Raw genomic sequence first — 144,179 nt, 5'->3', positions numbered from 1 at the left:
CATGACTGTCACAATAGAAACAAGCCAAGTTGTTGTCATAGGCATAGGATTATATAATTTACATACTCTTTATAGGTCTATAGGCTAGCCTAATTATTACCAAGGAACAACATACAAGCTCATACAATTTCAACCTCAAATTCGCTTAAAAACTGTTCTCTCAAAAACATGAGCGTCTTCATTACTTTCTAGCGCTTTTATATAGGCTAATTACTCCGTGGTTAAAATGTCAAGACATCATAATCTTTTCTGTGAGAAATATCTGGGCTGTGCGCCGTCATGGCGCAGATGAAGGAGCCGTTACAACGACCGTTACTTTTTAAAATCCCAGTCAGCGCGAGGCGCTTGCTCTAATGAGCGCGAGACACATTTTAAATAGGGTGTAGACGTTATTTAGCATAATTAGCTAAATAAGCTAAATCCCGAAAAAAGGAACAAAAGAGGACTTTTTAAAAATAAATAATAAGATTTTTTAAAAAGAAGGATTAAAAGGTATTTAGTGAATAAAAACAGGTGGGGAATGAGGAGATTACCACTCGAGGGAAAGAAAATGCTATAAAAGTTTGTGAGTAAACAGGAGAAAGCTGATTATTAAGCTATTAAATTAACAAAATGTAAAATATTTAACATCACTGCCAACGGCCCACCTTTTTTTTTTTTTTTTTTTTTTTTTTTTTTTAAATAATAATATTGATAATATTGATATTCAGTTTAGAATATCACGCCGTGAGCCTGGAGCATGACAACTTTAGGCTTAAATATGCTGAAACTATTGTCAGAAATGTCATTAACGTTTTATTTATATATATTTTTAAGCCTATTTGTAGCTTATTTATTTACTCCTAAATCAGTTTTAGCGGTCGGAACACTATAGAAATAATAGCAACCCTTTACAATTCCCTGTGAAGAAAAGAAAATGAAGAGGAAAAGGGGAGAAAATGGCCAAATAAGAAGACTGCTTTCTTCCCGCTTAAACAAACAAACAAACAAACAAACAAACAAACAAATAAATAATCTTTGCTGCACTGTTGTACTGGCCCGCATAATTAATATTAATAGGAAATGAACGTTAAATAATAGAAATTATTTTTATGGTTCAACTAGACTGCAAGCTTCCTTCCTTCCTTTCTTTCTTTCACTATGTATGTATGTATGTATGTATGTATTTATTTACTTACTTACTTACTTACTTAAATCCGATTGGTAGGCTACATCTGATTGATTGAACGCTTTGGAAAATGAAAATTAAAACATTATTTTGTGGATTTCACACACACACACACACACACACACACACACAGAGAGAGAGAGAGAGAGAGAGAGAGAGAGAGAGAGAGAGAGAGAATGTTCAGGTAGCCAATCACAAGCGCTCTCTCTCTCTCTCTCTCTGCTCTATAACTTATTCCCATCCCAGATGATTTATCAATGAGTTCTTCATGGTTTAGGGTGAAAAAACTTTCCTCCATCAGTCGGTATTTAGTATTATAGACGGAAGAGTACACACCTTTCAGCAGGTAGATAAAACACGCATATTGCTTACTTAAAAAAAAAAAGAAAAAAAATCTTGCAAGAAAACTTCTGGAATATTTTTTGTTTGTTTGTTTATGGCGACATTTAGGTAAGTAAGCACTCTAACCTTCATAGCTTACTTACTAAACTGTTTAAGCCTCGTTTGGTTCTGAATTTGATCTGCATGTGCTATATAAACCTCAGAACCCAGGATCCCGAGCTTAAGTCTAATTTACGGTATAAAAATACGGTATAAAAAATCATTTACGCTCCTCCTTCCTCGATAAGATAAAACTGTTGCATTGTTTTTAACGTAATAGCTATTTTACATGCTGCTAACTAGCCACAAATTAAAAATAAGTTTTAATTTTAGTCATTTTTATTGGATATTCTTCTTATTTATTAGTGCTTGTCCGTCACGATTATAATATTGCTCTCTGGTCTGTATGTATTAAATTAAATACGCCTGCAATAGGCATAGCTACAGTACTTTTATTTTATTTTTATTTTATTTTATTTATTCTTTTTGTAGCCTATGCAACTGTATTTCAAGAAGTCGTCATGACTTGTATTCTTAATAATATTTATTTACAAATCAACTAAAATCAGGTTAAATCTGAACTGCATTAATTTATTTGAATGAATGAATGAATGAATGAATGAACTGCCTAGGCTAATGAAGTGCACAGGTTTGCAAAGTTTCTCCGATTAACTTTGCGCATATCAGGATTTTCAAAACAAAAACAACAACAACAACAACAACAACAAAAAAGTAGCATTTTAGTAAACAGATCAAATCAAATCAAATAATCACCTAGGCTATGAGGAGAGATCCCAGATAAAAGCAACATGAGAAAGTGAAAAACTGAAAAGGTTTACGCAAAAAAAAAAAAAAAAAAAAAAAAAAAAAAAAAATAGAAAAGAGGAATGGTATTACGCATGTGCATAGTGAATATGACTGTTTACGCGTAAGTCGCAGAGAACATAATTATCATGTTCACTGTCCTCTTGTTACAACTGTGTATACACAGGCTACTCTATAAAGTCGGATGAAAGACATGCCAGCGCATGTAACTTGTAAAACTATTTGGCATACCTGTCAGGTTCGTGTTGCGCGTTTGGAGCAGACGGAAAGTGCCAGCCATGGTTTTTCCTCTCTGTGAAAACTAACCTAAAACGTTTTATATATATATATATATAAATAGCCTATATATTTTCCCCCCCCTAGCTATCTGAAGAAAGGAGCCCACCTTCTATGAACAGCCTGGACGCTTTGTTGTTTTTTTCACTCGACTGAAATTGATCAGGAAGATTTATTTTGCTCGGTTCTTATGGTTGATGATGTTTTGGAGTGAAAGCGGCTTGGTGTCGGCGCTCCTCGCGCTTCTCCGCTCCGTGGTTCCGGCGCTGCTGCTGCTCGCGGTGTCGCGGTGGTTGTGGGCGCTCAGGTGGAGCGCGGCCCGGGACAAGGCGTCCGCGCTCCCGCTGCCGGATGGCTCCATGGGATGGCCACTGATCGGAGAGACCTTCCACTGGCTCTTTCAGGTAAGCGTGGCTGGAGGGGTGAATAAAGCTCATATCCTAAAAAAATGTCCCTGTAGCGCAACAAATAGGAGTCCTACCCAGTGCTGAATTAACTAACACCTAGTACTAAATGAGCTATTATTATGATGTCCGGATGAACTCGTATGAACTTTTCTTTTGCTGTGCGCAATAGTTACCTCTGTGATGGTAGCGCACAATTTAGTGCGCATTTGGACGTATAGGTTCTGGATTATTCTTAGTACAACACTTAGACCTCTAAATGTTCTTGTTTTGGCTAAATTTGATGGTAGTCTGTTATTAATAGAGAACCAGACTCAATATGAGTACCCTTGGTATTTGCGCATGTCCCAAAATGTCCAGTAGGCCTTGTAGATCTACATTTAACTTTAAATAATAATAATAATAATAATAATAATAATAATAATAAATCAAAGTAATACAGTAACAACTGAAGTGTTACAATGATCTATTATATTGTCCAGATTCACTGATATGAAGTGTAAATTCAACACTGGGGATTTTGCTGTGTACACTGTGTGATGTTGGCGTTATTCCAGCACACAATTGTGCGGTTTTGGACGGAACCCAAATTATACAAGTGTTCATAACTTCCCTTGTTTCTTTTCTCTCTCTCTCTCACTCTCTCGCTCTCTCTGAGTACACCATGTCTCAGTCTCAGACTTGCAAATTTGTAACAATTTACACATCTGTGCAAGTTTGTGTGAAATCTTAACAAAGGTTAGGATTGGGGTTGTGATAAGGTTAGCATTTGTACCTTTTCCTGAACTGAACGGGGATGAAGAACATCGTCCATACTTGTTCAAATTTCTGCTAATTTCCCATGAGATCAGGCCTGTGTTGATACCTTGGAGGTTATTAATAGGCAGCATAAAGTCACTAAATACGTGCATATGATACCAATGTTACAAGTGCACTGGGTAAGTAATGGGTCGTGCCGTTATAGGAAAATAATCAGTGATGGGCTGGTGTGACGAAAACCCCACTGTCAGAGATGCCGAGATTTTATATATATATATATAAAAAGTTACAGAAAACACCTTCTGACCAATCAGGTTTGAGAATTCAACAGATCTGTTGTCTTAATAATAGGTCTTAATATACCACCTACTACCTACTAAGGCATCTTATTTAAAGGTACCATATATAGAGCATCTAAATGGCACAGTTTTGGAGCAGATATAATAGACAGCCATTAAAGTGAGGCACCTCAACATCTTCCCAAAACGACATACTTGCTGTAAGGGGTCTCATTTCTCTATATGGATGTCAAAAAAAAAGTGTTCACAAGTGCCATATTTGTACTTTTTTTTTTTGCAAAAGCCTGCATCAGTGTGGGCTTAGCTGCAGTCCCTGACCTAAACACTTGGAAATTACTAGCAAGAACCAAACACAGCAGATACATCAATATTCTTAAAGATTCTTAAAGTGTCTTTCGTCAACAACTTGTCATTGTGCAGTATTAGGGTTACAAATGATGTGAAACAAATAGACACAATACTACTGATTACCTAATGAGCTGATTTTTATATGATACAGTACATCATTGGTATTAATCTGTGTGATCTGCAAATCCTGGTTCTGTATGGAAAATGAGTGAGTGGATAATGGTAAGTGGTCTGCACTTATAAAGTGCTGTTTAACCTTAGTGGGTCTACAAAGCGCTTTACACTGGTTCTCATTCACCCATTCACACGCACACACACACGCACACACACACACCAATGGCAGCAGAGCTGCCATGCAAGGTGCTAACTTGCCATCGGGAGCAACTCAGGGTTCAGTGTCTTGGCCAAGGACACTTCGGCATGTGGAATCACATGGGCCGGGAATCGATCCGCCAACCCTACGATTAGTGGACAAAAGGCATGCCATTTGGGACATTTTCTTGTGGCCAGAATAATACACTCCCTAGTGTCTACAAACGCAGAATTGAATTACGGGTATACACTTGCGTACACACTTGAGGCATACTTGAACACTAACCTACTGTTGGATTTTTGCGCATGCCTGTGATATTTTATGCAATGCTTTGAACAAAATTTCAGTGCAATATTTAAATAGACTGCAATTTTGTACATAGTGTTTATCATAAGGTTCTAGAAAGTTCTATTTCCATTATAATCACGCCTACTTATAGGCCTACAGTTGTTTATGCAGACGGCACTTTAACAAAATGAGCACCTTTGACACTTCAAATGAAAAATAAAGGACGTAACATTCTACTAATCCTCATCAAGTCTCTTAGGGTCAAGTCTAGAGGATTTATTTATTGTATTAAAATACCGCATATGTTTTCAGCTATGATATCCACTTCATCGCTTGACCGTGATCTCATCAGAGAGTGCTGGTAGATTATTGGATAACAATCATTATTGGGTCAACATCCAGAGTTTATTTTAGACATCACACTGCGGTACATTATTGCTGACGGTCCAGTACTTACTACTGATCTAGAAGCTTTCTCGTGTAGTTCTGTACGTTCTGTAGTTTAACACTGTTGACAGTAGAAACTGACAGGATTTTACTGGTTTACGTTATTACATTACATTTAGATTACATTCATGGCATTTGGCAGACACCCTTATCCAGAGCGACTTACATTTATCTCATTTATACATCTCACCTTAGCAGTTGAGGGTTAAGAGCCTTGCTCAAGGGCCCAACATTGGCAGCTTGGAGGTGTGGCTTGACCTCACGACCTTCCAATTGGTAGTCCAACGCCTTAACCACTGAGCTCATACTGTTGCACTGTATGAGGCCATTCAATTTAATTGTGACCTTTAACATTGTGCACATCTCCGGCACAAATAAATGATCCTTCAGTCTACTGTTCTGTTAATACACGTATGAAATTATTACCCTGCATGTGCGGACCTGAAAGTAAAATACAGAATTCCCCTCGGTTCCAGGCACAGTACCAAGCCAAGGCAAATCCTTAGCTCAGTTTCAAAGGCTCACCTTTTTTTTAAAATGTTTTGGATAAATAGGGAGTAGTTAGGGAGCAGGGAGTCCTTGAACATCACAATTGACCCTAAATAAGCTTCTCAGTCTCTCCACATTTCTGTCTTTCTGATGATTTGGATCACTCGTTTTTAAATCTTTCTTGGCATGTTGTCCAAAGTATTTGAAATAACCTTTCCATTTTTAAACATTGAAACAACCCTCTCTCTCCGTCTCACTCTCTCCCAACCGCCCTTCATTTCACAGGGTTCCAGCTTTCACATCTCCAGACGAGAGAAACACGGCAACGTCTTTAAGACCCACCTCCTGGGGAAACCCGTGATCCGCGTGACCGGCGCTGAAAACATTCGTAAGATCCTGCTCGGTGAACACACCCTGGTGAGCACACAGTGGCCACAGAGCACGCGCATCATCCTCGGACCAAACACGCTCGTCAACTCGGTCGGTGCGCTGCACAAGAAGAAAAGAAAAGTAAGCAAAAACTCCACACAGTGACGATAAGATGTTTGAGAGCAGTATTTTAACATAAGCACAAGCTTGTGTTGAAATATGTTTATGTTAAAACTTGAGCAAGGGTTCTCAAACACTTTTTTTTTCCTTTTTCTTTTCTTTTCTTTTCTTTCTTTTTTTTTTTTTTTACAGCCAGTGAGCCTTTTTTTTTTTTTTTTTAACTGTAAAATAAATGTCATGGACCCCATCAGTACAATTTTAACATAACTTAATTATTCAAATATTAGTCTTATTAGTTAAATGTATAGAACATATCATATGCAACATTATATATTGGAGCCACTGAGCATTTTTTCTTCCCAAAACTGCCATCAACAGAACACATTAGGCACAAGCTGACATTATTTATAGGCCTACTTGTATATGAGTTATTGACATTTGGATTAAACCCATTTAATTCAAGTGGCCAGACAAATTGGCTAATAACTATAAGACATAATAATTAATATTGGGTCATAATGGCTGGTTGTGATTTCCACCACTATAGGACAATACTATTACTACTACTACTACTACTACTATTAATAATAATAATAATAATAATAATGCTCAACATAGAGGATCCCAGGCCAAAAATCTAAACCTGAATGTTTACATGGACTGTGCCCAAGTTACAACTGTACTTTGTTATTTATTAAGTTGTTGTATGACGTGGCACCCATTAATGCTGTAATCATTCTGTTCACTGCTCAACAATGTTTGGCCCGATTTTCCCAGGCCATCTTAAGATTCCAAGTTTATTTCGAAATAACCGATATTTCATGGCTTAACTCCATTATTTATGGAAATACACAAAGTCCTTCCTATTCTCGATGATCCTACTGATGGCAGATGTGTATGTAGGTGTATGTAGAGTGTAAATCCTGTTGTATTAATTACTTAGTGCATGTCCCATGGTTATCTTTGTACATTTGACATCTATACATCTGTAACGATTCATTTTAAATCGTCCAATACACACTACATGGCCAAAAGTTTGTGGACACCTGCTAATCACACCCATATGTCGCTCTTTCCAAAATTGTTGCCCCAAAGTTAAAAGCGCACAATTTCCTTTTTAAGGGAACTAAGAGGCCCTAACGTGTTACATCATGACTACGCCCCTGTGCACAACGCGAGCTCAATGATGACATGAATGTGTTAAGTTTGGAGTGGAAGAACTCAAGTGTCCTGCACAGAGTCCTGACCTCAATCCCACTGAACACCTTCGGGATGAACTGGAACACCGACTGCACTCCAGACTTCCCTCAATCAACATTAGTGCCTGATCTCACTAATGCTCTTGTAGTGGAACGAACACAACACAGCCACGCTCCAAAATCTAGTGGAAAACCTTCTTGGAAGAGTGGAGGCTGTAACAACAGCAGCAGCGGGGCCAAGTCCGTGTTAATGTCCATGGTTTTGGAATGGTCACATATGGGTGTGATGGTTAGGTTTCCGCATACTTTTGGTCATAGTGTATCTTCCATTGGTCCTAGATATTAGAAACATAAGGAATAAGGAATATTATGGAATACATTCTTGGAAATCCTCCTAGTGCCATGTGTACATGCATAATCGGAATGTAAATAAGAGCTGGAGGGAACAAGACAGCAATTCAAATCAAAATTTGATTTATAAACACCAGCCATTTTAAACACTTTAGTTTAAAAGGTCAAAATGACCTTACTAGATATGTGTGTAATATAAATAGGACTTTAAATATGAGTGTTTTCCATTACAGAAAGCATTTATTTGTGCCATGTCACATAACTTACGTTGGTAAATTTTTAGAAATAATGAACTGTTCAGACAATCACAACATAACGGATTAACTGATTTGCACGTACCTTTTTTTAATACATTCCGTCTCCTGCTTAGATCCTGGCGAGAGTGTTCAGCCACGCAGCATTGGAGACCTATCTGACACGCCTTCAGGATGTGGTGAAGGGTGAAATCAGTAAGTGGTGTGCTGAGGCTGGCCCTGTGGAAGTTTACACTGCTGCAAGGTCACTCACGTTCCGCATCGCCGTGCGCGTCCTGCTCGGCCTGAAGCTCGACGAGCAGCGCATCGCTCACCTCTCCAAGACCTTTGAGCAGCTCATGAACAACCTGTTCTCTCTGCCTGTGGATGCACCTCTCAGCGGCCTGCGCAAAGTGAGAAAACACATCTTTATCAATCACATCACCTCACTTACAATTCTCACGTCGCGTGTTTTTGTTTTAAAAAGACCAGGCGCAGAAATGCATATAGATCAAACTGAGAAAATTGGTTATTTACCCCTTTATGTTCTGTTCTACTTTAAATGAACCTAATTACATTTTGTTTAACCAAAAGGGATCAAATTCAGTTTGTCACAGAACAGCTTTATAGAAATCTGGATATAGATTTAATTCTCTCATGACCAAGCAAGAAGAAAATCTTTGAGACAGCATAAGAAACAAATCTTGAGTGGAACCAGACTCAAAAGGGAACCCCATCCTCTTCTAGGTGACTCCAGTTATGATTATAAACTGTTACTTGTCTACATCTGTATACAAACAGTACGATGTTGAAAGGATCTTTAGTTTGAGCAGATTGTGAAGTCCTGGGATGAGCACAGGACAATCTTTATGATTACATCAGCAGGTGAAATTATCCACTGAAACAAGGACAAAAATTGGAAGTGCAGTTAAGATCAAAAGGGTATACATGTGGGATTATCCAAAGCAGCAGAAAGTGAGTCCCAAGTACAGAAGCTCCAAGTAGAACTTGGGAGGATAAAAAAACAAGCACTGTGTAATGTACTGAAGAACGATTTGGTACAACTTACCTGCTTATAAGTTTCATTTCCAATTCTCCTCTTAGGGGAAAAAAGCAAGAGACATTCTGCATGCAGAGATGGAGATCATCATCAAGGAGAAACTGAAGAAGCAGAACACGGATGAGTACTGTGATGCTTTCGACTACATGCTGAGCGCTGCAAAGGAAAACGATTACGACCTGACCCTGCAGGAACTCAAGGTAAATCGTTCGTTTAAAAAAAACACTCTGTCGTGACTTGAAGATCCAGTGACTCACATGTTCATGCAGCTCTACTTAGAACACACTGTGAGGGGAAAAATTGCCTGGCTGTGACTGGCTCAATCGTTCAAAGTTCTTTAGCAGTAGTGAAGGCTTTGGGCTACTGGTCTGAAGGTTAGAAGTTTAATTCCCAACACTGTTCAGTTGTCACTATTGGGTCTTCAAGCAAGATTCACTTTTAAGTCGCTTTGGTTGAAATCATCGACCAAATGAGCTCTGTCTGTGAGAGATATGATTTCTTCTATGGTGCGCATCAGGACTGGGATCCTGTGGGAAATTTTCTCTTTCATGCAGGCCTTGAGAAAGGAAGCTTGTGGAGCAAAGAGAAAAAGCATGCAGCCAATTTGACCACTACATAATAGCGTTTCTCCATTTTATTTTATTGATTTATTTTTTACAGAGAGTAGAGAACATTGCTTTTAACATCCTTAACATTTAAATCACTTATTTGCTCACATTTGTGATAACTGGACCAACTGATAACAGTCCTGTGAAAAGTGCTTTATGATCTGAAGGAACAACAGAAGCAACACTGCAATGGCTTCTGTAGTGTAGTGTATTGTACACAAATATCGTTTGCATGTCCAAACAGTGAGGCATTTAAAACATTTCAATGACAACACAACAAATATAAAAGTCCACTTTAATGAATCTGTCTTTATTAATCATTACAGCCCTACAATATGGTTTATGTTACAAGTAATATATTAAGTCTTACTCCTATTATTAACACATTTTATGTTAGAAATATGTTAGAAATACAGCCCCAAAGGCCTTTGCCATGCCATGGATTCCATTTGCCATGGATCTTCCTGATGGCAGGTGTATGCACAGTAGAATGAATAAGAGTCTGCACTTATATAGTGCTTTTTTAACCTTAGTGGTTCTACAAAGCACTTTACACTGGTTCTCATTCACCGAGTCACACACACTAATGGGAGCAGAGCTGCCATGCAAGGCGTTAGCTTGCCATCAGGAGCAACTTGGAGTTCAGTGTCTTGCCCAAGGACACTTTGGCATGTGGTGTCATGTGGGCTGGGAATCAAACCGCCAACCCTACGATTAATGGACAACCCGCTCTACCACCTGATCCACTCCCAATAAGATGGCCACTAACATCACCTTTGGTTCATAAAGGAAAAACCTCATGTTGGAAATATTATTTTTGGTGTTATTTTACTGGCTAATTTTGCAATGGATCTTTTTGTCTGAATGAAACTGATTAAATTCTTTATTGTACAGGAAACAGCAGTGGAATTGATTTTCGCCGCACACTCCACCACAGCGAGCGCGTCCACATCGCTCATACTTCAGCTGATGCGCCATTCTGAAGTCACAGAGCGTGCAAGGGCTGAACTGGAGGCTGAAGTCTTAATCGTAGATGCTCCCAGCTCTTGTTGCTTATACTGTAATGAAAACACCAACGCGTGCTCAAACAACGCGGTTGAAAAGTGCACAAACGACGTGGCACGACCCCGTCTTAAATCCAAACCTCTGCTCGATAAAACACCCTGCCCTGACAGACAAGAAAGTAATCGATCGTGGATCAACGTCCCGTATTTGAGTCTGGAAAAACTCAATCAGCTGTGCTACTTGGATTGTGTGGTGAAGGAGCTGCTTAGATTTCTACCACCGGTGTCTGGGGGATACAGGACAGTGCTGCAGACGTTCGAGCTGAACGTGAGTAGACAAAAGTAGTCCAGATTTTGAAGAATTAACTCAAATGAAAAACAATTCTCTTAAAATACAATATAATAAGTTCATAAAAATGATGCACCAGGCTCGAAAAAGACAAATTTACTTACATGTTTAAGGTCAAAGTAAGATCATTTGTGGGACATTATATATTGGCTTGATATTGATATTGCAGTGCAGGCTTTAGATATCTATTCAGGATTTCTTTATTAGTTCACATTTTGTTTTAATTCCAAAGTCTAGAAGATTACAGAATCCTGAAAGGTGACGCATTCACAGAAAAGCATCTACTTAACATTGTCCTGAATACCGATTATTCAATATTCAGTATTCTCGCGCTTCAGACAGAGCATATATTCAATAATGTTCATCCTGTAATAGTTTCTGTTTTAAATTAGCTAATGTCACAGCCAGTTTTCCCCTCATCTCCAGGGTTACCAGATCCCAAAAGGCTGGAGTGTCATGTACAGCATCCGTGACACGCATGAGACTTCAGCTGCCTACACAAGCCCAGAGATGTTTGACCCGGAGCGCTTCGCTACTGATCGGGACGAGAGCAAAAACAGTCGCTTCAGCTACGTGCCATTCGGTGGTGGCGTTCGCAGGTGCATCGGCCGTGAGCTTGCCTTGCTCGTGCTCAAAACACTCAGCGTGGAGCTGTTGGCCACGGCCGAGTGGACGCTAGCCACAGAGACTTATCCCAGCATGCAAACAGTGCCGATCGTTCACCCAGTCAACGGACTCCACGTCCATTTCAACTACAGGAATTATGTGGGTGGGAGAAACCGCAGGGAGTCCACTTCATGATTTGTGAACTGCACTGGAGTGGTTTTCACCAGTCCATTAACAAAATCAGCCCACAGGGGATGGCTGAAGTACATTAAAAAAAAAAAAAAATTGATCTTAATAGAGTAAATAAAAAGTCTAGGCCGTAACATGGACGATGTCTGCTGCTAGCAAATCAATATATGACTAACCTCTCTAGGCCCCATTTTTGTGGAAAGGAAAAAGAATAGATGAACAGAGAACAAGGACATGATCATTGAGAGAGAGAAAAGACTGGATATTGATACAACTGAGTTGATTATGCAGAACCCATACACAGGGATGTTGTAATAAGAGGAACGCTCTGAATGGTTCAGTGTGCCCTGAGCTAAATAAGGGCTGTGGAACATTCATCTTAAGGCAATGACTGTAGAAGTGGTGAACTGCGTTTCTCATGGTAGTTAGCATTTGAAACCCCTCAGTTTGTCAAGAATCCATGATCATGGAGATGGATAGTCTTAAGTACTATTTAGATGGGATAAGATTTCCTGATAAAGTAATGTTGAAGGAGGAGGTCTGTAAAAAATGATGGTCAATTTGCAGGGTATACGTGATCCTGTATTTTCTATATACTGTTCCCTCCAAAAGTACTGGAACAGCAAGGCCAATTCTTTGGTTTTTGCTATACACTGAAGACATTTGGGTTTTGAGACCAAAAGATGAAGACGAGACGATAGATCAAAAAAATTCAGCTTTAATTTCCTGATGTTCACATCTAGATGCCTTAATCAAGTTAGGAAAATTAGCAGACCATCCAATGTTTTGGTGAGAAAAAGTATTGAAACAGATAGGCTTAAAGTAAATAACACTTATTGTTTGGTTGCATGTATCTTGCTTGTAATATCTGCATCATGCCGGTGGCCCACTGACATCACCAGACTGTTGCATTCTTCTTTTGGGATGCTTTTCCAGGCGTGCATCACAGCTTCTTTGAGTAACTGTTTGTTTCTGGGGGATTTCTCCCTTCAGTCACCTCTTCAGGAGGTCTGGTGATTGACTTGGCCAATATAAATTCTTCCACTTATTTCCCCTGATAAAGAAGATATGTTAGCAGTGTGTTTTGGATCGTTGTCTTGCTCAATGATGAAGTTCCTCCCAAATAGATTGGATGCATTTCTCTGTAAATTGGCAGACAGGATGTTTCTATAAACTTATGAATTCATTCTGCTGCTAAAACCATAAGTTACATCATCAAGAAGGATTAGTGAGCCTGTTCCAGAAGCAGCCATGCAAGCCCAAGCCATGGCACTACCTCCACCATGGTTGACCAATGAATTAGTATGTTTTGGATCATGAGCAGATCCTTTTTTCTCCAAACTTTGGTAGAGGTTAATTTTGGTTCCAAAACCTTTGCGGCTCTTCTCCGTATTTCTTTGCTCTGCATATCTCAAACCAAAATGTCTTCAGTGTATAGCAGCACAAAAAAAAAAAAAAAAAAAAAAAAAAAAAAAAATTTGATCCTTGCTTTTCCACTACTTTCAGAGGCATAGTCGTCATGCAAAACATTCCATGCCTAATTTATACTCCTAATTTTAATACAAACTGATTGTTCTGAACTTTATTATAACCACTTCTTTTAGGGCTTGATCATTACTAAGTCACATGACCATAATACATACGTAGGCTGTGCTAGGAATGCAATAACTTGTCTAAAATCCCTAGAAGCATCACTTCTCTGAGATTTCCCTTTAAATATCATTTATATATTATTGTTTTACATTTATTTTTACTGCTCATTTTATAGAAGGTAAAAGATGGACTTATCTTTCCAGATGCATGCACACACAATTGACTGACATAATGGTTTTAGATGGGACTACAATTCCAGAGGCACAATAATTATTATTAATAATATTAATTAATTAATAATACCCCCACCTACCCATGTAAAACTAATCCAGTCCGAACTGGGCTTTAAAGGTACTTAAACTTCTAAATAACTTTTTTTTAAGCGCTTGTTAGAGGAAAACTAACCACTCTTTTGATTATGCATATTGTTTTTACTCTCATGTGTATGTGATATATATATATATATATATATATATATATATATATATAAACAAAATGTGGTTTTGTTTGGTAAATGAAGTAGGAATTTAAATAAGCTCTATTTATGATTCATTTTTAAGTAGAGAAAATACACACACGAAAAAAAAAAAGTACAAAAAAAAATTCAGTAGTTACTAGGCTTGCTACACTAACATGGAACAGCTGTCTGTTGGCTTCCAGATGTTTACGGTAGTATGTAGAAATGTGGTATCATTTCACGCGGTGTTAACGTGTTATTAATTAACTACGTTTATTCCCGATGTGTACGATAGTACATTGATGTATGGTATCTTTTCTCACCACATTAACATGCGCGGAAATGTGGCGTCACTTCACACAGAGTTAACACGCTATTAATTATGTTTATTTGTTAATTGCAAACTGTGAATAAAGGTCCTTGTAGAAGGACCAGTCCAAAACAGGGAAGGAGAAACCGGCAGCACTTTTACAAGTTTTTTTTTTTTTTTTTTGTATATTTGTAATATTAATAACTGTATGTGAGTTTTTTGCCTAATGTTTGTGCATGTCTCCATAGACACTTGCTCAGTATTCTTTATCATCTGCTATATCAGTCTCTAAATACGCCTACGGCTGACTGGCATTCAGTGTTTCTCCCACTTAATAAGACTTGTTAATAAACACGTGTTGGGGTTATTTATGCTAAAGCAGTGCTTTTATTACAATTACCCTTATGCATAAAATTGATGGACTCACTACTTTTTGGGCATTATCAATATCAACACTGTTAAACTACTGTGGCTGCATTCATCACAAATGACTAATATTTAAATAAAATGCTCTTGCTTATTAAAATACTAACCTTCTCTATCATTGTGGCATTTTAAAAGTCCAGAACATCTATAATGTTTTATAGAACACAAACGGCGAAAGTTCATTTCAGCCTCAGAAACACCACCCATGGGACACGGAGCAAATTATTAATTTTTTTTTGTATATTTTTCTGGCCCCAACCTTCAGAATCTTGAATGGCTCTCTACACTTATACACATTTGTCAGAGCTGGCTTGCAGCAGGAAAACAAAACTTCTGAACGCCACAACTTTTTGGAGCAGGATTATAGTAACTGTATTGAGGAAAATGTCCAGTTTTTAAACGTTGTTCACGCACAAAATGGCGAATATATAAGAATAAAAGTATATTGGAGAAACGTCTGTGGTTGGGTATCTGCCACATCAATCAAATTTCTCCTTTCTATTAAGTAGATGGTTCTTGGCCACATTCACCAAGACAAAATGTACCAGACTCTAGTGAAGCTAGAGATATGTTTTGCGAGACTTGCCAAAAGCAAGAAAGTGGGCCACCACACTGATGCACACATGTACAGACATAAAGCTGAGAAAAGAATTTGTCAGCACACACTTTAAGAACACAGCTTGAGGGCACACAGACATTTATTAGAACTGTATGGTGTGTGTGTGTGTGTGGGGGGGGGTATAGTGAGCTGAAGATAGAGGTAACAGAGAGATCAGATACAATACAGGGGGTAAGAGAAAGACAGAAAATAAAGTGGAAAAGGTTTAATCAGATTTTTTTTTTTTTTTTACAGCAGAGAGTGGAAAAGCAAAGGATACAAGGAAGAGAGGTGGATGAGTAGAGAGCAGACCGAGATAAGAGATGAAAAGACAGGAAAAGAAAGAAACAACCGACGTTAATGGCTAGATGGAAAGCAGAAGTATCAATGGAGGGAGAAGAATGGAGAGATAAAATAAAAGCCATCGAATCACATGAACTTCTAAACCTCTGCTTGTGTGTGTGTGTGTGTGTCTTTCCATCATGTTCTTCAGGTTTCATACCAGTAGGTGGAACGGCGACTCTAATTTGCCACTGGGGATGATTGTGTTAGAGCTGCCCTGTGATGGACGGGCATCCCATCCAGCATGTAATCCTGCTTTAGATCCACTATGACCCTGAACAGGACACTTACAGGATACGAGTGCTTACTAAAGATGAAATGAAAAATGTGAATGTAGAGAGAACATAACTATTAGCTATTATATACAGTACGACTCTATTACTGCTGTTGTTGTTGTGTGTTACTTTTGTTGAAAGTTACCGTAAGACCGCGTCACTCGCGACGGCTTGACGGCGTTAAGACTAGGGGGTGTAGCACTCTTCTGTGGTCTTCTGGTAAATCGCTTTGTATAAAAGTGTCTGAAATGAGTAAGAATGAGTAAATGCAAATGATAATCTCCCATCTCCTCTGACGCTAATATGCCCTAAACATCTCAGACAATAAAGACAGAATCAAAAATAATAATAAATAGATACACAATGCAGAGATTTAATACAAACCATGGTAAATTCCCTGAGATCAGATCGAGTATGTGCGTGTCTAAGGTAAGTCATGACCTCTGTTGGCAGCATCAGTGTGTGTGTGTGTGTGTGTGTGTGTGTGTGTGTGTGTGTGTGTGTGTGTGTGTGTGTAGGAATGCAGAAAGAGCAGCTGGTGTCTGCACTGTAATTACAACCTCGCACCAATGTTTCCTGCTCTAAACACACACACACACACAAGTATGGTTCAAGAAATGAGGGCAAAGTTGAGGGTACTCTCAAGCTCTTCTCGTTCTCTGTCATTCTGTGCTGTTAGCATAGGGCACGTTCTTACTTTACAGCGAGCGACTGTTAGGAACACATCCCCTGTTTGTCTTTCATTTTTTCATTTCATTTTGTTGTCTATTCTTTGTACTTTCTTTTCTTTTCTTTTTTTTCTAGACTGTCTCTCTTCATAGTTGTTCCAAGGTCACTTGGGTATATCCTCAAGACAGGAAAAACATATGGTTGGGCCCTGGCTGTCAAAATCAACGAAGCTACCAGGATATATGCCTGGGTGTGTAGGGTGACCATGAACCATTAAGTCTTTGGCATATAGAGGAACTGGAGAAGGAGCAATGTCCTGTAGGACCCAGAGGGCCCACATCAGAAAAACTGAGAGGGGCAAAATCAGCAGGGCCTGTTTGCAGGGGAACCAGGACATGCATTGAGATCTGCTGGAGGACCAGGCGGCAGAGTCATATCAAGAGGATGGCCTGAATGCAAGTGAACTAATGCCAAAGAAACTCTGGGACAGGTTGCTCGAGCGTCTCAAGGTCACCCTGAAATGTGTCATGATTTCCTAGAATCAAGACCAATTCTGAATCCCTACTGCATCCTGTTGTGTTCCTGCTCTCAGCGAAAGTGGAAAGTTTCAACTTTATAGTGTATTTCAATAAGTAAGTGCTCTGCCCACCTCACTGATAAGCCTGAAGAGAATGTCTCTCTCACATCTGGCAGCAGATGCAGTGCATACTTTTTCTTGGTACTTGCAGAATGACTAACTCATGGCCTCCATCTTCCAGCGTCATATAATATACCGTAGGTAAGGGTTTAACTCTATTTCAGAAGAGTTACCAGTATGATTGCCTGTTGTTACTTTAACAATTACTGTTTACAATCATTCCAGAAACATTAACCTGGTCAAAGGAACCAAAGTCATTCCAAGGAACCTGAAAGTCTACAAGATTCAGAACAGGAAATCAGAGTATTTCCATTCCACACTTCTTTCTTAGTGTGTGTGCGTAACAATGAAACATTTAATTTAAAACTTGTATCTAAAAGCTGCTGCTAATAATCAAGAATGTCATGATCTTATTCCAGAACTCTTATTCACAATCTTATTCACGTAGTACCATTTGAATTTATAGTATACAATTGTTGAGTGGTGAATACTTTAAAATCCTACAATCCGTTGTCAGACGGAAGATGGTTCCCTTTTGAGTCCAATTCTTCTCAAGGTTTCTTCTTCATGTCATCTTGGAGTTTCCTAATGGTCTAGGGGTTACAGTAGGGTTCAGTGCTCTCACCACATGGCCCGAGTTCGATTCCTGATCAGGGAATTAACGTTTTACAATTTGCATACCGTCCCAATCGCTCTACTGAGGACACCATCACACACCTCCTACACACAGCACTGAGCCATCTGGACATCGGGGTTGGGGGGAATTATGTTAAAATGTTAGTTGACTACAGTTCAGCATTTAACACTATAATTCCCATTCAAACTCACCACCAAGTTGGAGGACTTAGTCCATCCCTGTGTCAGTGGATCTCCAATTTCCTGATAGACCATAAGGAGTACGGGTGGGCATGCACGTCTCACCTTATCCCACCCTCAGCACTGGAGCTCCCCAGGGTTGTGTCCTGAGCCCCTTGCTCTACTCATTGTACACTTAGGGGGCTGCTGTGGATCAGGTGGTAGAGCGGGTTGTCCACTAATCGTAGGGTTGGTGGTTCAATTCCCGGCCCGCATGACTTCACATGCCGAAGTGTCCTTGGGCAAGACACTGAACCCCAAGTTGCTCCCGATGGCAAGTTAGTGCCTTGCATGTCAGCTCTGGTACCATTGGTGTGTAGCAGAGCTGCCATGCAATAAAATACCATCATATTTTAATGTTTTATTTTATTTCCTACCTATATAGAGGTAAATTCTGGTTTATGTACATTTTATTTTTATGTCATGGACAGTCAAAAAGCATTTCACTGCGCATCGTACTCTGTATGGTTGTGTATGTGCCCAATAAAATTAGAATTTACGTTTTTCCTTACCACTTATCCATTGGTTGCTCATTAGATATCTAAATCTACATCCAGATATCTGTAAATCTGTTCTGTGACCATGTGTACTGTCAAAAGTGCTATAGAAATAGAATATACAGTCCCCTCTGAAAGCACTGGAAGGGCAAGGCCAATTCCTTTTCTCTATACACTGACGAGATTTGGTTTTGAGACCAAAAGATGAATATGAGAAAAAGATCAGGATTTCATCTTTCTGATATTTACACCTAGGTACGTTAAACAACTTAGAACACAGAAATACAACACTCTGTCCTATAGACTATAGCTTTAATATCAGCAACGGCCTGTCTGTGCCAAGACAAGCACGGATGGTGAAAACACCAACCAGCAATGGCATGTCTCATAGAGCTTTCTAGATCTTCATATTCTTAAGATTACTTAATCATATGCAGGGAGATCATAAGGTGATTATGCCTTGGAGGTAAATTCCGTACCTGACCTGATAAACAGAAAGCAGCAATGAATTTACTGGAATGAGGGTGGAGACACGGTGTAGGTGGGATGCTCGAAGATTTCTTCAGAGTGGGGTGTGTGAGCTATGCAAACACACTCCTCCTGAACTTTCGTTATTGACTTCTATAGGAGGAAACCTGCTTTGTGGAGAAAACCCATGAGGAAACAGTAAAATTGCCAAGAAGAATGGCTTGTAGCAACAGACCTGAGTACATGACACATGAAGATTAGTTTTTGCATTCTTTTATGATGAAGATACTTTAGACAAATACGCACACGGCAGCAGTTCTGCTGTGTGTATTATTAGCAAAGTATTTTACCTTTATTAATGGACTTAAAATGACAATCGTACACTTTTCGAAATATCACAAAAGCCTTGATAGAGTCCTTAAACCTAGACATTGCTGTCGACCTGCTTATAGCATTGGACACTCAAAATGAAAGTTACCAAACTATACTTTCTTTTGTTGCTGGGGTACCTTTACTGTGTCTTTTACCTGGACATGTAGTGTTGAGCTTTAAAGGTACATCGCAGGTCTTTAAGGTACAATTATGTACCTTAAATTATTTTAAAATTCACATTTTCAGGTAAAATATACACACCACAGGTACAATGTGCAACTGAAAGCACCACCATACTGACAAGGAAAAGTACACTTTGTTACCTTTATATCTAAGAGCGTACCGACTCTATACTATAGCATATACTATTCAGACTATTCCGAGAGAACGTCTCCGCGTCGCCTAAGGTCAAATGCATATTTTGTTGACGTTTTTCATTTGACTGACACAAATCCAGAAGACGTCGAGAGCGTTTCAGGGTTCAGTGCTAAACTGACTGGCACTCTTTAATAAAACAGAACACATTTACCCCCTCTTAATTACCCGCCCTGATTCATGTGCAGAGACACTGCACAATTATCAAATTATGATCTCCATAACTGACATCGATGTTTTACTAAAGCGCTCCATGTGTCAGACGCGGCATTGTGTGGCTTAGAAAATTTCCGCGGAAGTTCAACAGTAGGTCAAGGTGTTCCAAGCCAACAATCTTTCTCACCTCAGGGTGACATACCTGCATTCATGACTAACTACTAGCTTTACACAAACACTAATCATATCCTCTCCCACACACCACACAACACACGAATACACAGATACCGAGTGCAGCATGTGGGCATATTTATCCGAGCTGCTTTCTAAATAGAGGCAAAGAAACCATCGTGAGAGATCTCTCGATAATGGAAAATTCAGTTGTGCATTATATGGCCTCAAATCCAGTCACAATGTGCCCAATATCCTTTAAATAATCGTAGAGATTTCCTCAGGACCTTTGCAACATTAACGTAGCTCTAATTCTTGCTTGGAAAAATATACTTTATATATTTGAATATACATCAGCCAATGGGAGAGAGCAAATACATTATCATTAAAACAGTATCTCTGTGACCTTACAATTAGCTCGGTTCAGTACAAATCAAAGTATTTAGGTCTGAAGTAGACCAGGAAGGTGGTACAATGAGAATAGTAGTGAAAGTACAATGGAAAATAAGTAAGAATGACCTTGCCTAACTATATAGCCTTTGCTGTAAAAAAAAAAAAAATAACAAATATATAAATACAATAAATCACTGATCCAAGAGATTTAGTATTAAAATGAGAACAAAAGTGGACCAAGAACCAACCCCCTGGAAAACTCCAGTGATAAGGCTGTGAGATGATGATGCTGAACCTTTCCATCTTATTTAGTAGAAGTCCCCCAGTGCTTGGTAAGATATTGCCATAGCTGAAAGTGTAGGTGCTACAAGGTTGAGAGCTTCCCTAATTCAAGAGGGTGATTTTGGCAGGTCTGCAAATGGGATGCCATTTTGGTGCTTAACGAGAGCCAAGACCATATTTCAACGATGGATCTGTGTGTTGGGTGAGGTTTGTGTAGCAAACGGGATGTACAATGAAGTAATGTTGATTTGGTAAAAGAACAGTGTTATTTTGTGTGGGGGAAAAGACCTGAGACTTACACCTCTCCCCTAGCTGACTTCTCTACAAATTCCCATCCCTAGAAATTTCAGCAGCCACCACCTCCCCATCTCCTCCTCCTAAGAATATGAATGTAACATTCAAATGACAGTGTAATGTTCCAGGCAGAACGAATCGCTAGCATGTAGAATCCTGTTCACTAGCATGAGTGTTCCCAATTTGTGAGGACAAAGTGTTTCTGGTGAGAATTTTGCTTCCCATAATTCAATTCAGTCTCTCAGACCAATAAGAAGCTAACTACAGTGTAAATTCGAAAAGGAAAGTTACAATTACGCATTTTTTTGTAATAACGTATTAACATAAGTCTACTAAGTAATGTTTACATGTATTTCACAGCTATTTATATTAGCTAATGGCTAACAAGCTAAGCTAAGCACAAGGCTCGTCTTCTGCATGAAGTTTATGTGAATCATACGTGAAACAGGGGCATACCCCTGGACATTGGGGGCTGTAGCCCGGAGGATTTTTTCATTAGTCCCAAATAATTCTCCACTTGGAGCGGTTTGTCACTACGTAACTGAAGGTCAGTAAAAGAAGACGGTGGTGTTGTAATTTTAAATCTTCAGTGCACGGAGGCGAGACCAGCCAGACAGGGTTTCCAGGAAAATACGTCGAAATACTCGTGTCTTATTGGGTGACAGCTCTCAATTCAGCTAAACGCAAAAATTCTATACGGCGATTTTTTAAAAATCAGTAAATGAGTTGAAAGTGAAACAGTAACATCCTCTGATGTACAAGTTGTGTAAATTTCTACATTAGTTCCAGTTTATGTGAACATGATATGAGCAGAACATAAGGAAAAATAATATACTCTGCATTGCACTGTAGCAGCTAAACTCATACAATGATAGCTTAGCTGTGCCTCCCCTTGGCTAGTGACACCAAACGAGCCTAGTTAGAAAAGTTTTGTATTTTATCAGTCTGGAAGTCCTACACACAGTGACAACACCTGAGGCAAGTGTTCTGATAAATCCAACTTTTTCTGATCATGTCATACATTGACAGCTAAGTTACCTTAGGCTTCTAGTTGAGCTGGAAATAACGCATGGAGAAGAATCTGGGCTGAGCCCCGGATGATTAACAGTCCAGCCAACGCCCCTGACGTGAACGGCAAATTATAAAGTTGAATTGCTTTCCCGTTATATGTAAACTTACTATTGCTTACAGTGTTACATGAGTTCAAATCCCAGCACATCAAAGCTGCCACTGTTGGGCCCTTGAGCAAGGCCCTTAACCTTCAGCTGCTCAGTTGTATAAATGAGATAAATGTAAGTCGTTCTGCATAAGGGCGTCTGCCAAATGCATAAATGTAAATGTGCTACTAGTGCAAACCAAACCAAACTGCAATTCCTTTCGTGACTAATTCTGATCAAACTAGGCATATAATGAAAAACAGAACAAAAATAAAAGGCTCACAAACCATAGAATGTTGGGCCATATTGCATAGTATTATTATAATATAACAAAAATATGTTGTAATATGGCGCATCTTTATTTTCCTCCACTTTTTTTATTACACATGTGCATGTAAAGCTGGCACGCCTTACCTCTATACCAGTGTTTGAATCTGCTCTGTTGACTAAAACTGTTGGGGGGGAGAATGAAAACAATAATTAGAGATTTAGATCCGGAGATAAAAACAGGACTGCTGTTTCCCGCCATATTTAAAGAATCAGGTTTCCATTTCCCGCGATTTACGTGAGCGTCTCACACCTGCGTCACACTGACGTCACCAGCGGGTCGAAATCGCTTCGAGATGTTTTAGCTCCATCTGGCGGGCACATGTGGTAACACAGGGGCGTGACGTGAATAAGCCGTGCCATTTATATTAATTTTCATATGCACCGAGAAACCAAAGGTGCTGAAAAAAAATAGAATTTTAGATCATAAATTAAATTAAAGGACCCCTCTCCAACCCCCCCCCCCCATAAACCTTTTGTTTGTTTGTTTGTTTTACTTTTAGTATGGCAGTTGGAGGGAGTTCATAAGACTGATAGGAATGCCAGTGTCGCATTAAACTGTAATTACATTTGACTTTAACCCTTAACCCTCAGTTGAAGGTAAATTGCTCTGGATAAGGGTGTCTACAAAACATGGGCAGATTTAGTGATTTGGGGGCCCTAAATGTAGGAATGGGGCTCTCATTTCAGTGTTTTAACATCGATATTTACATTTTCAGCATACGTTATTTAGCATTAATAGCAATAATCAGGGGTGAACTGGGACCAAAAGGTGGCCCTGGACTTTCTGGCCCAGAGCAGAACATCACACCCAGCCCACAAGACGTCCCATCATAACACACCAGCTCACTGATGGTTAGACCAACTTTTAACACCAGTTACTAGCATAAAAATAATACAGACACGAATGCTATTTAAACATTTATTTGAAGTAGCATTGAACAGACATCAAGTCTATTGCCTATTGTAAAATAGACAAAAAGAAACAGGAGAACAAAGAATATAAAACAATTAAGAAAGCATGTTAGCTAGTTAGAGGGCATCACCTGGGTGCAGCGTCGGAGAGCTCCTGAATCAGGACTGAAACTTTATATTTAACACTAACATGAATGCACATCTAATCATTTTCCCTAAATTGTACCCCGCCTTGTGCCCGATGCTCCAGGTTCCCCATGTCCCTGAGAAGGATGAAGTGGTATAGAAGATGGATGGATGGATGGATATTAATTTTGTATTAGTTTTATCTTGTAATAATTCAGAATTGTGACCAAACTTTTGCACGGGAAGCATCTGTCTATCCTTGCCTTTTATCTTTTTTCCTCAATTCTTCTAAGCACATAAATAAAGTTTATACATCTTTAATGATGATCAATTTTGACAAACCTTCAAGGCAAGGCTGTTCCATTTATGTAACAGTTCCATTTAATTTACATTTACTTGGGCTTCAAAACTTTAAACACAAATGAGAAAATAAGAAAAATAAACCAGAATTTGACAGTAATGTCTCTTCAGTTGCTGATCAGGAATAAAACATGACAGGCTGAGCTGTTATAGCAACATGTGGAATATATACACAAACAGATGAAAAGACTGAGATTGGCCTGCCACACACATTGTTGTTATGAACATGTTATGTAACTTTTTTTTAGGTCTCTTAATTCTCTTGCTTCATAACCTCTTCCATGTAAATATTTTAAGCATTTATTTATGCTTATGCAAGTCATTATAAGACATTATACTTGGCGTAAAACATGCCAAATGCATTTGTAATGTATTATGTACAGAATACTCTTCTGAGGAAATCTTTTTGTTCAGTGTCCTGTCTTGTGCTTCTACCCACATAATGTCCTTTGTCTTGTGTGTCATGTTATTTGCATTAACACCTGTTGTGTTTACAACTGAGGCTAGCTAAACTGTTTTGTTGTACTGTATACACACGTACAACCGCATTTCTGAAAAACTTGGGACAGTATGGAAAATGCACATGAAAACAAAGAGGAGCGATTTGTAAATGTACTTTTACTTGTTTTTAAACAAAAAAACATATAAAGACAATGTATTTGATGTTTTACCTAATCAACTGCATAGTTTCTTTTAAGGTAAATGTTTATTTTGAAATCGATGCATGCAATACGTTCCAAAAAATTTGGGATTGGGGCAATAGCAATGCAATGTGCAATGTGAGAAGTTGACATAAGAAGGTGATGTGAAACAGGTGAGGTAATCGTCTAATCATAGTATATAAGGAGCCTCCAAAAAAGGCCTTGTCCTTCAAGAGTAAGGATAGGTCGAGGCTCACTAATCTGCCAACAGATGCATCAATGAATAATCCAATAGTTTGAGAAGAACATTCCCCAAAGACAAATCAGTAGGATTTTGGACATTTCACCTTCTACAGTGCACAATATAATTAAAAGATTCAAGGAATCCAGTCAAATCTCAGTGCGTAAAGGACGAGGCCGAAAACCACTTCTGAATGTGCGTGATCTCCAATCACTCAGATGTCACCGTCTTAAAAACCGCCATGAGTCTGTAATGGAGATCCTGACATGGGCTCAGGAATACTTCGGTAACCCTTTGTCAGTCAACACCATTCGCTGCTGCATCCACAGATGCAAGTTAAGGCTAATGTTGTGGATAAAAATGATATGAAATAAACACGAGGGAGACCTAGTATGAGTAATATACAATTTTATTGAAAATTCACAGGACTGGTGGGTGTGTAATCCTGAGGAGAGCGGTAGGGGGAAGAAAATGGGGTGCGTCCTGGGGACATGGGATAGCCAGCAAGGGTGAAATAAGGAGAATACTGAGAGTACGGCAGACTGACAGGTGAGAAGAGGGAAGAATGGTCAGAGCCCAGATCAGAGAAGGCGATATATTCCTCAGACTGAAAGCTGGAGGGAGATTCAGGCGGAGGGTCCGTCTGTGTAGAGGCGTCAATACACACATTCACGGGGCGGATTCTGTATCTGAGAGGGAGGGGGGCCCGCATTTCCATTTCCAGAGGGGGTGCTGCGAAGAACGTCAAGTAGCACCATGATGTCAGCAGTGAGATGCGCGAGCTGATAGTGAGTGTTCAGATCCAAATCCAGCCCTTCCAGTAAAGGAGAGAAGGAAAAATGACGACGGGCACCTAGACACACAGAAGCGGTATTAGGCGGTTATTATTGACGAATTGGATTCACACTTTAAGATCTTTAAGAGTAACACACTATGGTTTATTAGTCACAGAGAAATATAAGAGCTGAGGAGTTCAGGCTGAGAAACACACACACTCTTACACAGTCAAGGACGGGCGTGCAGAGGTAACACACACACACACACAAACACACACTCTCTCTGTCTCTCCCTCTCTCTCACACACACACACACCCAAAAGCCCCAACGCACACACATAACATTATAACTTTATAAGAATAATAAAAAGGAGTATTAAGATATTATAAGGATAATATAAGGAGTAGTAGGATATGTAGGATATTAGAAGGATAATATAATGATATTATGAAGTAGGGAGTATAGTAAATCATTTTGCAAGCAGTATAACCATATATAAAATAGAGATATAGAGCAAATATGAAAGTAAATTATAAACCAGAAATACAGAAAAATGTAAAAGAAACTTACTCATAATTCAGATGGTGAAGATTCTTGTCTCGCGAGGAAGGGTCAGGCATGGTGTGGGCCTTAATTTTAAGGAAGAACCATGAGGGGCCATTTATAAGGCTAGTTGAGTCAAGTTGCACCCTCACGAGATAATAGTGAGACCAAGGTCTCTCTAAATTGTTTTCTCTCTCTCCCACTTTCAATCCGAATGGTAGTCAGAAAGTCCTCTTTCAAAACATCATGGTAAATTTGATAAGCCTCTTTTTAAACATCATAGTAATGTAGATGAGCTCTTTTTTTGAACCCTATTGGTATTGATATCATAGTCTTTCTAAAATATATTGGTTATTTACTGTATAAATACAGTATAAATACTGGAGCTTGAGCTCCAGGTGTCAGATCACTTCTGAGAATTCTCATTGGTGTGGATCTCATGAGGTGGAAATAAAATCTGGACCCTTGCTTCTTCTCACTCACGGCTGGTGTCTTTTTTTCCTATCTCCAACTGGGTTTACAGATGTGAGTATTTGCTTCTATGTTGAATTTTAAGTGTCTTTGGGTAATAGGCTAAATTTGGGCCAGCACTTTACTATGCAAAGCTGAAGCCATACATCAACACTGTCCAGAAGCTCCGCCCACTTATCTGGGCTCGATCTCATCTGAGATGGACAGTAGCACAGTGAATCGTGTTTTGTGGTCCAACTAGTTTTTGGACAAAACAGCCGATGTGTTCTCCGGGCCAAAGAGCAAAAGGACCATCCAAGCTGTTATCAGCATAAGGTCCAAAAGCCAGTGTCTGTCGTGGTATGGGGGCGTGTCAGTGCCCATGCCATGGGTAACTTGCACATCTCTGAGGGCATCATTAATACAGAAAGATATGTACAAATTTTGTAGCAATATATCTTGCTATTCAGAGCAGGACAATGCAAAACCACATTCTGCCCAGATGGTTGCATAAGCAGAGAGTGTGTGTGTTAGCATGGCCTGCTGCAGTCCTGACCTGTCTCCTAACCCTAACCCTAACCTGTCTCTCAGTCTCTCTGAGAATGTGTGGCACACTGTGAAACGTAAAATAAGGCAACGAAGGCCCCATACAATTGCGCAGCTGAAGAAATGCATAATGGATGAATGGGTGAAAATTCCACTTGCTAAACTTAACCAACTGGTGTCTTCACTCAGCGTCCAAACGCTTAATAAGTGTTATTAAAAGAAAAACTGATGTTACACAGTGGTCAACAGTCGACTGTCCCAACTTTTTGGAGTGTGTTGCAGTTATCAGATTTAAAATGAGTGCATTTAAAAAAATAAATCAAATTCAGAAAGTAAAACATCAAATAATGTGTTCCCTTTCAAAGGGAACTTCGACGTTGCATTTAGCATAACAGTATGGGAACGCCTTGCGCGCATGACCAGTATCTGAAGCTTGTGTAAAATCATGCCTCTACTTATAGGCCTGCCATGATCAGGTGACGTGGCAATTAAGCACGTCGCATGATATATATATGGCACCTGTGAACCATGCCACCAGCCTTATTATCTTCAGCGAGACTGCATGTCTGTTGTTTGTATGACAAAAGAAAAAGAAACGCTTCATTTCTACTCTATATTTCTCAGTATCTCTCAACTTTTCTATCCCTTTTTTAGAAAAAGAAAAGAGAGTGAAAGAATGTGCGAGAGGGATTTCAGGAAGTGTGTTACGCCTTGCCCCCGTTTCATCACGGGAGGAGACGGACACGCTTTCTGCGTGAAGTGTTTGGGCATAGAGCATGCTACAGCAGCCCTCGAGGGGTCTGACTGTCAGCACTGTGAATGTTTCATGATTAGCCATTGCACCAAAAACCGACAGCGGCTCTCAAGCATATAAAGAGCTGCTTGAGGTGATCACTAGGGCGGTTAAAAAATTGAAAGTAGACTGGCCCGGGGAAGAGGAAGTGGCTCGTAGCAGGCTCGATGAGCGCTTCCTCTCCAGTGAAAATAAATATAAAGCTCCCTCACACCGCAGAAAACTCCCCTTTTTTCCAGAAGTGCATGAAGAGGTATCACGCTTCTGGAGAAAACCATACACTAGCTGTGTTTACAACCCTGCAACGTCTGATTACTCAGCCATCATGGGGAGTGAGCAGCATGGCTATGTAGTGATGCCACGGTGGAGGAGGCGCTTGCGAGCCACCTCTCTCCATCAACAACAGGTAATTTAGGGAGGCCAACTTTACCTTTGAAGCCATGTAAAGCCACTTCAGCATTGGTGGGCAAAGCCTATGCGGCAGCGGGTCTTGCTTGTGGGTCCCTGCATACAATGGCAGTGTTGCAGGCCTACCAAGCAGACCTGCTGAGTGAGCTAGATACTGGTGAGGGAGTTGGGCCCGAGGCAGTGGCAGAGCTGCGCCGCGCCACAGATTTATCTCTCCGGGCGACCAAACAAATGGCCCGCCATATCAGCCGTTCAATGGGTAGCCTGGTTGTGGCAGAGAGGCACCTATGGCTCAACCTCTCAGGGATGGGGGACAAAGATAAGGTCTCCTTGCTGAACGCCCCTGTTAAACCTTCCGGCCTATTTGGCGGTGCGGTCAGTGCCATTGCTGACTGGTTTTGCGAGGCAATACATCAAACGGCGGCATTCAGCCAGTTCCTTCCCCATCATGTCGAGTTCGCCTGGGAATCCATGAGTGGAGCCCGGGCCAGCTTTAGTACGAGGGAGGCACTGGAGGCGAGTGTGGCGGCCTGCTTCCCCCCGCGAGGAGCCAGAGGGACCGGCGGCCACAGGCAAGGAAGTAACAGCCCTGATGGGCCACGGAGGGACGTATCGGGGACATGAGGTTGTTAGGATAGATAGCCCCTAGTGCTACTGTAGGACTATTCCAAGTTTTCAGCTTTCTCTGGTCAGCGAGCTGTCACAGGGCAATGAAAATCTGATGCTTTCCCTCCAACAGAATGTTGAAAAGCTAACGTCACTGATAGACCATCTGGCAGCGTGTAAACTACTGCCAAATGTGTCTCCATGGGTTCTGTCTACCATAGAAAAGGGTTACCGGGTCCAGTTCAGTGCTCGACCCCCCTGGTTCAGAGGTGTGATCACCACAGTTGTCAGCACAGAGCAGAGCCCAATGTTAGCGCAGGAAATAAGCTCCCTTTTGGACAAAGGGGCCATAGAACATGTACCCCGTTCCCTAATGGAGGGAGGTTTTTACAGCCATTATTTCCTGGTCCGCAAAAAAGATGGGAGTATGCTGTCAATTTTAGAGCTGCGTCATCTGAACCGTACTCTTCAGACCTACAGGTTGAAGATGCTGACGCTCAAACTTATCGTGCCACAGAGTCAGTCCGAGGACTGGTTTGTGATGATAGATCTGAAAGATGCATATTTCCACATAGGAATATCGCCCAGTCTCAGGAAGTTCCTGAGGTTTGCGTTTGGAGAAAACACATACCAATTTTGGGTTCTTCCCTTTGGGCTAGCTTTATCCCCTCGCACCTTCACAAAGGGCATGGATGCTGCTCTGGCTCCCTTGTGACTCCGGGGCATCCGTGTACTAAACTACCTGGACGACTGGTTAATTCTAGCACGATTGAGGGAACAGGCGGTTCAACATTGAGATGTTGTTCTCGCCCTCATGAGGAGCTTGGGACTCAGGTTGAACCTCAAGAAAAGTATGCTTTCTCCAGTGCAGAGGACAACTTTTCTAGGGGTTATATGGGATTCTACTACGATGAGGGCGTTTCTATCCCCAACGCGCGTACAATTGATCCTATCAACTTTGAGCAAGATAAAGCTAGGTCTGGACATCCCCTCCAGCCTTTACGAGAGGCTGTTGGGCCTTATGGCAGCAGCAGCCAACGTCATACCATTGGGCCTATTGCACATGAGACTGTTTCAGTGGTGGCTGAAAAGTCGGGGGTTTCATCCGAGGATGAAACCTCTGAGAGTAATCAGTGTCACGCGGCGATGCCTATGTGCTCTGAGTATTTGGAGGTGCCCGCAGTTCCTAGCCTCGGGTCACACTCTAGGGGCGTCCCCTTACCGCAAGACGGTAATGACAGACGCGTCCCTCACGGGCTTAAATGTCTTAAATGGCTGTCCAGCTCACGGTCTTTGGAGCGGCCCTCATCTGGAGTGGCATATAAATCGCCTAGAGATGTTGGCCGTATTCCAAGCACTGAAGTTCTTTCTTCCTCAGTTGAGAGGTAACAATGTGCTAGTTGTGTCAGACAACACAGCAGTGGTCTCATATATCAACCACCAGGGAGGGTTACGTTCATGCCCCCTGTTCAGGCAGGTGCAACTAATCCTTCTCTGGGCAGAGGGAAAGTTCTTGTCATTGAGTGCAATGTACATTCCAGGCAGACGGAATGTAGGGGCAGACATCCTGTTGAGGCAGGGGCTGAGGCCCGGGGGTTGGAGGCTCCATCCACAAGCGGTGGAGCCCATATGGCGGAGGTTCGGACAAGCGGAAGTGGATGTGTTCGCCTCCGAGGAGACAACACACTGCCCGCTGTGGTTCACCCTCACTCCTCCCGCACCATTGGGGCTGGACGCCATGGTGCACACGTGGCCGAGGTCACGTCTATATGCTTTCCCCCCGATCGCTCTGCTCCCACAAGTTCTAGCGAGAGTTCGGCAAGTCTGTCTATGTCTGCTGCTAGTAGCACCTTATTGGCCAGCTCAAATATGGTTCTCAGAGATAATGTCCCTGCTCAACGGCACTCCTTGGGAGATTCCCATCTGCAGGGACCTACTGTCTCAAGCCGGACGGCTGATTTATCACCCTCGGCCAGAACTATGGAAACTGTGGGTCTGGCCCCTGAGGGGCACCAGCTCATAGATTCTGGTCTCACAGCTGAGGTTGTAGAGACCATGTTAAACGCTAGAGCACCATCCACAAGGAAATTGTATGCGCTCAAGTGGCGGTTTTTGTCTTGTGGTGTGAGGAACGTCAGCTAGACCCAGTGAACTGCGCAACAGCTACAGTCCTGGAGTTCTTACAAGAACGTTTCTCAGCAGGGGTGGCTCCTTTACAATCAGGGTTTACATGGCCGCCATTTCAGCCAGCCACACCCCTGTTGATGGAGCCTCTGTGGGGCAACATCCTCTAACTTCGAGGTTCATGCGTGGTGTCAGACGGCTGAGGCCCATCTGCAGGCCACGAATTCCTTCCTGGGACCTTTCTGTGGTCTTGGAAGTCTGTCAGGGGCCACATTTGAGCCCTTAGAGTCAGCCTCTGAGAAGCTTCTGACTCTAAAGGTAGCTCTTCTACTGGACCTGACATCTCTCAAGCGAGTGGGAGATCTACAAGCTCTCTCGGTTGCCCCCTCCTGCCTTGACTTTGCCCCTGGACTAGCCAAGGCCTTCCTGTATCCTAGGCCGGATTATATTCCTAAAGTGCCTATGTCGGCTACCCACCCTGTGGTGTTGCAGGCCTTCTGCCCTCCTCCGTTCCTCACACTGGAACAAGAGAGGATGCACCAGCATAAGTAAGGGCTCACTGTACTTACGTCCACCGCTCCGGCCAGTGGCGTAAGTCGGAGCAGCTGCTGGTCTGCTTTGGTGGCGACAGTAAAGGTGATGCTGTGTCAAAGCAACGCATCTCTAACTGGATAGTTGAAGCAATCTCTATGGCTTACGAGGCACGCGGTCTCGCCACGCCTCTGGGCATAAGAGCTCATTCCACTAGGGCGGTCGCCTCCTCGAAGGCTTTGTCCAAAGAGGTATCCTTGCAGGATGAGTGTGCGGCTGCAGGGTGGTCTATGCCACACACATTCATTCGTTATTAAAGCCTGGATATTCATTCCACCCCGGGCTCGAGTGTCTTGCAGTGACCCTTGGGCTTGGGTATTTTTGAACAGGCCATGTCCTCGGTATGACGGAGTGGGTATTCCCGTTCCCATACTGTTATGCTAAATGCAACGTTGAAGTTCCCTTTGAAAGGGAACGTCGGGGTTATGCATGTAACCCTGTTCCCTGAGAAGGGAACGAGACGTTGCATAGCATTGTCATACCAGGGCAGGCCTGTGAATTGCGTCTTCACTTCAGATAATAGAGGCTGGCGGCGTGGTTCACAGGTGCCATAATTGCCACATCACCTGATCATGGCAGGCATATAAGTAGAGGCATGATTTTACACAAGCTTCAGATACCGGTCACGTGCGCAAGGTGCTCCCATACTGTAATGCTAAATGCAACGTTTCGTTCCCTTCTCAGGGAACAAGGTTACATGCGTAACCCTGACGTTTTCAATATAGTACAAGGTGAGTCAATTGTCTCTTTTTGCTATTTTTTTGCATTTTCCATACTGTCCCAAATTTTTGGGAATTTGGGTTGTACATTTGTACATGTGTATGGGCCATTCCACTAAATGGGTGCCATTTGCTTGTTATAAATCTTCCAAAGTAAACTTAAAAAAAAAATTTTTTTCAACACCAAATCTAATAACACACATATTTAACTATTTAAAATTTTACAAGGTTTCTAAGAAGAAGATGGTTGCATTTTTTTCAGTCCTGTTACCAAAACTCATGTTCCATTTAAAATGCATGATTAAAAACTTCTCAACTAATTCCTTTGTTTTTCCCTCAAGAAAGTGTTTATTTTAAATAAATGGTTGGTTACATGTTCAAATAATTGATATTTGTGACTAAAAGAATCACTAAAAAATCACTGTATATGCACGCAAGTTGTATTTTTCTAAAAAAAAAAAAAAAAAAAAAGAACAAAGAAAGAAAAGAAAAAAGAAAGAAAAAAAGAAAGAAGGAAAAGTCAAAGCCTTTTTTTCCTTTTAAAGGAGACCCAAACCTTAAGTTTATAGTTTTTTTATCATGTAATTTATTAAATAATTGGATAAATGATGGACCAAATATAATAGAAAATAATGTGCTTTTATTTTATTTTATTTTATTTTTTGCTTGCTTGCCAGAGTCATCTCTCCCTGCCGTTCTCACCTGGTGTCCCACTGAAGTTAAGCAGGGTTGAGCCTGGCCAGTACCTGGATGGGAGACCTCCTGGGGAAAACTAAGGTTGCTGCTGGAAGTGGTATTAGTGAGGCCAGCAGGGGGCACTCATCCTGTGGTTTGTGTGGGTCCTAATGCCCCAGTATAGAGACTGGGACACTATAATGTAAAATCAGCACCATCTTTCAGAAGAGACGTTAAACCGAGGTCCTGACTCTCTGTGGTTATTAAAAATCCCCACTGGCCTTTATCTATCATGGTTCCCTAATAATCTCCATCCCTGAATTGACTACATCACTCTCCTCTCCACTAATAGCTGGTGTGAGGTGGATGTTCTGGTGCACTATGGCTGCGGTCGTATCATCCAGGTGGATGTTACACACTGGTGGTGGATAACAGGAATGAGTGTCTGTGTGCGCATGTGTGAGTGCATGCCTGCGTGTTTTTGTGTTTGTGAGAGCGTGCATGGCCATGCATGCATCTTTGTATTGAAGGGATATTTTATATACTTGTAGTTCTTCACAGCAAAGGCGGTGGAAAGGGAAAGAAGGAGATAGAGGGGAAGGGAGGGAGAGAGAGAAAGAGGGAAAGAGCGGGAAGGGGAGAAAGAGAAAGACATCTAAGAAATGATTTATGTAACAGGACTGTACGCTGAGATTAACCTTCTCAGTCATTATTACAATATCATCAAATATACAGAAAACAAAATGAGAGAACTTACTTTTGGTCTTCCCATGGCCTTCAGAAGATCCAGATGATACAACGTCCTGGTGAACATGTGCCTTGTTCCAAAATTTTTCAGGGGAGTTTGGGGGTTGGGTGTTTTAAGGTAACAGGACTGAGTTAAATCCCAGGGACAAGACTAAAATGTGTATTTTAATTAAAATATTATCGATTTCTTATGAAAAAAATATTTAAACTGTAGATGAGATATGAACACAACAATGCAAAAAAAAACATTTCTGAAGGATTTTAATCATTATATTTAATAGTAAAGTGTAGTGTGAGAGAGTGTGGACAGGTAACAAATTTTATCAGCGTTCTAGGTAGTTTTTATCCATCCATCCATCCATCTTCTATACCGCTTATCCTTTTCAGGGTCACAGGGGAACCTGGAGCCTATCCCAGGGAGCATGGGGCACAAGGCAGGGTACACCCTGGACAGGATGCCAATCCATCGCAGGGCACAATCACATATACACTCACACACCCATTCATACACTACGGACACTTTGGACATGCCAATCAGTCTACCATGCATGTCTTTGGACTGGGGGAGGAAACCGGAGTACCCGGAGGAAACCCCCACAGTACAGGGAGAACATGCAAACTCCACAAACACAGGGCCACGGTGGGAATCAAACCCCCGACCCTGGAGGTGTGAGGCGAGCGTGCTAACCACTAAACTTGCTTGATAAGATGTTTTTTTAAGTTAATTTTCATGCATATTTGTATATATAAGGCCCTGTGGACAGAAATGGCACCCATTCAGTGCAATGGTTCATATGTATGTATGATTGTAGAAGTGTTAAATTGAATGAATATGAGAAATTATTAGTTTATTGTATTATGTATTCGTTTATTTGTAATTCATACTGCAATAAAATTTGTCCTTGCAACCAATTTGGATTGACAGATTGATATATTTATGGTATGAATTGTTTATTCAGTTTATGAATATACTCATACATTCATACAATATGTTCTGAATAATGCATTCATTTGAATTTCAGAAAGTAATTAATAAACATAACTGTAACATTTCTAACAATGATTTGTAACAATTGTAACCAAGTGATTATTAAACATAATTGTAACATTTGAATTAACATCACAAACACAGAAATAATCCAATCACCAAAATGTTATAACAATCCTAACTACACTTTTAAAAATTGCTTATCATTGTAGACATACAGATATAATGTTTAAAAGAAACCATTTAAATCCATTTAAAAATTTCATATTTCATAAAATATGAAAATAACTTTTAGTAAAATTGATTCTATATTTAGATAATAGTAAGTCAGTAGATGTTCAATTGTCAGACATAATTAGCGCTCCAGTTCCTGATTCACCTGAGTGATAACATTAGTGATGGAACTGTGAGTGATGGAGTTGTCCACTTCACAAATGGTAATATATATTTTGCAGGTCATCCATTATTGAACATTAAACATCTGCTTCAGACTAATAAAAGCCTGATCTTTAGTGATTCCATTCCACGCATCTGGATACACAGCTGGCAATGCTTTATACCGTTCAGCAAATTGCTTATTGAATGTCACCAGCACATACTTCCAGTAATCTGAGGCCTCTATAGACATGTCAGGTGCAATATGCCAATCTGGGTAATATTTCCGGTAGTCTTTGTACGGATGAGGTTGGTAATTTGTTTCATGGTTTCGAAACATCCCATTGCCATGAACACTAGATGTACAAATCTCTTCACAAAGGATATTGGTCTTTAAGAATCTGTAGGTGCCAAGTCCTTTTGGTCTGTGCACAGCTGCATGGTGTAGCTGATGTTCCTTCCCACCTGCCTCACATGGTGTTTTGCAAAATGGACACTGCACTCCACAACCAAACACCCTCTTGAAAAGCTCATCTTGGGGTTTTACAGGCACATTGTTCAGGGTCTCAGTGGTATCAGTGGACTCTGAGATCTCCTTTGCTATTTGTTGTTTCAGGTCCTCAATACATTCATAGAGACATTTGGTGAATGGTTCACAACAACTTGTGTTCTGAAACAGGACCCTCTCCACTGTACTCATGGATATTGAGATGACATCACTCAAAGCTTTGCAAAGGTTCTTGATCAAAACTGTAGTACCTTCTGCATTATTGGGCAAAGGAGACCCATTGGCTTCCAGCTTAGATGCTTCTATTGCGTTAGTGATCTTTTTAACTACTCTGTCCAGCTTCTTCATTTTTAATTCTTGCAAAGAAATGTCTCTGGAGAAACATTTAATGATGTGATTGTATATCCAGTCTTTGACATAATTCTCATAATGCAAAGTATACTCTACAAAGTCACTGAAGTTGGATTTTTTCAGTAGTTCCTTCAGGATGGTGTACTGAAACAGCGTTCGTGAACTATACTCAGTAGACTTATACTCCAAAACTGCATCAACAATGTCAGGTCCGAGGGACTGGTCGATGTACTCAGTCACTGCTGGTTTGAGACAGAGCTGAGTGAAGTCTTGTGCTTTCCTCTGGCACTGGTCCCTCTTTCTGTACAAATCAATGAAATCAGAGAGATACTGCCTCTTAAATTTCTGTACATGATTTAATGGATCTTGCTCAGTGATATACTTCCTGTGCATATCAAGGAATTTCCGAGAGGCAATGCCACAAATGTGCAATTTCAGGTCAAATTCAAATTTGGTATTGAATTTGGAGCCTGCTTTTTTGAGGTGTTCATCAATTTTATCAAGCACATCTTTTGTAAATGTCTCTTGGTAATCACTTTTGGATTGTGTGAACTGTTCAATCATCCTTCTACAACTGTTAATGGCATCAACTGCAACAATCTGTAGGTCTTGTTTTAGACTTTTTTGCATAATAATATTTATTGCTTTTTCATTTTTTTTCCCCAAGTTTAAATGTCTTGTCTTGGCCTTGAAATCTTCTCGCCCATATTGTGACAAACTCTTAACGTTCTGCAAATCCTCCATGACTTGGCGATTTCCTAAACTTGCTCGCAGTTGCTTCAAAACATCAGCAGGAACATCCTTTTCTTTTAGACCAGTGATGTTTGCCACTTCTCTATTCCACATTCTCTCAAAATCAGCTCTGAGGTCATCATCAGACACTGCATCATTACGATCTTTGTAATTCTGCAGTAACTGCCGAACTTTACACTCAATCATAGCAGCTTGATTATTTTGTATCTCTTCTACTTTCTCCGTGTTTCTCCTCTTCTCAGCAGCAGCTTCTAATTTCTTTCTCACTTCATGCTTCATTTCAGTCTCCAGAGATTTAATACTATTGCTAAAATCAGCTTTGTACTTTTCCACTAAATGCACATTACAATCTTTCTTTTTGTAGTAGACTTTCAATTTCTCAGTAATTTCTTTTGTTTGAACTGCAATTTCCTTATGTGAATTATTTTGAAGTGCCTCAACAACCTCATCAATACTGCTGCTTTCAGCGTTAGATATTTGAACTTCTGCACTAGCAAACAAAGCGAGGATATGTCTTCTGAAAGTCCACTCCCATTCAGAAAACACTCTGCAAAGGTTGTCATAAGCATGGGCCACAAGAGTGTTTCTGAAACTAAATATAAAGTTCTCAAACTTCACTGCCCTCCACAAGCTACTAATCCACTGCAGGAACTCTGGGATCTGAGAGGGCTCTTCATCTTTTCTCACTTTAAGCATCTCCAAGAGGTTTTTCTTAAAATCCAACACAGCCACGCTGTAGCCTGTATTAACTGGTGCCATTGGTGGTGTTCCATGCCATAGGCCTGGTATATACCAGTTGTTCGTTTCCACATCATAATCCAAGACATCTGTGAATTTCTTCACATTAGGCTGCTTTTCCATTTCAGCTGCAATCACTGTCATCTCATTTAATTGGTCCAGGAGCTTTTTTCGGTCTGTCATGTTTTTGTCATATGCAGATACACCAGCAACATTTTGGTGGACAAAGTGGCAGACTGTTTTTTTACCAACTTCCTTCATCCGTAAAAAAGCATGAACTGCTATCTGCAAGATGTCCTTCATCTCTGTGGAATTCTCCATTGCTACATTGATGATGGTTACATCACTAAGACCAATCACAAATGTGGCCAATTCATTGTCATGTTCATAACTGTCATCCAGTTGTGCCAGTGCTGGTGATTTCAAACCCTCTGTATCAATCAGAAGGACAAAGTCACAAAGTAACTCCTCCTTCAAGTCTTTACCCACAGGAAGGAAAATCATGAATGCTCCACGTGTGCATCGTCCACTGCCCACTGCAAACTGAACTCCAAACATAGTGTTGAGTAGTGTTGATTTACCCGTACTCTGAACCCCTAACACAGTGATAACCAGCAAACGGCTCTTCTGCCCAACCATCCTGTGAAGCTCCATGAGAACATCACTCACCCATTTCTCTGGGATATTTGATGCATCTCCATCAAGTAGTTCAAGAGGGAACCCAGCTAGAAGCATTTTGGCAGCCAGAGTAGGGAGACTGCTAATTCTGTCAGACATTTTATTTGAACCAAATGAAGCAACCTCATAGATTTGTCCCATTTCCCTCATGTAGTGCTCTATTCCAAGAGAACAATCAAGAAGCTCCTGGTCTAATCGAACTATAGCATCTCTGTCTTTCTGTTGTTCACACTTTGTATATTCTTTCCGAAGGTTTGACATGTCTTTGCGTGATCGAATGTCCAGCTTTAGTCCCAGCCATCTGAGAAAAAAGGCTCGCTCAATGTCATCAGAGGTTGATAGTGCCTTTATTAAGATGCCCATTGTTTCTGTCACTTTATAGTTGCTTTGTTTCTTCCAAATTTCATCTTTGTCTTTTTGAAGTTGGGCCTTATACCCCTCCAAAGTCAACCCTCCTGGTTGTTGTAATCGGCATTGCTCTTTTTCTATCTGAGCCAGTCTTTTCCAATTTTCACCTTGCAGTGGCAGCCGTGTCTTTTTATATTCCACTATTTGACGAACTCCAATACTTTTCATAATTTTCTCTGCTCTTTCCTCTGCTGATCCACAGGCTCTGTTTTCACATTCATCAATGCAAAGACCTAATTCCTGAGCAATTCTCTTCATACTCTCAATTTCTGTGATTGATGATCTGTGATTCTCACTTAGCACTTTGTTAATGGCAGAACTGATCATGCTTGAGAAAGTAGCCAAATTCACTCTTTGGTTTTTCACAATGGTGCGATCTATTTCCAATTTCAGAGTATCAACTGCTGCTTTGATAGATGACTTCACATTCTGGCTCATATTTTTCTGAGCATTAACCACAAGAAAGATATTGGTTTTCATTCCTTGTAAAGAGGCAAACAACCTTTGCTCATTTTTGTCAACACTGTCTAGGAACACAAAGACAGCTGTTGACACCTGAGTAAGGAAACTGAATTGTGTTTCAAATGTGCAAACATCTCCTCTTAAATTAGCAATAGCCACTGGTTCAGGAAATACATCGATGCTATCATTTCCACATGGCAGACTCCAGCAGATTTCAACCATCCCATTACTGATTACCCTTTGAGCAGATCCTCCAATACTTTCTCGATGTGAAAATAAGTCATGGTGCTGCTGTGACTTGTTGAGCACTTGGTTCAAAATCTGTGACTTGGACAAACTGCAGTTGCTTAGCCTCACAAACGATATCAAGGGAATTTTTGCATGAACAACACTGTCCTCAACAAACCCTTTAGATTCTGACATTGAATGTGGACGCCATTCTTTCAGGATACTTCTAAGAGCCCACAATATAAGAGTGCTTTTATTATGTACTCCCTGAGGTAACAGAAATGGTACTGCAAACTGGCACATTGACATTTTAAGTGCCATTTCTTGCTGAAGGAAACTGTCTGCACAGACAAAGAGGGCAGTGTGGAGATCTAGAAGATTTGGGGTAGCGTCAAAGCTCCGCTCAGCAAACAAGTCATCTGTTTTATTATTTTCACCAGGTACACATAAAGATCTTGAATTTGAATTAACCATCAGTAACTTGCGTAGGAAAGCCCATGGTAAGGCTTGTAGTGAGTGAACCTCTTCATTAGATACACTGGCACTGTTGATCTCCAGCAAAGACCTCTGAGTCAGCTTGTTTGGGTAGTACTTTTCAAGTCCCAGTGTTTTCAAAAATTCACAAAGATCATCTGAAAGTAGAGATCATTTTATATCAATATTAATATCACTATTATTTTAGAAACTATGTCCCACCCTAGAAAAAAAATCTAAATTCAGATCTCCTTATGATCTCTACAGTCTCATTTAGACAGCAATGAGACCAAATCAAAATGAAACAGTGAACTCTGCCCAATTCTCCTGTCTCTTTTTTTCTCCTGAGACAAAAGCCTCAAATACATTTCTTCTTGAGTTTCAGTAGAGATCTCAACAAAGTAACATTCTGTCCTCAAATCCAGTAAATTTGTCAAGTTCATTCAAATATGCTGCCACGTTTATGACAAACATACTAATGTATATTTAGAGAGATGTACTGTTTACTTTTGATATAATATAATGTCTTAGTATATTAATTAGAGATGTCCACTATTGTATTTACAATAGGACAATCTGAGTGCTTGGAGAAAAGCAGTCTAGTGTACTTATAAGTGACGTATCATTATAGGTTATTTGTTAGCATACTTGAAGAGAAATTCACTTGGGGGCAAATAATCTATATTCCAACTATTATTTTAGTTTTAGATGTAATTATATGGGTATTCTAAATACTCAAGTCTACCTATTTACTGTACACATTATGTATGTTTCATGTTTAATTCAGTAATACTATTCTGATCATTTTTATAACATGAATAAAAATATAGTGGAATTAAAAATTAATGCAATTTCACTTTTATTTCAACTTCATAAACAATCAACCAACCAACCAACCATCTTCTACCGCTTACTCCTTTTCAGGGTCACGGGGAACCTGGAGCATATCCCAGGGAGCATCGGACACAAGGCGGGGTACACCCTGGACAGGGTGCCAGTCCATCGCAGGGCATAAGCAATCATTTTAACTTAATTTTACTTGGCAGTCAATACTTAATAACCTAAAAAATACATAGTACATGAGCTAGTGAACAAAAGATAGAAAAGTTCCCAGGTGTTTTTTTTTGTTTGTTTGTTTTTTTTTTTTTTTTTAATCTATTGTCTCAAACCCAAATCCCTGTATATGTTCAGTGTATAGCAAAAAAAAAAAATGAAGAAGAAAAATTAGCCAAGTTCAAGGATGCCAAATAAGCAGAATTAATCAAACCAATAATGAACTTATTTTGAGCAAGAATTATTTCTTGACACCACTGAATAAATCCAAATGCAATATAATGCGATACATGTACATTTATATTTACGGCATTTGGCAAATAAATTTTTTTAAAATTTATTTTATTATATATATATATATATATATATATATATATATATATATATATATATATATATATATATATATATATAAGGTGCTTTAGTCTACTAAAACATTAGTTTACTTTTCCCAAACTAAATTTAGAAGAAGTTTCTCTTTTTCCCTTTTCATACATTATTGTGACCACGTCAGTATTTACTCACCTTTGAGCTGCTTTAACTCCATTTGTGTGGATCCTGAGCCACAGTCTTTTACTAAAGAAACATGTTTAATTAGACACAGGTAGTTGGCTTGCAGTTACAAAGTATTATTAATCAAAGTATATTAGCATAGTATGAAACTAATAAAAAAAAAAAATGCATAAATATTAGAACAAACATTTAATCCTCTAAAATGCTAGTGTGTAGTTCATACTTTCATCTGTGTTTCTTCACCGTTGGTTTGTTGGTAATTACAGATTTTCAGAAATACCTGGAGAAATACAGAACATGATTTGATGCATTAAATGTTATGTAAAGGTGTGTAGTCAGTGCGTGAATCATACATTGTCTGGGAAAATTAAAAAAAAGCTGACCCCCCCTGAAAGAGAGCTAAAGCATTACACTATTTAGTGTGACATTTCGAAATAGAAGTCACTTACTGCTATTATAATAGGAAAAACACCACCACAAAATGTGTACCCTAAATGTGGAACATTGTGAGCAATCTTGAGCATTATTGTACATTTGGATGTAAGTTCTAAGACTAAGGAACAAGAATGTGTAAAATGTTTATATATGTACATGTACCTTGTAATTTGTTTTAGAGATCAGTTTTTGTTCCAAGGAGCTTGAAACAAGATATTGAGGTTTCTATAAACAGCTGTATAACCAAAATTTGTTGTGTACCATGACACAAAGATGGCCATCTTTGTGTCATGGTACACAACAAATTTTGGTTATAATTTTGGTTATTTTGGTCTTGGGTAACCAAGCAAAGCTGTGCCACAGACCTCACCTACAAATAATATAAACCTTTTTATTGCCTTACTTATGTCCCAGTAAAATGGTCTAGCCATTCAACTGAGACCTAAAATTGAGACTGGATTCATTGGTCCTATCAAAAGTTTAAAACAAGTTAACCCAGTAGCCTAGAGACTAAATCAGCCTTCAGCATATACAATTGCTCACATTCTATGGTTGATTGCTAAAACCCGTCTGTTATATATTACTGGGCAGAAACCCAGAGCTTAGCCTCCACTCCTTCTGGACACAGGGTCTTAGGCAAGGAAAGGGCTATTTTTGAAGTTCGGAGGAGCTAAGGATATGCAGCTTCATCAATCAGAAGTTACTCAGAGGTATGTAAATTAGCAAAGACGATGGCTGATGATGTAATACGCTCTAGCCCTATCCCAATGCAGCATGGTGACATAGCACAGCAGTTAGGCTCATACTTACATGCCAATAACATTCATGAAATCTATCATTCAGGGTTTCATCACAGTACTAAGACAGTGCAGGTTAAAGTAGTGAATTACCTACTTACCTGTTTGTGTTGCTTGACCTTAATGCAGCTTTTGATATCATTTATCATAATTATCATAATAGATAGACTAGAAAAAGTTGTTGCAATTAGGGAAACAGCCCTTTCTTGGCTCAGGTCTTATTTAACAGACTGTTATCAGTTTGTAGATGCAAATGGTGGCTTCACTATGCATAATAAAGTTTGGTGTTCCATAAGGTTCTATTTTAGGCCCACTGCTCTTTTCTCCATATCTTCTACCTCTAGGTCAAATTATTTGTAAACATGGTATTAGCTTACACTGCTATGCTGATGACACACAGCTATGTGCTCCATCAATGCCATATGAGAGACACCAGCTTAATAAAGTTGAGGAATGTTATTTGAATAGATTCGGAATGTGGATGTTAGACACTGGATGCTTAGTATCTTCCTTCTACTTAATTCTGAAAATAAATAAATACTTTACTTCAAATGCAGCTAAAAGTAAGCTTTGTGATTATGTAGTAACTATGGATGGCCATTCAGTTATACCATGTGCAGCAGTAAAATACCTTGTTGTTTACCAAGCTCATGTAGATACTATTATTAGGATAGCCATTTTCATCTCAGAAATAGCTAAGATAAAACATTGCTAAGATAAGAAATGATGCAGAAAAACTAGTTTATGCTTTTGTCACCTTTAGTTTGGATTATTGTAATGCCTTGCTGTCTGGATGTTCCAGCAGGTGGAGAAAAAAGCTCTGATTAGTCCAGAATGCAGCAAACAGAGTCCTTACTAGAACCAGAAGATTTGACCAAAATGTTGCATTGATTATAAAATACTACTATTTTATTTTACCCCCGTCCCCCATACACAATTCACACTTAAAGTTAAAACTCTAAAGAAATCAGAAATGACTCTGAGGCTCATACTCAAGATCCTCTCACACTTAACACTGCTTATCTCCACAGTACAAACCTGTGGATGGGTAATGACTTATAATCTCACTATATGGTGTCACCCAGAAGAGGATGGGTTCCCTTTTGAGTCTGGTTCCTCTAAAGATTTCTTCCTAATGTCAGCTGTTTTCCTCATTAGGGGAATTTAAATCTATATCTGGATTTCTGTAAAACTGCTTTGTGAAAATGTCCATTGTTAAAAGAACTACATAAATATACTTAAAAAATGGATTAAATAGACAGCAGACCAACATACCTCATAATACTACTCGACTCTAAAGGACAGGGTTTATGCATGCTGTTCCTATACACTGGGAGGGGTACCATACAGAGGAATGCACCTGGATCACTGCTGAGGCAATACTACTCTTCATATAGTACTCTTCATATAGAATACTTCTAATCGTGAAATTCCACTGAAAACAGACACAGTAGTAGACCCCATCGGAGACAGATTGCACAGCTTTGGGAACTGGACAATGTGGGAGGTGGGATCTTCCCCTCCCCACCAGTAATTACCATAATATAATTTCATTATCAGACCAGGTTCCTGAACAAGCTAAGAAAAATATATTTTAAAAAATATGTAGGCAAATAACCTCCAATGTCTCCAATACAAAATCTCATATTTTTATTTCTTCTCTTTTCTTGCAAACAACACAGACGTGTATGTTCTGTAAAACACCCATTAAACCTTGTAGATGGAACAGTAAAATCAAATGTTTATAGCTGACAACAAAATGAGGACAAAAATAAACGTGTAGTGTAGAAAATTATGAAGTGTTATATTTGCTTACCAAATGGACTCCCAGCTGAGACAAGTGCTCAGGGTGATGTCTGTGCAGCTGGTTATGATCAGAATTTATAACCCCAAAGTGAAAGTAGATTAACTTCCTGTTAAAGGAAATAGCAGCTGAATGACACCTTGTTCTGGGGGGAGTATGATTTCCTGGAAACTACTCAGAACTTTCTGTAACTGAAGTTCCTTTGTGCGTTAGAACATGATGTGCCAAGACAATTCAAATCCGTGAAAGGTAAAGAAAAATATATAAAAATATAACATTTCTACAAACAGTTTTGAATTTTTCTAAGATTTTAAAATAAGGAAAGAAGTGGGAAAAATTTAAAATTCAACATGGAATTCACAATTTTCTGCTTTGACATATAGGTGATTGTCCATGAGTCTCTGAAGCACTTGTTTCACATGGATAACATGAATTTCTTGGAATGAAGAGTAAATCAAAATGTTGTCAATGTAGGCATACATTTTTTACACCAGTATTCGTAATGGACGAGACCCCAGCATGTCTCATACACTAGTACTCGTAATTCCAGAGGTGGTGCTAAAGGCCATTTTCCACTCATCCCTTTCTCGGATGTGGATGAGATTATATGCACTGCTCTTGTCTAATTTCGTAAAGATTCAGGCTTCTCTGAGCTGTTTGAGGGCCGATGGGATAAAAGGTAATGGGTAGCGATATTTGGTAGTGATTTGGCAAATGATTTAATTAAAACTCACAATGCCCATGACAATTTACAACTTGCTTACAACTTGACCAAATCATTTAAAAAAGTATTTGGACCAGCAAATTTGCAAATTTATTTCCCTGTCACATCTATTATTTATATATATATATACAGTGAGGGAAAAAAGTATTTGATCCCCTGCTGATTTTGTATGTTTACCCACTGACAAAGAAATGATCAGTCTATAACTTTAATGGTAGATTTATTTGAACAGTGAGAGACAGAATAACAACAAAAAAATCCAGAAAAACGCACATCAAAAATGTTATAAATTGATTTGCATTTTAATGAGGGAAATAAGTATTTGACCCCTCTGCAAAACATGACTTAGTACTTGGTTTAAAAACCCTTGTTGGCAATCACAGAGGTCAGACGTTTCTTGTAGTTGGCCACCAGGTTTGCACACATCTCAGGAGGGATTTTGTCCCACTCCTCTTTGCAGATGTTCTCCAAATCATTAAGGTTTCGAGGCTGACGTTTGGCAACTCGAACCTTCAGCTCTTTCCACAGATTTTCTATGGGATTAAGGTCTGGAGACTGCCTAGGTCACTCCAGGACCTTAATGTGCATCTTCTTGAGCCACTCCTTTGTTGCCTTGGCCATGTGTTTTGGGTCATTGTCATGCTGGAATATCCATCCACGACCCATTTTCAATGCCCTGTCTGAGGGAAGGAGGTTTTCACCCAAGATTTGACGGTACATGGCCCCGTCCATCGTCCCTTTGATGCGGTGAAGTTGTCCTGTCCCCTTAGCAGAAAAAAAACCCCAAAGCATAATGTTTCCACCTCCATGTTTGACGGTGGGGATGGTGTTCCAGGGGTCATAGGCAGCATTCCTCCTCCTCCAAACACGGCGAGTTGAGTTGATGCCATTTTGGTCTCATCTGACCTCAACGCTTTCACCCAGTTGTCCTCAGAATCATTCAGATGTTCATTGGCAAACTTCAGACGGGGATGTATATGTGTTTTCTTGAGCAGCGGACCTTGCGCGCGCTGCAGGATTTCAGTCCTTCACGGCGTAGTGTGTTACCAATTGTTTTCTTGGTGACTATGGTCCCAGCTGCCTTGAGATCATTGACAAGATCCTCCCGTGTAGTTCTGGGCTGATTCCTCACTGTTCTCATGATCAATGCAAGTCCACGAGGTGAGATCTTGCATGGAGCCCCAGGCCGAGGGAGATTGACAGTTCTTTTCTGCTTCTTCCATTTGCGAATAATCGCACCAACTGTTGTCCCCTTCTCACCAAGCTGCTTGGCAATGGTCTTGTAGCCCATTCCAGACTTGTGTAGGTCTACAGTCTTGTCCCTGACATCCTTGGAGAGCTCTTTGGTCTTGGCTATGGTGGAGAGTTTGGAATATGACTGATTGATTGCTTCTGTGGACAGGTGTCTTTTATACAGGTAACAAACTGATATTAGGAGCACTCCCTTTAAGAGTGTGCTCCTAATCTCAGCTTGTTACCTGTATAAAAGACACCTGGGAGCCAGAAATCTTTCTGATTGAGAGGGGGTCAAATACTTTTTTCCCTCATTAAAATGCAAATTAATTTATAAAATTTTTGACATGTGTTTTTCTGGATTTTTTTGTTGTTATTCTGTCTCTCACTGTTCAAATACAACTACCATTAAAATTATAGACTGATCATTTCTTTGTCAGTGGGCAAACGTACAAAATCAGCAGGGGATCAAATACTTTTTTCCCTCACTGTATATATATATATATATATATATATATATATAACTGAACCCTGTCCAGGGTGTACCACGCCTTGTGCCCGATGCTCCCTGGGATAGGCTCCAGGCTCACCCGTGACCCTGAAAAGGAGTAAGCGGTTGAAGATGGATGGATGGATGGATCAATAACTGAAGCTAAAAATCACACCAAAGCATTTTGAATTATTTTATTAATATTTAAGAACCCTGTAAGCAGCAGGATATTTCAGTTTCACAAAATATTAAGTTCATCTCATTTCAGATCAAACTAGTCATGCAGTTAATTAGTGGAATGTCCAACTGTACGGGTACAGGTACATCTACTGAGTGTCATCTCATCACTCTTAGAAACAACAGCGCTTTACAATGATTAATTGTTTTTTAAAGTTGCAAGCTTGTAGTTGGATCAAACCAGGGAACCTGGAGCTTTAAGGTGACAACACTACCTGGTGCACTCCGGAAACCGGAGTGCGCGGAGGAAACCCCCGCAGCACGGGGAGAACATGCAAACTCCACACACACAGGGCCACGGTGGGAATCGAACCCCCGACCCTGGAGGTGTGAGGCGAGCGTGCTAACCACTAAACTTGCTTGATAAGATGTTTTTTTTCAGTTAATTTTCATGCATATTTGTATATATAAGGCCCTGGGGACAGAAATGGCACCCATTCAGTGCAATGGCTCATATGTATGTATGATTGTAGAAGTGTTAAATTGAATGAATATGAGAAATTATTAGTTTATTGTATTATGTATTCGTTTATTTGTAATTCATACTGCAATAAAATTTGTCCTTGCAACCAATTTGGATTGACAGATTGATATATTTATGGTATGAATTGTTTATTCAGTTTATGAATATACTCATACATTCATACAATATGTTCTGAATAATGCATTCATTTGAATTTCAGAAAGTAATTAATAAACATAACTGTAACATTTATAACAAAGATTTGTAACAATTGTAACCAAGTGATTATTAAACATAATTGTAACATTTGAATTAACATCACAAACACAGAAATAATCCAATCACCAAAATGTTATAACAATCCTAACTACACTTTTAAAAAATGTTTATCATTGTAGACATACAGATATAATGTTTAAAAGAAACCATTTAAATCCATTTAAAAATTTCATATTTCATAAAATATGAAAATAACTTTTAGTAAAATTGATTCTATATTTAGATAATAGTAAGTCAGTAGATGTTCAATTGTCAGACATAATTAGCGCTCCAGTTCCTGATTCACCTGAGTGATAACATTAGTGATGGAACTGTGAGTGATGGAGTTGTCCTCTTCACAAATGGTAATATATATTTTGCAGGTCATCCATTATTGAACATTAAACATCTGCTTCAGACTAATAAAAGCCTGATCTTTAGTGATTCCATTCCACGCATCTGGATACACAGCTGGCAATGCTTTATACCGTTCAGCAAATTGCTTATTGAATGTCACCAGCACATACTTCCAGTAATCTGAGGCCTCTATAGACATGTCAGGTGCAATATGCCAATCTGGGTAGTATTTCCGGTAGTCTTTGTACGGATGAGGTTGGTAATTTGTTTCATGGTTTTGAAACGTCCCATTGCCATGAACACTAGATGTACAAATCTCTTCACAAAGGATATTAGTCGTTACGGATCTGTACGTACCCAGTCCTTGTGATCTGTGTACAGCTGCATGGTGTAGCTGATGTTCCTTCCCACCTGCCTCACATGGTGTTTTGCAAAATGGACACTGCACTCCACAACCAAACACCCTCTTGAAAAGCTCATCTTGGGGTTTTACAGGCACATTGTTCAGGGTCTCAGTGGTATCAGTGGACTCTGAGATCTCCTTTGCTATTTGTTGTTTCAGGTCCTCAATACATTCATAGAGACATTTGGTGAATGGTTCACAACAACTTGTGTTCTGAAACAGGACCCTCTCCACTGTACTCATGGATATTGAGATGACATCACTCAAAGCTTTGCAAAGGTTCTTGATCAAAACTGTAGTACCTTCTGCATTATTGGGCAAAGGAGACCCATTGGCTTCCAGCTTAGATGCTTCTATTGCGTTAGTGATCTTTTTAACTACTCTGTCCAGCTTCTTCATTTTTAATTCTTGCAAAGAAATGTCTCTGGAGAAACATTTAATGATGTGATTGTATATCCAGTCTTTGACATAATTCTCATAATGCAAAGTATACTCTACAAAGTCACTGAAGTTGGATTTTTCCAGTAGTTCCTTCAGGATGGTGTACTGAAACAGCGTTCGTGAACTATACTCAGTAGACTTATACTCCAAAACTGCATCAACAATGTCAGGTCCGAGGGACTGGTCGATGTACTCAGTCACTGCTGGTTTGAGACAGAGCTGAGTAAAGTCTTGTGCTTTCCTCTGGCACTGGTCCCTCTTTCTGTACAAATCAATGAAATCAGAGAGATACTGACTCTTAAATTTCTGTACATGATTTAATGGATCATGCTCAGTGAGATACTTCCTGTGCATCTCAAGGAATTTCCGAGAGGCAATGCCACAAATGTGCAATTTCAGGTCAAATTCAAATTTGGTATTGAATTTGGAGCCTGCTTTTTTGAGGTGTTCATCAATTTTATCAAGCACATCTTTTGTAAATGTCTCTTGGTAATCACTTTTGGATTGTGTGAACTGTTCAATCATCCTACTACAACTGTTAATGGCATCAACTGCAACAATCTGTAGGTCTTGTTTTAGACTTTTTTTTTTAATAATATTTATTACTTGTTCAATTTTCCCCAAGTTTAAATGTCTTGTCTTGGCCTTGAAATCTTCTTGCCCATATTGTGTCAAACTCTTAACGTTCTGCAAATCCTCCATGACTTGGCGATTTCCTAAACTTGCTCGCAGTTGCTTCAAAACATCAGCGGGAACATCCTTTTCTTTTAGACCAGTGATGTTTGCCACTTCTCTATTCCACATTCTCTCAAAATCAGCCATGAGGTCATCATCAGACACCGCATCGTTACGATCTTTGTAATTCTGCAGTAACTGCTGGACCTGGTACTCAATCATAGCAGCTTGCTTATTTTGTATCTCTTCAACTTTCTCCTTGTTTCTCCTCTTCTCAGCAGCAGTAAATAATCTCTGTTTAACATCCTGCTTCATTTCATTCTCCAGAGATTTAATGCTATTGGAAAAATCAGCTTTGTACTTTACCACTAAATGCACATTACGATCTTTCCTTTTGTAGTAGTCTTTCAATTTGTCAGTAATTTCTTTTGTTTGAACTGCAATCTCTTTATGTGAATTATTTTGAAGTGCCTCAACAACCTCATGAACACTGCTGCTTTCAGTATTAGATATTTGAACTTCTGCACTAGCAAACAAAGCGAGGATATGTCTTCTGAAAGACCACTCCCATTCAGAAAACTCTCTGCAAAGGTTATCATAGGCATGGGCCACAAGAGTGTTTCTGAAACTAAAGATGAAGTTCTCAAACTTCACGGCCTTCCACAAGCTACTCATCCACTGCAGGAACTCTGGGATCTGAGAGGGCTCTTCATCTTTTCTCACTTTAAGCATCTCCAAGAGGTTTTTCTTAAAATCCAACACAGCTACACTGTAGCCTGTATTAACTGGTGCCATTGGTGGTGTTCCATGCCATAGGCCTGGTATATACCAGTTATTCTTTTCCACATCATAATCTAAGACATCTGTGAATTTCTTCACATTAGGCTGCTTTTCCATTTCAGCCGCAATCACTGTCATCTCATTTAATTGGTCCAGGAGCTTTTTTCGGTCTGTCATGTTTTTGTCATATGCAGATACACCAGCAACATTTTGGTGGACAAAGTGGCAGACTGTTTTTTTACCAACTTCCTTCATCCGTAAAAAAGCATGAACTGCTATCTGTAAGATGTCCTTCATCTCTGTGGAATTCTCCATTGCTACATTAATGATGGTTACATCACTCAGACCAATCACAAATGTGGCCAACTCATTGTCATGTTCATAACTGTCATCCAGTTGTGCCAGTGCTGGTGATTTCAAACCCTCTGTATCAATCAGAAGGACAAAGTCACAAAGTAACTCCTCCTTCAAGTCTTTGCCCACAGGAAGGAAAATCATGAATGCTCCACGTGTGCATCGTCCACTGCTCACTGCAAACTGAACTCCAAACATAGTGTTGAGTAGTGTTGATTTACCCGTACTCTGAACTCCTAACACAGTGATAACCAGCAAACGGCTCTTCTGGCCAACCATCCTGTGAAGCTCCATGAGAACATCACTCACCCATTTCTCTGGGATATTTGATGCATCTCCATCGAGTAGTTCAAGAGGAAACCCAGCTAGAAGCATTTTGGCAGCCAGAGTAGGGAGACTGCTTATTCTGTCAGACTTTTTAGTTGAACCAAATGAAGCAACCTCATAGATTTGTCCCATTTCTCTCATGTAGTGCTCTATTCCAAGAGAACAATCAAGAAGCTCCTGGTCTATTCGAACTATACCATCTCTGTCCTTTTGTTGTTCACACTTTGTATATTCTTTCCGTAGGTTTGACATGTCTTTGCGCGATCGCATGTCCAGTTTTAGTCCCAGCCATCTGAGAAAAAAGGCTCGCTCAATGTCATCAGAGTTTGATAATGCCTTTATTAAGATGTCCATTGTTTCTGTCAATTTATAGTTGCTTTGTTTCTTCCAAATGTCATCTTTGTCTTTTTGAAGTTTGACCTTATACTCCTCCAAAGTCAACCCTCCTGGTTGTTGTAATCGGCATTCCTCTTTTTCTATCTGAGCCAGTCTTTTCCAGTTTTCACCTTGCAGTGGCAGCCGTGTCTTTTTATATTCCACTATTTGACGAACTCCAATACTTTTCATGATTTTCTCTGCTTTTTCCTCTGCTGATCCACAGGCTCTGTTTTCACATTCATCAATGCAAAGACCTAATTCCTGAGCAATTTTCTTCATACTCTCAATTTCTGTGATTGATGATCTGTGATTCTCACTTAGCACTTTGTTAATGGCAGAACTGATCATATTTGAGAAATTAGCCATATTCAATGTGTGGCTTTTCACAATGGTGTGATTTTTTTCCAATTGCAGAGTATCAACTGCTGCTTTGATAGAAGACTTCACATTCTGGTTCATAATTGGCTGAGTATTAACCACAAGAAAGATATTGGTTTTCATTCCTTGTAAAGAGGCAAACAACCTTAGCTCATTTTTGTCAACACTGTCTAGGAACACAAAGACAGCTGTTGACACCTGAGTAAGGAAACTGAAGTGTGTTACAAATGTGCAAGCATCTCCTCTTAAATTAGCAATAGCCACTGGTTCAGGAAAGACATCGATGCTATTGTTTCCACATGGCAGACTCCAGCAGATTTCAACCATCCCATTACTGATTACCCTTCGAGCAGATCCTCCAATCATTTCTCGATGTGAAAAGAAGTCATGGTGCTGCTGTGACTTGTTGAGCACTTGGTTCAAAACCTGTGACTTGGACAAACTGCAGTTGCTTAGCCTCACAAACGATATCAAGGGAATTTTTGCATGAACAACACTGTCCTCAACAAACCCTTTAGATTCTGACATTGAATGTGGACGCCATTCTTTCAGGATACCTCTAAGAGCCCATAACATGAGAGTGCTTTGATCATGTACTCCAGGAGGTAACAGAAATGGTATTGCAAACTGGCACATTGACATTTTAAGTGCTATTTGTTGCTGAAGGAAACTGTCTGCACAGACAAAGAGGGCAGTGTGGAGATCTAGAAGATTTGGAGTAGCATCACAGCTCTGCTCAGCAAACATGTCATCTGTTTCTTTATTTTCACCAGGTACACATAAAGATCTTGAATTTGAATTAGCCATCAGTAATTTGCGTAGGGAAGCCCATGGTAAGGCTTGTAATGAGTGAACCTCTTCATCAGATACACTGGCACTGTTGATCTCCAGCAAAGACCTCTGAGTCAGCTTGTTTGGGTAGTACTTTTCAAGTCTCAGTCTTTTAAAAAATGCACGAAAATCATCTGAAAGTAGAGATCATTTTATATCAATTTCACTATTAATTTAGAAGCTATGCCCCACCCTAGAAAAAAACTCTTAATTCAGATCTCCTTATTATCTCTACAGTCTAATTTAGACAGCAATGAGACCAAATGGAAATGAAACAGTGAACTATCCCTAATTCTCCTGTCTCTCTTTTTCTCCTGAGACATAAGCCTCAAATACATTTCTTCTTGAATTTCAGTAGAGATCTCAACAAAGTAACATTCTGTCCTCAAATCCAGTAAATTTGTCAAGTTCATTCAAATATGCTGCCAGGTTTATGATAAACTTACTAATGTATATTTAGAGAGATGTACTGTTTACTTTTGATATAATATAATGTCAATATATTAATCAGACATGTCCACTATTGTATTTACAATAGGACAATCTAAGTTCTTGGAGAAAAGTAGTCTAGTGTACTTATATGTGATATGTGTTTATATGTTATTTGTTAGCATACTTGAAGAGAAATTCACTTGGTGGCAAATAATCTATATTCCAACTATTATTTTAGTTTTAGATGTAATTATATGGGTATTCTAAATACTCAGGTCTACCTATTTATTGTACACATTATGTATGTTTCATGTTTTAATTCTATATTCTATTCTGATCATTTTTGTAACATGAATAAAAATATAATGGAATTATACATCAATGTAATTCCACTTTTATTTCAACTTCATAAACAGTCATTTTAACTTAATTTTACTTGGCAGTCAATTCTTAATAACCTAAAAAAGACATAGTACATGAGCTAGTGTCCCAAGTGTTGTTGTTTTTTAGCTATTGTCTCAAACCCAAATGCCTTCAGTGTATAGCAATAAATGATTACCTATATACCTATATACCTATATATATATATATATATATATATATATATATATATATATATATATATATATATATATATATAAGGTGCATATACCATGCGTATTCCATTAGTTTACTTCTCCCAAACTAAATTTAGAAGAAGTTTCTCTTTTTCCCTTTTCATACATTATTGTGACCACGTCAGTATTTACTCACCTTTGAGCTGCTTTAACTCCATTTGTGCGGATCCTGAGCCACAGTCTTTTACTAAAGGAAACATGTTTAATTAGACACCGGTAGTTGGCTTGCAGTTACAAAGTATTATTAATCAAAGTATATTAGCATAGTATGAAATTAATAATAATAAAAAAAACATGAATAAATATTAGAACAAACATTTAATACTCTAAAATGCTAGTGTGTAGTTCATACTTTCATCTGTGTTTCTTCACCATAGGTTTGTTGGTAATTACAGATTTTCAGAAATACCTGGAGAAATACAGAACATGATTTGATGCAGATTTGAAAACCCCTGTGATAGTTCATGCTTTACTGCTGCCAGTATTATATGTAGTAATATTTTAGACCTCATTGACAAGCATAAGCTATTGAATGCCAATCATAATTACTGTGAACTACTGTTCATTTTTATTATTTCTTATGCTTATATTACATTTGTTCATTTCTCAAAATGCATGAATAAAGTATGTTTTCCCCCAGTTTCCACTAGCCCTATCTCTGTAACCAGTGTAATCTCAAACTCAAAATTTTGGGCAGAATATTCGGAAAACTCCCTCACCTTCTTACCCATTGGACTCACAAATAGCTATAATACAATATAAGATCTGAGCAATGCCGTGCCACAGACCTCACCTACAAATAAGATAAACCTTTTTATTGCCTCACTTATGTCCCAGACAAATGATCTAGCCATTCAACTGAGACATAAAATTGAGACTGGATTCATTGGTCCTATCAAAAGTTTAAAACAAGTTAACCCAGTAGCCTAGAGACTAAATCAGCCTTCAGCATATACAATTGCTCACATTCCATGGTTGATTGCTAAAACCCGTATGTTATATATTACAGGGGCAGAAATCCAGAGCTTAGCCTCCACTCCTTCTGGACACAGGGTCTTAGGCAAGTAAAGAGCTATTTTTGAAGTTCGGAGGAGCTAAGGATATGCAGCTTCATCAATCAGAAGTTACTAAGATGTATGTAAATTAGCAAAGACGATGGATGATGATGTAATATGCTCTAGCCCTATCCCAATGCAGCATGGTGACATAGCACAGCAGTTAGGCTTATACTTACATGGCAATAACATTCATGAAATCTATCATTCAGGGTTTCATCACAGTACTAAGACAGTGCTGGTTAAAGTAGTGAATTACCTACCTACCTGTTTGTGTTGCTTGACCTTAATGCAGCTTTTGATATCATTTATCATAATTATCATAATAGATAAACTAGAAAAAGTTGTTGCAATTAGGGAAACAGCCCTTTCTTGGCTCAGGTCTTATTTAACAGACTGTTATCAGTTTGTAGATGCAAATGGTGGCTTCACTATGCATAATAAAGTTTGGTGTTCCATAAGGTTCTATTTTAGGCCCACTGCTCTTTTCTCCATATCTTCTACCTCTAGGTCAAATTATTTGTAAACATGGTATTAGCTTACACTGCTATGCTGATGACACACAGCTATGTGCTCCATCAATGCCATATGAGAGACACCAGCTTAATAAAATTGAGGAATGTTATTTGAATAGATTCGGAATGTGGATGTTAGACACTGGATGCTTAGTATCTTCCTTCTACTTAATTCTGAAAATAAATAAATACTTTACTTCAAATGCAGCTAAAAGTAAGCTTTGTGATTATGTAGTAACTATGGATGGCCATTCAGTTATACCATGTGCAGCAGTAAAATACCTTGTTGTTTACCAAGCTCATGTAGATACTATTATTAGGATAGCCATTTTCATCTCAGAAATAGCTAAGATAAAACATTGCTAAGATAAGAAATGATGCAGAAAAACTAGTTTATGCTTTTGTCACCTTTAGTTTGGATTATTGTAATGCCTTGCTGTCTGGATGTTCCAGCAGGTGGAGAAACAAGCTCTGATTAGTCCAGAATGCAGCAACCAGAGTCCTTACTAGAACCAGAAGATTTGACCAAAATGTTGCATTGATTATAAAATACTACTATTTTATTTTACCCCCGTCCCCCACACACAATTCACACTTAAAGTTAAAACTCTAAAGAAATCAGAAATGACTCTGAGGCTCATACTCAAGATCCTCTCACACTTAACACTGCTTATCTCCACAGTACAAAGCTGTGGATGGGTAATGATTTATAATCTCACTATATGGTGTCACCCAGAAGAGGATGGGTTCCCTTTTGAGTCTGGTTCCTCTAAAGATTTCTTCCTAATGTCAGCTGTTTTCCTCATTAGGGGAATTTAAATCTATATCTGAATTTCTGTAAAACTGCTTTGTGAAAATGTCCATTGTTAAAAGAACTACATAAATATACTTAAAAAATGGATTAAATAGACAGCAGACCAACATACCTCATAATACTACTCGACTCTAAAGGACAGGGTTTATGCATGCTGTTCCTATACACTGGGAGGGGTACCATACAGAGGAATGCACCTGGATCACTGCTGAGGCAATACTACTCTTCATATACTACTCTTCATATAGAATACTTCTAATCGTGAAATTCCACTGAAAACAGACACAGTAGTAGACCCCATCGGAGACAGATTGCACAGCTTTGGGAACTGGACAATGTGGGAGGTGGGATCTTCCCCTCCCCACCAGTAATTACCATAATATAATTTCATTATCAGACCAGGTTCCTGAACAAGCTAAGAAAAATATATTTTAAAAAATATGTAGGCAAATAACCTCCAATGTCTCCAATACAAAATCTCATATTTTTATTTCTTCTCTTTTCTTGCAAACAACACAGACGTGTATGTTCTGTAAAACACCCATTAAACCTTGTAGATGGAACAGTAAAATCAAATGTTTATAGCTGACAACAAAATGAGGACAAAAATAAACGTGTAGTGTAGAAAATTATGAAGTGTTATATTTGCTTACCAAATGGACTCCCAGCTGAGACAAGTGCTCAGGGTGATGTCTGTGCAGCTGGTTATGATCAGAATTTATAACCCCAAAGTGAAAGTAGATTAACTTCCTGTTAAAGGAAATAGCAGCTGAATGACACCTTGTTCTGGGGGGAGTATGATTTCCTGGAAACTACTCAGAACTTTCTGTAACTGAAGTTCCTTTGTGCGTTAGAACATGATGTGCCAAGACAATTCAAATCCGTGAAAGGTAAAGAAAAATATATAAAAATATAACATTTCTACAAACAGTTTTGAATTTTTCTAAGATTTTAAAATAAGGAAAGAAGTGGGAAAAATTTAAAATTCAACATGGAATTCACAATTTTCTGCTTTGACATATAGGTGATTGTCCATGAGTCTCTGAAGCACTTGTTTCACATGGATAACATGAATTTCTTGGAATGAAGAGTAAATCAAAATGTTGTCAATGTAGGCATACATTTTTTACACCAGTATTCGTAATGGACGAGACCCCAGCATGTCTCATACACTAGTACTCGTAATTCCAGAGGTGGTGCTAAAGGCCATTTTCCACTCATCCCTTTCTCGGATGTGGATGAGATTATATGCACTGCTCTTGTCTAATTTCGTAAAGATTCAGGCTTCTCTGAGCTGTTTGAGGGCCGATGGGATAAAAGGTAATGGGTAGCGATATTTGGTAGTGATTTGGCAAATGATTTAATTAAAACTCACAATGCCCATGACAATTTACAACTTGCTTACAACTTGACCAAATCATTTAAAAAAGTATTTGGACCAGCAAATTTGCAAATTTATTTCATAAATTTGCATAAATTTACATATATATATATATATATGTATAACTGAACCCTGTCCAGGGTGTACCACGCCTTGTGCCCGATGCTCCCTGGGATAGGCTCCAGGCTCACCCGTGACCCTGAAAAGGAGTAAGCGGTTGAAGATGGATGGATGGATGGATGGATCAATAACTGAAGCTAAAAATCACACCAAAGCATTTTGAATTATTTTATTAATATTTAAGAACCCTGTAAGCAGCAGGATATTTCAGTTTCACAAAATGTTAAGTTCATCTCATTTCAGATCAAACTAGTCATGCAGTTAATTAGTGGAATGTCCAACTGTACGGGTACAGGTACATCTACTGAGTGTCATCTCATCACTCTTAGAAACAACAGCGCTTTACAATGATTAATTGTTTTTTAAAGTTGCAAGCTTGTAGTTGGATCAAACCAGGGAACCTGGAGCTTTAAGGTGACAACACTACCTGGTGCACTCCGGAAACCGGAGTACGCGGAGGAAACCCCCGCAGCACGGGGAGAACATGCAAACTCCACACACACAGGGCCACGGTGGGAATCGAACCCCCGACCCTGGAGGTGTGAGGCGAGCGTGCTAACCACTAAACTTGCTTGATAAGATGTTTTTTTTCAGTTAATTTTCATGCATATTTGTATATATAAGGCCCTGTGGACAGAAATGGCACCCATTCAGTGCAATGGCTCATATGTATGTATGATTGTAGAAGTGTTAAATTGAATGAATATGAGAAATTATTAGTTTATTGTATTATGTATTCGTTTATTTGTAATTCATACTGCAATAAAATTTGTCCTTGCAACCAATTTGGATTGACAGATTGATATATTTATGGTATGAATTGTTTATTCAGTTTATGAATATACTCATACATTCATACAATATGTTCTGAATAATGCATTCATTTGAATTTCAGAAAGTAATTAATAAACATAACTGTAACATTTATAACAAAGATTTGTAACAATTGTAACCAAGTGATTATTAAACATAATTGTAACATTTGAATTAACATCACAAACACAGAAATAATCCAATCACCAAAATGTTATAACAATCCTAACTACACTTTTAAAAAATGTTTATCATTGTAGACATACAGATATAATGTTTAAAAGAAACCATTTAAATCCATTTAAAAATTTCATATTTCATAAAATATGAAAATAACTTTTAGTAAAATTGATTCTATATTTAGATAATAGTAAGTCAGTAGATGTTCAATTGTCAGACATAATTAGCGCTCCAGTTCCTGATTCACCTGAGTGATAACATTAGTGATGGAACTGTGAGTGATGGAGTTGTCCTCTTCACAAATGGTAATATATATTTTGCAGGTCATCCATTATTGAACATTAAACATCTGCTTCAGACTAATAAAAGCCTGATCTTTAGTGATTCCATTCCACGCATCTGGATACACAGCTGGCAATGCTTTATACAGTTCAGCAAATTGCTTATTGAATGTCACCAGCACATACTTCCAGTAATCTGAGGCCTCTATAGACATGTCAGGTGCAATATGCCAGTCTGGGTAATATTTCCGGTAGTCTTTGTACGGATGAGGTTGGTAATTTGTTTCATGGTTTTGAAACGTCCCATTGCCATGAACACTAGATGTACAAATCTCTTCACAAAGGATATTAGTCGTTACGGATCTGTACGTACCCAGTCCTTGTGATCTGTGTACAGCTGCATGGTGTAGCTGATGTTCCTTCCCACCTGCCTCACATGGTGTTTTGCAAAATGGACACTGCACTCCACAACCAAACACCCTCTTGAAAAGCTCATCTTGGGGTTTTACAGGCACATTGTTCAGGGTCTCAGTGGTATCAGTGGACTCTGAGATCTCCTTTGCTATTTGCTGTTTCAGGTCCTCAATACATTCATAGAGACATTTGGTGAATGGTTCACAACAACTTGTGTTCTGAAACAGGACCCTCTCCACTGTACTCATGGATATTGAGATGACATCACTCAAAGCTTTGCAAAGGTTCTTGATCAAAACTGTAGTACCTTCTGCATTATTGGGCAAAGGAGACCCATTGGCTTCCAGCTTAGATGCTTCTATTGCGTTAGTGATCTTTTTAACTACTCTGTCCAGCTTCTTCATTTTTAATTCTTGCAAAGAAATGTCTCTGGAGAAACATTTAATGATGTGATTGTATATCCAGTCTTTGACATAATTCTCATAATGCAAAGTATACTCTACAAAGTCACTGAAGTTGGATTTTTCCAGTAGTTCCTTCAGGATGGTGTACTGAAACAGCATTCGTGAACTATACTCAGTAGACTTATACTCCAAAACTGCATCAACAATGTCAGGTCCGAGGGACTGGTCGATGTACTCAGTCACTGCTGGCTTGAGACAGAGCTGAGTAAAGTCTTGTGCTTTCCTCTGGCACTGGTCCCTCTTTCTGTACAAATCAATGAAATCAGAGAGATACTGACTCTTAAATTTCTGTACATGATTTAATGGATCTTGCTCAGTGATATACTTCCTGTGCATATCAAGGAATTTCCGAGAGGCAATGCCACAAATGTGCAATTTCAGGTCAAATTCAAATTTGGTATTGAATTTGGAGCCTGCTTTTTTGAGGTGTTCATCAATTTTATCAAGCACATCTTTTGTAAATGTCTCTTGGTAATCACTTTTGGATTGTGTGAACTGTTCAATCATCCTACTACAACTGTTAATGACATCAACTGCAACAATCTGTAGGTCTTGTTTTAGACTTTTTTTTTTAATAATATTTATTACTTGTTCAATTTTCCCCAAGTTTAAATGTCTTGTCTTGGCCTTGAAATCTTCTTGCCCATATTGTGTCAAACTCTTAACGTTCTGCAAATCCTCCATGACTTGGCGATTTCCTAAACTTGCTCGCAGTTGCTTCAAAACATCAGCGGGAACATCCTTTTCTTTTAGACCAGTGATGTTTGCCACTTCTCTATTCCACATTCTCTCAAAATCAGCCATGAGGTCATCATCAGACACCGCATCGTTACGATCTTTGTAATTCTGCAGTAACTGCTGGACCTGGTACTCAATCATAGCAGCTTGCTTATTTTGTATCTCTTCAACTTTCTCCTTGTTTCTCCTCTTCTCAGCAGCAGTAAATAATCTCTGTTTAACATCCTGCTTCATTTCATTCTCCAGAGATTTAATGCTATTGGAAAAATCAGCTTTGTACTTTACCACTAAATGCACATTACGATCTTTCCTTTTGTAGTAGTCTTTCAATTTGTCAGTAATTTCTTTTGTTTGAACTGCAATCTCTTTATGTGAATTATTTTGAAGTGCCTCAACAACCTCATGAACACTGCTGCTTTCAGTATTAGATATTTGAACTTCTGCACTAGCAAACAAAGCGAGGATATGTCTTCTGAAAGACCACTCCCATTCAGAAAACTCTCTGCAAAGGTTATCATAGGCATGGGCCACAAGAGTGTTTCTGAAACTAAAGATGAAGTTCTCAAACTTCACGGCCTTCCACAAGCTACTCATCCACTGCAGGAACTCTGGGATCTGAGAGGGCTCTTCATCTTTTCTCACTTTAAGCATCTCCAAGAGGTTTTTCTTAAAATCCAACACAGCTACACTGTAGCCTGTATTAACTGGTGCCATTGGTGGTGTTCCATGCCATAGGCCTGGTATATACCAGTTATTCTTTTCCACATCATAATCTAAGACATCTGTGAATTTCTTCACATTAGGCTGCTTTTCCATTTCAGCCGCAATCACTGTCATCTCATTTAATTGGTCCAGGAGCTTTTTTCGGTCTGTCATGTTTTTGTCATATGCAGATACACCAGCAACATTTTGGTGGACAAAGTGGCAGACTGTTTTTTTACCAACTTCCTTCATCCGTAAAAAAGCATGAACTGCTATCTGTAAGATGTCCTTCATCTCTGTGGAATTCTCCATTGCTACATTAATGATGGTTACATCACTCAGACCAATCACAAATGTGGCCAACTCATTGTCATGTTCATAACTGTCATCCAGTTGTGCCAGTGCTGGTGATTTCAAACCCTCTGTATCAATCAGAAGGACAAAGTCACAAAGTAACTCCTCCTTCAAGTCTTTGCCCACAGGAAGGAAAATCATGAATGCTCCACGTGTGCATCGTCCACTGCTCACTGCAAACTGAACTCCAAACATAGTGTTGAGTAGTGTTGATTTACCCGTACTCTGAACCCCTAACACAGTGATAACCAGCAAACGGCTCTTCTGGCCAACCATCCTGTGAAGCTCCATGAGAACATCACTCACCCATTTCTCTGGGATATTTGATGCATCTCCATCGAGTAGTTCAAGAGGAAACCCAGCTAGAAGCATTTTGGCAGCCAGAGTAGGGAGACTGCTTATTCTGTCAGACTTTTTAGTTGAACCAAATGAAGCAACCTCATAGATTTGTCCCATTTCTCTCATGTAGTGCTCTATTCCAAGAGAACAATCAAGAAGCTCCTGGTCTATTCGAACTATACCATCTCTGTCCTTTTGTTGTTCACACTTTGTATATTCTTTCCGTAGGTTTGACATGTCTTTGCGCGATCGCATGTCCAGTTTTAGTCCCAGCCATCTGAGAAAAAAGGCTCGCTCAATGTCATCAGAGTTTGATAATGCCTTTATTAAGATGTCCATTGTTTCTGTCAATTTATAGTTGCTTTGTTTCTTCCAAATGTCATCTTTGTCTTTTTGAAGTTTGACCTTATACTCCTCCAAAGTCAACCCTCCTGGTTGTTGTAATCGGCATTCCTCTTTTTCTATCTGAGCCAGTCTTTTCCAATTTTCACCTTGCAGTGGCAGCCGTGTCTTTTTATATTCCACTATTTGACGAACTCCAATACTTTTCATGATTTTCTCTGCTTTTTCCTCTGCTGATCCACAGGCTCTGTTTTCACATTCATCAATGCAAAGACCTAATTCCTGAGCAGTTCTCTTCATACTCTCAATTTCTGTGATTGATGATCTGTGATTCTCACTTAGCACTTTGTTAATGGCAGAACTGATCATGCTTGAGAAATTAGCCATATTCGATGTTTGGCTTTTCACAATGGTGTGATTTTTTTCCAATTGCAGAGTATCAACTGCTGCTTTGATAGAAGACTTCACATTCTGGCTCATTTTTTTCTGAGCATTAACCACAAGAAAGATATTGGTTTTCATTCCTTGTAAAGAGGCAAACAACCTTTGCTCATTTTTGTCAACACTGTCTAGGAACACAAAGACAGCTGTTGACACCTGAGTAAGGAAACTGAAGTGTGTTACAAAAGTGAAAGCATCTCCTCTTAAATTAGCAATAGCCACTGGTTCAGGAAAGACATCGATGCTATTGTTTCCACATGGCAGACTCCAGCAGATTTCAACCATCCCATTACTGATTACCCTTTGAGCAGATCCTCCAATCATTTCTCGATGTGAAAAGAAGTCATGGTGCTGCTGTGACTTGTTGAGCACTTGGTTCAAAACCTGTGACTTGGACAAACTGCAGTTGCTTAGCCTCACAAACGATATCAAGGGAATTTTTGCATGAACAACACTGTCCTCAACAAACCCTTTAGATTCTGACATTGAATGTGGACGCCATTCTTTCAGGATACCTCTAAGAGCCCATAACATGAGAGTGCTTTGATTATGTACTCCAGGAGGTAACAGAAATGGTATTGCAAACTGGCACATTGACATTTTAAGTGCTATTTGTTGCTGAAGGAAACTGTCTGCACAGACAAAGAGGGCAGTGTGGAGATCTAGAAGATTTGGAGTAGCATCACAGCTCTGCTCAGCAAACATGTCATCTGTTTCTTTATTTTCACCAGGTACACATAAAGATCTTGAATTTGAATTAGCCATCAGTAATTTGCGTAGGAAAGCCCATGGTAAGGCTTGTAGTGAGTGAACCTCTTCATCAGATACACTGGCACTGTTGATCTCCAGCAAAGACCTCTGAGTCAGCTTGTTTGGGTAGTACTTTTCAAGTCCCAGTCTTTTAAAAAATGCACGAAAATCATCTGAAAGTAGAGATCATTTTATATCAATATCACTATTAATTTAGAAGCTATGCCCCACCCTAGAAAAAAACTCTTAATTCAAATCTCCTTATTATCTCTACAATCTAATTTAGACAGCAATGAAACCAAATGGAAATGAAACAGTGAACTATCCCTAATTCTCCCGTCTCTCTTTTTCTCCTGAGACATAAGCCTCAAATACATTTCTTCTTGAGTTTCAGTAGAGATCTCAACAAAGTAACATTCTGTCCTCAAATCCAGTAAATTTGTCAAGTTCATTCAAATATGCTGCCAGGTTTATGATAAACTTACTAATGTATATTTAGAGAGATGTACTGTTTACTTTTGATATAATATAATGTCAATATATTAATCAGAGATGTCCACTATTGTATTTACAATAGGACAATCTAAGTTCTTGGAGAAAAGTAGTCTAGTGTACTTATATGTGATATGTGATTATATGTTATTTGTTAGCATACTTGAAGAGAAATTCACTTGGTGGCAAATAATCTATATTCCAACTATTATTTTAGTTTTAGATGTAATTATATGGGTATTCTAAATACTCAGGTCTACCTATTTATTGTACACATTATGTATGTTTCATGTTTTAATTCAGATATACTATTCTGATCATTTTTGTAACATGAATAAAAATATAATGGAATTATAAATCAATGTAATTCCACTTTTATTTCAACTTCATAAACAGTCATTTTAACTTAATTTTACTTGGCAGTCAATTCTTAATAACCTAAAAAAGACATAGTACATGAGCTAGTGTCCCAAGTGTTGTTGTTTTTTAGCTATTGTCTCAAACCCAAATGCCTTCAGTGTATAGCAATAAATGATTACCTATATCTATATATATATATATATATATATAAGGTGCATATACCATGCGTATTCCATTAGTTTACTTCTCCCAAACTAAATTTAGAAGAAGTTTCTCTTTTTCCCTTTTCATACATTATTGTGACCACGTCAGTATTTACTCACCTTTGAGCTTCTTTAACTCCATTTGTGCGGATCCTGAGCCACAGTCTTTTACTAAAGGAAACATGTTTAATTAGACACCGGTAGATGGCTTGCAGTTACAAAGTATTATTAATCAAAGTATATTAGCATAGTATGAAATTAATAATAATAAAAAACATGCATAAATATTACAACAAACATTTAATACTCTAAAATGCTAGTGTGTAGTTCATACTTTCATCTGTGTTTCTTCACCATAGGTTTGTTGGTAATTACAGATTTTCAGAAATACCTGAAGAAATACAGAACATGATTTGATGCATTAAATGTTATGTAAAGGTGTGTAATCAGTGCGTGAATCATACATTGTCTGGGAAAATAAAAAAAAAAGCTGACCCCCTGAAAGAGAGCTAAAGCATTACACTATTTAGTGTGACATTTTGTACAATTTGTAAAACACCTAACTGAACAATGTAATTCCATATTTGGATAAACACACCTGAACAAGCTAACCAAGGTCTTGAGGATTACTAGCAGAGTTTGGAGGTTTGAGCTGAAGTCTGCAGATTTGAAAACCCCTGTGATAGTTCATGCTTTACTGCTGCCAGTATTATATGTAGTAATATTTTAGACCTCATTGACAAGCATAAGCTATTGAATGCCAATCATAATTACTGTGAACTACTGTTCATTTTTATTATTTGTTATGCTTATATTACATTTGTTCATTTCTCAAAATGCATGAATAAAGTATGTTTTTCCCCAGATTTCCACTAGCCCTATCTCTGTAACCAGTGTAATCTCAAACGCAAAATTTTTACTTTAGGAGTTTCCTACTATAGAGGACTTATTTCTGTGAAAATTTCAGGTTCGTATCTGGTCCCCCACCAGAGATATTCAACCCAAAATGTAGGGAAATTTTTTTAATGGCACTTTCTCACCCACATGAAAAAAAAGAGAAATCTCAAAACTGAAATGTTCTGCAAGCACACTATACTTACCTAGGTAACCTCAAAACAATTAAGGCTAAGACTCAAACCCTTCCCTTTATAAAAGTACCCTAAATGTAGAACAATGTGAGCAATCTTGAGCATTACTGTACATTTAGACTTAGGTACTAAGACTAAGGAACAAGAATGTGTAAAATGTTTATATATGTACATGTACCTTGTAATTTGTTTTAGAGATCAGTTTTTGTTCCAAGGAGCTAGAAATATGCGGTGCCAAGATATTGAGGTTTCTGTAAACAGCTGTATAACCAAATGTTTTGTGTGTCATGACACAAAGATGGCCGTCATGGTTAAACCAAGTAAGATCAAGTTAAAAACTGGTGGTTGTGGAATGCCAATCATAAAAGGTAATCATAAAAAAGAGGAAAATTTAAAAAGGTTGAGCAACCTATTATAGACCACTTTAGATGGAATGACCCTAAGATCTTATTGCTCTAACAATCAACGTGAATGGAGGCATTATTGGCCCTGGGCAGAATATTCGGAAAACTCCCTCACCTTCTTACCCATTGGACTCACAAATAGCTATAATACAATATAAGATCTGAGCAATGCCGTGCCACAGACCTCACCTACAAATAAGATAAACCTTTTTATTGCCTCACTTATGTCCCAGACAAATGGTCTAGCCATTCAACTGAGACATAAAATTGAGACTGGATTCATTGGTCCTATCAAAAGTTTAAAACAAGTTAACCCAGTAGCCTAGAGACTAAATCAGCCTTCATCATATACAATTGCTCACATTCCATGGTTGATTGCTAAAACCCGTCTGTTATATATTACAGGGGCAGAAATCCAGAGCTTAGCCTCCACTCCTTCTGGACACAGGGTCTTAGGCAAGTAAAGAGTTATTTTTGAAGTTCGGAGGAGCTAAGGATATGCAGCTTCATCAATCAGAAGTTACTAAGATGTATGTAAATTAGCAAAGATGATGGATGATGATGTAATATGCTCTAGCCCTATCCCAATGCAGCATGGTGACATAGCACAGCAGTTAGGCTTATACTTACATGGCAATAACATTCATGAAATCTATCATTCAGGGTTTCATCACAGTACTGACATAGTGCTGGTTAAAGTAGTGAATTACCTACCCACCTGTTTGTGTTGCTTGACCTTAATGCAGCTTTTGATATCATTTATCATAATTATCATAATAGATAGACTAGAAAAAGTTGTTGCAATTAGGGAAACAGCCCTTTCTTGGCTCAGGTCTTATTTAACAGACTGTTATCAGTTTGTAGATGCAAATGGTGGCTTCACTATGCATAATAAAGTTTGGTGTTCCATAAGGTTCTATTTTAGGCCCACTGCTCTTTTCTCCATATCTTCTACCTCTAGGTCAAATTATTTGTAAACATGGTATTAGCTTACACTGCTATGCTGATGACACACAGCTATGTGCTCCATCAATGCCATATGAGAGACACCAGCTTAATAAAGTTGAGGAATGTGCATTTGAATAGATTCAGAATGTGGATGTTAGACACTGGATGCTTAGTATCTTCCTTCTACTTAATTCTGAAAATAAATAAATACTTTACTTCAAATGCAGCTAAAAGTAAGCTTTGTGATTATGTAGTAACTATGGATGGCCATTCAGTTATACCATGTGCAGCAGTAAAATACCTTGTTGTTTACCAAGCTCATGTACATACTATTATTAGGATAGTCATTTTCATCTCAGAAATAGCTAAGATAAAACATTGCTAAGATAAGAAATGATGCAGAAAAACTAGTTTATGCTTTTGTCACCTTTAGTTTGGATTATTGTAATGCCTTGCTGTCTGGATGTTCCAGCAGGTGGAGAAACAAGTTCCAGTTAGTCTTTAGTCCAGAATGCAGCAACCAGAGTCCTTACTAGAACCAGAAGGTTTGACCAAAATGTTGCATTGATTATAAAATTATACTATTTTATTTCACCCCCGTCCCCCACACACAATTCACACTTAAAGTTAAAACTCTAAAGAAATCAGAAATGACTCTGAGGCTCATACTCAAGATCCTCTCACACTTAACACTGCTTATCTCCACAGTACAAACCTGTGGATGGGTAATGATTTATAATCTCACTATATTGTGTCACCCAGAAGAGGATGGGTTCCCTTTTGAGTCTGGTTCCTCTAAAGATTTCTTCCTAATGTCAGCTGTTTTCCTCATTAGGGGAATTTAAATCTATATCTGGACTTCTGTAAAACCGCTTTGTGAAAATGTCCATTGTTAAAAGAACTACATAAATATAATTAAAAATGGATTAAATAGACAGCAGACCAACATACCTCATAATACTACTCGACTCTAAAGGACAGGGTTTATGCATGCTGTACGTCATACACTGGGAGGGGTACCATACAGAGGAATGCACCTGGATCACTGCTGAGGTAATACTACTCTTCATATACTACTCCTCATATAGAATACTTCTAATCATGAACCTCCACTGAAAACAGACACAGTAGTAGACCCCATCGGAGACAGATTGCACAGCTTTGGGAACTGGACAATGTGGGAGGTAAGATCTTCCCCTCCCCACCAGCAATTACCATAATATAATTTCATTATCAGACCAGGTTCCTGAACAAGCTAAGAAAAATATCTTTTAAAAAATATGTAGGCAAATAACCTCCAATGTCTCCGACACAAAATCTCATATATTTTTATTTCCTCTCTTTTCTTGCAAACAACACAGACGTGTATGTTCTGTAAAACACCCATTAAACCTTGTAGATGGAACAGTAAAATCAAATGTTTATAGCTGACAACAAAATGAGGACAAAAATAAACGTGTAGTGTAGAAAATTATGAAGTGTTATATTTGCTTACCAAATGTACTCCCAGCTGGGACAGGTGCTCATTGTGATGTCTGTGCAGATGGTTATGATCAGAATTTATACCCCCAAAGTGAAAGCAGATTAACTTGCTCTTACAGGAAATAGCAGGTGAATGACACCTTGTTCTGGGGGGAGTATGATTTCTTGGAAACTACTCAGAACTTTCTGTAACTGAAGTTCCTTTGTGCGTTAGAACATGATGTGCCAAGACAATTCAAATCCGTGAAAGGTAAAGAAAAAGATATCAAAATTTAACATTTCTACAAACAGTTTTGAATTTTTCTAAGATTTTAAAATAAGGAAAGAAGTGGGAAAAATTTAAAATTCAACATGGAATTCACAATTTTCTGCTTTGACATATAGGTGATTGTCCATGAGTCTCTGAAGCACTTGTTTCACATGGGTAACATGAATTTCTTGGAATGAAGAGTAAATCAAAATGTTGTCAATGTAGGCATACATTTTTTACACCAGTATTCGTAATGGACGAGACCCCAGCATGTCTCATACACTAGTACTCGTAATTCCAGAGGTGGTGCTAAAGGCCATTTTCCACTCATCCCTTTCTCGGATGTGGATGAGATTATATGCACTGCTCTTGTCTAATTTCGTGAAGATTCAGGCTTCTCTGAGCTGTTTGAGGGCCAATGGGATAAAAGGTAATGGGTAGCGATATTTGGTAGTGATTTGGTTTAGCCCTCAATAATCAGGGCCTGAGACCGCTTCCTTTCTTTTCCACAAAGAAGGAGCTGGCTGATGCTGGTGATGTGGAGGGATGGATGTACCCCTGAGCTAGGGTGATGTAGACCTGCATGGCTTGACTTTCAGTGATGTTGAGGGGGTAAATGTGACTGTGAGGGGTCATGGTCCCAGGAATGAGGTCAATGCTTCAGTCGTAGGGCCAGTGAGGAAGCAGGCCAAAGGCTTTCATTTTGCTGAACACTTCACAAAAGTTTTGATACCCCAGAGGGATAGTCACATGGCATGATGAGTCAGGGCTTTCAGTGGAGGTAGATGCAGTTTCACTGAGGGGAAATGAAAACAGAAACTGAGACATTGCATTGACTCAGTAACATACCAAGCGTGTTCATAGAACAGGTGCTTTACATTTAGTGATGCCCACAAACCCCATAAAAGGTAGAGCTTACAGAGCGCTAAAAAAAGCAAACTGATAATTATACAGTGCCTCTTAAGCATGCCATAGGCTAAATATTCAAGTAATGCAGCTCAGCCACTGCAACTTTTTGAATAGTAAAGACACATATTAGCTCTTCCTGCTTTTTTTTTTAACGCAGCGTTTCTTTTGTCCAAGATTTGAAGCCAATCAGTTAAAGATTACATTAGTCAGTCATCTTACACATACATTTACAAAACTCAGGAGCTCTTGAAATATACAAATGTTTTTCCAAACTAACTGGTCAGGGCTTTTGTGGAACCAGACCCTTTTCCATTAAATATTCACCTGAGCAATAAAATGAGTCCTGAGTTCCTAGTTGTTGTATATCAATGATAGACTCTGTGTCCTCTTCATAAATGGTGATGCTTTTTGTTTTTTTATGTAGCATAAGCTGTGATATTTTGTCAATTTTGTCTCATGTAATATTGAAGGCATATAGTAGACTAATGAGAGCCTTTTCTTTGAGTTTCTATGACTGGTTTAGGTGTTCTTTAGTGTTTCAGTTACATGAACCTGGATACATAGCTGGGTCTTCTGTATAATGCACCAGACTCAGAAGATGTATGAAGATCCATATTGTTAGGAGATTTAACTTCTTGCTTAGGGCTAGCAAATGATTTAATTAAAACTCACAATGCCCGTGACAATTTACAACTTGGTTACAACTTGACCAAATCATTTAAAAAAGTATTTTGGACCAGCAAATTTATTTCCCTGTCACATCTATTGTTTATATATATATATATATATATATATATATATATATATATATATATATATATATATATATATATATATATATATATAACTGAACCCTGTCCAGGGTGTACCACGCCTTGTGCCCGATGCTCCCTGGGATAGGCTCCAGGCTCCCCCATGACCCTGAAAAGGAGTAAGCGGTTGAAGATGGATGGGTGAATGGATGGATCAATAACTGAAGCTAAAAATCACACCAAAGCATTTTGAATTATTTTATTAATATTTAAGAACCCTGTCAGCAGCAGGATATTTCAGTTTCACAAAATATTAAGTTCATCTCATTTCAGATCAAACTAGTCATGCAGTTAATTAGTGGAATGTTCAACTGTACGGGTACAGGTACATCTACTGAGTGTCATCTCATCACTCTTAGAAACAACAGCGCTTTACAATGATTAATTGTTTTTTAAAGTTGCAAAAGAATGCTGCCAGAGGTTACCTGACCAGATTCTACCTCATGGAATTTTACAGATTTCTGTTTTCATTTTCAAAACCTGCTTTACATTATGAAATATAATGATTTTATAATTACAAATGTACAAATCAAAGACAAAATCCTCATTCATTCATTCATCTTCAGTGAGCACTTGATCTTCATCAGTATTAAAGTGGATCCAGAGCTTATCCTGGACGGCAGGCAAGAATACACCCTGGATCAACCAGGGAACTTGTAGTTGGATCAAACCAGGGAACCTGGAGCTTTAAGGTGACAACACTACCTGGTGCACCAAAATGCCACCCAAGTTTACAATATTACAATACTTCTTACAATTGCTCTAAATGTTTGTAGCATTTTCTCTTTTTTCTTTTTAAGCATTTTTTCATTTCTATCTCATGAAAATTCACAGGTTTTTTTTTTCTCCATTGGAAACTTTCGCATAATGACAAACAAACATCCCAATATTGTATTTCCCAATTTGTTATCAGAATCGTTTTTTATATTGTTTTTCAAAGTTTATAAAACAAAATGTCATGAAAGTAAGAACCTGAAAGTGTGAACACCTCTGTCATGAAGACGTTCATGTGGCAGAAAACCTATTAACTGCTACAAAGTGCTGACACTGGAGACTCCTTTCATAAATGTTAAACAAACCTCCCCTTACAGAAAACATCACCATTTCACCAGTTACACATTTTAGCTTGTTAAGTAACAATACATTTTTAATCCATTTATTTATAGCCTTGGATTAAATTAGACCATACAAGTCCCTGAGATTTAGCTGCTACTATAGAATCTATAGCACATTAAATAGAACAAGCATGTTATTATAAACCCTACAAAAACCTTTATTGATGTTATATAAAATGAATCCACACATTCTGACCAATGAGAGACTTTAACAGTGATGTAGTATATAATGTTTAATGTTAAATTTGAAGCTATTTCATAATATCATTGAAGTTATACCTCTGATTTCAAATACAGTCTTATCACCAACCAAATGTGCATGCTTAATTCAGGGTTATGTAGAATGTAGTCTTTGAGTACACTGTCCTAAATGTATTCATAGCATACTTAGTTAAAATAATAATAAATGAAAAAATACATATTCAATATACACTTGAATACATTTAGTAAAGCCACATGTGAAACACCAGTTAAGTCTCACTGATTTTCAGTTTTATGGGCATGGGTGGTTCTAGACCAGGTACACAGTGGGGATCTGTCCAGTCTTGGACACTAATATTATAACTGCCTTATATTACTAAAACTATTTCCGTGACTACTGACATAATAAATATGACATTAATCGGACATTACACTGTTTCATTTAATTACACTTCAAAACTTTAACACAAATAAGAGGATAAGAAAACAACACTACCATATCATGTGTTCCTGATCAAAGATTTTTTTTAGTGCTAATAAAAGTAACGTGCTGTGGAAGCAGAGGCATGGTGCTGCTGTGTGTTCATTTCAGAATGAAGGGTGGGGTCAGAGAAAGTGTGTGGTAAGTGCAGAATTTGGCGAATGAACGTGCTGTGTTTCAGTGAACGACAGCACGGATATAGACAGGAGAGACTATGGGATGGAATTAGTCTCAAAATGATTAACAAAGGCATGCACATCTATGCATGAACTTGATAAATGTTGCAAATGCATCTTACTATCCACAAATAAATGTCTTATAATTTGTGTCTGCGAAATTCAGAATTAAATGAATGTGCAACGATTTGTACAAATAGAGACATATTTGTGAATACAAATGTTGGGACAGTATGGAAAATGAGAAAAAAAAAGAGACATGTGAAAATCAAATTCACCCTGTACTATATTGAAAATACATTATTTGATGTTTTACTTTAATTTTGTTTATTTTTGAAAATATACACTCATTTCAAATCTGAAGACTGTAACACAGTCCAAAAAATTTGGGACAGTCGACTGTTCACCGCTGTGTAACATCAGCTTTTCTTTTAATAACACTTATTAAGTGTTTGGGCGCTGAGTGAAGACACCAGTTGGTTAAGTTTAGCAAGCGGAATTTTCCCCCATTTTATCCATTATGCATTTCTTCAGCTGCACAACTGTACATGGCCTTTGTTTCCTTATTTTGCACTTCATAACATGCCACATATTCTTAATCAGAGACAGGTCAAGACTGCAGGCAGGCCATGCTAGCACCTGCACCATACAATTTTGAAACTGGAGAAGTCATTATAAATAAATTTTCTGTTGAATTTGGGGAAACCACTTGAAGCATTCATTGTGTTGAACTATTTCAATTGCTTTTGTTTGATTTGTTCATTGCAAACAGCTGAAAGTCTGTAAATTTTGACAATAAACCTGATTTGCAATGGGGGTTGAATAATTTTGATTGAAACTGTATACCTTTTGCAGCAGTAAAAGACTGGTGTAATTATTTACTTTCTCACATTTGAAGCTCATGCAGATAATATTACTAGAATAGCCTTTTTCATCTCAGAAATAGCTAAGCTAATAAGTTGCTAAGATAAGAAATTATGCAGAAAAACTAGTTTATGCTTTTGTCACCTCTAGGTTGGATTACTGTAATGCCTTTCTGTGTGGATGTTTCAGTAGGTGCATAAACAAGTTCCGGTTAGTCCAGAATTCAGCAACCAATCCTACTAGTCCAACTAGTCCTTACTAGAACCAGAAGATTGCGCCACATCACCCCTATCTTATTCACACTGCATTGGTTCCCAGTAAAATTTTGCATTGATTATAAAATACTACTATTGAATATATATATATATATATATATATATATATATATATATATATATATATATATATATATATATATATATATATAGGCAAATAACCTCCAATGTCTCCTGCTAACAACACAGATAGGGTATTTTCATTCAGTCATTCAATGTAATGCATTTTCTTGCATTACAAGTCTTCTATGGACCTAAAGGCCTGTGTGTAACTTTGTTTAATTGACGCATAAAGAACGTACATTGCACTCAAAAAAGATAGGCTTTCTAAAGAATTAATGGTTATAGGTTTATTAATGATTTATACTAAGAACAAAGCCTTACCTGTATGGTTCTACAAAGGAACTATAGGTGTTCCTCCAAAGGGCCATGAACAACTGAGTGAAACCTGAGTAAAACTTTTTTTTGTAAACTTTGTCACTTTGAAAATAACCAAAACATTTTTGAATTTCCACACAAACACACCTTAAACCTGTGTGAGAGGTAAGGAGAGGCAGTACTGTCTGTGATTGCATTTGACCTTCAGTCATTCAGCCTTAACCCAGTCCACAATAAACAATTAAGGCATTCATTCCTAAAACACACACAGACACATGTTCTGTCAACAGAACAAACCCTGTTATACACAAAAGTTGTGTGTTTTGTGTGTCCTTACTTATTATAAACCATAATATTAATTTTGTATTAGTTTTATCTTGTAATAGTTCAGAATTCTGACCAAGCTTTTGCACAGGAAGCATCTGTCTATCCTTGCCTTTTATCTTTTTATCCTCAATGCCTCTAATCACATAAAGTTTATACATCCTTAATGATCAATTTTGAGAAACCTTCAAGGCAAGGCTGTTCCATTTATGTAACAGTTCCATTTAATTTACATTTACTTGGGCTTCAAAACTTTAAACACAAATGAGAAAATAAGAAAAATAAACCAACATTTGACAGTAATGTCTCTTCAGTTGCTGATCAGGAATAAAACATGACAGGCTGAGCTGTTATAGCAACACATGGAATATATACACAAACAGATGAAAAGACTCAGATTGGCCTGCCACACAATTTGTTGTTATGTACATGTTATGTAACCTTTTTTTAGGTCTCGTAATTCTCCTGCTTCATAATCTCTTCCATATAAATATTTTAAGCATTTATGTATTCTTATGCCAGTCATTATAAGACATTATACTTGGCGTAAAACATGCTAAATGCATTTGTAATGTATTATGTACAGAATACTCATCTGATGAAATCTTTTTGTTCAGTGTCCTGTCTAATGCTTCGACCCACATAATGTCCTTTGTCTTGTGTGTCATGTTATTTGCATTAACACTTGTTATGTGTTTACAACTGAGGCTAGCTAAACCGTTTTGTTGTACTGTATACGCATGTCCAACCGCATTTCCGAAAAACTTGGGACAGTATGGAAAATGCTCATTAATACGAAGAGGAGTGAATTGTAAATGAACTTTGACTTGTTTCTAAACAAAAAATGTATAAAGGCGAGGAATTTGATGTTTTACCTAATCAACTGCATAGTTTCTTTTAAGGTAAATGTTTATTTTGTTCATGTTTATTTTCATTTTGAAATTGACCTCCTGGGGAAAACTAAGGCTGCTGCTGGAAGTGGTATTAGTGAGGCCAGCAGGGGGCACTCATCCTGTGGTTTGTGTGGGTCCTAATGCCCCAGTATAGAGACTGGGACACTATAATGTAAAATCAGCACCATCTTTAAGAAGAGACGTTAAACCGAGGTCCTGACTCTCTGTGGTTATTAAAAATCCCCATTGGCCTTTATCTATCATGGTTCCCTAATAATCTCCATCCCTGAATTAGCTGCATCACTCTCCTCTCCACTAATAGCTGGTGTGGGGTGGATGTTCTGGTGCACTATGGCTGCAGTCGTATCATCCAGGTGGATGTTACACACTGGTGGTGGATAATGGGAATGAGTGTCTGTATGTGTATGTGCATGCCTGTGTGTTTTTGTGTTTGTGAGAGTGAGCATGGCCATGCATGCATGTTTGTATTGAAGGGATATTCTATATGCTTGTAGTTATTCATATCAAAGGTGGTGGAAAGGGAAAGAAGGAGATGGGGAAGGGAGGGAGAGAGAGAAAGAGGGAGAGAGCGGGAAGGGGAGAAAGAGAAAGACATCTAAGAAATGATTTAAGTAACAGGACTGTACGCTGAGATTAACCTTCTCAGTCATGATTACAATATCATCAAATATACAGAAAACAAACTGAGAGAACTTACTTTTGGTCTTCCCATGGCCTTCAGAAGATCCAGATGATACAACGTCCTGGTGAACATGTGCCTTGTTCCAAAATTTTTTGGGGTAGGGTGGGGTGGGAAGTGGGAGGTTGGGTGTTTTAAGGTAACAGGACTGAGTTAAATCCCAAGGACACGACTAAAATGTGTATTCTAATTAAAATATTATGGATTTCTTATGAAAAAAATATTTAAACTGTAGATGAGATATGAACACAACAATGCAAAAAAGCCTTTCTGAAGGATTTTAATCATTATATTTAATAGTAAAGTGTAGTGTTAGAGAGTGTGGACAGGTAACAAATTTTATCAGTATTCTAGGTAGTTCTATTCATCCATCCATCCATCTTCTATACCGCTTATCCTTTTCAGGGTCATGGGGAACCTGGAGCCTATACCAGGGAGCATTGGGCACAAGGTGAGTTAAACCACAATCACATACACATTCACACACCCATTCATACACTACGGACACTTTAGACACGCCAATCAGCCTACCATGCATGTCTTTGGACTGGGGGAGGAAACCGGAGTACCCGGAGGAAACCCCCGCAGCACGGGGAGAACATGCAAACTCCACACACACAGGGCCACGGTGGGATGGTGGGCGAGTGTGCTTACCACTAAACTTGCTTGATAAGATGTTTTTTTCAGTTAATTTTTATACATATTTATATACATAATGTACTGAGGACAGAAATGGCACCCATTCAGTGCAATGGCTCATATGTATGTATGATTGTAGAAGTGTTAAATTGAATAAATATGAGAAATTATTAGTTTATTGTATTATGTATTCGTTTATTTGTAAATCACACTGAATAAAATTTGTCCTTGCAACCAATTTGGATTGACAGATTGATATATTTATGGTATGAATTGTTTATTCAGTTTATGAATATACTCATACATTCATACAATATGTTCTGAATAATGCATTCATTTGAATTTCAGAAAGTAATTAATAAACATAACTGTAACATTTATAACAAAGATTTGTAACAATTGTAACCAAGTGATTAATAAACATAATTGTAACATTTGTATTAACATCACAAACACAGAAATAATCCAATCACCAAAATGTGATAACAATCCTACCTACACTTTTTAAAAATGTTTATCATTGTAGACATACAGATATAATGTTTAAAAGAAACCATTTAAATCCCCGAAAATCACTTTTAGTAAAATTTATTCTATATTTAGATAATAGTAAGTCAGTAGAAGCTCAGTTGTCAGACATAACTAGTGCTCCAGTTCCTGATTCACCTGAGTGATAACATTAGTGATGGAACTGTGAGTGAAGAGTTGTCCACTTCACAAATCGCAGAGGTAATTTGCTGTTCATCCATTATTGAATATTAAACACACTCTTCAAGCTAAGAAAAGCCTGATCTTTAGTGATTGTCTTCCATTCATCTGGACACACAGCTGGATGTGATTCATACATTTCAGCAAATTGCGTATTGAATGTCACCAGCACATACTTCCAGTAATCTGAGGCCTGTATAGACATGTCAGGTGCGATATGCCAGTCTGGGTAGTAGGTCTGGTAGTCTTTGTATGGATGAGGTTCGAAATTTGTTTCATGATTTAGAAATCCCCCATTGCCATGTACACTAGATGTACAAATATCTTCAGAAAGAATATTAGTCACTATTTTACTGTAGGCACTAAGTCCTTTTGGTCTGTGCACAGCTGCAAAGTGTAGCTGATGTTCCTTTCCTCCTGCCTCACATGGTGTTCTGCAAAAGGGACACTGCACTCCACAACCAAACACCCTCTTGAAAAGCTCGTCTTGGGGTTTTACTGCCACATTTTTCAGTGTTTCAATTATATCATTTGACCCTGATATCTCCTTTGATATTTGCTGTTTCAGGTCATCAATACATTCATAGAGACTTTTGGTGAATGGTTCACAACAGCTTGTGTTCTGAAACAGGACCCTCTCCACTGTGCTCATGGATATTGAGATGGCATCGCTCAAAGCTTTGCAAAGGTTCTGGATCAGAATTGTGGTACCTTCTGCATTATTGGGCAAAGGAAACCCATTGGCTTCCAGCTTACAAGTTTCCACTGCTTCTGTGATCTTTTTAATTATAATGTCTAGCTTCTTCTTTTTTAATTTTTGTAAACATATGCCATTGGAGAAGCATTCAATGGTTTTGTTATATATCCATTTTCTTACATAATTCTTATAATACAAAATGTAGTTTGTAAAATCTTCAAAGTTAGAGTTTTCCAGTAGTTCCTTCAGGATGGTGTACTGAAACAGCGTTCGTGAACTATACTCAGTAGACTTATACTCCAAAACTGCATCAACAACGTCAGGTCCGAGGGACTGGTCGATGTACTCAGTCACTGCTGGTTTGAGACAGAGCTGAGTGAAGTCTTGTGCTTTCCTCTGGCACTGGTCCCTCTTTCTGTACAAATCAATGAAATCAGAGAGATACTGCCTCTTAAATTTCTGTACATGATTTAATGGATCTTGCTCAGTGTTATACTTCCTGTGCATCTCAAGGAATTTCCGAGAGGCAATGCCACAAATGTGCAATTTCAGGTCAAATTCAAATATGGTATTGAATTTGGAGCCTGCTTTATTAAGGTGTTCATCAATTTTATCAAGCACATCTTTTGTAAATGTCTCTTGGTAATCACTTTTGGATTGTGTGAACTGTTCAATCATCCTTCTACAACTGTTAATGACATCAACTGCAACAATCTGTAGGTCTTGTTTTAGACTTTTTTTCATAAGAATATTTTTTACTTTTTCAAAATTTTTCCCCAAGTTTAAATGTTTTGTCTTGGCCTTGAAATCTTCTTGCCCATATTGTGACAAACTCTTAACGTTCTGCAAATCCTCCATGACATGGCGATTTCCTAAACTTGCTCGCAGTTGCTTCAAAACATCAGCAGGAACATCCTTTTCTTTTAGACCAGTGATGTTTGCCACTTCTCTATTCCACATTCTCTCAAAATCAGCTGTGAGGTCCTCATCAGACACCGCATCATTACGATCTTTGTAATTCTGAAGTAATTGCCGAACTTGACACTCAATCATAGCAGCTTGCTTATTTTGTATCTCTTCTACTTTCTCCGTGTTTCTCCTCTTCTCAGCAGCAGCTTCTAATTTCTTTCTCACTTCATGCTTCATGTCAGTCTCCAGAGATTTAATACTATTGGTAAAATCAGCTTTGTACTTTTCCACTAAATGCACATTACAGTCTTTCCTTTTGTAGTAGACTTTCAATTTCTCAGTAATTTCTTTTGTTTGAACTGCAATCTCCTTATGTGAATTATTTTGAAGTGCCTCAACAACCTCATCAATACTGCTGCTTTCAGCGTTAGATATTTGAACTTCTGCACTAGCAAACAAAGCGAGGATATGTCTTCTGAAAGACCACTCCCATTCAGAAAACACTCTGCAAAGGTTATCATAGGCATGGGCCACTAGAGTGTTTCTGAAACTAAATATAAAGTTCTCAAACTTCACTGCCTTCCACAAGCTACTAATCCACTGCAGGAACTCTGGGATCTGGGAGGGTTGTTCATCTTTTCTCACTTTAAGCATCTCCAAGAGTTTTTTCTTAAAATGCAAAACAGCTACACTGTAGCCTGTATTAATTGGTGCCATTGGTGGTGTGCCATGCCATAGGCCTGGTATATACCAGTTATTCTTTTCCACATCATAATCCAAGACATCTGTGAATTTCTTCACATTAGGCTGCTTTTCCATTTCAGCTGCAATCACTGTCATCTCGTTGAGTTGGTCCAGGAGCTTTTTTCGGTCTGTCATGTTTTTGTCATATGCAGATACACCAGCAACATTTTGGTGGACAAAGTGGCAGACTGTTTTTTTACCAACTTCCTTCATCCGTAAAAAAGCATGAACTGCTATCTGCAAGATGTCCTTCATCTCTGTGGAATTCTCCATTGCTACATTGATGATGGTTACATCACTCAGACCAATCACAAATGTGGCCAATTCATTGTCATGTTCATAACTGTCATCCAGTTGTGCCAGTGCTGGTGATTTCAAACCCTCTGTATCAATCAGAAGGACAAAGTCACAAAGTAACTCCTCCTTCAAGTCTTTACCCACAGGAAGGAAAATCATGAATGCTCCACGTGTGCATCGTCCACTGCTCACTGCAAACTGAACTCCAAACATAGTGTTGAGTAGTGTTGATTTACCTGTACTCTGAACCCCTAACACAGTGATAACCAGCAAACGGCTCTTCTGGCCAACCATCCTGTGAAGCTCCATGAGAACATCACTCACCCATTTCTCTGGGATATTTGATGCATCTCCATCAAGTAGTTCAAGAGGAAACCCAGCTAGAAGCATTTTGGCAGCCAGAGTAGGGAGACTGCTTATTCTGTCAGACTTTTTAGTTGAACCAAATGAAGCAACCTCATAGATTTGTCCCATTTCTCTCATGTAGTGCTCTATTCCAAGAGAACAATCAAGAAGCTCCTGGTCTATTCGAACTATACCATCTCTGTCCTTTTGTTGTTCACACTTTGAATATTCTTTCCGTAGGTTTGACATGTCTTTGCGCGATCGCATGTCCAGTTTTAGTCCCAGCCATCTGAGAAAAAAGGCTCGCTCAATGTCATCAGAGTTTGATAATGCCTTTATTAAGATGTCCATTGTTTCTGTCAATTTATAGTTGCTTTGTTTCTTCCAAATGTCATCTTTGTCTTTTTGAAGTTTGACCTTATACTCCTCCAAAGTCAACCCTCCTGGTTGTTGTAATCGGCATTGCTCTTTTTCTATCTGAGCCAGTCTTTTCCAATTTTCACCTTGCAGTGGCAGCCGTGTCTTTTTATATTCCACTATTTGACGAACTCCAATACTTTTCATAATTTTCTCTGCTCTTTCCTCTGCTGATCCACAGGCTCTGTTTTCACATTCATCAATGCAAAGACCTAATTCCTGAGCAGTTCTCTTCATACTCTCAATTTCTGTGATTGATGATCTGTGATTCTCACTTAGCACTTTGTTAATGGCAGAACTGATCATATTTGAGAAATTAGCCATATTCACTGTTTGGCTTTTCACAATGGTGTGATTTTTTTCCAATTTCAGAGTATCAACTGCTGCTTTGATAGATGACTTCACATTCTGGCTCATATTTTTCTGAGCATTAACCACAAGAAAGACATTGGTTTTCATTCCTTGTAAAGAGGCAAACAACCTGTGTTCCATTTCTTCAACACTGTCTAGGAACACAAAGACAGCTGTTGACACCTGAGCAAGGAAACTGAATTGTGTTTCAAATGTGCAAACATCTCCTCTTAAATTAGCAATAGCCACTGGTTCAGGAAATACATCGATGCTATTGTTTCCACACGGCAGATTCCAGCATATTTCAACCAGCCCATTACTGATTACCCTTCGAGCAGATCCTCCAATCATTTCTCGATGTGAAAAGAAGTCATGGTGCTGCTGTGACTTATTGAGCACTTGGTTCAAAATCTGTGACTTGGACAAACTGCAGTTGCTTAGCCTCACAAACGATATCAAGGGAATTTTTGCATGAACAACACTGTCTTCAACAAACCCTTTAGATTCTGACATTGAATGGGGACGCCATTCTTTCAGGATACCTCTAAGAGCCCATAACATAAGAGTGCTTTGATTATGTACTCCTTGAGGTAACAGAAAGGGTACTGCAAACTGGCACATTGACATTTTAAGTGCCATTTCTTGCTGAAGGAAACTGTCTGCACAGACAAAGAGGGCAGTGTGGAGATCTAGAAGATTTGGGGTAGCGTCAAAGCTCCACTCAGCAAACAAGTCATCTGTTTTATTATTTTCACCAGGTACACATAAAGATCTTGAATTTGAATTAACCATCAGTAATTTGCGTAGGAAAGCCCATGGTAAGGCTTGTAGTGAGTGAACCTCTTCATCAGATACACTGGCACTGTTGATCTCCAGCAAAGACCTCTGAGTCAGCTTGTTTGGGTAGTACTTTTCAAGTCCCAGTTTTTTCAAAAATTCACGAAAATCATCTGAAAGTAGAGATCATTTTATATCAATGTTATTATCACTATTATTTTAGAAACTATGCCCCACCCTAGAAAAAAAATCTAAATTCAGATCTCCTTATGATCGCTAAAGTCTCATTTAGACAGCAATGAGACCAAATCAAAATGAAACAGTGAACTCTGCCCAATTCTCCTGTCTCTCTTTTTCTCCTGAGACAAAAGCCTCAAATACATTTCTTCTTGAGTTTCAGTAGAGATCTCAACAAAGTAACATTCTGTCTTCAAATCCAGTAAATTTGTCAAGTTCATTCAAATATGCTGCCAGGTTTATGATAAACTTACTAATGTATATTTAGAGAGATGTACTGTTTACTTGTGATATAATATAATGTCTTATTATATTAATTAGAGATGTCCACTGTTGTATTTACAATAGGACAATCTGAGTGCTTTTAGAAAAGCGATCTAGTGTACTTATATGTGACATGTCATTAGAGGTTATTTGTTAGCATACTTGAAGAGAAATTCACTTGGTGGCAAATAGTCTATATTCCAACTATTATTTTAGTTTTAGATGTAATTATATGGGTATTCTAAATACTCAGGTCTACCTATTTATTGTACACATTATATATGTTTCATGTTTTAATTCAGTAATATTATTCTGATCATTTTTGTAACATGAATAAAAAAAATATGGAATTATATTATAAATGAATGTAATTCCACTTTTATTTAAACTTCATAAATAATCATTTTAACTTAATTTTATTTGGCAGTCAATTCTTAATAACCTAAAAAAGACATAGTACATGAGCTAGTGAACAAAAGATAGAACATTTTTTAATCTATTGTCTCAAACCCAAATGTAACCCAAGTGTATAGCAAAAAAAAATGAAGAAGAAAAATTAGCCAAGTTACAGGATGCCAAATAACTAGAATTAATCAAACCAATAATGAACTTATTTTGAGCAAGAATTATTTCTTTACACCACTGAATAAATCCAAATGCAATATAATGTGATACGTTTACATTTATATTTACGGCATTTGGCAGATAGATGTTTTCAACTAATATATATATATATATATATATATATATATATATATATATATATATATATATATATATATATATATATATATATAGTATATGAGGTGTACATGAGGTATATAAGGTGCATATACCATGCACCTTATATTCCATTAGTTTACTTTTCCCAAACTAAATTGAGAAGTTTCTCTTTTTCCCTTTTCATACATTATTGTGACCACGTCAGTATTTACTCACCTTTGAGCTGCTTTAACTCCATTTGTGCGGATCCTGAGCCACAGTCTTTTACTAAAGAAACATGTTTAATTAGACACAGGTAATTTGCTTGCAGTTACAAAGTATTATTAATCAAAGTATATTAGCATAGTATGAAATTAATTTAAAAAAAAACATGCATAAATATTAGAACAAACATTTAATCCTCTAAAATGCTAGTGTGTAGTTCATACTTTCATCTGTGTTTCTTCACCATAGGTTTGTTGGTAATTACATATTTTCAGAAATACCTGGAGAAATACAGAACATGATTTGATGCATTAAATGTTATGTAAAGGTGTGTAATCAGTGCGTGAATCATACATTGTCTGGGAAAATTAAAAAAAAGCTGACCCCCCCTGAAAGAGAGCTAAAGCATTACACTATTTAGTGTGACATTTCGAAATAGAAGTCACTTACTGCTATTATAATAGGAAAAACACCACCACAGCTCTGTTTATGACACTGTAAATTTGTAAAACACCCAACTGAACAATGTAATTCCATATTTGGATAAACACACCTGAACAAGCTAACCAAGGTCTTCAGGATTACTAGCAGAGTTTGGAGGTTTGAGCTGAAGTCTGCAGATTTGAAAACCCCTGTGATAGTTCATGCTTTACTGCTGCTAGTATTATATGTAGTAATATTTTAGACCTCATTGACAAGCATAAGCTATTGTATGCCAATCATAATTACTGTGAACTACTGTTCATTTTTATTATTTGTTATGCTTATATTACATTTGTTCATTTCTCAAAATGCATGAATAAAGTATGTTTTTCCCCAGATTTCCACTAGCCCTAGCTCTGTAACCAGTGTAATCTCAAACTCAAAATTTTAACTTTAGAGGTTGCTACTATAGAGGACTTATTTCTGTGAAAATTTCAGGTTCGTATCTGGTCCCCCACCAGAGATATTCAACCCAAAACATAGGGGAATTTTTTAAATGGCACTTTCTCACCCACATGAAAAAAAAAAGAGAAATCTCAAAACTGAAATGTTCTGCAAGCACACTATACTTACCTAGGTAACCTCAAAACAATTAAGGCTAAGACTCAAACCCTTCCCATTATAAATGTACCCTAAATGTGGAACAATGTGAGCAATCTTGAGCATTACTGTACATTTGGACTTAAGTTCTAAGATTAAGGAACAAGAATGTGTAAAATGTTTATATATGTACATGTACCTTGTAGTTTGTTTTAGAGATTAGTTTTTGTTCCAAGGAGCTTGAAACATGCGGCGCCGAGATATTGAGGTTTCTGTAAACAGCTGTATAACCAAAATTTGTTGTGTGCCATGACACAAAGATGGCATATTACAGGGGCAGAAAACCAGAGCTTAGCCTCCACTCCTTCTGGACACAGGGTCTAGTTTATGCTTTTGTCCCCTCTAGTTTGGATTGTTGTAATGCCTTGCTGTCTGGATGTTCCAGCAGGTGGAGAAACAAGCTCTGATTAGTCCAGAATGCGGCAACCAGAGTCCTTACTAGAACCAGAAGATTTGACTACATCATCCCGATCTTATGCACACTGCATTTGCTCCCAGTAAAATGTTGCATTGATTATAAAATACTACTATTCTATTTTACCCCCATCCACCCAAGATCCTTCCACACTTAACACTGCTTATCTCCACAGTACACACCTGTGGATGAGTAATGGCTCATAATCTCACTATATTGTGTCACCCAGAAGAGGATGGGTTCCCTTTTGAGTCTGGTTCCTCTAAAGATTTCTTCCTTATGCCAGCTGTTTTCCTCATTATGGGAATTTAAATCTATATCTGGACTTCTGTAAAACTGCTTTGTGAAAATGCCCATTGTTAAACGAACTACATAAATATAATTAAAAATTAGATTAAATAGACAGCAGACCAGCATACCTCATGAGACTACTCGACTCTAAAGGACAGGGTTTATGCATGCTGTATGTCATACACTGGGAGGGGTACCATACAGAGGAATGCACCTGGATCACTGCTGAGGCAATACTACTCTTCATATACTACTCCTCATATAGAATACTTCTAATCATGAACTTCCACTGAAAACAGACACAGTAGTAGACCCCATCGGAGACAGATTGCACAGCTTTGGGAACTGGACAATGTGGGAGGTAAGATCTTCCCCTCCCCACCAGCAATTACCATAATATAATTTCATTATCAGACCAGGTTCCTGAACAAGCTAAGAAAAATATCTTTTCAAAAATATGTAGGCAAATAACCTCCAATGTCTCCGACACAAAATCTCATAAATTTTTATTTCCTCTCTTTTCTTGCAAACAACACAGACGTGTATGTTCTGTAAAACACCCATTAAACCTTGTAGATGGAACAGTAAAATCAAATGTTTATAGCTGACAACAAAATAAGGACAAAAATAATCGTGTAGTGTAGAAAATTATGAAGTGTTATATTTGCTTACCAAATGGACTCCCAGCTGAGACAAGTGCTCAGGGTGATGTCTGTGCAGCTGGTTATGATCAGAATTTATAACCCCAAAGTGAAAGCAGATTAACTTGCTCTTACAGGTAATGCATGTGAGAAACACCTTCTTCTGGGGATAGTATGATTTCTTGGAAATTACTTTCTGTTTCCTTTGTGTGTTAGAACATGATGTGCCAAGACAATTCAAAACAGGGAAAGGTAAAGAAAAATATATAAAAAATTAACATTTCTACAAACAGAACTGAATTTTTCTAAGATTCTCAAATTTTTTTTTCTTAAAATAAGAAAAGAAGTGGGAAAAATTTTATATTCAACATGGAATTCACACTTTTCTGCTTTGACATATAGGTGATTGTCCATGAGTCTCTGAAGCACTTGTTTCACATGGGTAACATGAATTTCTTGGAATGAAGAGTAAATCAAAATGTCATCAATGTAGGCATACATTTTGAATACCAGTAATCATAATGTACGAGACCCCAGCATGTCTCATACACTAGTACACGTAATTCCAGAGGTTGTACTAAAGGCCATTTTCCACTCATCCCTTTCTCGGATGTGGATGAGATTATAGGTACGGCACTTGTCTAATTTCGTGAAGATTCAGGCTTCTCTGAGCTGTTTGAGGGCCGATGGGACTAAAGGTAATGGGTAGCGATATTTGGTAGTGATTTGGTTCAGCCCTCAATAATCAGGGCCTGAGACCTCTTCCTTTCTTTTCCACAAAGAAGAAGCTGGCAGATGCTAGTGATGTGGAGGGATGGATGTACCCCTGAGCTAGGGTGATGTAGACCTGCATGGCTTGACTTTCAGTGATGTTGAGGGGGTAAATGTGACTGTGAGGGGTCATGGTCCCAGGAATGAGGTCAATGCTTCAGTCGTAGGGCCAGTGAGGAAGCAGGCCAAAGGCTTTCATTTTGCTGAACACTTCACAAAAGTTTTGATACCCCAGAGGGATAGTCACATGGCATGATGAGTCAGGGCTTTCAATGGAGGTAGATGCAGTTTCACTGAGGGGAAATGAAAACAGAAACTGAGACATTGCATTGACTCAGTAACATACCAAGCGTTTTCATAGAACAGGTGCTTTACATTTAGCGATGCCCACAAACTCCATAAAAGGTAGAGCTCATAGAGCGCTAAAAAAAGCAAACTGATAATTATACAGTGCCTCTTAAGCATGCCATAGGCTAAATATTCAAGTAATGCAGCTCAGCCACTGCAACTTTTTGACTAGTAAAGACACATATTAGCTCTTCCTGCTTTTTTTTTTTAACGCAGCGTTTCTTTTGTCCAAGATTTGAAGCCAATCAGTTAAAGATTACATTAGTCAGTCTCCTTACACATACATTCACAAAACTCAAGAGCTCTTCAAATATACAAATGTTTTTCCAAACTAACTGGTCAGGGCTTTTGTGGAACCAGACCCTTTTCCATTAAAGATTCACCTGAGCAATAAAATGAGTCCTGAGTTTCTAGTTGTTGTATATCAATGATAGACTCTGTGTCCTCTTCATAAATGGTGATACTTTTTGTTTTTTTATGTAGCATAAGCTGTGATATTTTGTCAATATTGTCTCATGTAATATTGAAGGCATATAGTAGACTAATGAGAGCCTTTTCTTTGAATATGACTGGTTTAGGTGTTCTTTAGTGTTTCAGTTAAATGAACCTGGATACATAGCTGGGTCTTCTGTATAATGCACCAGACTCAGAAGATGTATGAAGATCCATATTGTTTGGAGATTTAACTTCTTGCTTAGGGCTAGCAAATGATTTAATTAAAACTCACAATGCCCATGACAATTTACAACTTGGTTACAACTTGACCAAATCATTTAAAAAAGTATTTGGACCAGCAAATTTATTTCCCTGTCACATCTATTGTTATATATATATATATATATATATATATATATATATATATATATATATATATATATATATATATATATATATATCAATAACTGAACCCTGTCCAGGCTGTACCATGCCTTGTGCCCGATGCTCCCTGGGATAGGCTCCAGGCTCCCCCATGACCCTGAAATGGAGTAAGCAGTTGGAGATGGATGGATGGATGGATCAATAACTGAAGCTAAAAATCACACCAATGCATTTTGAATTATTTTATTAATATTTAAGAACCCTGTCAGCAGCAGGATGTTTCAGTTTCACAAAATCTAAAGTTCATCTCATTTCAGATCAAACTAGTCATGCAGTTAATTAGTGGAATGTCCAACCATATGGGTACAGGTACATCTACTGAGTGTCATCTCATCACTCTTAGAAACAACATCGCTTCACAATGATTAATTGTTTTTTAAAGTTGCAAAAGAATGCTGCCAAAGGTTACCTGACCAGATTCCACCTCATGGAATTTTACAGATTTCTGTTTTCATTTTCAAAACCTCCTTTACATAATGAAATATAATGATTTTATAATTACAAATGTACAAATCAAAGACAAAATCCACATTCATTCATTCATCTTCAGTGAGCACTTGATCCTCATCAGGGTTAAAGTGGATCCAGAGCTTATCCTGGACGGCAGGCAAGAATACACCCTGGATCAACCAGGGAGCTTGTAGTTGGATCAAACCAGGGAACCTGGAGCTTTAAGGTGACAACACTACCTGGTGCACCAACATGCCACCCATGTTTACAATATTACAATACTTCTTACAATTGCTCTAAACGTTTGTAGCATTTTCTCTTTTTTCTTTTTAAGCATTTTTTCATGAAAATTCACAGGAATCTTTTTTTTTTTTCCCATTGGAAACTTTCGCATAATGACAAACAAACATCCCAATATTGTATTTCCCAATTTGTTATCAGAATAATTTTTTATATTGTTTTTCAAAGTTTATAAGACAAAATGTCATGAAAGTAAGAACCTGAAAGTGTGAACACCTCTGTCATGAAGACGTTCATGTGGCAGAAAACCTACTAACTGCTACAAAGTGCTGACACTGGAGACTCCTTTCATAAATGTTAAACAAACCTCCCCTTACAGAAAACATCACTGTTTCACCAATTACACATTTTAGCTTGTTAAGTAACAATACATTTTTAATCCATTTATTTATAGCCTTGGATTAAATTAGGCCATACATGTCCCTGAGATTTAGCTGCTACTATAGAATCTATAGCACATTAAATAGAACAAGCATGTTATTATAAACCCTACAAAAACCTTTATTGATGTTATATAAAATGAATCCACACATTCTGACCAATGAGAGACTTTAACAGTGATGTAGTATATAATGTTTAATGTTAAATTTGAAGCTATTTCATAATATCAGTGAAGTTATACCTCTGATTTCAAATACAGTCTTATCACCAACCAAATGTGCATGTTTAATTCAGGGTTATGTAGAATGTAGTCTTTGAGTACACTGTCCTAAATGCGTTCGTAGCATACTTAGTTAAAATAAAAAATTATATATTCAATATACACTTGAATACATTTAGTAAAGCCACATGTGAAACACCAGTTAAGTCTCACTGATTTTCAGTTTTATGGGCATGGGTCGTTCTAGACCAGGTACACAGTGGGGATCTGTCCAGTCTTGGACACTAATATTATAACTGCCTTATATTACTAAAACTATTTCTGTGACTACTGACATAATAAATATGACATTAATCGGACATTACACTGTTTCATTTAATTACGCTTCAAAACTTTAACACAAATAAGAGGATAAGAAAATAACACTACCATATCATGTGTTCCTGATCAAAGATTTTTTTTAGTGCTAATAAAAGTAACGTGCTGTGGAAGCAGAGGCATGGTGCTGCTGTGTGTTCATTTCAGAATGAAGGGTGGGGTCAGAGAAAGTGAGTGGTATGTGCAGAATTTGGCGAATGAACGTGCTGTGTTTCAGTGAACGACACACTTATAGACAGGAGAGACTATGGGATGGAATTAGTCTCAAAATGATTAACAAAGGCATGCACATCTATGCATGAACTTGATAAATGTTGCAAATGTATCTTACTATCCACAAATATATGTCTTATAATTTGTGTCTGCGAAATTCAGAATTAAATGAATGTGCAACGATTTGTACAAATAGAGACATATTTGTGAATACAAATGTTGGGACAGTATGGAAAATGAGAAAAAAAAAGAGACATGTGAAAATCAAATTCACCCTGTACTATATTGAAAATACATTATTTGATGTTTTACTTTAATTTTGTTTATTTTTGAAAATATACACTCATTTCAAATCTGAAGACTGTAACACAGTCCAAAAAATTTGGGACAGTGTCGACTGTTCACCGCTGTGTAACATCAGCTTTTCTTTTCATAACACTTATTAAGTGTTTGGGAGCTGAGTGAAAACACCAGTTGGTTAAGTTTAGCAAGCGGAATTTTCCCTCATTTTATCCATTATGCATTTCTTCAGCTGCACAACTGTACAGGGCCTTTGTTTCCTTATTTTGCACTTCATAACATGCCACATATTCTTAATCAGAGACAGGTCAAGAGTGCAGGCAGGCCATGCTAGCACCTGCACCATACAATTTTGAAACTATAGAAATCATTATAAATAAATTTTCTGTTGAATTTGGGGAAACCACTTGAAGCATTCATTGTGTTGAACTATTTCAATTGCTTTTGTTTGATTTGTTCATTGCAAACAGCTGAAAGTCTGTAAATTTTGACAATAAACCTGATTTGCAATGGGGGTTGAATAATTTTGATTGAAACTATATACCTTTTGCAGCAGTAAAAGACTGGTCTAATTATTTACTTTCTCACATTTGAAGCTCATGTAGATAATATTACTAGAATAGCCTTTTTCATCTCAGAAATAGCTAAGCTAATAAGTTGCTAAGATAAGAAATTATGCAGAAAAACTAGTTTATGCTTTTGTCACCTCTAGGTTGGATTACTGTAATGCCTTTCTGTGTGGATGTTTCAGTAGGTGCATAAACAAGTTCCAGTTAGTCCAGAATTCAGCAACCAATCCTACTAGTCCAACTAGTCCTTACTAGAACCAGAAGATTGCGCCACATCACCCCTATCTTATTCACACTGCATTGGTTCCCAGTAAAATGTTGCACTGATTATAAAATACTACTATTGAATTTTACCTCCATCCCTCCCACACACTTCACGCTTAAAGTTAAAACTCTAATGAAATCAGAAATGACATTGAGGCTCATACTCAAGCACACACCTGTAGATGGGCAATGACTCATAATCTCATTATCTGGTGTCACCCAGAAGAGGATGGGTTCCCATTTGATTCTGGTTCCTCTAATGTCAGTTTTCCTCATTAGGGAAATTTAAATCTATATCTGGACTTCTGTAAAACTGCTTTGAGAAAATGTCCATTGTTAAAAGAACTATATACTGTAAATACAACTCAATTTAATTAAAAACTGTGTTAAATAGACAGCAAACCAGCATACCTCATAAGACTACTTGACTCTAAAGGACAGGGATTATGCATGCTGTACCTCTTACAATGGGAGGAGTACCATCTGGAGGAATGCACCTGGATCACTGCTGAGGAAATACTACTCCTATTTCTAATCATGAACTTCCACTGAAAACATCAGTGCAATTACGCATGCAACCCTGTTCCCTGGGAAGAGAACGAGACATTGAGTTAGCTGAATGCTGTGGGAAGCGTCCTCGCGCGTGACTGGTATCCGAAGCTTGTGTAACAACATGCCTATTTATAGGCCTGCCGTGATCAGGTGGGAATGAGAATACCCACACTGTCATACTGAGGGTACAGCCTGTTCAAAAAGATCTGAGCCTGAGTGTCACTGCAAGAACTCAAGGCTGGGCCGGAATGTATATCTAGGCTGTAAAATCGAATGAGTGTGTGCGGCGTAGACCACCCCGCCGCAGCACACACATCCTGTAAGGATAGCCCTTAGGACAAAGCCTTCGAGAAGGAGACCCCCTTAATGGAATGAGCCCTTATGCCCAGAGGTGTAGTGAGACTGCATGCCTCATAAGCGATAGAGATAGATTCCACTATCCAATTAGAGATGCGCTGTTGCCGCCAAAGCCGACCAGCAGCTGCTCCGACTTATGCCTTTGGCCGGAGTGGTGGACGTAAGTACAGAGAACCCTTACTGGACACAGTCAGTGCAATTTCCCTTGTTCCAGTATGAGGAACAGAGGAAGGCAGAAAGCCTGCAGCACTACTGACTGGGCAGCAGATATAAGCACTTTAGGAATATAATCCGGCCTAGGATACAGCATGGCCTTGGCTCATCCAGAGGTAAAGTCAAGGCAGGAAGGGGCAACAGAGAGAGCTTGTAGATCTCCTACTCACTTGAGAGAGGTCAGGGCCAGCAGAAGAGCTACCTTTAGAGTCAGAAGCTTCTCAGAGGCTGACTCAAATGCTCAAGTGCAGCACCTGACACACCTTCCAGGACCACAGAAAGGTCCCAGGAAGGTATGTGTGGTCTGCAGATGTGCCTCAGCCGCCTGACACCACGCATATCCCTCGAAGATAGAGGATATTGCTCAACAGAGGCTCCATCAATAGGGGCATAACTGGCCGAAATGGCAGCCACGTAAACCCTGATTGTAGGAGGAGCCCACCCCGATGAGAAACATCCTTGCAAGAACTCCAGGGCTGTAGCTATTGCGCAGTTCACTGGGTATAGTTGACGTTCCTCGCACCACACGACAAAAAGTTCGTCGTGGCTGGTGCTGTAGCATTCTAAATGGTCTCCGCAACCTCAGTTGTGCGACCAGAATCTATGAGCTGGTGCCCCTCAGGAACCAGACCCACAGTTTCCATAGTTCTGGCCAAGGGTGATAACTATGGATAACTGGCTTGAGACAGTAGATCCCTGCAGAGGGGAATCTCTGAAGGAGTGCTGTCTAGCAGGGATAAGGTCTCTGAGAACCATACTCAAGCTGGCCAATAAGGTGCTACTAGCAGCAGACGTAGACCATCTTGGCGAACTCTTGCTAGAACTTGTGGGAGCAGAGTGATCGGGGGAAAGCATAGAGATGTGACCTCGGCCACATGTGCACCATGGCGTCCAGCCCTAATGGTGCGGGAGGAGTGAGGGTGAACCACAGCGGGCAGTGTATTGTCTCCTCGGAGGTGAACACATCCACTCCTGCTTGGCCAAACCTCTGCCATATGGACTCCACCACTTGTGGATGGAGCCACCAATCCCTGGGCCTTAGCCCCTGCCTCAACAGGATGTCTGCCCTCATTCCAGTTGCCCAGAATGCACATTGCACTCACTGACAAAACTTTCCCTCTGTCCAGAGAAGAATTAGTTGCCTGAACAGGGGGCGCAAACATAATCCTCCCAGGTGGTCGATATATGAGGCCACTGCTGTGTTGTCTGTAAACACATGGTGACCTCTCAATTGAGGAAGAAAGAATTTCAGTGCTAGAAATATGTCCCGCATTTCTAGGCAATTTATATATCACTCCAGATGAGGGCCGCTCCAGCCCATGAGGGCGGTGTCTGTCATTACCATCTTGCGATAAGGAGACACCCCTAGAGTGTGACCCAAGGCTTGAAACCGGGGGCGCTTCCAAATTCTCAGAGCACGTAGGCATCGCTGTGGGACACTGATTACTCTCAGAGGTTTCATCCTCGGAAAACCCCCCGACTTTTCAGCCACCACTGAAACGGTGCAATAGGCCCAATGGTATGATGTTGGCTGCTGCTGCCATAAGGCCCAACAGTCTCTCGTAGAGAATGAATGGAATGCCCAGACCCAGCTTTATCTTGCTCAATGTTGATAGGATCGATCGTATGCATGTTGGGATAGAAATGCCCTCATCATTGTAGAATCCCATATAAACCCTAGAAAAGTTATCTTCTGCACTGGAGAAAGCATACTTTTCTTGAGGTTCAACCTGAGATCCAAGCTCCTCATGTGGGCAAGAACAACATCTCGATGTTGAAGTGCCAGTTCCCTGGATCGCACTAGAATTAATCAGTTGTCCAGGTAGTTTAGTTCACGGATGCCCTGGAGTCACAAGGGAGCCAGAGCAGCATCCATGCACTTTGTGAATGTGCAAAGGGATAAAGCTAACCCGAAGGGAAGAACCAGATATTGGTATGCATTGTCTCCAAATGCAACCTTCCTGTGAGTGGGCGATATTCCTATGTGGAAATATGCATCTTTCATATCTATCGTCACAAACCAGTCCTCGAATTGAATCTGTGGCATGATAAGTTCGAGTGTCAGCATCTTGAACCTGTATGTCCAAAGAGTATGGTTCAGATGATGCAGATCTAAAATTGGCCACATACCACCTGTTAGAGCCATTTTGCCATTTTTTATTGTAGAGTTGGAATTTGGGGTTGTTTGGTGTGGCAACGAGCTAGGGTAATCTATTATTTGGGATTGTGTTATGTTTTGTTGGGTTTTGGTGGTGTTTGCTCCGTGGTCATGGGTCACGTGTGGTGCGGGAGGAGTATATATGATGTAGGTTAACTTTCTGACAGGGTGGACGGAAATGGAGAGCTGGGAAACACACCTTTTTTGACCACTCTCCTCCACACCAATTCAGAACAAGTAATTTCGCATTAAGTTTAATAGCAAGGTTTAATTTCAACAAGTTTTCATTCATCATTTTGTTTCTGTGAAGAAAATAAAGGATTTTATATCCACAGTATGCGAGGAGAGTGCGTTAATCAAACCAGGCTCCCATGTTTCCCTGGCATCGAACAAATCGCCAACATACCACCATCTTTTTTGCGGACCAGGAAATAACGGCTGTAAAACCCTCCCTCCCTTAGGGAACTTTGCGAAATGTTCTATGGCCCCTTTGTACAAAAGGGATCTTACTTCCTGTGCTAATGTTGGGCTCTGCTCTGTGCTGACTACTGTGGTGAGCACACCTCTGAACCAGGGTGGGGTCGAGCTCTGAACTGGACCTGGTAAACCTTTTCTATGGTAGACAGAACCCATGGAGACACATTTGGCAGTAGTTTACACGCTGCCAGATGGTCTATCAGTGACGTTAGCTTTTCAACATTCTGTTGGAGGGAAAGCATCATATTTTCGAGCCCCTGTGACAGCTTGCTGAGCAGAGAAAGCTGAAAACTTGGAATATCCCTATAGTAGCACTAGGGGCTATCTACCCTAACAACCTCATGTCCCCTGATACGTCCCTCCGTGGCCCATCAGGGCTGTTACGTCCTTGCCTGTGGCCGCCGGTCCCCCTGGCTCACCGCGGGGGGAAGCAGGCTGCCACACTCGCCTCCAGTGCCTCCCTCGTACTAGAGCTGGCCCGGGCTCCACTCAAGGATTCCCAGGCGAACTCGACACGATGGGGAAGGAACTGGCTGAACACCGCCGTTTGATGTATTGCCTCGCAAAACCAGTCTGCAATGGCATTAACTGCACCGCCAAACCGCCAGATTTTTTTCTAAAACGCAATAAAAACCAAAATCTGTGATTTGTCAAGTCTCTTGAAACTTTAATATATTGACAAAAGTATAAATAAACTTTTTTTGAGTGTGTTGAAGGCATTAAATTCTAAATTTGTTTATATTTACAAAGTACTTTTAAGTTGGTCAGTGAAAACATTGAATATCTTTTCTTTGTTCCTTTGTCAGTTGATTAAAGTTTCAAGAGACACATTGTTGTTTTTATTGCATTTTAAAACAAATCTCAACTTCTATGAAAATTTAGATTGTAATTAGAGATCTCCACTTTTGTATTTACAATAGGACAATCTAAGTACTTCAAGAAAAGTAGACCAGAGTCTACTTATATGTGAACATTGATTAGTATACTTGAAAAGAAATTCACTAGGTGGCAAGTATTCTATGTTCCAACTATTATTTTAGTTTTACAGAACCCTAAATACTCAGGTCTACATATTTAGTATTCTAAATACTCAGGTCTACTTATTTATTGTACATTTTAGGTGTGTTTCATGTTTTAATTTAGTAATACTATTCTAATCATTTATAGTAGAGGTAAAATAACATGAATAAAAATATCATGGAATTAAAAAATGAATGTAATTCCACTTTTACTTCATCATTTGAACTTGATTTTACTTGGCAGACACTACTTAATAACCTAAAAAAATGACCCAGTACATAAGCTAGTGAACAAAAGATGGAAAAGTTCCCAGGTGATTTTTTTAAATCTATTGTCTTAAACCCAAATGCCTTCAGTGTATAGCAAAAAAATAAATGAAGAAGAAGAATTGGCCAAGTTCAAGGATGCCAGATAACTAGAATTAATCGAGCCAAATATTTAACTTATTTAGAGAAATAATTCTTAACAACACTGTGAATAAATCCAAATGCAATATAATGCTATAATAAATAGATTGATGTTTTCAACTATTTTTATTTCTTTACCATGTGCCTTATATTCCATCAGTTTACTTCTCCAAAACTAAACTAAATTTAGAAGAAGTTTCTCTTTTTCCCTTTTCATGCATTATTCTGTCCACCTCAGTATTTACTCACCGTTGAGCTGCCTTAACTCCATTTGTGCTGATACTGAGCCACAGTCTTTTACTAAAGGAAACATGTTTAATTAGACACAGGTAGTTGGCTTGCAGTTACAAAGTATTATTAATCAAAGCAAAGTATAGTAGCATAGTATGTAATTAATCAAAAACAAACATGCATAAATATTTGAACAAACATTTAATTTAATTACAGATTTTCAGAAATACCTGTAGAGAGAAATACAGAACATGATTTGATGCATTAATGTTATGTAAAGCTGTGTAATCAGTGTGTGAATTATACACTGACTTTTAGGGGGGGTTAGCTTTTTTCGGTTTGCCTAGACTAACTAGTTCCTGTAATGCAGATGCGTGAATCAGTCCACATGTCATTAATGCTTTTCTTATACTGTTTATAAAACATATACTCAGTGGTTCAGTTCCTGCAGTTATATCTTTAAATCACACATTAAATTCCGAATTCTGGAGCTAAACTAAACCTTTACAGGAGAGGCTCAAACTTAATGTACATCCTCTGTTAAATTAATGAGTCTACAATTAAATTCATGTAAGTTTTAAGATGCTTCTAGCCTTGTAATTAATGACAATTGGTCACTTTTGGATCTAGATGTTTCTAGAGCTTTCATATCATTTTCAGCCAGATAAAATATTTTATGAAAAATATATTTTAAAATATATGTAGGCAAATAACCTCCAATGTCTCCTGCTAACAACACAGATAGGGTATTTTCATTCAGTCATTCAATGTAATGCATTTTCATTCAATGCAATTTTCCAGTTCTGTAAAAACACCCATTAAACCTTGCAAATGGAACAGTAAAAGCCAAGGTTTGTAGCGGACAACAAAATAACAAAAAATACAATTGTAGTGTAGAAAATTATGAAGTGTCCGAATTGCTTACCAAATGTACTTTAAGCTAGGACAAGTGCTCATGGTGATGTCTGTGCTGTTTCTGTTGCAGCTGGTTATGATCAGAATTTATACTCCAAAACTGAAAGCAGATGATCATACTCTTACAGGAAATATGCTCTGGGGGTAGTATGAAAATGCATGTGTAAATCTCTTAAATCAGCAGGAATTTCATCCCAGTCATCTGATGAACAAAACAAAAACCACAATGGTATTGCACATTATATTTTACAAGCTATTACTACTACATTTGAGAATTTCAATTAAACTTACCAGCTTAAAATTTGATACTTGGTTATATGCTGTCTCAATATGTCTATGTCCAAGAGGTTTGACAAGATATATTGTAAACAAAAAAAATAAATAAATAAAAAAATAAAAAAATTTGCTGCCTCCACAGTCAAATTATCTCTAAATGTTAGATGGCATGTTGGTGCATCAAAGGTTGTTGGTAATCTGGCAGATGATCTTTATTTTCCTCCACTTTTTGCATTACACATGTGCATGTAAACCACCTTACCTCTATAGCAGTGTTTGAATCTGCTCTGTTGACTAAAACTGGGGGGAAATGAAAACAGTAAATACAGATTTAGATCCGGATCCTAATATAAATACAGAGCTGCCGTTTCCCGCAATATTAAAAGTGTCTGGTTTCCATTCCCCGCGATGTACCTGAGCGTCGCACACCTGCCTCACACTGACGTCACCAGCGGGTCCAAATCGCTTCGTCGTGTTTTAGCTCCATCTGGCGGGCACATGTGGTAACACAGGGGTGTGAAGTGAATAAGCCTTAGTTTATTAGTTATTTATATGTTATTTCTTTTCATATGCACTGAGAAACAAAGGTGCTGAAAAAAATCCCTTAAAAACATTTAAAAATATTTTTTGTATGGCAGTTGCAGGGAGTTCATAAGACTGTGATAGGAATGTCAGTGTCATGTTAAATTATTATTAAATTAATTTTAATTAATCTGCACAGTTGTACAAATGAGATATAAACATAAGTTACTCTGGATAAGGGTGTCTGCCAAATGTAGTAAATAAGTTACTAGGTTTCACAAACTGAAAAGTGAAATTATTAAAATAACAAGATTTGTCATTTATTACAAAAGTTTCGCTTAATGTAAGCCTACTTAAAATCTTAAGACGTATAATTTAGGCTACATTTAAGGAGTTTAAGGAGTTCAGCTGGCAAAAAATGTTTGGGACCTACTGTACAGAAGTATGATGTTGGGCATCTGCAGAGATAGCACACCAATCTTCTAATGGATTTCCCTAGATTTGGGGTTTTGATGATGCTGCTGGAACACACTGTCCAAAATCATCCTGTTTGTTTTTATTTTGTTTGAAAATATACATGAAACACACATGTTTCACCCATCGTTATTACATATTCAGGTTGTTAGCGACCCAGAGTCTATATCTAACGTGGATGGATCTCTAAAGTGCCCCAATAGTATAAAACTGTACTAATATTTTATTAACAATTACAAAATAATCAAATACAGCATATTTCATTATATTTTGACATTTTATTTGTCAAAAAAAATACACTGTTAAAATTACGCACCTAATTCAATAGTGACATTATTGTAGCATTTTCATTCAATCATTTCAGTCACCATAACAAAATTAACATCATTAAATATTTAATATTTCATAAGTCAAGAAATTTCATCATGTATGATTTTCATGGCTAAAAACAGGGGCGTTAGCTGTACTGTTAATCATCCTGGGCTGAGCCTAGATTCTTCTCCGTGCATTTTTTTCAGCTCAATTAAGTTCTGTTTTATGGACCCTGTGGTAACTTGTATGACATGATCAGAAAAAGCTGGATTTATCATAAAACCTGCTACAGCCCCCAATGCCCAGGCCAGGTTACACCCCTGGACTTAAAAACAATATTATCAAGTAATATTATGATATTATTAATATTTTCCAGATAAATGTGGCACCTTCTATGCTTCCTCCTGTAAATTCAGCATCTGGCTCATATTTGGGGTCTGGATCATTGGCATGTTACTCTCAATAGGCTACTATCGTAGTCATAATCATCAAGATCAATATTTTTTTCGCTGACAGCTTCCTCATCAGATCCACCATCAAACGACGCTAATATTTGATTAAAAACTTGTTCTGCAGTAAATCGCTGAACCATGCCAAAATTTGTACTGTTTCTTTTATGTCTGGGGTCATTATGATTGACACATTACATCATCATTGTTTACCAAACATTCCCACCTTGAGGAATAAAAGTGAACTGCACTTATTGAGCCGTGAGAGATTCAGAATTGTTGTGCAGAAAAATATACTTATACTATTACATACCTCGGGCCTATAACCTTTTTACAAAAAAATATTAATTATAAAACAGATATTATTTGACAATAATTTTTTTTTCTTGTAATGTTGTTGATAATAAATAGATTGAGGAATTCAAAGAAGGTGGGGGACTAATGTGAAAAAATAAACGAGGGGGAGGGTGTTGATTGACGTCCCGGCTTGACGACCTGAGGTATGCGTTTAAGGGTTAAATTATAATTTTTATGTAAACCTTAAGAAACACCAGGATATATTAACCCTTGTGCGTCTTTATGGACATTTTTGTCTTTTTTTTAATCATTTTGTCTGTGTTAATCCAATTTTGCAAAAGGTGTGTCTTTTTATTGGAATTTTAATATTTCACCCTTATTTGAATTCATAAATTTGTTGTAAACTAGGTACACAAAATACTTACAGTCAGGATCTTAAGGACAAAAACATCCTCATTGAAACCCATACAAACTGCAATATTTAATCTTTACGACTTTTAAGCATATTATTATGCATTCTGTGTTAATAGGCTTTTATTTTGTTGACCAGGTTTCAAAACATTGAATTTTGTAAATAAATAAATAAATAAATATATATATATATATATATATATATATATATAAAATTGGAAAGGTGTATTATTTTCTCAAGTTTAGCCTCTGGGGAAAATCCATCCTTTTCCTTTTTTCTGATTCTGCTGTACTATAGAGTGATGCAGACTGAATAACTGATGCAGCTATAATTGTGTGTGTGTGTGTGTGTGTGTGTGTGTGTGGATATCAGAGTTGTGGCTTGTATGTGTGTACTGGAAATATTATGTGTGTGAAGTTTGAAAGAAAGAAATGATATTATACTGGAAATCACAAATCCCACCCCATGTATATGAGTCAAAGAAGGTTCCTTTGACGCTTTGAAGACTTTTGCATTGTGTAAAGAAACCGGCATTTAAAGGGTTAAAATTCTGAAAACTAATGAATGTTTGACATAAGTTAAGACATCACTATGCAAAGCAGAAGCTATACATCAACATTGTCCAGAAGCTCCGCCCACTTCTCTGGCCTTGGTCTCATTTGAGATGGACAGTAGCACAGTGGAGTCATGTTTTGTGGTCGGACGAGTCGACATTTCAAATCGGACAAAACAGCCGATGTGTTCTCCGGGCCAAAGAGCAAAAGGCCCACCCGAGCTGTTATCAGCATCAGGTCCAAAAGCCAGTGTCTGTCATGGTATGGGGTGTGTCAGTGCCCATGGCATGGGTAACTTGCACATCTCTGAGGGCATCATTAATACAGAAAGATATGTACACATTTTGGAGCAATATATGTTGCCATCCAGAGCAGGACAACACCAAACCACATTCTGCCCAGATGGTTGCATAAGCAGAGAGTGCGGGTGCTAGCATGACCTGCTGCGGTCCTGACCTGTCTCATAACCCTAACCCTAACCTGTCTCTCAGTCTCTCTGAGAATGTGTGGCACATTGTGTACCACAAGTGCAAAATAAGGCAAGTAAGGCCTTGTACAGTTGCGCAGCTGAAGAAATGCATAAACTTATTAAATGCTTGCTAAACTTAACCAACTGGTGTCTTCACTCAGCGTCCAAACACTTAATAAGTGTTATTAAAAGAAAAGCTGATGTTGCACAGTGGTCAACAGTCGACCGTCCCAACTTTTTGGAGTGTGTTGCAGTCATCAGATTTAAAATGAGTGCATTTAAAAAAAAAATAAATCAAATTCAGAAAGTAAAACATCAAATAATGTGTTTTCAATATAGTACAAGGTGAGTCAAATTACTCTTTTTGTTAGTTTTTTGCATTTTCCATACTGTCCCAAATTTTTCACAATTGGGGTTGTACATTTGTATATGTATATGAGTCATTCCATCAAACGGGTGCCATTTGCTTGTTGTAAATCTTCCAAATTAACCTTTTAAAAAATATATATTTTTTCAACACCAAATCTAATAACACACGTATTTAACTATTCAAAATTTTATAAGGTTTCTAAGCAGAAGATGGTTGCATTTTTTTCAGTCCTGTTACCAAAACTCATGTGCCATTTAAAATGCATGAAAACTTCTCAACTAATTCCTTTGTTTTTCCCTCAAGAAAGTGTTTATTTAAAAAAAAAAAAAAAAAAAAAAAAAAAAAAAAAAAATGGTTGGTTACACATTCAAATAATTGATATTTGTGACAAAAAGAATCACTAAAAAAAATCACTGTATATGCACACAAGTTGTATTTTTCTAAAAAAAAAAAAATATATAAATAAATAAATAAAAAGAAAGAAAGAAAGAAAGAAAAGGCAAAGCTATATTTTCCCTTTTAAAGGAGACCCTAACCTTAAGTTTATACATTTTTTATCATGTAATTTATTAAATAATTTGATAAATTATGGACCAAATATAATAGATTTTTTTATTATTATTATTTTATTTTATTTTTTGCTTTCTTGCCAGAGTCATATTTCGCTGCAGTTCTCGCCTGGTGTCCCACTGAAGCTAAGCAGGGTTGAGCCTGGCCAGTACCTGGATGGGAGACCAAAAACTAAGGTTGCTGCTGGAAGTGGTATTAGTGAGGCCATCAGGGGGTGCTCACACTGTGGTCTGTGTGGGTCCTAATGCCCCAGTATAGAGACTGGGACACCATAATGTAAAAACAGCAGCGTTTTTCGGAAGAGATGTTAAACTGAGGTCCTGACCCTCTGTAGTTATTAAAAATCCCCATTGGCCTTTATCTATCATGGTTCCCTAATAATCTCCATCCCTGAATTAGCTACATCACTCTCCTCTCCTCTCCACTAATAGCTGGTGTGGGGTGGATGTTCTGGTGCACTATGGCTGCGGTCGCATCATCCAGGTGTATGTTACACACTGGTGGTGGATAACGGGAATGAGTGTGTGTGTGCATGCCTGTGTGTTTTTGTGTTTGTGAGAGTGTGCATGGCTATGTGTGCATGTTTATATTGAAGGGATATTCTATATGCTTGTAGTTCTTCACAGCAAAGGCAGTGGAAAGGGAAAGAAGGAGATAGAGGGGAAGGGAGGGAGAGAGAGATTGAGGGAGAGACAGAGAGAGAGGAGATAGAGAGGGTGGTGGGTGTGTTTCGCTCCTTCCCCTTCAGCATACAATGGGTGGGTGTTTCTGGCTCCTGCATAGTATGGGTTCTCTCCATCTTCATCTACAAAAGATATGAAAGACAAAAACAAAGTTGAAGATATTATGCAAGTCGTCAGATCTCTGCATTGCCTAGCAGTATCTAAGATCAGTTTGAAAATATTCCTGCTTGTCTACAAAACACTAAATGGTTCAGTTGGAAAAACTACATCCATTAGTGTTTTAGCTAGAATTGCATTAAATTTATAAAAAAAAACAACCTTTTCTAAGAAGTCTTCTCTTTCTAAAAGGAACAGAACTGAAAGTAACAGGACTGAGTTTCTAGCATAGAATTAGCAAATACATGAAATATAGCCACATGGCATATAGGAAAATAGCATGAGGACAAATTTTTGGTACTAGTGATTTACCAAAAATTTGTATTTTTAAAATAAACAAATAACATCTAAGAAATGATTTAAGTAACAGGACTGTACACTGAGATTAACCTTCTCAGTCATAATTACAACATCATCAAATATACAGAAAACAAAATGAGAGAACTTACTTTTGGTCTTCCCATGGCCTTCAGAAGATCCAGATGATACAACGTCCTGGTCAACATGTGCCTTGTTCCAAATGTTTTCAGAGGGAGGAGGTGTTAAAGTTAAAACCCGGGGACACGACTAAAATGTGTATATTAATTAAAATATTACGGATTGCTTATGAAAAAGAATATTTAAACTGTAGATGAAATATGAACACAACAATGCAAAAAAAGATTTCTAAAGTGCAGTAAAGTGTAGTGTTAGAGAGCGTGGACAGGTAACACATTTTATCAGTGTTCTAGGTAGTTTTTATTAATGTTTTAAATTATATATTTTTAATTTGCTCTTAGATTAAAGTGCAGACACTTTGCTTGATAATAAGATGTATTTTTCAGTTAATTGTCATGCATATTTATACATATAATGTCCTGGGGACAGAAATGGCACCCATTCAGTGGAATGGCTCATATGAATGTATGATTATAGAAGTGTTGAATGAATATGAGAAATTATTAGTTTATTGTATTATGTATTAGTTTATTTGTAAATCACACTGAATAAAATTTGTCCTTGCAACCAATTTTGATTGACAGATATATTTATGGTATGAATTGTTTATGCAGTTCATGAATATACTCATACAATCATACAATATATTCTGAATAACACATTCATTTGAATTTCAGAAAGTAGTGAATACACATAATTGTAACATTTATAACAAAGATTTGTAACAATTGTAACCAAGTGATTAATAAACATAATTGTAACATTTGAATTAACATCACAAACACAGAAATAATCCAATCACCAAGATGTTATAACAATCCTAACTACACTTTTTAAAAATGTTTATCATTGTAGACATACAGATATAATGTTTAAAAGAAACCATTTAAATCCATGAAAATCACTTTTAGTAAAATTGATTCTATATTTAGATAATAGTAAGTAAGAAGAAGCTCAATTGTCAGATACAGTATAACTAGTGCTCCAGTTCGTAATTCCCCTGAGCGATAACATTTGTGATGGAACTGTGAGTGATGGAGTTGTCCTCTTCACAAATGGCAACATTTTTTCCAGTGATATTTTGCAGGTTATCTATTATTTAATATTAAACATGCACTTCAGACTAATAAAAGCCTGATCTTTAGTGATTGTCTTCCACGCATCTGGATATACAGCTGGCAATGCTTTATACCTTTCAGCAAATTGCGTATTGAATGTCACCAGCACATACTTCCAGTAATCTGAGGCCTCTATGGACATGTCAGGTGCAATATGCCAGTCTGGGTAGTATTTCCGGTAGTCTTTGTACGGATGAGGTTGGAAATTTGTTTCACGGTTTTGAAATGTCCCATTGCCATGAACACTAGATGTGCAAATCTCTTCACAAAGGATATTAGTCGTTACGGATCGGTACATACCCAGTCCTTGTGGTCTGTGCACAGCTGCATGGTGTAGCTGATGTTCCTTCCCACCTGCCTCACATGGTGTTTTGCAAAAGGGACACTGCACTCCACACCCAAACACCTTCTTGAAAAGCTCATCTTGGGGTTTTACTGGCACATTTTTCAGAGTCTCAGTGGTATCAGTTGACTCGGTGATCTCCTTTGCTATTTGCTGTTTCAGGTCATCAATGCATTCATAGAGACTTTTGGTGAATGGTTCACAACAGCTTGTGTTCTGAAACAGGACCCTCTCCACTGTGCTCATGGATATTGAGATGACATCACTCATAGCTTTGCAAAGGTTTTGGATCAGAATTGTGGTACCTTCTGCATTATTGGGCAAAGGAGACCCATTGGCTTCAAGCTTAGATGCTTCTACTGCGTTAGTGATCTTTTTAACTACTCTGTCCAGCTTCTTCATTTTCAATTCTTGCAAAGATATGTCTTTGGAGAAGCATTTAATGATGTGATTGTATATCCAGTCTTTGACATAATTCTCATAATGCAAAATATACTCTACAAAGTCACTGAATTTGGATTTTTCCAGTAGTTCCTTCAGGATGGTGTACTGAAACAGTGCTCGTGAACTATACTCAGTAGATTTACGCTCCAAAACTGCATCAACAATGTCAGGTCCGATACCATGGTCGATGTACTCAGTCACTGCTGGTTTGAGACAGAGCTGAGTGAAGTCTCGTGCTTTCCTCTGGCACTGGTCCCTCTCTCTGTACAAATCAATGAAATCAGAGACATACTGCCTCTTAAATTTCTGTATATGATTTAATGGATCTTGCTCAGTGATATACTTCCTGTGCATCGCTGTGAATTTCCGAGAAGCAATGCCACAAATGTGCAATTTAAGGTCAAGTTCAAATTTGGTAGTGAATTTGGAGCCTGCTTTTTTGAGGTGTTCATCAATTTTATCAAGGACATCTTTTGTAAATGTCTCTTGGTAATCACTTTTGGATTGTGTGAACTGTTCAATCATCCTACTACAACTGTTAATGACATCAACTGCAACAATCTGTAGGTCTTGCTTTAGACTTTTTTGCATAAAAAGGTTGATTAGTTTTTCAAAATTTTTCCCCAAGTTTAAATGTCTTGTCTTGGTCTTGAAATCTTCTTGCCCATACTGTGTCAAACTCTTAACTTTCTGCAAATACTCCATGACTTGGCGATTTCCTAAACTTGCTCGCAGTTGCTTCAAAACATCAGCAGGAACATCCTTTTCTTTTAGACCAGTGATGTTTGCCACCTCTTTTCCCCACATTCTCTCAAAATCAGCTTTGAGGTCATCATCAGACACTGCATCGTTACGATATTTGTAATTCTGCAGTAACTGCCGGACTTGACACTCAATCATAGCAGCTTGCTTATTTTGTATCTCTTCTACTTTCTCCTTGTTTCTCCTCTTCTCAGCAGCAGCTTCTAATTTCTTTCTCACTTCATGCTTCATTTCAGTCTCCAGAGATTTAATGCTATTGGTAAAATCAGCTTTGTACTTTTCCACTAAATGCACATTACAGTCTTTCCTTTTGTAGTAGACTTTCAATTTGTCAGTAATTTCTTTTGTTTGAACTGCAATCTCCCTATGTGAATTATTTTGAAGTGCCTCAACAACCTCATGAATACTGTTGCTTTCAGCGTTAGATATTTGAACTTCTGCACTAGCAAACAAAGACAGGATATGTCTTCTGAAAGACCACTCCCATTCAGAAAACTCTCTGCAAAGGTCATCATAGGCACGGGCCACAAGGGTGTTTCTGAAACTAAATATAAAGTTCTCAAACTTCACTGCCCTCCATAAGCTACTTATCCACTGCAGGAACTCTGGGATCTGGTAGGGTTGTTCATCTTTTCTTGCTTTAAGCATCTCCAAGAGGTTTTTCTTAAAATCCAACACAGCTACACTGTAGCCTGTATTAACTGGTGCCATTGGTGGTGTGCCATGCCATAGGCCTGGTATATACCAGTTGTTCTTTTCCACATCATAATCTAAGACATCTGTGAATTTCTTCACATTAGGCTGCTTTTCCATTTCAGCTGCAATCACTGTCATCTCATTTAATTGGTCCAGGAGCTTTTTTCGGTCTGTCATGTTTTTGTCATATGCAGATACACCAGCAACATTTTGGTGGACAAAGTGGCAGACTGTTTTTTTACCAACCTCCTTCATCCGTAAAAAAGCATGAACTGCTATCTGTAAGATGTCCTTCATCTCTGTGGAATTCTCCATTGCTATATTGATGATGGTTACATCACTCAGACCAATCACAAATGTGGCCAACTCATTGTCATGTTCATAACTGTCTTCCAGTTGTGCCAGTGCTGGTGATTTCAAACCCTCTGTATCAATCAGAAGGACAAAGTCACAACATAACTCCTCCTTCAAGTCATTACCCACAGGAAGGAAAATCATGAATGCTCCACGTGTGCATCGTCCACTGCCCACTGCAAACTGAACTCCAAACATAGTGTTGAGTAGTGTTGATTTACCCGTACTCTGAACCCCTAACACAGTGATAACCAGCAAACGGCTCTCCTGACCAACCATCCTGTGAAGCTCCATGAGAACTTCACTCACCCATTTCTTTGAGATATTTGATGCATCTCCATCAAGTAGTTCAAGAGGAAACCCAGCTAGAAGCATTTTGGCAGCCAGAGTAGGGAGATTGAGACTGAGAATTTTGTCAGACATTTTAGTTGAACCAAATGAAGCAGCCGCATAGATTTGTCCCATTTCTCTCAAGTAGTGTTCTATGCCAAGAGAACAATCAAGAAGCTCCTGGTCTAATCGAACTATAGCATCTTTGTCTTTCTGCTGTTCGCACTTTGTATATTTGTGTCGAAGGTTTGACATGTCTTTGCGCGATCGCATGTCCAGCTTTAGTCCCAGCCATCTGAGAAAAAAGGCTCGCTCAGTGTCATCAGAGGCTGACAATGCCTTTATTAAGATGTCCATTGTTTCTGTCAATTTATAGTTGCTTTGTTTCTTCCAAATGTCATCTTTGTCTTTTTGAAGTTTGACCTTATACTCCTCCAAAGTCAACCCTCCTGGTTGTTGTAATCGGCATTCCTCTTTTTCTATCTGAGCCAGTCTTTTCCAGTTTTCACCTTGCAGTGGCAGCCGTGTCTTTTTATATTCCACTATTTGACGAACTCCAATACTTTTCATGATTTTCTCTGCTTTTTCCTCTGCTGATCCACAGGCTCTGTTTTCACATTCATCAATGCAAAGACCTAATTCCTGAGCAATTTTCTTCATACTCTCAATTTCTGTGATTGATGATCTGTGATTCTCACTTAGCACTTTGTTAATGGCAGAACTGATCATGATTGAGAAATTAGCCAAATTCACTGTATAATTTTTCACAATGGTGCGATCTCTTTCCAATTGCAGAGTATCAACTGCTGCTTTGATAGAAGACTTCACATTCTGGCTCATATTTCTCTGAGCATTAACCACAAGAAAGATATTGGTTTTCCTTCCTTGTAAAGAAGCAAATAACCTGTGCTCCATTTTTTCAACACTGTCCAGGAACACAAAGACAGCTGTTGACACCTGAGTAAGGAAACTGAATTGTGTTTCAAATGTGCAAACATCTCCTCTTAAATTAGCAATAGCCACTGGCTCAGGAAAGACATCAATGCTATTGTTTCCACATGGCAGACTCCAGCATATTTCAACCATGCCATTAGCGATTATCCTTGGAGCAGATCCTCCAATCATTTCTCGATGTGAAAAGAAGTCATGGTGCTGCTGTGAATTGTTGAGCACTTGGTTCAAAACCTGTGACTTGGACAAACTGCAGTTGCTTAGCCTCACAAACGATATTAAGGGAATTTTTGCAGGAACGACACCGTCCTCAACAAACCCTTTAGATTCTGACATTGAATGTGGACGCCATTCTTTCAGGATACCTCTAAGAGCCCATAACATGAGAGTGCTTTGATTGTGTACTCCTTGAGGTAACAGGAATGGTATTGCAAACTGGCACATTGACATTTTAAGTGCCATCTCTTGCTGAAGGAAACTGTCTGCACAGACGAAGAGGGCAGTGTGAAGATCTAGAAGATTTGGGTTAGCATCACAGCTCTGCTCAGCAAACATGTCATCTGTGTCATTATTTTCACCAGGTACACATAAAGATCTTGAATTTGAATTAACCATCAGTAATCTGCGTAGGAAAGCCCATGGTAAGGCTTGCAGTGAGTGAACCTCTTCATCAGATACACTGGCACTGTTGATCTCCAGCAAAGACCTCAGAGTCAGCTTGTTTGGGTAGTACTTTTCCAGTCCCAGTGTTTTCAAAAATGCACGAAAATCATCTGAAAGTAGAGATCATTTTATATCAATGTTAATATCACTATTATTTTAGAAAATATGCCTCACCCTAGAAAAAAAATCTATCAGATTTAAGATATTCAGATCTCTGTATTATCTCTACAGTCTCATTTAGACAGCAGTGAGGCCAAATGAAAATGAAACTGTGAACTATCCCCAATTCTCCTGTCTCTCTTTTTCTCCTGAGACAAAAGTCTCAAATGCATTTCTTCTTGAGTTTCAGTAGAGATCTCAACAAAGTAACATTCTGTCCTCACATCAAGTAAATTTGTCAAGTTCATTCAAATATGCTGCCACGTTTATGACAAACATACTAATGTATATTTAGAGAGATGTACTGTTTACTTTTGATATAATATAATGTCTTAGTATATTAATTAGAGATGTCCACTGTTGTATTTACAATACACAGCAAAATCCCCAGTGTTGATTTAACACCCACTGTGTTGAATTTACACCCTACAATGTTTATATAAGTCCACTGGACTCAAATAAACACTCTTGGTGTTAATTCAACACTAGGGATTTTACTGTGTAGGACAATCTAAGTGTTTGGAGAAAAGCAGTCTAGTGTACTTATATGTGATATGTGATTGTATGTTATTTGTTAGCATACTTGAAGAGAAATTCACTTGGTGGCAAGTATTCTATATTCCAACTATTATTTTAGTTTTAGATGTAATTATATGGGTATTCTGAATACTCAGGTTTACCTATTTATTATTATTTATGTATGTTTCATGTTTTAATTCAGTAATACTATTCTCATTATTTATTACATGAATAAAATATAGTGGAATTAAAAATGGAATTACATTAATTTTTACTTCCACTATATTTTTTTTAGTGGAAAATGTATTTTTTTATTTATTTCAACATCATTTAAACTTAATTTTGTTTGGCAGTCAATAATTAACAACTTAAAAAAGACATAGTACATGAGCTAGTGAACAAAAGATTTTTTTTTTTTTTTAATCTATAGTCTTAAACCCAAATCAGTGTATAGCAAAAAAATAAAAAATAAAAAATAAAAAATAAAAATAAAAAAATAAAAAAAATTGAAGAAGATGAATTGGCCAAGTTCAAGGATGCCAAATAACTACAATTAATCAAACCAATAATTAACTTATTTAGAGCAAGAATTATTTCTTGATTCCACTGAATAAATCTAAATGCAATATAATGCGATACATGTACATTTACATTTATGGCATTTGGCAGATAGATGTTTTCAACCATTTTTATTTCTTTGCCATGCACATTATATTCCATCAGTTTACTTCCCCAAAACTAAATTTAGAAGAAGCTTCTATTTTTCCCTTTTCATGCATTATTGTGACCACCTCAGTATTTACTCACCTTTGAGCTGCTTTAACTCCATTTGTGCGGATCCTGAGCCACAGTCTTTTACTAAAGGAAACATGTTTAATTAGACACCGGTAGTTGGCTTGCAGTTACAAAGTATTATTAATCAAAGTATAGTAGTATAGTATATAATTAATTTAAAAAACGTATAAATATTTGAACAAACATTTAATACTCTAAAATGCTAGTGTGTAGTTCATACTTTCATCTGTGTCAACAGATGTTTCTTCACCATGTTGGTTATTATACATTTTCAGAAATACCTGGAGAAATACAGAACATGATTTGATGCATTAAATGTTATGTTAAGGTGTGTAATCAGTGCATGAATCATACATTGACTGGGCAAATAAAAAAAAAGCTGACCCCCTCTGAAAGAGAGCTGAAGCATTACACTATTTAGTGTGACATTTCGAAATAGAAGTGCTCAGAAGTCACTTACTGCTATTATCATAAGAGAAACACCACCACAGCTCTGTTTGTGACACTGTAAATTTGTAAAACACCCAACTGAACACTGTAATTCCATATTTGGATAAACACACCTGAACAAGCTAACCAAGGTCTTCAGGATTACTAGAATGTAAAGAGGTTTGAGCTAACGTCTGCAGTTTTGAAAACCCCTGTGATAGTTCATGCTTTACTGTTGCCAGTATTATACGTAGTAATATTTTAGACCTCATTGGCAAGCATAAGCTATTGTATGTCAATCATAATTACTGTGAAATACTGTTCATTTTTATTATTTGTTATGCTTATATTACATTTGCTCATTTCTCAAAATGCATGAATAAAGTACAGTATCTCACAATAGTTAGTACACCCCTCACATTTTTGTAAATATTTGATTACATCTTTTCATGTGACAACACTGAAGAAATGACACTTTGCTACAATGTAAAGTAGTGAGTGTACAGCTTGTGTAACAGTGTAAATTTGCTGTCCCCTCAAAATAACTCAACACAGCCATTAATGTCTAAACCGCTGGCAACAATAGTGAGTACACCCCTAAGTGCAAATGTACAAATTGGGCCCAAAGTGTCAATATTTTGTGTGGCCACCATTATTTTCCAGCACTGCTTTAACCCTCTTGGGCATGGAGTTCACCAGAACTTCACAGATTCCTATCACTGGATTCCTCTTCCACTCCTCCATGACGACATCACGGAGCTGGTGGATGTTAGAGACCTTGTGCTCCTCTACCTTCCGTTTGAGGATGCCCCACAGATGCTCAATAGGGTTTAGGTCTGGAGACATGCTTGGCCAGTCCATCACCTTCACCCTCAGCTTCTTTAGCAAGGCAGTGGTCGTCTTGGGGGTGTGTTTGGGGTTGTTATCATGCTGGAATACTGCATACTGATCATGCTCTGCTTCAGTATGTCACAGTACATGTTGGCATTCAGGGTTCCCTCAATGAACTGTAGCTCCCCAGTGCCGGCAGCACTCATGCAGCCCCAGACCATGACACTCCCACCACCATGCTTGACTGTAGGCAAGACACACTTGTCTTTGTACTCCTCACCTGGTTGTCCATGTCCTTAGTCTGCTTGTCTTCAGCAAACTGTTTGCGGGCTTTCTTGTGCATCATCTTTAGAAGAGGCTTCCTTCTGGAACGACAGCCATGCAGACCAATTTGATGCAGTGTGTGGCGTATGGAATCTGCCCACACACACTAAATGCCCTCTCTAAATGCCCTCCAATTTTTGATGCTGAAACACAGGATGCACCATGGAGAACGGAGCAGGTATGTCGCCTAAACCCAGAGATGCCAGATTTGTGCCCATTGTAATCAAATACTTTTGCACATTTATCGCAACTTACAAAGTTTAATTCTTTTCCATTTCCTTCAGTAACAACTGAAAATTGTTTCTAAATGTCGGACTTGCCTTGCTTTGTTTGTGTGAAGTAAATAGCCGATTTAATATTCTTCTCAACTTCATTTGTTGACGCCATTATTATTACGTGGCAAATCCCAGGATCCACGCTATATTTTTTTGACCGCCCACTCCCACCCGCAACAAAGTTAAAACTGCCCACTCCCACCTGCAACAAAGGTAAAACCGCCCACTCCCACCCGCAGCAAAGGTAAAACCGCGAGATTTGCGTTGGGTCTTGCGGGATCCCAATCCCAATGCAGTCCTCTACTCCAATGTCTCCAACATAAAATCTCATATATTTTTATTTCCTCTCTTTTCTTGCTAACAACACAGATGTGTAATTTCATTCAGTCGTTCAATGTAATACACAATTTTCTTACCAGTTCTATAAAACACCCATTAAACCTTGTAGATGGAACAGTAAAATCAAATGTTTATAGCTGACAACAAAATAAGGACAAAAATAAAAGTGTAGTGTAGAAATTTATGAGGTATTATATTTGCTTACCGAATGTACTCCCAGCTGGGACAGGTGCTCAGGGTGATGTCTGTGCACATGGTTATGATCAGAATTTATAACCACAAAGTGAAAGCAGATTAACTTGCTCTTACAGGAAATAGCAGGTGAGAAACACCTTGTTCTGGGGGGAGTATGATTTCTTGGAAATTACTCAGAACTTTCTTTATGAACTTTGTTCTTTTGTGTGTTAGAACATGACGTGCCAAGAAAATTCAAAACAGTGAAAGGTAAAGAAAAAAAAATATATATAAAAACTTTACATTTCTATTAACATTTTGGAATTTTTCTAAGATTTTCAAGTAACTTTTCTTAAAATAAGAAAAGAAGTTGGAAAAATTTTATATTCAACATGGAATTCACAATTTTCTGCTTTGACATATAGGTGATTGTCCATGAGTCTCTGAAGCACTCGTATCACATGGGTAAAATGAATTTCTTGGAATGGAGAGTAAATCAAAATGTTGTCAATATAGGCATACATTTTGTACACCATTACTCGTAATGTACGAGACACCAGCATATCTCGTACACCAGTACTCGTAATTCCAGAAGTGGTGCTAAAGGCCATTTTCCACTCATCCATTTCTCGGATGTGGATAAGATTATATGCATTGCACTTGTCTAATTTTGTGAAGATTCAGGCTTCTCTGAGCTGTTTGAGGGCCGATGGGACTAAAGGTAATGGGTAGCGATATTTGGTAGTTACTTGGTTTAGCCCTCAATAATCAGGGCCTGAGACCTCTTCCTTTCTTTTCCACAAAGAAGAAGCTGGCTGATGCTGGTGATGTGGAGGGATGGATGTACCCCTGAGCTAGGGTGATGTAGTCCTGCATGGCTTGACTTTAAGTGAAGGAGAGGGGGTAAATGTGACTGTGAGGGGTCATGGTCCCACGTATGAGGTCAGTGCTTCAGTCGTAGGGCCTGTGAGGAAGCAGGCCAAAGGCTTCCATTTTGCTGAACGCTTCAAAAAAGTTTTGATGCTCCAGAGGGATATTCACATGGCCTGATGAGTCAGGGCTTTCAATGGAGGTAGATGGTGTTGTGGATAAAAATGACATGAAATAAACACGAGGGAGACCTAGTATGAGTAATATGTAATTTTATTGAAAATTCACAGGACTGGTTGGATTCACACTTTAAGATCTTTAAGAGTAACACACTATGGTTTATTAGTCACAGAGAAATATAAGAGCTGAGGAGTGCAGGCTGAGAAACACACACACTCTCATACAGTCAAGGGCGGGTGTGCAGACATAACACACCCAAAGGCCCCAACGCACACACATAACATTATGAGATAACAACATGAGACTAAGGTCTCTCTAAATTGTTTTCTCTCTCTCCCACTTTCAATCCTAATGGTAGTCAGAAAGTCCTCTTTCAAAACATCATGGTAAATTTGATAAGCCTTTTTCAAAACATCATGGTAAATTTGATAAGCCTTTTTTTAAACATCATTGTAATGTAGATGAGCTCTTTATAACCCTATTGGTACTGATATCATAGTCTTTCTAAAATATATTGGTTATTTACCGTGTAAATACAGTATAAATACTGGAGCCTGAGCTCCAGGTGTCAGATCACTTCTGAGAATTTTCATTGGTGTGTATGTCGTGAGGTGGAAATAAAATCTGGACCCTTGCTTCTTCTCACTCACGGCTGGTGTCTTTTTTTCTATCTCCAACTGGGTTTACAGATGTGAGTATTTGCTTCTATGTTGAATTTTAAGTGTCTTTGGGTAATAGGCTAAATTTGGGCCAGCATTTGGCACCCCAGATGGGACTGGGTTAAGATCTATATTATGTCTGTAATCTCTCCCGTGGGACTTCACTCTCTAAGCAACAGATAGGCCGTGTAGGAAGAAGGCATTGCAGACGCCTGTTATTTCAAAGCTCTGTCTTAGTGATCTGTTGTTATGAGTGGGAAGCCCCGGGGTGGGAAGAAAGACTAAAGTTGGTCTCCAAAAGAACCTTGAGTGAGTGAGAAGAGGTAAGAGAAGTGTAAACCGATTGTAATTGTGTAAGGGCTATGTATAAGGTTCATAAGACTGTTTAATGAAATTGTATGTGTTGTGTGAGTGAAAGTCCTGCAATACCACTGGTTAAAGATTCCAGGGCTGGATAGGAAGCAGGTGGATGTGAGGCCTCAAACCCCAGATACCGGCCACTAGAGGTGGTGGCTGCATTGGTGGGGGACCCTAATGCCGTTGGATTGAGTCCAGGTCTGAATAGAGAGGGGTATAAATCCTGGGCCCAGGTCCGGGTCACGCAACTTAGGGAACGGACCCAGCGTGCCCGGTGTATGAATGTGTAATAACAAATCTGCATGCTTATAATATCTGTGGTGTGAGAGCGTGCATGCATGTGCGATAAGCTCTGAAACTTAGTTTTGGAGACAGGGAAAAATGTATTCATTAGTGCTCTGAACATGAGCTCCATACATAAGGAGATATGTGTGTTTGATAAGCTTTGAAAATTAGTGTCGGAGAAAGTTGCATTTAGTTTATATGACTTTAAGCTTCATACATACGGAGCTGGTGTGAAGGTGCTTTATACTCTGAAACCTCAATTGTGTGTATGTAATAAAATAAATATGTGTAATAGTGTGTGAATATAATGTGTATGTGAGCTTGCAGGCGTTGTTGATAAAAAGGAGTGTATGTGTGTGTTCCTATCTGTTCTTATCTGCGCAGGCAGGCCTGCCGTCTGTGTGGACGAAAGAAAAAAAAAGGAAAAACAATACTGTGTGTGTGTGTGCTCTTCAGAGTGAGCTGGGTAACACAGAACATTGTGAGATATTTTTGCTTTTTTTGAATGTTTTGAATCTGGTACAGACTTTCTGTGAGTCGGGTGTGACTGTGTGTATTCTAATTACTTTGGTATCAATAACTGCTGTGAGCATTCAAGAATATTGTAAATATTTTAGACATCTGCCAGACTGCCCATTGTGAAAATAAGAACTTCTAGACCTGTAATATATAACAACATATTCCCAGATTGTGTGATCCAGGGAAGAAGGAAGACTGAAGGTGGGGAAAAAAAGTGTGCATTTTCAGGCCATTGTTGAGAAATGAGTGAGTCAGTCCATTTGGACCTTTCATTTATATTCCATAAATTATGAATGTGTTGTTTAGTTAAAAAGGCCCCAAAATGACAATAATAATATAATTTTTTGCGAAAGCTGCCGCAGGGCCTACGCAGATGATGGCCCCAACTGAGTCCGGGGAGAGCCAGCTGTGGCATCCACAGGAAGACAATGGGGCCCATGTAGTGAGGATGCAAATCTCCGCAGGAGTGGGCGAAACATTGGCATGGATAAAAGGGGGGGTGCAAAAAGAGGCGGGTACTGGGTTGTGGCGCAGTGTAGAAGGGTTGTGTATAGCCCCAGTCAGCTACCTCCCACTCTTGATCAATGAAGCCCATGGCTTGGATCACGCCAATAAGGCCGAAATTATCCAGAAAATCCGTCAGGAATGGTGGTCCCTTTACCTGGCCAGTATGGTGGACCATGCGTTGAACACATGTGATGTGTGCATCAACTACAATGTGCGAAAGAACCTTGCCGCCCCTTAGGACATATTCCCCCGCCGACGGGACCTTTCCGGCATATAATGATGGATCATGTAGACATGGGAGCAGACAACAGGACAGAAGGGAAGCACTACATTCTAGTGATAGTAGACCGCTTCAGCAGGTGGGTGGAGGCGACTGCGACTTCCGAGGAGGACGCGGGGTCCGCGGCTAAATTTTTATGTCGCGAGGTCATTCCCCAATTAGGTATCCCTGATTTTCTGAGTTCGGACAACGGCACCCACTTCGTGAATAATGTCATCAATAATATTGCATCTGCCTTGGGGATAGATCATAAGCTAGGTTGTGTATATCATCCTCAATCCCAGGGCATGGTGGAACGTGTGAACGGTGCCCTACTAAGTAAACTGGTGAAAATATGCGAGAGCTCTCACCTAAACTGGTTCCAAGCCTTACCACTGGCATTGATAAAGATGCGTTCACAGACTAATCGTATGACGCACTTGACTCCTCATGAAATGCTTACTGGGCGCCCAGTGCCCACGGCGTTCACCCGAGGGCCATATACAGGGCCGCCTCTGGCACAACTGGAGGACGAAATGCCGGAGTATGTGCGAACCCTCACCCAAATTCATAGACATTTGTATTCACAGGTTAGTGAGGCAGTCCACGGAGGGAACGAGGTACGGGAGGATGTACGTCAAGTGGCACCTGGGGACCAAGTACACATTTGTACCTTCAAGAGGAAGAGCCCCCTCGGGGCACGCCGGGAAGGACCCTTCTCCGTGGTCGCTGCAACCCCCACGGCTGTGAAAGTTGAGGGGAGGGATCATTGGTATCACTTGAACCAATGCGTCTGCCCCGGATCAGGTACGGGACTGCTACGGCAAGAACAACCTTCGACCACAGGCCTTGACAATACAAGGCAGCCCACTGAGGCGGAGGTGTTAACTGATAGTGACAGTGATTCGGATGCATCCCTGGGCCCTGCCTACGGCACTCGAGCCCAGACTAAGCGGCGGGCTGTGGAAAAACTACATAGACTGTCTCAGTCTGATGCCATTAGCCCAACCGGCTCTCCGCTTCTCTCCCCTCCGTACTATGATATTGACCTTGTTCTCTCGCCCTGAGTAGAAGTGACGGGTGTTGTAGCTACCAGCCCGCAGGAATTTGTAACCCCATCGGAGGAGGATTTTCTGTCTACGCTTGCCACTCTCTGTCAGGACCTTGACGACCCCGCCTTGCCTCTGGGCACAAGTGACTTGGATACGCTGCAGTCCCTTGAAGCACAGTTAAGAGTACCTCCTGAGCTTCAGTCTCCGCATGAATCTTTGCACACTCCCCTACCACCGGTTCCGGAAAGCACGGGTTCCGCCGAGTAGTAGTGCATATGGGGGTAGGGTCATTTTTACAGCAGGGCTAATAGCATACCTGTTCTTTTTCTACGACCCGATGCTGATGTTCAGAAGAACTAATCATACCTTCATTGTATAATGGACTAATCATACCGTCATTATATCCCTGACTGTATACAATTCCATATATAGATTGTGGCTGGTCAAAAGCATGCGTGCCGGAGCTCCAAATTATTCTTTTAATTTTATTTTGAATTCCATGTGTTTCCCTGTTTGGAAACTGAATGAAAATGTGTTAAATTCCAGGATGACGTTCATCTAAACATAGAGCGCGTGCGAGAGATTTTTTTTTTCCTTTCTACAATCTTTTAGTTATCAAATTTCACACTACATATTAAAGTCAAGGTGACTCAATATATATATATATATATATATATATATATATATATATATATATATATATATATATATATATATAAATGCTTAAACATATTTCTGTAAAAATTAAAATCAATCAGTATTTTTTGATGTTATCAGTCCGGAGAGAACTTTAATGGCAGTTTATGTGTTGTGCCACGTTGTTTCTATTGCACAGGCATATCGACATCTTTGCCTGACTAATGATAAAATTGATCAGCTGACATTTGAACCTGTTCCTTGTGAGTGATGTACTTAACAAATTAATAAAAACCTGAAAAGTAAAACAGACCCGAGGTTGCAGTCTCTGCCTAACTCTGAGGCCAAATCACAAGGACCAAAGTGAGACATGTGCAATGTTGTCCATATCAGGCTAAGTCACATCCCCCCTGTTGAGATAATGTTGAGCCTAAACATTTGGTTTAGAGAGCACTGTACTTCACAGCAGTATTAAAATGTAAATAAGTCAAATGAACTGACTCACTAACAAGAGCTGGAATAACCATAACTAATTTGTGTATCTGTGATTCCTATACGGGTACGTGTCTATACGTTGTTAAGCAGTGTAAGTGGGAGTTCTTCTGGCGTGTGGTATTCATGTTGCATAATGATGAATAATTTCTGCATATTTTCTCTTTAAATGCTGGTTATGTCTAGTGATTAATAATTAGTAAGATCAGATGGCAGTAGTAGTCTGCACATTTTAAAATCTCTGTAAGGTGTTGTACGCCTGTTACAGATGTGATATATGAGTCCGTAACATTAGAATAAGGTGGTGATTACTTAATGTGGAATTCGGGTTTTGCAGGGAGTACGAGTATCTGGATTAGGCAGCCTTGCATAATGGTTCCTTTTGCTGACATGTTGTGCTGATGTGAGTTTGTGAGTTAGTTTAATTACAGTCTCTTTGCAACAGTGTAGTTTGAAGTGATTTGTTTCTTTTCTGAAATGTAGATTGGTGAATAGAATAAAGTAGTTGTGTAAATATACAAATATATATATATATATATATATATATATATATATATATATATATATATATATATATACATATTATACAGTGTGCTATGCATATGTCATACAAAGTATACGAGTTGCAATATTTAAATAATACAGAGCAGTGGTCACAAACTCGAGGAATGGAGCATATACTGCACAATCTGTGAAGTGAATTGATAAATCTTTATACGGTAGCTGTGACCGAGCTGTGAACTGGATGCAGGTGTGTGTGATCTGGGAATTGCAGTCCATGGCAGCCATGTTTGTGGACCGCAGTGCATGATGGGAAATGTCGTTTGTGACATGAGTAGATTTACACTACCTTAATATGGTCAAATACAGTTTAAATGAAATGGATACATTTATAGAAGGAATCTTATGCCTTTTCACAAATGGGCACTCAGCCAAGGAAACAAATTGGTGGTAAATTGAAACAAAGCTCATAGATGATAAATTATATTTTAGACTAAGTTAAATACATATTCACATTACTCCTAATTAGATATATTTAAATAAAGTGAACAAAATTTAAATGTCATGTATGAAGGGTCTGAGTGATATTTTGAGTGTGGTACAGTTATAAGTTAATAAGGGACAAAGGGGTGCATGCATGTCTACCATTTAGACTAAACACTATTGTTGTACACATAAAACCAAATTCACTAGGTTGGTTTGAATAAAAATTAGTGGGATAAAAGTGACTAGAGAACTGTAAATACATGTCTAGATCTCAACCTCATTTACTCTATTTTAGTTCTGTATTATTGGGATTATCACTTGTTAGCACAGATGGGATATTAACATGTTAGGTTAGTGTACATCACAAATAGTCCTAGACTAAAGGATTTTGTTTTTCATGCATCAGAAGGATATTAAGAAAGGAAATCAGGAAGGGATAAGAATGAATCTTTGCCAATTGGGTTTGTATTTTTTAAAGTCAACAGACTAGAACTCTTTTACAGATTAACTAAACATGAGAGTGGAAGACCCCTTTATGAGAGGTGTTATTCCTTTGATTAGAGAATTTGAGATTACTTCAATAATTTTTAAATGATTTGATAGACCAACATTATTAATCTCTGCAGCAATATTTCATGATCCATTGTGTCGAAAGCCTTTGATAAATCGACAAACAGGGAAGTGCAGAAGGTACCGTGACATTGTTTCAGGACTTTCAAAACAGCTGTTGTGATGATATGTTTTTATGACCTTAGACTTTTTTGCAAACTGATAACACGTCAACGGTTCACTGAAAAGGCTTTCTAAAAGGGACATAGGACAGGAGGCTTTGGGATTGGACTGTAATGATCTAATATAGTGGGATTTCCCTGGTTTAATAAAGGGGAAAAGAAAAAAAAAAGCTGATTTCCAAATTTCTGGTTTAACCCCGTTGTCTAATGAAAGATTAAAAAGATAAGTTAAAAGAGATGAAATAATATCAGCTGCTAAGTTTAGAAATACAGACTCCACATAATCAGGGCCTTGTGATTGATTTATATCGAACAATGTGTGTGCTCTGTAAACATCAGAAGTCTCCTCATTTTTGAATGTTTAATGGCTTTCTGCATTATTAAAATCAGTATACAGTGAATCACTTGAAAATTATTCACCATTTTTAATAAGCCTAGATCTGGTGCATAAATTGAACATTTAATGATGGGTTTTGCTGTTGTGTGTTCCCAGTTGTCTGTCTCCAGTTTCCAAATTGGACAGTGATGATGGCACCCCTCATCCTGAACTCGCTAAAATACCTGGCACATTATGGGCTACATAAGGTTGAAGCACGGCAAGTAATATGTACACTGTAATAAGCTAAAGTGAAGTATAGTCATCCTGTGTCCTGTAAACAATATCTTCAATCCTCAGAAAAGGATGAAGGAACATGCCCACTTAGACTAGCATTATTACAGCAAGCTGTGACAACAACTGCGATAAGTTCTGCAATACAACCCACCCAGTAACCAGTGTTTAAGGCTGGAAGAGGATGGCATTTTACACAAAAGTTGCACAGTCAACTATCTAGTCATCCCAGTAGCTCCATTACTTATAGTATGTTTTCTATAGAATACATACATACACATACATATATATATATATATATATATATATATATATATATATATATATATATATATATATATATATATATATTTATTTATTTATTTATTTATTATATATAAGATGTCCCTACTGTAACCCATTCCATTCCACATGATATTATTATTGATCAGCGCTTTTTCCAAGTGATTGCATGTGAGAGCTCAAGACCGTTACTCCCCTTAACATTCCTAGATCAGTAGTACACCTGGGAGCATCTCCTCCGGGGGCTGTGGGCTCACCTGCGGTGTACTCCTCTGTGGTCATAGACTCCCTTGCACGCTCCCAAGGCCGACAGGACATGACTGGGGTCATCCTCCGCCCCATAAAGCACAACAAATGTTCCTGGACGTTATCAAGTATGGTCTGCAGTGGATCACTGATTGCTCTCTACATGACAAAATCCTGAGATCTGGGTATTCTTTGGACAAGCCTGACATTGAATGGACTTATGCTCTGCACCTGTACTATGGCTGGCAAACTTCAACAAAGACTGTGTCTTACATGTGACTGAAAGGGGGGACGCCACTGGGGGTGTCCCGGCTCAGGAGTATGGGGCGCTTGCAGGGCTGTAGTTCATGTATTGAAAACATTGGATTTGGTGGCACAAGCATTGCCAGCACGGTGCGTGCTGCGGCTGGAGATGCTCTCTTAGTGCAGATCACTGGGAAAATTGCTCTCTCACACATCGATCTTACACTCATCACACCAGGTCATTTCTATTTTATAAGAACAGGATATGGGGATATGGGGTTAGTCTATGTGCCACCCAAAATGAAACTCTTAAACCTATTAGTGTGCCTAACACACCAACTGTAGTGTTGTATTGCCTAATTAATTCTGTGGAGCCAGTCACTGAGAACCCTCACGATTGCCTAGCCGAAATTCATATTTCCTCGAGCTTAAAAGTCTGAAGTTTCGAGTCTGAAATTTCACAAACATTATGAGCACCCTGATCTGCCCAATTGGCTGAATTAAAAGCTATCACTACAGAGTGCAACCTTGTTAAGGGTAGAATTGCTAATATATAAATATATACATAAATACTGACGTTTATGCCCATGGATTGTGTCATCGGTTTGGAGTTGTGCGAATGCAGTGAGGTTTTAGAATAAGTTGGAACGCCACTTTAACATACCGAGCAAATAGTTAATTGAATTCTAATTGTACCTTCTGCACTTTGCACTGTATGTATTACAGATGCCCATAGTTTTAACCAGTGTGCGAGGGGGAAGGCAGAGGAATGATCTCTGTACTTACAGGCAATGGTGGAGTGTGATATTTGTGCTCAAAATTTTTTTTCCTTGACCAGGGATAGGTCCTAGATCTGGCATACCATCTCAAGTTTAACGTAATTTGTGCTGATACTAAACATATTTCAGTAGATGCTCTACCTCTTGCACTAATGACCTATCGCATGCAGACTAAAAGCAATATGTATCTAACGCCGCATGAAATGCTTACGGGTCGACCCATGTCTGTGTCTGTTCCTTATGAAGGACTGCCACTGGAGTAATTGCAGATGGATCAAAAACATATATGAGACAATTAACTACTATGTATGAAGCTATCTATTCACAGGAAAAGAGCTGGGTGCATTGTTATGGGTGAGGCGTTACCGCCTCAATGGGGGGAGGTGTTCACCCAGAGGTGGGAGACCAGGAGCAGAGAGAGAATGGCTGAAGCTGACTACAAGGCAGCAGCTGACTACAAGACTAAAAGTCAATGGCAGACCAGGATGAGAAGATGTGATGATCCATACCCTGGGTGTAAGTGCTAGCCTAACCTCTCCCCAAAGGGTGGCTCTCTACAGTACGTAAAGTGCTTGAGCTGAAGACAACCAGCATACAGAGAGATACTGCCAACAGAGACTGTCAAGTTGTATTGTTATAAAATGTTTGTGATATGACCCGTGACATGTGATGTGCAACAAAGTGTGATGCACTCAGACACGTGAAAAGTATAATGGTGCTGTCGAGCACATAGTGCTGGCAGGGTGGGAATTTTTCCTGATAGAAGGTTTTTTCGCCCACCCCTGACTGCAAAGGTTTGGGGTTTTATTTTTTTGGGGGGGAAGCAAGACTCTGCAGGTCCCGACAAATACAAAACTGTGGGCTGACAGTTAGATTCAATATATATGAAAGTAGAAGTTAAGGGTTATGGCTAGGTACATCTACATGGGTCCGGCGCAAAGTGGACATAGGGGGGTCCTAAGGCCCATTCTCCAGCTGCCAATCTACTATGAAGCCCCGGGGGCACAACGCTAGCACGTCTCCCACCTCAGCTCCTATACTGATCAGTGTAGCGTAGAAGTGGTTACTGTAAGGGACCCATTTGATTACGAGGATGAGCGCAGGAATTATGGCTTTGTTAGAGTAATCCTCCGACGGCTAGCGGGGACGGCCATGGGGTGCGGCAGAAGCAGTTTCTCCACAGATACCCGCTTAATTAAGATAGTTTATGAGGTTTTATAGCCTCAGATGGGGGAATGTTGTGGATAAAAATGACATGAAATAAACACGAGGGAGACCTAGTATGAGTAATATGTAATTTTATTGAAAATTCACAGGACTGGTTGGATTCACACTTTAAGATCTTCAAGAGTAACACACTATGGTTTATTAGTCACAGAGAAATATAAGAGCTGAGGAGTGCAGGCTGAGAAACACACACACTCTCATACAGTCAAGGGCGGGCGTGCAGACATAACACACCCAAAGGCCCCAACGCACACACATAACATTATGAGATAACAACATGAGACTAAGGTCTCTCTAAATTGTTTTCTCTCTCTCCCACTTTCAATCCTAATGGTAGTCAGAAAGTCCTCTTTCAAAACATCACTGGGTAGCACATGAAAACAGGAACTGAGACATTGCATTGACACTGTAGCATACTAAGCGTGTTCATAGAACATGCTTTACATTAGTGATGCCCACAAGCTCACAGAGTGCTAAAAATAACTGATAACTAAACAGTGCCTCTTAAGCAAGGTATAGGCTAAATCGTTCAGTAATGCAGCTCAGCAATTGCATCTTTTTGACTATTAAAGACACATATTAGCTCTTCCTGCTTTTTTTAGGCCAGCATTTCTTTTGTCCAAGATTTGAAGCCAATCAGTTAAAGTTTGCATTAGTCAGTCTCCTTAAACATACATTTACACAACTCAGGAGCTCTTGAAATATACAAATGTTTTTCCAAACTAACTGGTCAGGGCTTTTGTAGAACCAGAGCCTTTTCCATTAATGATTCACCTGAGCAATAGAATGAGTCCTGAGTTTCTAGTTGTTGTATATACACTAGGATAGACTAGGTTTTCTTTAGTGTTTCAACCCCATCAACCTGGGTACATAGCTGGCTCTTCTGACTCCAGCATGATAACGACCCCAAACACACCTCCAAGATGACCATCGCCTTGCTAAAGAAGCTGAGGGTGAAGGTGATGGACTGGCCAAGCATGTCTCAAAACGGCATCCTCAAATGGAAGGTGGTGGAGCACAAGGTCTCTAACATCCACCAGCTCCGTGATGTCATCATAGAGGAGTGGAAGAGGAATCCAGTGGCAACCTGTGAAGGTCTGGTGAACTCCATGCCCAAGACAGTTAAGGCAGTGCTGGAAAATAATGGTGGCTACACAAAATATTGACACTTTGGGCCAAATTTGGACATTTTCACTTAGGGGTGTACTCACTATTGTTGCCAGCGGTTTAGACATTAATGGCTGTGTGTTGAGTTATTTTGAGGGGACAGCAAATTTACACTGTTACACAAGCTGTACACTCACTACTTTACATTGTAGCAAAGTGTCATTTATTCAGTGTTGTCACATGAAAACATATAATCAAATATTTACAAAAATGTGAGGGGTGTACTCACTTTTGTGAGATACTGTATATATGTGTGTGTGTGTGTATTTTTGCCATAGGTTTGACATGTGTATGCGTGATCGCATGTCTAGCTTTAGTCCCATCCATTTAAGAAAAAAAGTGTCATCAGAACTTCCTTTGCTTTCTTCGAATTTTATGTTTTACTTTTTGAACTCGAACCTTATACTACTTTAAACTCAGTTCACCTGAATGTTGTAATCAGCATTGCTTTTTTTTCTATCTGAGCAAATCTTTTACAGTTTTCACCTTGCAGTGTCATCCTGGTCTTTTTTCATACAATTCAATTCAATTCAATTTTATCTGTATAGCGCTTTTTACAATGGACATTGTCTCAAAGCAGCTTTACAGAAACATATAAACACAGGATGGAGATTTTAAATGTGTGAATTTATCCCAATTGAGCAAGCTGGTGGCGACGGTGGCAAGGAAAAACTCCCTAAGATGTTACGAGGAAGAAACCTTGAGAGGAACCAGACTCAGAAGGGAACCCGTCCTCATCCGGGTTGCAACGGATAGTGTAAAAGTAAAGGAAAGTTCATTATGGTTTAATATGTTTGTTGAACTAGTCCACTGTTCAAAGGAGACCCGAGTGCAAAATTGCATGTTGTAATTGAAGTCCCGGGGCCTAAAAAGCAACCGTAGTCCCAGCAACCACAGTGAGTGTGTCCATCTGGAATTGGAGTAGTTGAGAGCTCCATCCAGAGGTAGGGCATCCGAACAGATCAGGCACGTCCGGAGAGCAGAAAGGATCAGGATCTCTAGTATCTCCATAAAATCGTGTATGGCTCGGCAGAAGGAGAGAGGGAGTGATTGTTAAGACTGTGCTTTGCGTAACAGAAAAAGTCTACTCATGGTAGGCTTGAATAAACAAATACGTTTTAAGCCTAGACTTAAACACTGAGACTGTGTCTGAGTCCCGAACACTAATTGGAAGACTATTCCATAACTGTAGGGCTTTGTAAGAGAAAGCTCTTCCCCCTGCTGTAGCGTTCGCTATTCGAGGTACCAACAAATAGAATGCACCTTTTTATCTAAATTGGCTCATAGAAATCATAGAAAACCAAAAGGTCACTTAGATACTGTGGCACGAGACCGTTGTGTGCTTTATAAGGCAATAGTAGTATTTTATAATGAATGCGTGATTTCACTGGGAGCCAATGCAGTGTGGATAAGATAGGGGTGATGTGGTCGTATCTTCTAGTTCTAGTTAGGACTCTAGCAGCTGCATTACATTTTCTAATCTATCAAGGAGAATAGTATGATCTATGGTCAAGTAACACAAGCAACGAGATGCAACCCTGATCAGAGGCCAGTAGTAGGTCATTTACCACTTTAACTAGTGCTGTCTGTGTCCTATGAATCCTGACTGATACAATTCCTGAATGTTGTTCCTAAGTAAGTACAAGCATAGCTGCTGTGTACAACCTTTTCTAAGATCTTGGAGATGAAGGGGAGATTTGATATAGGTCTATAGCTGGGGAGTTGAGAGGGGTCAAGGTCAGGTTTTTTAATCAGGGGTTTAATAACTGCTAATTTAAGTGATTTTGGTACACAGCCAGTGCTAAGGGAAGAATTGATTATATTTAGAAGTGGTTCAATTACTTCAGGACAAATCTGTTTATAGAAACATGTAGGTACAGGATCTAGTATGCAAGTTGATGATTTCGTGAAGAGATTAATGAAGTTAGTTCGGTCTCTCTAAGGGGAATAAACCATTCTAAACATTGATCTGATATTGCTATATTATCATCTACAGGGTTAGTTATAATACTGTCTGGTTTTAATTTAATAGCCTGAATTTCACATCTTATATTTTCAATCTTATCAATAAAAAATTTCATGAAATCGTCACAGTTGTAATGATTGAGTGCTTCTTTCTGTAGTGATTTTATTCCTAGTTAATCTTGCTACCGTGTTGAATAGAAATCTCAAATTGTTTTTGTTATCTCCTATTAAGGTGGAGACACAGACTTTTCTAGCATCGCTAAGAGATTTTCTATAGTTCAGTAGACTCTCCTTCCATGTTGTTTGAAATACTACCAATTTGGTTTGACGCCATTTACGTTCTAATTGTCGAGTGGTCTGTTTTGAAGTATGCGTTTGATCATTATACCAGGGTGTTAGCTTTTTCTCTCTAATTATTTTTCTTTTGAGTGGAGCCACTCTATCTAGCGTGTAGCAGAGCATTGACTCTAAGCATTCAGTCACCTGATCAAGTTCTATGGGATCAGATGGTGATCCAAATCCAATTGATGTTTCTGGGAAGTTACTGATGAAGCTCGGTGCAGTATCTAAAGTGAAAGTACGTTTTACACGGTAGCGAGGCGAGGTGCAAATATTATGATCAGTATGTATAATGAACGAGATAAGATAATGGTCTGAGACAACTTCAGACTGCGGAAAAATTACAATATTTTCTATATTTAATTCGTATGTTAGTATCAGGTCAAGAGTGTGACCACCATTATGAGTAGGTCCAATTACATTCTGATTAACCTCTACTGAATCTAAGATGGACACAACCACTGTTCTCAGAGTGTCACGATCTCCCCGGTAGACAGCACTGCAGCTGGCAGCGTGCTCAGAAAGCCAGAGTGCACACGCATGCACGAGCCAGGTGCACGCTCTTCTGTTGTTGATTATTGTGGGCACGTGCGTTTGTTTTGTTTCTGTTCTGTCTCCTCCATGTTTAGTCATTGGTTGCTTTCCGAAGATGTGTCTACATTGGTTTCAGCTGTCTGTATTTACCCATGACTATGTTTGTGATTTATACCCCTCATGTTTCTGTGCAAATTGTGTAGTATTGAGTTATCTCTGTACCTAGCTCTCGTTGCCTCAATTCATATTTCTTGTTTCATGTTTATGACTTTGTTTCTCATTTCATGTTTCATGTTTACAATTCTAGCCTCGCCCAGTTCATGCCCGTTTGTTTATCACCTGACCCATTACCTGTTTTGACCACGCTTCTGTCTTATGATTTGGATTTGACTGCCTGTCGCTCGTTAACAAAATCATTGATCTGCACTTGCTTCTGCCTCCATTACCGTTCCATGACACAGAGGAATATCAAAATGAATATTAAAATCACCACTGATTAATGCTTTATCTACAGAAACAACCAGGTTTGAGATAAAATCTGCAAATTCACTAAGGAATTCAGTATATGGCCCTGGGGGTCTGTACATAACAATTAGAGGAGTTGATTTATTTTTTGTGGCTACATAAGTTATACTGGTATAGAGAATTTCAAAAGAGTTGAATTTATGACTAGGTTTTTGTGTGCTGCCTAAATTTTGACTATGGATGAGTGGGATACCTCTTCCTCTACCAGTTAAATGAGGCTGATGCACATAACTGTATGCACATAACAGGAGGACTGGCTTCATTTAATGTATGTACTCATTTGGTTTAATCCAAGTTTCCGTTAAACACATGTTACATTGCTGGTCAGTAATGATTTCGTTAACAATAAGAGCCTTAGACGTAAGAGATCTAATGTTTAATAGATCTAGCTTCAGATCAGAGGTGCTGGATGTGCATTTGGCATGGTTCACCCAAGGTCCGTGGTGTGTCAGCGCCGGCGTGCAGGACACCTCGGCTGGACACGTCTTGGGTGCACAGTCCCTGCACAGAGAAATACACAGCATAGAGGGGCTGGGAGTGGTAATACCACGCTGCGTGCTTACCTTGGATTTGTAGGCAGAAGCACAAGCTGTTTCCAGCGCGTTTCTTCACTCCTGCAGATGGGCCTGCTTGTCGAGTAGGCTGCGGTTCTGTTTCTCCATGGCCTCCAGTTCCAACAGCACCATGTGCAACTCCAGCGAGTCCTCATCTGCACTCAAAAGCAGAGAAACAACCGACATATTCACTTTTAAAACAGCGGAATATGCGATAGATGTGAAATGTAAACAAGGCTAGCAGTAAGGTGATGCTAGCAGGCTACAAGCTAGTCACAGATGTTTGTAAGAGCTGATGAATTTTTATATTCCACTATAGGACGAAGTCTAATACATTTCATGATTTCCTCTGCTGTTCCCTCTGCTAATCCACAGGTTCTGTATTTACATTCATCCAAGAAATGCCAAGAAATAAATTCTTGAGCAATTATCTTCATAGAATTGATTTCATATGCTTTGTGGACCTCAACTAGCAATTTTTATGGCAGAACTGATCATTGAGACAGTAGTCAAATTCACTGTTTGGCTTTTCAGAATGATGTGATCTCTTTCCAGTTGCAAAGTATCAACTGCTGGTTCGATAGATGACTTCACATTCTGGCTCATATATCTCTGAGAGTTGACCACAAGAAATTCAGCTTAATTGCTTGTAAAGAGGCAAATAACCTGTGCTCCATTTCTTCAACACTGTCCAGGAACACAAAGACATCCCATTAGCAATTATCCTTGGAGTGGTTCCTCCAATCATTTCCCTATGTGAAAAGAAACCATTATACTGCTGTGAATTGTTGAGCACTTGGTTCAAAACCTGTGACTTGGACAAGCTGCTGTTGCCTAGCCTCACAAATGATATCAAAGGAAATTTAGCATGAACAACACTGTCTTCAACAAATCCTTTAGATTCTGACACTGAACGGGGACGCCATTCTTTCGGGATACATCTAAGAGCCCATAACATAAAAGTGCACTTATGCATTCCTTGTGGTAACAAAAATGGTACTGTAAACTGGCAAATAGACATGTACCATTTTTTGCTGGAGAAAGGTATCTACACAGATGAAAAGGGCAGTGTGGAGATCTAGAAGATTTGTACTGTTATCACAGTCCTGTTCAGCAAACAAATCATCTGTTTCATTATTTTCTCCAGTTGCAAATAGGATTTTTTTTTTTTTTTTTTTAGCCCCAGATAATTCTCCATTTGGAGCGGTTTGTCACTACGTGTCACAAATGCGAGGTGGAGACGGATGCACGTGCAGAGATAACGTTCAATAAAGAACAAAACAACACAGAATATACAAGGCGAGAGAGCATAACGTGACAGCAGGAACAAACAAAACCTGACACAGAGTGCTGTACAAATCGTCGCTTAAATACACACAGGAATTAGTTAACCGAATAAGTGTCAGGTGCGGGTGGTCATGTGACTGTGACGCAGAGGCGCCGTGGCTGCTGTGAACTGGAGTCCTGAATTACTTCTGGCAATTCATAACACTATGTAACTAAATGTCAGTAAAAGAAGACGGCCTGTAATTTTGTATCTTCAGTGAACGGAAGTGACACCAATCAGACAGGGTTTACAGGAAAATACATGGAAATACTCGTGTCTTATTGGCTGCCATACGCTAGCTCACACAGCCAGTGTGAGGATAAATGGATATATGCCGATTTTTGTTATTTTTATTTAAACCAGTAAAAGGGTTGAAACTGAAACACTAACATCCTCTGATGCTGAGCAGGAAAACAAGTTATGTCAGTGTCTATATGAGTTCCAAGTTACGTGAACATGATATGAGCAGAGCATAAAGACAGCTAACATACTTTGCATGGCATTGTAGCAGCTAAACCCATACAATGATAGCTTAGTTGTGCCTCCCCTTGGCTAGCGACACCAAACTAGCCTAGTTAGAAAAGTTTTATATTTTATCGCTCTGGAAACAGTGATAACACCTGAGGCAAGTTTTATGATAAATACAACTTTTTGTACAATTTTCACTTTTTTTAAGCAATTAACTCTCACATGCAAGAAAGAAATTCATGGAAACTAAGCTCAGTCCCGGATGAACAGTCCAACTAATGCCCCAGTTACCACTATACTATACTATACATAATAGTGTTTATGAGGGATGCTGTACTTGGTCTGTTGGTAACAAGAAAGTCTTATCAGAATTTGTACTCCAAAATGAAAGCAGATTATTTATTAACCAGAGTAGATTGCTCTTACAGTAAAGGAGTGAAGGAAACACCTTAATATCAAATAGTATGATTTCTTAGAAAATGCTCAGGACTTCCTGGAACTGGAGAAAGTTCATTTATGTGTTAAAACATGATAAAGCCCGGCCTACTCAAAGCTCAAATGTAAAAGAGTTTTTTAATGAACATCTGAGGAGATATAAAGGAAACTGAAAAGGACAAAGAAGAGCAGGTTTTGTAATTGTAACTTCCAAGTTGTGTAGTTGTAAAATGATGATTGCAAATATGTAAAAACTGATTTTACAGAAATCAAAATAGAAAAAACTAATTTAATAGAATTTCTTAGAAAATTAAAATATGTTAATGCCCATGAGATGCAACCTGGTCCATGAAAATCTATCACAACTGTGAACCAGATAAAGCAGTCACTCAAGATGAATGAATGAATGAATGAAACCTGATCTACATATTTGTAGAGGTTTTCTTCAAGGGAACGCTGCCGAGAGTCACCTGAACTGATAATAGAGTTATTGTTCATTCCCGTAACAATAAATTGGTTAATGAATAATCCTCTTACAGATTTTGGCCTGCACCCATCAGCATAAAACCAATTTTATCTTTATCGAGGTGGTGCTGAAATACTTCCACACATTATTTTTCCATTAGTTTTAATTAGATGGGTTTTTTATTATTATTATAATTTTATCATTTGTGTTTTAGATGCATTGCAGCCACACTTTGCATATACTAAGCATACTAACACATGTTTTTGATTCTGATTATTCTGATTATGTCATGCTGTAATGTAATAGTGGAATGTAGTCATGAACATATTTAAATTAAGGGCAGAATTTGCAGTTGAGTAAAATATGTAGCATTTACACAAATTAAAGTTCGTAAGTGTGCATATTTCTATTTAATGAGTTTAACATAAACCTGCTATTATGTACCTATTTCTTTTTTGCAACTTACATATTTTACAAGGCAGGGTACACCCTCGACAGGGTGCCAGTCCATCGCAAGGCACAATCACATACACATTCACACACCCATTCATACACTACGGACACTTGTGGACATGCCACTCAGCCTACGCGTGTCTTTGGACTGGGGGAGGAAACTGGAGTACCCGGAGGAAACCCCCGCAGCACAGGGAGAACATGCAAACTCTGCACACACATGGCCACGATGGGACTCGAACCCCAGACCCTGGAGGTGTGAGGTAAACGTGCTAACCACTAAGCCACTGTGCGCCCCCCCTTATAATTTGTGTCTGCGAAATTCAGAATTAAATGAATGTGCAAAGATTTGTACATATAGAGACATATTTGTGAATACAAACATTCTATTTTGTATTAATGTATCATAATTTGCCCATATACAAGTAAGAAGTGCATTTGTGGATCAGGTGACACACATGCATTCATTGGCGTCTTTTCTGAGTCGATTCTGTTCGGTTCATTTGGCTTTTGACTTTGACTTTGTTTCCGGGGTTTGCCTTACACTATCCACACACGAACATCTCCCGATCCACACACACCTGTGCCTATGAAAAGCAGCTATCACTAGATGGCAGTCTCAATTTAAATTTGAACTACATAATGTGATGTCAAGAAAAAAACTATTATGAGTGTGGGCTTTGACTTATCAGAATTTGTATCAGACAAGTATTATACAAGTTCAATTGTATAAATTATATATTTTTTTATCTTTATCTTTACCGATATTTTATTTACAACCCCAATTCCAAAACAGTTGGGACAGTATGGAAAATGCAAAAAAACATACAGAAAGAGTCATGTGAAAATTCAATTCACCCTATAGTGTCTTGAAAACACATTATTAACACATTATTGGATGTTTTACTTTGTGAATTGTATTTCTTTTTGAAAATATACACTCATTTCAAATCTGATGGCTGCAACACACTCCAAAAAATTTGGTACAGTACACGGACCACTGTGTAACATCACCTTTTCTTTTAATAACACTTATTAAGTGTTTGGGTGCTGAGTGAGTTAAGTTTAGCAAGCAGAATTTTCCCCCATTCATCCATTATGCATTTCTTCAGCTGCGCAGCTATAGGGGGACTTCATTGCTTTATTTTGCACTTCATAATGCACCACACATTCTCAATCAGAGACAGGTCAGGACTGCAGGCAGACCAAGCTAGCACCCGCACTCTCTGCTTACACAACCATGTGCTTGTAATCTGGGCAGAATGTGGTTTGGCGTTGTCCTGCTCTGGATGGATTTAATTCTAAATTTCGCAGACACAAATTAAACGCATTTGTTTATGGATAGTAAGATGCATTTGCAACATTTATCAACTTCATGGATGAATGTGCATGCATTTGTTAATCATTTTGAGATTAATTTAATCCTGTAAGATCGAGAACCATGGGAGAGGGAACAAAAGAAAAAGAAAGAGATAAAGAATTTATCTATTTGATCTACTGATTTATCTATTTATTAACTATTTGAGTTGACTGAAGCCTGTTGCCTGTCTCTTCATTCCTGACCCAACCCAGGAAAGTGTCACATACTTTGGGTGTGCAAATACAAACTTCATTTTCAAATCATTATCGTGATTTTATCACCCTACTATATTACTTGTCATGATTTTTTGTATTTCTAGTATGTGTAAAAATGCTGCCAAAAAATGAACATGACCAAATGACGTCACACGCTGTTCTTCAAAGTTTGCTCTACGTGTTTGCATGAGTTTTATCGTGATTTTATCACTGTACTGAACCTTTCAGCTTTTGACATGTCAGCGTTAGAAAAAAAGCCACCTGGGTTCTTTCTGTGTGCTTCATGTGTCACGTTGAGATTTGCTTTTTAGTTGCTTCTCTTATGCCTCATAATTTGAAAGGTAAACAGGAATATTTTTGTTCTTTAAAGAATCATAAAAAGGAGAACATTTCAAGTTTTACTTCTTGTATCGTGCATCTGTAAGTTCTGTAAGTGTCACGTCCCTAAAATATATTGCATTAGTAAAATGTAAATCTTTGATTATATTTATATATTTTCAAATTCATTTATTATTCATCTTTATTCAGCACTTCATCCTGGTCCGTGTTGAGAGGGATCCAGAGGCTATCCCTGGAACACTGGGAGGCAATACAATGGATTGGATAGGAGTCCATCACAAGGCACACCCTAACCCCCCCCCCCCCACACACACACACACACACACACACACCTCACACACAATCACAAACTCATTTAGTGTAACCAATCTACTGGCATGTGTTAAGGAGGTTCTTATAACCAAACAAATGTAAAATGTTTTAATATGATTTAATGCAAGGAATAAACATGACAGGCTGTGCCAATAAGGAACACATGGAATATACTGTACACACAAACTGATGAAATAGACCAGGTGAATTGCATTATAGGGAGGCAGAGCAAGGCAGCAATTTTGTTTTAAACATATGTTATGTAACACTTTTTTTTAGGTCTCCTAATACTTCTACTTTATAAACTGTTCTTTTTCATCCAGTAAGAGTTTATGTAAATGAATACTGTTCATTATGAGACATTAAGCTTAGAAGATTACATTCTAAATGCACTTATATTGAATTATGTATGAAATCAATATAATAGAAATATCATAGAAATCTGAGAAATATGACAGATTCTTACTTTATTACATTTTTATTAGTTTAAAGTACACTGTAATCACACTCGACATTCCAAGCCATTTTGCTTTGCAGATTCATATTTATGTATGTTTATGTAGTTTGTTCATGAATATACTCATACATTCATACAATCTATTCTAAATGATTAATTTTGTAAAGTAGTTCATAAACATCATTGTAACATTTGTAACAAAGCTGTAACAAAGTGATTAAAAAACATCATGAACATACAGAAATATGTAATACAGAAAGCATAAAAATGTTTCAATTTAATTTTCAACCTTAATGTAGAATCTTAATTTTATTTTTCATGTATTATAATTGTAGACATACAGATATAATGTTTATTAGAAACCATTTAACTCTCAGAGCAATCCACAACAAAACTTTTAGTAAGACTGATACCATATAATTTAGATAGTAAGTAAGGATGAGCTGAATTTTCAGTATAACAAAAAGATAACTAGCACACCTGAGCAATAAAACGAGTGATGGAACTGTGAATGTTTTATTAATCGTATTGTTTAGTGTGACTTTATGTTCTCATCACAAATGGCAGTATTTTGCTGCGATATTTTGGCATTTGTGTCTCATTTAATATTGAAGTTATGCTTCAGACTGAGAAGAGCCTGCTCTTTAGTGATTTTCTTCCATTCATCTGGATACACAGCTGGTTCTGCTTCAAAATCTTTAGCAAATTTGTCATTAAATGTCACCATCACATACTTCAGTAATCAGAGGCCTTCATAGACATGTCAGGTGCAATATGCCAGTCTGGGTAGTACTTCTTTTAGTCTTTGAAGGGATGAGGTTGGAAATTTGTATCATAATTTGTAAATGTCCCATTTCCATGTACACTAGATGTACAAATTTCCTCAAAAAGGAAACCAGTCTCCAAATCTGAGTACATGGCAAGTCCTTGTGGTCTGTGTACAGCTGTAAAGTGTAGCTGAACCTGAGATCTCCTTTGATATTTGCTGTTTTAGATTATTAATACATTCATAGAGACTATTGATGAATGGGTCGCAGCAGCTTGTGTTCTGAAACAGGACTCTCTCCACTGTGCTCATGGATATTCATGGATGACATCACTCATAGCTTTGCAAAGGTTCTGGATAAACATTGTGGTACCTTCTGCATTATTGGGCAAAGGAGACCCATTGGGTTCAAGCTTAGATGCTTCTACTGCTTTAGTGATCTTTTTAACTACTCTGTCCAGCTTCTTCATTTTCAATTCTTGCAAAGATATGTCTTTGTAGAAGCATTTAATGATGTGATTGTATATCCAGTCTTTGACATAATTCTCATAATGCAAAATATACTCTACAAAGTCAGTGAAGTTGGATTTTTCCAGTAGTTCCTTCAGGATGGTGTACTGAAACAGTGCTCGTGAACTATACTCAGTAGACTTATGTTCCAAAACTGCATCAACAATGTCAGGTCCGACGGACTGGTTGATGTATTGGGTCACTGCTGGCTTGAGACAGAGCTGAGTGAAGTCTTGTGCTTTCCTATGGCACTGGTCCTCTCTCTGTACAAATCAATGAAATCAGAGAGATACTGACTCTTAAATTTCTGTAAATGTTTAATGGGATCTTGCTCAGTGAGAAATTTCCTGTGCATCCCAAGGAATTTCCGAGAGGCAATGCCACAAATGTGCAATTTAAGGTCAAGTTCAAATTGTGTATTGATTTTTGAACCTCCCTGTTGGAGCTGTTTATCAATTTCCTCTAGCACATCTTTTATAAATGTGTTTTGGTAGTCACATTTTTCTTGCACATGCTGCTGAATGATTTTATCGCAGCACTTAATTACGGCATTTGCAGTAATCTCTAAATCTTGCTTTGCACTACGCTGTGTAAAGAAGCGTTGTATTTTCTTTTCCCATTTTACATGCTTGTCTTTGACCTGGAATTCTCCTCGCCCATACTGTGTCAAATCATGAACTTTGTCCAAATCCTCCATGACATTGCGATTGACCAAACTTGCTTGCAGTTGCTTCAAAATATCTGCAGGAACATCCCTTTCTTTTAGGCCAGTCATGTTTGCCACCTCTTTTTTCCACATTCTCTCAAACTCAGCTTTAAGGTGTTCATCAGACACCTCATCTTTTTGATCTTTGCAAATTTGCAGGAGTTTAAGGACTTGGCACTCAATCGTTGCAGTTTGCTTTCTGTGAATGTCTTCTAATTTCTTCTTGGTACTTCTCATCTCAAGAGCAGCATCTATTTTTTTTCTCACTTCATCGTTCATTTCAATCTCCAGACCTTTGATGTTATTAACGAAATCTGTTTTGTACTTTTCCACCAAGTACACATAGCGGTCTTTCTTTTTATAGTAGTTATTTAGTTTTTCAGTCATTTCATTTGTTTCCTTTTTTATTTCTTTATGAGCTTTCTGTTTGAGTTGTTCAACAACCTCATTGTTAACACTTGTTTCAGTGTTAGATAGTTGAACTATTTCAGTTGAAAGCCAAGAATGAATACGTCTTCTGAAAGACCACTCCCATTCAGAACACTCTTTGCAAAGGTTGTCATAGGTTTGGGCCACAAGAGTGTTTCTGAAACTAAAGATGAAGTTCTCAAACTTCACTGCCTTCCACACGCTACTCATGCACTGCAGGAACTCTGGGATCTGGAAGGGGTCGTCATCTTTTCTTGCTTTAAGGATCTCCAGGAGGGATTTCTTGAACTCAAGTACAGCTACACTGTAGCCTGTATTAACTGGTGCCATTGGTGGTGTGCCATGCCACAGGCCTGGTATATACCAGTTATTCTTTTCCACATCATAATCCAAGACATCTGTGAATTTTTTTATTTTAGGCTTCTTTTCCATTGCAGCTGCAATCGTTGTCATCTCATTTAGTTGGTCCAAGAGCTGTTTTCGTTCAGTCAAGTTCTTGTTGCATGCAGATACACCAGCAACATTTTGGTGAACAAAATGACAAACTTTTTTTTTACCAACTTCCTTCATCTGTAAAAAAGCATGAACTGCTATCTGTAAGACGTCTCTCATCTCTGTGGAATTCTCCATTGCTACATTGATGATGGTTACATCACTCAGACCAATCACAAATGTGGCCAATTCACTGTCATGTTCATAACTGTCTTCCAGTTGTGCCAGTGCTGGTGATTTCAAACCCTCTGTATCAATCAGAAGGACAAAGTCACAAAGTAACTCCTCCTTCAAGTCATTACCCACAGGAAGGAAAATCATGAATGCTCCACGTGTGCATCGTCCACTGCCCACTGCAAACTGAACTCCAAACATAGTGTTGAGTAGTGTTGATTTACCCGTACTCTGAACCCCTAACACAGTGATGACCAGCAAACGGCTCTTCTGGCCAACCATCCTGTGAAGCTCCATGAGAACTTCACTCACCCATTTCTCTGGGATATTTAAAGCATCTCCATCAAGTAGTTCAAGAGGAAACCCAGCTAGAAGCAGGTTGGCAGCCAGTGTAGGGAGACTGCTAATTTTGTCAGACATTTTGTTTGTACCAAATGAAGCAGCCTCATAGATTTGTCCCATTTCTCTCATGTAGTGCTCTATGTCAAGAGAACAATCAAGAAGCTCCTGGTCTAATTTGACAATACTGTCTTTGTCTTTCTTTTGTTCACACTCTCTGTATTTGCATTGAAGGCTTGACATGTGTTTGCACGATCGCATGTCCATCTTTAGTCCCAGCCATCTGAGAAAGAAGTCTCGCTCAGTGTTATCAGATCTTAACAAAGAATCTATGAAGATATCCATTGTTTTTGTCATTTTGTACTGACTTTGTTTGTTCCAAATTTCCTCCTTTTCTTTTAGAAGTTGAACCTTGTATTTCTCCAAGCTCAATTCTCCTGAATTGTGTAATTTGCATTGCTCTTTTTCTATTTTAGCCAGTCTTTTCCAATTTTCACCTTGTAGTGGCAGCTGTGTCTTTTTATAGTCCGTTATTTCACGAACTCCAATAGTTTTCATGACTTTCTCTGCACTTGCTTCTGCTGATACACAAGCTTTCACTTGAATCTCATCAATAGCAAGACCTAATTCCTGAGCAGTCTTCTTCATGGAATCAATACTAAATGATTCGTGAGATTCACTTAGAACAGTCTTAATGGAAGAATTTATCATTTTTGCGAAAGTAGCCAAATTCACTTTTTGGCTTTTCTTAATTATGTGGTCTCTTCCCAGATGCAGAGTATCAATTACCGCCTCAATAGATGACTTCACATTCTGGTTCGTATTTCTCTGAGAGTTGACCACAAGAAAGATTTTGGACTTCATTTCTTGTAAAGAGGCTATCAGACTTTGCTCATTTTTCTCAACACTGTCCAGGAACACAAAGACAGCTGTGGACACCTGAGTAAGGAAACTGAGTTGTGTTTCAAATGTGCAAACATCTCCTCTTAAATTAGCAATAGCCACTGCCTCAGGAAAGACATCAATGCTCTTGTTTCCACATGGCAGACTCCAGCATATTTCAACCATGCCATTAGCGATTATCCTTGGAGCAGATCCTCCAATCATTTCTCGATGAGAAAAGAAATCATGGTGCTGCTCTGAATTGTTGAGAACTTGGTTCAAAACCTGTGACTTGGACAAGCTGCAGTTGCTTAGCCTCACAAATGATATCAAGGGAATTTTTGCATGAACAACACTGTCTTCAACAAACCCTTTAGATTCTGACATTGAATGGGGATGCCATTCTTTCAGGATACCTCTAAAAGCCCATAACATGAGAGTGCTTCGATTATGTACTCCTTGAGGTAACAGAAATGGTACTGCAAACTGGCACATTGACATTTTAAGTGCCATTTCTTGCTGAAGGAAACTGTCTGCACAGATGAAGAGGGCAGTGTGGAGATCTAGAAGATTTGGAGTAGCATCACAGCTCTGCTCAGCAAACATGTCATCTGTTTCTTTATTTTCACCAGGTACACATAAAGATCTTGAATTTGAATTAACCATCAGTAATTTGTGTAGGAAAGCCCATGGTAAGACTTGCAGTGAGTGAACCTCTTCATCAGATACACTGGCACTGTTGATCTCCAGCAAAGACCTCTGAGTCAGTTTGTTTGGGTAGTACTTTTCAAGTCCCAGTGTTTTCAGAAATGCAGGAAAATCATCTGGAAGTAGAGATCATTTTATATCAATATTAATATCACTATTATTTTACAAACTATGCCCGACCCTAGAAAAAAAAATCTAAATTCAGATATTCTTATCATCTCTACAGTCTAATTTAGACAGCAATGAGACCAAATGAAAATGAAACCATGAACTCTGCCCAATTCTCCCATCTCTCTTTATCTCCTGAGACAAAAGCCTCAAATACATTTCTTCTTGAGTTTCAGTAGAGATCTCATTAATGTTACATCTTGACTTCAGATCTGCTAAGTAAATTTGTCAAGTTCATTCAGCTAGTGAACAAAAGATATAAAAGATTTTTAAGCCATAATTGACAAGTTCCCAGGTGGTGAACTTTTTTTTAGGAAAAGAAAGAATTGGCCAAGTTCAAGATGTCAAATAACTAGAATTAATCAAACCAATTATTAACTTATTTAGAGCAAGAATTGCTTCTTGAGACCACTGTGAATAAATATATGATGCTATAATAATTAGATTGATGCCTTATATCGATTGCCTTATATTTCATCAGTTTATTTCTCCAAAACTAAATTTAGAAGAAATTTCTCCTTTTCCCTTTTCATGCATTATTGTGACTGCCTCAATATTTACTCACCTTTGAACTGCCTTAACTCCATTTTTGCTGATCCTGAGCCACAGTCTTTTACTAAAGGAAACATGTTTAATTAGACACAGGTAGTTGGCTTCCAGTTGCAAAGAATTATTAATCAAAGCAAAGTATAGTAGCATAATATATAATTAATCAAAAACAAACTTTTATTTGAACAAACATATAATACTCTAAAATGCTAGTGTGTAGTTCATACTTTCATTTGTGTTACCTGTGTCAACAGATGTTTCTTCACTATAAGTTTGTTGGTTATTACAGATTTTCAGAAATACCTGTAGAGAGAAATACAGAACATGATTTAATGCATTAATGTTATGTAAAGGTGTGTAATCAGTGTGCGAATTATGCAATGACTTTTATGGGGGTCAGCTTTTTTCGGTTTGCCCAGATTAACTAGTTCCTGTAATGCAGATGCGTGCTTCAGTGAACCACTGTGTTGTATCCATAAAACAGCACATGAACACAACACTATAAATGCTATAATTCATACAATGCTGTTCAGTGTTACGTGGCGAATAGTGCCATGAATTCCTTAAAAAAGTCGTACTGTATATGCTTTTTGAACTACTCCTCTGGCCACAAAAAAACTGTTTTATATCTGTTCCCTTTCTCTTACTCATGACATCACCAGTGTTAAATGAAATCTGAGTGCAAAAAAAGGTCTCTGTCATTTACATGTGAAAAGTGCACTGCATTAAGTTTCAATTTATTACCAAACTAAACTATACACGGATAAAACAGACGTTTGTGAGTCATGACTAAAGGTTTGTGTCTTACACAATGGTATGGTATTGGTATCGAACAATTAAGAATAGAAGAACAAAAAGAATGTTTAACACCACAGTTTTTGTATTATACACCATCTAAGTATGTCAAAATTATATTGAAGTGATTCCTAACCATTTCACCGCCGAATAGCTTACTGTTACTATTAAAGCACGCAGCATCCATGCGCAAGACGTATATGGTCTAATTTGTGGTTGTAAATTATTTGTTCAAATTCAGAGTTGAATGCTATTTTAATTAACAGTATTTATCAGCTTGCTTCATTCACACTCAAGACTTAAAGTGACCTCAAGACAATAGGTAAACTTCACCTTAATCAATTCACCATAAACATTTCATTTTGATGAACTGTGCAGGAAATTTATGCTTCAGATACAGCTATATTTATTTTACGACATTTATTTTCCAAGAAAGTGTCTCTCAAACACTTATGGTATCTCTCCTGCTATGTTCATTGCACTCGGCCGATTGAGCATGATTCCGTGGTATCCCTGTTTAAAGGTTGGTGCATGAACAAGTCTTTGCACAGGCACAGGGGGGTATTAAATGATTGGCAACTTTTCTCTGAGACAAGACCAAAGTCGCTTTCACTGAAGACATTTTTTAAGGTCAATTCCTAGTCTGTGAATTGCAGTGTCTGCTTTGGGATGTGGAATTCAAACATTTCATGCTGTGGATGAAACCAGCATTCTTACCAAATATATTGACAGAACAGTATCAACAACTTATCAGTCTATCTTCTCTTGCAGATGACTATGTGCTTAGGCCAGCTTCATGTCCAATGAGGGATCACAAGCACTTTGTAGAAGTGATTGCCAACTGCAGGTCAAGAGGTGCCTTCTTCTAGTAAATGTAATTAAACACTATGACTACTTTCTAGGAGGCACCAAGGGGAGTGTCACTAACAGCCAACATGGAGGCCACTGTATATCTTCCCCACATTTTGCATACATGGTTACCTTCCATTTTTTTTGGTAAGTCAGTGAAGACTTACCTCTATGGAAACAGTGTTGTGAGTTTTGTGGTCTCCCTCAATGCAGAACTGACACACACACGTCTGGTCATCTCTACAGAACAGCTCCAGGGGTCTGTCATGTTTCTGACAGATGTAGTCCTCCAGGTTCTCCACAGGGTCGATCAGTTTGTGCCTTTTGAATTTGCCTGTAGTTTTATGAAACAGTAGATGAGCGCTACAGAAAGAAACTCCACAGTGCAGACAGGACTTTAGAGCTTCCAGCTTTTCCTCAGTGCAAGAGTCACAGAGAACCTTTTTAGTCATGGAGAGAAGCGGATCTGCAGCGCTGCTGGATTTCACCTGAACTGACTTCTTAAATTGAGTAGCCAGTGCAGAGATAAATGTATTCACACGAAGCTCAGGTCTTTTGGGGAAGGCCTCTTTACAAACTGGACACTGGCACTATGGACAGGTGTCCCAGCACTTTCTAAGACAGACCTTACAGAAGTTGTGTCCACATGGAGTAGAGACGGGATCAGTGAACACATCCAGACAGATGGAGCACTGGAGCTCATCTTCAGATAGGACACTGCTAGAGGAAGCCATGACTGACAGAGAAGACACAGACAATGATGTGTACATACATTTGAAACAATTCACATATTTTTCATGGATATCAAACAGAACAAAATAACTTGAGTATACACTGTAAAACATTTACACTAAAATTTTCAGTAATTTATTGTCAGAACTAAGCCACCACAATTAGCTCAACTAGCTTGCACTGATTCAACTTCCTCCACCAATTAATTACTTGTGATAAGTGCAAGGTGTGTCACATTATGTGAATAGTTGGGGAAAATAGAACCATGTAAACAAAATGATCTGTTTTCCTATGAGTATTCAACGGCACTTTAGAGGAGGTCTACGAACTTTCAAGTACTTGTTCCCACTTTTAATATAAATCTTTTCTTTCACAGTCTGATGAATGTCACCAATGAATGTGGCAACCTCCTACTGATAGTAAGTCATATTTGCTCAAATAATCTGATTTAAGATAAGATAAGATAATACTTTATTAATTCCCAGATGGAGAAATTAGGCAAACAACAAAATTTATTTTGTCATTTGTTAAATATGGTATCTAATACTATTTTATTTTAATTTTTAGGATTATGAATGTGGCAGTGTAAAGAATGCAAATTGCGACTAGTTACAGGTATTTGTTGCTGCAGCATTTTAGGCAGTGTTTTTAAGGGGCAGTTATCTAGTCTGTTTTGAGTTAGACAAGTCATGAGGAAAATTAAAAATGGTTGAGGATCCTATAATGGACCATTTGAGATATAATAACAACAACAACAATAATAATAATAATAATAATAATAATAACAACAACAGTGCTCTGGGTACTCTGGTTTCCTCCCCTAGCCCAAAGACATGCATTATAGGTTGATTGGCATGTCCAAAAAGTGTCTGTAGTTTGGGAATGTGCCCTGCGCTGGATTGGCACCCCATCCAGGGTGTCCCCACCTTGTGCCCCATGCCCCCTGGGATAGGCTCCATGTTCCCCATGACCCAGTAAGGATAAGCAGTACAGAAAATGGATGGATGGGTGTTTAATTTATATATTGACTTTCCAGAGCTCAAGGATGCTTTATAATATCAATACAATAAACATAAACAATGAACAATCATGGACAAACACAAAATGTGAAGAACAATGAACAATCAGAAACAGAAAATGAAAAACACAGTCACTGAGAGAAAATGCATAGCAACACATTAGGACAAATAATACTGAGCAAACAGATGTTTCCTTTCAAAGGGAACTTTGACGTTGCATTTAGCATAACAGTATGGGGAGCACCCTTGCGCGCCTGACCGGTATCTGAAGCTTGTGTAAAATCATGCCTCTACTTATAGGCCTGCCATGATCAGGTGACATGGCAATTAAGCGCATCGCATGATATATATATGGCACCTGTGAATCACGCCGCCAGCCTTATTACCTTCAGTGAGACTGCATGTCTGTTGTTTGTGTGACAAAAGACGCTTCATTTCTACTCTTATTTTCTCAAAATCTCTAAACTTTTCTATCCCTTTTTTTTAAAAAAAAAAGAAAAGAAAAGAGAAAGAAAGCATGAGAATGAGAAATAATTCAGGAAGTGTGTTACGCCTTGCTCCCAGTTCATCACGGGAGGAGACGGACACG

General features: G+C 38.5%; 7 protein-coding genes across 16 annotated transcripts; 1 reads left to right on the top strand and 6 right to left on the bottom strand.

Annotated features, from left to right (window-relative positions):
- Nucleotides 1-1,540: 1,540 nt before the first annotated feature.
- Nucleotides 1,541-12,256, top strand: LOC128613136 (cytochrome P450 26B1). 2 transcript variants are annotated; one of them, XM_053633722.1, is made up of 7 exons: nt 1,541-1,618; nt 2,738-3,054; nt 6,283-6,507; nt 8,407-8,682; nt 9,374-9,529; nt 10,832-11,269; nt 11,717-12,256. In XM_053633722.1, the coding sequence occupies exons 2-7, from the start codon at nt 2,848-2,850 to the stop codon at nt 12,089-12,091; spliced, it is 1,677 nt and encodes a 558-aa protein (XP_053489697.1). In that variant the 5' UTR covers nt 1,541-1,618; nt 2,738-2,847; the 3' UTR covers nt 12,092-12,256. The 2 variants fall into 2 exon arrangements, with proteins under 2 accessions (XP_053489697.1, XP_053489698.1); XM_053633723.1 differs by lacking the exon at nt 1,541-1,618 and having other exon boundaries at nt 2,576-3,054.
- A 21,852-nt stretch (nt 12,257-34,108) lies between these two features.
- LOC128613131 (up-regulator of cell proliferation) lies at nt 34,109-44,762 on the bottom strand. 2 transcript variants are annotated; one of them, XM_053633711.1, is made up of 4 exons: nt 43,520-44,762; nt 41,754-41,810; nt 41,543-41,593; nt 34,109-40,122 (listed from the first exon to the last, which is right to left on the bottom strand). In XM_053633711.1, the coding sequence occupies exons 3-4, from the start codon at nt 41,562-41,564 to the stop codon at nt 35,453-35,455; spliced, it is 4,692 nt and encodes a 1,563-aa protein (XP_053489686.1). In that variant the 5' UTR covers nt 41,565-41,593; nt 41,754-41,810; nt 43,520-44,762; the 3' UTR covers nt 34,109-35,452. The 2 variants fall into 2 exon arrangements, with proteins under 2 accessions (XP_053489686.1, XP_053489685.1); XM_053633710.1 differs by having other exon boundaries at nt 44,579-44,762.
- A 3,083-nt stretch (nt 44,763-47,845) lies between these two features.
- On the bottom strand, nt 47,846-57,152 carry LOC128613133 (up-regulator of cell proliferation-like). Of its 4 annotated transcripts, XM_053633715.1 has the most exons (5): nt 56,982-57,152; nt 55,923-56,020; nt 54,297-54,353; nt 54,081-54,131; nt 47,846-53,029 (listed from the first exon to the last, which is right to left on the bottom strand). In XM_053633715.1, exons 4-5 carry the CDS (start codon nt 54,100-54,102, stop codon nt 48,363-48,365), a joined length of 4,689 nt encoding a protein of 1,562 aa, XP_053489690.1. In that variant the 5' UTR covers nt 54,103-54,131; nt 54,297-54,353; nt 55,923-56,020; nt 56,982-57,152; the 3' UTR covers nt 47,846-48,362. The 4 variants fall into 4 exon arrangements, with proteins under 4 accessions (XP_053489690.1, XP_053489689.1, XP_053489691.1 ...); XM_053633714.1 differs by having other exon boundaries at nt 54,297-56,020; XM_053633716.1 differs by lacking the exon at nt 55,923-56,020.
- Nucleotides 57,153-58,636: 1,484 nt separating this feature from the next.
- LOC128613134 (up-regulator of cell proliferation-like) lies at nt 58,637-86,075 on the bottom strand. 4 transcript variants are annotated; one of them, XM_053633719.1, is made up of 5 exons: nt 68,638-68,668; nt 67,570-67,674; nt 65,037-65,093; nt 64,823-64,873; nt 58,637-63,820 (listed from the first exon to the last, which is right to left on the bottom strand). In XM_053633719.1, the coding sequence occupies exons 4-5, from the start codon at nt 64,842-64,844 to the stop codon at nt 59,154-59,156; spliced, it is 4,689 nt and encodes a 1,562-aa protein (XP_053489694.1). In that variant the 5' UTR covers nt 64,845-64,873; nt 65,037-65,093; nt 67,570-67,674; nt 68,638-68,668; the 3' UTR covers nt 58,637-59,153. The 4 variants fall into 4 exon arrangements, with proteins under 4 accessions (XP_053489694.1, XP_053489696.1, XP_053489693.1 ...); XM_053633721.1 differs by lacking the exons at nt 67,570-67,674; nt 68,638-68,668 and adding an exon at nt 85,776-86,075; XM_053633718.1 differs by having other exon boundaries at nt 67,570-68,721.
- Nucleotides 76,132-97,960, bottom strand: LOC128613132 (up-regulator of cell proliferation-like). 2 transcript variants are annotated; one of them, XM_053633713.1, is made up of 6 exons: nt 97,439-97,960; nt 97,158-97,349; nt 96,251-96,301; nt 83,539-83,595; nt 83,327-83,377; nt 76,132-82,059 (listed from the first exon to the last, which is right to left on the bottom strand). In XM_053633713.1, the coding sequence occupies exons 5-6, from the start codon at nt 83,346-83,348 to the stop codon at nt 77,390-77,392; spliced, it is 4,692 nt and encodes a 1,563-aa protein (XP_053489688.1). In that variant the 5' UTR covers nt 83,349-83,377; nt 83,539-83,595; nt 96,251-96,301; nt 97,158-97,349; nt 97,439-97,960; the 3' UTR covers nt 76,132-77,389. The 2 variants fall into 2 exon arrangements, 1 of the variants encoding a protein (XP_053489688.1); XR_008386833.1 differs by lacking the exons at nt 76,132-82,059; nt 83,327-83,377; nt 83,539-83,595 and adding an exon at nt 86,720-86,808 and having other exon boundaries at nt 97,158-97,960.
- A 6,264-nt stretch (nt 97,961-104,224) lies between these two features.
- LOC128613083 (up-regulator of cell proliferation-like) lies at nt 104,225-108,910 on the bottom strand (the record flags this gene model as incomplete). The annotated part of the gene is made up of 1 exon (XM_053633645.1): nt 104,225-108,910. A coding segment is annotated over one exon (4,686 nt), but the record flags the coding sequence as incomplete, so codon positions are not given.
- Nucleotides 108,911-135,546: 26,636 nt separating this feature from the next.
- LOC128613082 (up-regulator of cell proliferation-like) lies at nt 135,547-140,236 on the bottom strand. Its single transcript, XM_053633644.1, is given in 3 exon segments — nt 135,547-136,007; nt 136,010-139,594; nt 140,212-140,236. Coding segments are annotated over 3 exon segments (4,068 nt in total). The 5' UTR covers nt 140,234-140,236.
- Nucleotides 140,237-144,179: the final 3,943 nt, after the last annotated feature.

This window comes from Ictalurus furcatus, chromosome 9 (assembly GCF_023375685.1).
Source record: "Ictalurus furcatus strain D&B chromosome 9, Billie_1.0, whole genome shotgun sequence".
In the NCBI taxonomy this organism is placed as follows: Eukaryota; Metazoa; Chordata; class Actinopteri; order Siluriformes; family Ictaluridae; genus Ictalurus; species Ictalurus furcatus.
The sequence above is the reverse complement of the archived record's forward strand: the minus strand, read 5'-3'. Positions and strand labels throughout refer to the sequence as shown.

Excerpts from the sequence above, each read along its gene's own strand:
- LOC128613136 (XM_053633722.1), top strand. The coding sequence starts at position 2,848 with ATGATGTTTTGGAGTGAAAGCGGCTTGGTGTCGGCGCTCCTCGCGCTT. Across the intron at positions 6,508-8,406 it reads TGCACAAGAAGAAAAGAAAA|ATCCTGGCGAGAGTGTTCAG; the intron begins GTAAGCAAAAAC and ends TCTCCTGCTTAG. Across the intron at positions 9,530-10,831 it reads TGACCCTGCAGGAACTCAAG|GAAACAGCAGTGGAATTGAT; the intron begins GTAAATCGTTCG and ends TTTATTGTACAG.
- LOC128613131 (XM_053633711.1), bottom strand. The coding sequence starts at position 41,564 with ATGGAGTTAAAGCAGCTCAAAG. Across the intron at positions 40,123-41,542 it reads GGAGTTAAAGCAGCTCAAAG|ATGATCTTTGTGAATTTTTG; the intron begins GTGAGTAAATAC and ends CTCTACTTTCAG.
- LOC128613133 (XM_053633714.1), bottom strand. The coding sequence starts at position 54,102 with ATGGAGTTAAAGCAGCTCAAAG. Across the intron at positions 53,030-54,080 it reads GGAGTTAAAGCAGCTCAAAG|ATGATTTTCGTGCATTTTTT; the intron begins GTGAGTAAATAC and ends CTCTACTTTCAG.
- LOC128613134 (XM_053633721.1), bottom strand. The coding sequence starts at position 64,844 with ATGGAGTTAAAGAAGCTCAAAG. Across the intron at positions 63,821-64,822 it reads GGAGTTAAAGAAGCTCAAAG|ATGATTTTCGTGCATTTTTT; the intron begins GTGAGTAAATAC and ends CTCTACTTTCAG.
- LOC128613132 (XM_053633713.1), bottom strand. The coding sequence starts at position 83,348 with ATGGAGTTAAAGCAGCTCAAAG. Across the intron at positions 82,060-83,326 it reads GGAGTTAAAGCAGCTCAAAG|ATGATTTTCGTGAATTTTTG; the intron begins GTGAGTAAATAC and ends CTCTACTTTCAG.